The sequence below is a fragment of the Pithys albifrons genome, chromosome 1 (genome assembly GCF_047495875.1).
Source record: "Pithys albifrons albifrons isolate INPA30051 chromosome 1, PitAlb_v1, whole genome shotgun sequence".
Lineage (NCBI taxonomy): Eukaryota > Metazoa > Chordata > Aves > Passeriformes > Thamnophilidae > Pithys > Pithys albifrons.
The window spans coordinates 113,109,343-113,251,924 of record NC_092458.1 but is presented as its reverse complement, the minus strand read 5'-3'; the positions used below and the strand labels follow the sequence as shown (position 1 = coordinate 113,251,924).

Here is a 142,582-nt window from a genome sequence, read left to right as displayed (position 1 = left end):
TCTTAAAAATAAATCATATTTTCTGTTAAGATGCTTATTAACCACAACTTGGTAAAAGCCCAGACACTACAGCGAGAGTGCCAGCAGTCTGACAAACAAACTCCAGGCAGAAGGGCAAATCCTGTGTTGTACCTGTATGAAAAAGGGGACTGCTCTCCTCTTTGCCACCAGCCTGCAGAAAGCTTTCTGCTGTAGACCTTGGGAATGCCTTGGTGCTGCTTACACGAGGAACCAAATTGTTTCTGACCTCAGTGAAGAGGGGGCCAAGAGGGACACATCTGACGCCTTTTAGACACCACAAGGTTTTCTGTAGAATAGACATAGCCTGTGAAACAAACACACAGCTGGAGTTAGGGTGCTTTTGAAAACATTGTCTTTATTCTCTACCTCCCTTTCTTCCAGGACAGCTCTTTACTTATTCCCTCTTCAGAAAGGGACTTTTCTGTCACACAGCCTAGCCTGGCTGGAGATTAGGGATTCTCTCTGCCCCTTCATCCTTGAATATTTCCTTTTAATTTCACAGTTTAAATTTCAATTGTGTAATTACATTCTGCCTACCCCAAATTCCTCTGTAATTTCAATTGGACACGGTGTCCTTCACTCTCTAGGCAGAACTCTTGCGGTGCTGTGGGGCACTGTTAATAGGCTGCCACGCTCCACTCTAGTCCCATTTCATGTAAATGGGGAAAGAGAATGGACCTGGATCCCTTTGAACTAAAACTGCTGCTCCATATAGGCGACACAGGGCTTGCTACAGAGTGACAAGGCAGTCTCACCCCATGGCAATACACTGGGCAGTTTTTACAATGCCTCAGTCTGAGGAGACTTTTGGAGTAAAAGTCTAAATCTGTCTGGAAGTATTTCTCCCCCACACCACCATACCCTTTGATCGCAAATAAAGCTGTACAGGGACCCCCAAACCACTACTTCACTGAATTTATGTGGCCTGAGAGTACCTGCTCGCACCGTTTAACATGGCAGAAGTGCCAGAGTGATTTAATTTAGGTGCAGGGAGTTGTGTAGCAATGAGAGGGCACGCAGCACAGGTGCCTAGTTCAGTAAAATGCTTTACAAGAACTGGCAAGTCCCACGTATTTTATGACCCAACCCTAATACTTCTTGCAGGTTTTGTTGTGACAACATTTCCCCCCAATCCTTACACTGGTGGCAATCACCTGAATCCCACATCCCAGCTTGTTTTATCACAACATTCCCTCTTTGTGTGTTGGTATCTGTGTTACATCAATGTGACAACATTTCTGCTTCTCCTGCCTCCTCTTGCTTTCTGCTTCCTTCCTCACTGTGGCACAGGTGCTGACTTGGTCAATGTGCCTCTGTGCAGCCCTTCAGGTATCACAGACATTCACCTTTTGTATTTCCACCACCTTCTGCTGGGATTTTCTGTGGCAACACAGGATGGAGAAGGGGAGGGACCATGTATTGGTGTGAGAACGCTCCTCCCAAATTGGCCTTGTCTGGTAGAACAAATGTCCTCTATTCCTTCAAGTTCTGTGGCAGGCTCATGGAATGGAGTTGTTCACCTGGTTTAAGGTGATGTTCTACACAGCTCAGCAAAAGGAATTGGTTTATTGTAGAAACTGGAATTATTTGATGTTTGATCATCTTCAGGCACAAGCCATGTACTTTTCAGCATGTGCACACCGTTGTCAGAGGAACACAGGGCTGATTCCATAAAGCAACAGAGTCCTTTACCAAAGTTTATTTCCCTTCACTGCACGAGTACCCTGGGTAGTCCTCCTACCACGCAATGATAAATCTTAAACTGAAATAAGCATCCAGCTCCTTGCTGGCAGTGCTGTATCTACACAGAACCTCAGTTACTTTGAATTCTGATGGATCTTATGCTTTATATATTCCAGACGTTTGGTCCTGCTCCCTAGGGATGTCTTTATGCCTGCTCCTGTGCTGGCAGACCCGAGGCTGCTGTTTGCGTCTCTAACAGCAGATAGATCAGGTGAGATCAAGGAGACCATATTTCCATGTTTCCTTGGTTAGCTTACACTGTTAAAAGTGAGTTGTTGTTAGGAGGAAACAGAGCATGTAATAACTTGAGTTGGGTTTTATTTGGCTTTGAGTCATAAATCTTAAAGGAAAGGAAAGAGCCATCATGTTCATCCCCAAGTTTGTCATACAATCAGCAAGGGGCAAGGCAGTAGTGTGGGCAAGAAAATGAAACATGTGAAGGTACAAGTGCCAGCGGGGGGAAGTCACTGTTGCTTATTGTCAGTTTTGGTGTGACACAGAAAGTTCAGCTAATCCTCTTAGTTACAGAGACACACGGGTGGGGGGAGATTGTTATCTCAAGCAATTTGCTGGCTCTACTCCTTTTTTCCTTCGAGTTTCTTTTCGCCTAATTGAGCAGCATTTCTTCCTGGGACTGGTTTGCAATAATCCTGGGGCCTCATCTGGGAAAACACTGAAAAATAGAGAAAGGAGAATCAGCCCGAGCAACGCAGCTTCTATTACCGTGAGTTTCTGTCTTCAGAAAGGTATCAGGTTTAGCTCCAAGTCCTGAGCATTAAAAATAAGATAAAGATTCAAAGCGATACAGAACAGTCTGTTGATCAGGGCAGGTAGTCACTCAGAAATGGTCTCTCATCCATGAGCTAGAACGGGTAATTAACAGCCGTTCAGAAAACCAGGACCTTGGCGGTGTGAGGGTGGAGCAGGGGGTGAGAATTCCACTGGAGTGCATCAGGAATGTGTTGATTCCATTTTCATTGCCAAAGGGATGTATCTGCGGTAAATCTAATCATGAGTCAAAAGGTGAACAAGAACAATAATAACTGGGGAGGTTTGTTTTTATTTATCCAGGAGATAAGGATTCAACTACAGGAATAGAATGAGAAAAAGGCTCCTGTTTCTGAGCAGACAATTATGCCACCCACACTTACTCATCATCACGGGTTTAATATTCTATTACTAGGGCTATTTAACAGATTCTCAGCCTCAAGGCTGGTAATGTTTGTGCAGATACTCTGCCAGTTGCCACAGGTGTCTTTTTACAAAAGACCTGAATAATTAACATGGGTTAGGCCTGAAGATGGCAGCAGCCAGGAGCCATTCTTCAATGGGCTCCAGACATTCTTCTGGTGCCGAGCAGGGTTGGTGTTACCAGTAGGAGGACACATTTGAAAACCCTATTTCCGTATGCAGACAGAGCCTTAGTCCCTGAAGGCACAGACTGTTTCCAGGGAAGTGAAGGCTCTGGTTCCCATGCTCTAGTGATTTCCCTGGAGAAGTTTAAGATGTCCCTGTCCAGCTGCCTGCATTACTGAGGTGCTGGAGGTGGCCATCCCAAAGAAGAGGCAGCCCAAAGAATGCTGTGGCCAGTGCAAGCTGTTTCAGCCCATAGCCTGATGCACCAATGTAAATCTGATTCCAGCTGATACCAGTTCACAGTGATGTCCTGGACTGAGAACTGCAGACATGAGTGATTTAATTCAAGATCATATCAATGTGTTTTGCTGTGGTGGCTAAAGAATTTATTACCTCTGGCTGTGGAGATGGGTTACCTTTTCAGTTAGGACAGCTAAATCTAGCAGGGACTGTCAGAGCCATCAGATGAGAGAGAAAGGGCCAGAGTGGACATCAATCACAAAGCAGTTGTAAAATAAGTAGTGTAGTGCTTTTAAGAGAAAAGATGTTCTGCTGATGTCCTGCTAGTACAGAGCAAGGAAATGAGGAGTTTGGTGAATACGTCATATCTAGAGATCCTTTTTGACTTTGCTTAAGTTCTTCAGTCTCTCTCCAGTGCTGGCTGATGTGGGCCTTTGGAGCACCTCTGGGCTAAGACTTTGCTTACGTTCTTCAGTCTCTCTCCAGTGCTGGCTGATGTGGGCCTTTGGAACACCTCTGGGCTATCAGGTCCAGAGGCCGTGCCTGGATCTGGCCTGTGACACAAACATGGTGCCTGTCGCTGGTCTCCAAACAAAGGAAACCCCAAGGTGGATCAAACAAGATTCACAGTGTGTTCCACCAGGTTTTTGACTCAGGTACTTGGAGAATGAGGGCCCCAGCATGTGCTGTGCCTTCAGGTCACTTTGGCATTTTTCTACTGCACATCATGGATAATAATTGCATTTCCATCTTTCACATCATATTGTGAGAATAAATGCATTAAAAAGTGTCATTACCAGATGCTGCAGAGGTGAGGGCATCTTTGGTAGATTTCTTCTAGTTCTTCTGTTTCTTTAAATACATTGGTAAAATTGGATCAAAACTAGTATTTGCTTTCCTAAACTGTGCTAATTTATGGTCAGACTGTGTGTGGGAGTAGGGGCAGGAGGAAAGGAACTTGTATTTGTGATCAGCACAAAGCCACTGGACCATGAGAAACACAGGGAATGTACTGTGATGACTTCTCTGTGAGTCTGCAGTGCTTCAAAGAGCATAAGAAAGAGTAAGGACAGGGCAGGAATTGCAGGATTCACAGACCTGTGTGTTTCCTATGCAGGTCTGCACAGCGAGCTGGTTACATGCAGGACTGTACAATGCTCTTTAACCCTCTCAGTGAGCACTTCAGTTTGTAACACTGAAAATATATGGCAAAGTCATATGTTTTTTAGCAACAGATAATGCTTCCTGAATCCACTTCTGTAGTATTACACTGCAGCTCTGACAGTGAGATAGCACTCACAGTAGCAGAGACTGTGAAGAAATTAGAAATTTATAAAATGCATACATAATGAGTTTTAAAAATGTGTTTAATAAATATTTTTGTAGTTATATTTCATATAGATGAGTGTAAGATTTTTGTTAATCTGAAAATTAATGTCTAAAACCACTGGAAGAAAGAGACAGAATTGCATCTGAATATCATGAATGAAAAAACATTTACCACTGTGAATAGGACCATCATATTTCCCAACAGCAGATCCCCGTCCGCCCCTAATTCCCTCCTCCCCTTCCCCTCCTTCCTCAAACACATACGCATACACTATGGGAGGAATGACAGCTGTTCTTCATGGAATGACAGCCCAGGGATATTGCATCCTCCCTTAAAAAAAACCAGGCAAGGTACAGAATAAGGTCAGTGAAAGGAGACAAAGGGGTCTCCCAGAGATGGCAAAGGGTAATTTATTGACAGATGAGATAGACGTTACTACAGAAAAATATTAAATGGATTCTTTTCCCCTGTCTTTGGAAGGGAAGAAACGTGGGAAGGGTTAGGAAGGACAGATGCCAGAAATAGAGACAAATTTCCCAGGAGAGGAAGAAGAAATCCTGAAGGAAATTAGGATCACAACACACTAAAAAAAAAAAATCAGAGCATTTAAAAAGCTATGAAATTCTGTCCTAGAATCCTGTATGGGAACAACGAAAAAGGGCAGCAGAGAAGGAACCCCATCACTGTTGGCGGCCTCACTTCAAAGGTGCTCCATGAGAGAAGGAAGTGCTGGTAAAACACAGTGCCTGATTAAAAGCCAGCATTTGAAAAGGGCTGTCGGGAAATTACAGAGCTGTGCACGCCCCGACGTCAGCAGCGAGGAAGACTCTGGGAGCACTAATCAAAGGGAGGCTGAGGGAGCATATGGAGCATGGAGATTTTATTAAGGGCAGGAGTGAGACAGGGTTCATATAATGGTAGCAGCCAGGATCAGGAGATGGGAGGAAAGGAAAGGCCAGGTCTTCTGGTGCAATAAACTGGCATAGTGCAGTCAACTTTGACAGTATGTCAGTTCTCGCTGCAAGCAAAGAACCCGAGTAAGAGGCTTAAATAGTAGATGTTATGAATATGGTTTCTCTGGCCTAGAGAACTTTCTGCAAAATAATTGCACAAAGGAGGACAGGAAAAGCCAGTGTAGCAGTGCACTCTGGTTGGGGTTCTGTAACTCCATGTTGCCCCCAGCCAGCCAAGTGCATGTTCCTGGAGCTTGTAACATTAGACAGGTTCATGATTTTCACCTGTCAGGACCAGGCTGATGACAGAGGAGTCACCAAGGAAAATTTCCACAAAGATAAAGGCAGCAGAACAAAAGAAATTTGAAGGAGAACAGATTTATTTACATTCACAAGCAGGAAGAGATTTAAGCCAAACAGTATTTTATTCTGCTTTTTCGTGCAAGGAACATGGTTTTCACAGTGTGTAACTCAGTCCATATGGTAGAATAAGGGAAGACTCTTAGTGTGTCCATTGTAATGTGGCACATGCAATATCTTTCTAACCCTGTCACTGCCTGCATAAATCTTGGCCAGACCTTTCCCTCAGAGCAGGTTCATTTGCTAATCTCACCCCAAACCACACCAGCCCTCCCATTCCAGCAAGCGCACTGATCTTACAAGATGGTCTCCTACCACAGGCAAGTGCAAGTCCATCAGAAGCACAGGGCATTGCATCACCCTGCATTGTCAGCTGCCTGCTCTCCAAACTGAGGGTCAGCTTAAAAAGTGACAGAATTAATACTAAACACAGATTTCCAGTGATCCAGATGGGGAGCATTCATCCTATCCCTGTAACTGCCATGCTCACGGCTGAAGGGAATAATAGCCAGGCTACACTGGATTTGAAGCTTTGATACTCCAGAGGCATTTGCAATCTTTTGAGCCTTGGCAGAGTGAGTAGGACAAAGCAAAACTAAAAGCTGCCTTTTTGCTGGGTTTTGCTGTTAAATGCTAGGGAAGTGTTAAATGCTAAAGCAGGCTTGTGCTTCCAGTGGGTGATTTAGCCCAGCTCTCCGCTGGCTACGAGGCTGCCGCCTGCTCGAGTGCAATCTGCCACACAGAGCCAGAACCAATCTGATTGTTTCTGAATCATTTCTCAAACAGAAAAACATAAGTAAAGCTGCCAGTTTTGCCAGGAATGTATGTCCCATCCATGTGATGTCCTTTATTTATATCTGAAGCCACCTGTACCATCAGCGTGACCAGATCCATAGGATGACTGAAGCACTATGAAATCCACTGCAGCATATTTTAGGGACAGTCTGCAATTACACTGGATCATAATGGATAAATGTGAAACTGCAATGAAGAACTTCTCCCCAGCCTGTGCTCACAGACCTGCAGTTACCTTCAGTTTTACACCAACCTTATCCACAGACAACACAGAGCCCATAAGCAGCAGGTGACAAAAAACAGAGTGGCCTTTTCCGACTCAGTAGCTCAGCGTTCAGGCCATCTCAGAAGACAATGCTTTAACTCACTTGGAGAACCTGAATGTAGGTCCAGGGAAGTGTCAGGCTCTTTCCCTGTGCTGTTGATTATTCTGTTAAAGAGTCCCAGGTGAACTACTTCTTTTGAATTGGGTATTTTTCTTTGGGCCAGAGAGGCACAGCACACCTTGGCAGGTCAGCAGCCAGAAGCCGTGACTCGGGAGGGGAAGAACCTGCACCGATGAACACTTAAACTCTTTCAAGTCCCACACTCTCTGAAAAAAGGCCTGAAACATATATCTGCCCCTCAGAGTCAAATGTCTTAATCACCAGTTTAGAGAGTCGTGCTTGTGCTCTCTGGAGGCCAGTGAATGTTTAATTGTGCCACAGAGAGCTGAGTGAGTCCTAGTGGAGAACAACTTTGTTAGCAAGATGAATTTAGCCCTATCTTTTGAAATTTCCTGCAGACTTCTGCTGCTGCAGTGTTCATATACAATGCTGGGCTCAGTTTCTGGGTCTCTAACACACTGACAGATGCAATCTCCTTCTCCCAGCCTGGGCCTGTTTCATTCATTTAACTTGCAAGTCTTTTAGGGTGAGAACATCTAGAGTTGTGCTGCCTGCAGCGCACACTGCAGTGGGGTCCTTGTGCTGGGTAAGTCCTGGATATTAATGGAGTGACAGTAAACAACTATATCCTTAGCTATCACTGAGTCCAAATGGATGCTGAGAAATAACAGGTCACGAAGGGGTGATACTTGAAAGTGTCCAGCGAACATGGATATAAGATGAAAAAGACTCTCACTGCAAAGGGCAGGCAAAGCACAGCATCTCCCTGCATCAAGGCTGGAAAGGGTCCTCCAGCAGAGCTCTGCGACAGGCAGAGGTGGCCATGCTGCTTGTGAAGAAGGTTTGTGGTCTTAAAGGTAAGCTACACCTCCAGTTTAAAATGCTAGATCTCTGTGTGGCATGGAAAGTGTAACAATTCTTGGGGAAAAAGGGAAAAAAAATGAGCTGAAGGCAAGTTTCTGTTTTGTTTCCTCATGTATGAAGTGGAGGTTATGTTCCCTATTAGCTTCAGCAAACGACATTGAAATTCTCTGGCATCTTCAGATAGAACATGTCTATTTTTGAAATTCAACATTTGTACTTTTTCCTTAATTGGACAAATTTCTTTTAAAACATGGAACTGACTTGTCAGAACGATTTCTGATGGTCTCTGCCTTTTTCTTAGTGCTTTTGCAGTGAATAGCTATGATTTTTTTTTTGCAAAATACAGACTATTTTACTGAAAATTTCAAGGAGAAAAATCATTTCTACTTAGCAGTAGCATTAAAGCCCTTGAATTGGGCCACATTCTGCTGCCAGTGCAGTTTTGGGGACACTTGGAAAATATTTTGAGCAGCAGGGAAGAACAGCGATTACCACCTCAATGGTGTGAATATTGTGGGTTATTTTCCCTTTGACTGTTTATGGCCTATTTACAGTATAATCACACCAAATCAGGTTATAACACGGCTTTCTTTTTTTTTTTCTTTTAGTGAAAATGGAATTCAGCAACATTTTTTTACTTACTGTAGCTCCCCCTAAGAGCTAAGGAATTTTCAGGCACTAAGCAAGTATGATCTCTTCTCCAAGGCATTCATAACTGATGGAGAGACAAGGAGAAAGGTGACTAGGAAAAATAAAAGGCAAGTTATTTACATTTTCTATAAACTTGCAATAGCTGTATTATTGTAAACATGGCAAAAAATGGAATTATAAACTGGACTTAATTGTGGACAGAAGAGAGATTTGCCACAGAGATGAGGTATTATTTTAGTGTGTAACCATCACCAGACCAAGCTGTGGACACATGTATAGGGTCAGTTCAGTGAAAAAATAGTCTTTTCCCCCCATACGTACCAGGCAGTGGCACTGTGTAATTGTATTAGAGGAAAACAATTGTCATAGTACCACAGAATTGTTTGGGTTCTAAAGGAACATAAAAACCATCTCGTTCCAACCCCCTGCCACAGGCAGGGACACCTTCCACCAGACCAGGTTGCTCAGAGCCCCATCCAGCCTGGCCTTGGACACTTCCAGGGATAGGGAATCCACAACTTGCATGGGCAATCTGTTCCAGTGCCTCACCACCCTCACAGTAAAATTTTTTTCCTAATACGTAATATAAATCTACCATCTTTCATTTTAAAATGGTTACCCCAACTTTTATCACTGCATTCCCTGATAAGTAATAACTTATTATTATCATAATTATTTTTGTTTGTTTGTTTGAGATTGTGGCCTTTCTGTGACTGTTCACTCAATTCCTGCTTAAGTTCTGGCTACCCCAGCTCATGCCAAGGCCTGATGTGTGCTGGGAGCAGGGTCATTGGGTCAAAGCCAGAGCATCAGGTAGGCAGGACAGGCGGCCAGGAAGAGCTAAAGGGCCTTTAGGCAGCCATGGTCACCTGCAAAGTGCTGTCTCCTGCAGCTGTCACTCTTCTCTGGCATTTCCTGTGAAAGTGAGATACCCATTTTGTTGGTGTCACAAGTGGGATCTCTCCTGGATGTGCTGGCAAGCACGAGGTGCTTTGCCATGCCTGCTGAAGCACTTGGTTTGCTCTCTCTGTGTGTCTGTACATGCCATGACAAACTAGACACTGAGTGGCAACAACTGGGAGAAGAATTTGAGAAAGAGGGATGGCAAAATCCCACGTGGGATTTGTCCTGCATCAAGAGCCACTGCAGGGATGCTCATCGTGTTTGGTAGGAGTTTGCCAGATGGGAGTGTGCTTGGAAATTAAAGACGGGAGGAGGGAAAGGTGCTGTATGCTGGCTCATAGGCAGTTGTCATAGGGCAGCAGCCGATGTGATTGATGAGTTGAAAGGGGAAAATGTACAGCTGAAAAAGGAAAGCAAGAAAAGGAAAATGGAAAGAATACTTGTGTGTGTAAGCAGTTAGAAATGCAAACTAGACCACCTGAGTCAAACTTCAGCCCCAGACAGTTGCTGAAGCTGAGGAGCACAGGAGGAGGTGGTTAGAAGCTGTTGCATAGACACCATTAAAGACTATCATAGAATCATGGAATGGATTGGGTTGGAAAAGAGCTCAGAGATCATCCAGTCCAACCCTCGGTCCAACTCCAGTCCCTTTACCAGATCATGGCACTCAGGGCCACGGCCAAGCTCAGTTGAAAAACCTCCAGGGATGGGGAATCCACCCCCTCTCTGGGCAGCCCATTCCAATGCCTGATTACTCTCTCTGGAAAGAAATTTTTTCTGCTCTCCAACTTAAATTCCCCCTGGCAGAGCTTGAGCCCATTGTGCCCCCTTGTCCTATTGCTGAGTGCCTGGGAGAAGAGACCTACCCCCACCTGGCTTCAGGTAGTTCTAGACAGTGCTGAGGTCACCTCTGTTGTGCCTTGTGTGATGCTGATTGGGCTGGGGATATCTGGAAACAAGCAGACCTGCATCTCCTCCCCACAAAGCCAGATAATTATGATTCCCTGCCCCCTGCTCACTAACCAAAACTGAACAACACAGCACACCCACAGGGGCACAAAGCTCACCTCCCTCCACAAGAACTACTGGAGGGTTTACTACCCTCAGGTTAAGAGGTCTGGGGGAAGATACCCAGCTAAATTAGGGAGAACACCTGTGAATGGGTTACCATGGATCTGGATAGTCAGAGCCAATGAGCTTCACCTTGCCCCAGCTGAGGATCATTGGCATTAGGCCCAGGAATACTGTTGGATACCACCGGGCCAAATATTACCAGTCCCTTATGGACCTACACTTTGTGCACTGACCATGGCAGGAGAAGTGAGTGTCCTGGGGCCCTGGCAGCCTGCAGAGTGCCCTGCTGAATGAAACCTATGATTTGAGCTGAATTAGAAGGACCAGCTCACTGTGCCCCAGGGGTTGGACAACCCCTTCCAGCAGAACTCCATCCCTGGGATGTGATTTTGGAGCCTGTACACTTCTGATCTGTAATGATGGGAGCTGAGGAGGTGGGGAAATCTTTAGCATTAGCCTTTAAGACAGGCTTAAGTGATACTAGTTTCCAGTAAGTCCTTCAGTGTAGACTAGCAGATTTACCACTATACATCCCAGAGGATAAAAAACAAGGGAGAACCTCAGCTAAAGTAAAAAGAAGAGCCAGCCTGTCTCCATGCAAAAGACAAAAGCAAAAATGGTAAATTGAGAAGCACCATCAGTTACTACTGAGTGTAAAGGATGATGGAAAATGTGTTTAGAGAAGGAGCTGTCTCTGAGCTGCCATCTTCCCTTTTGTGGCAGATGGACAGGTTTTCCTCATTTACTTCTCATGATAACCCTCTGGGACCTGCGTTTGGAGACGGGGTGACACTGTGTGATTCAAAGGGATAATAACTAGAGACCCAGAGCACGCAAGGGCTGTGAGCTCAGGGATATATCCAAACCTAGACTATGGATACTCACGAAACCAGGGGGGGTGCTGCTCGCTCTGCTGAGGATCCTGGTCACAGTTAATGATCTGTTCCTACTTTAGAACATTCCTCATTGACACGGGAGCCCGGATATCGATGGACACTTACAAAGGGCAGTCTCTGCTTAGCAGGCACTTAGTCTCTATTGCAGGTGTTAATGGGAAACCCACTAACCACCCACTGGTCAGGGCTAAACTAATTCTGCCTAAGGGACAGACAATTCACCTGACCTTACGTTTAGGTGCCCTTAAATATACCGGATATGGATGTATTGAAGGGTCAGTCGTGGGGAAAATGGGAAATAGGGACATTACCCTTTCTGCCCCACAGTTTGCCTCCTACAAATGCATCTCTGGCTGCTAATCTGTTGCAAACAGCTGCTCCTTTACCCCATAGCAAATAGTTAATATTCCACAATACACATTACCTTCTGGTGCTATTTGCCCTGTTACTGAATTGATAAAGGAGCTGGAAGAAGAGCGAATCATTGTCACGTCTCATTTCCCCTACAATTCTCCTTTATGGCCAGTAAAAAAACCTAATGCAAGTGGCAACTAACAAGAGATTAGAGAGCCTTGAACGCTGCCACTGAGCTGCTCACTGCAGCTGCCCTCAGTATAAATGATACAGTAATTTTTCTTAATGAACAATCTCCTCTGCTCAACCAACACACCAGCAGGACGCTTTGGACACCTCAGCGTGGTATCCAGATCAGGTGAGATTTCAACACCCAGCACTCGGAAAACTCTGGATCACTTTGCCACACTTTTGAGGGAAAGGAATATGGGAAACTGTGGATACTGTGGATACTGTGGGAGTGAGATTAATCATTATTGAGGCTGGGATATGATCCAACACCTAGCTCTTCTTTCCCTCTCCCTAGGAATTGTTGAACTCCTGGACAAATAAATAAAAGCTGTCATTCAACCTGTGTATTACTGGAAAGTATCCATCTAGAAAGTACGCTAAGCATTCCCTGGAATTTCATTAATGCTTTCTGTGGTGAAGTCACCAGAGATAATGCTGACAATGTCTAAAAAGTCAAGAGCCTTCATGTGTCAGACAATTCTAAGCCTCACCTTGGGGCATCTGGCCTTGTGTGACACAAATGCTGATGCCCTGTACAATGACCAAACAAACCCACAACAGCTGTAACCTCCAACAAACCCTTTTGCATACACTCTTTGCTCGACTCGGGTATGAGCAGCCATCTCTGTAAGACACAGACAAGGACCTAGGCAGGAATATCTGACTTTGGGTTCCTAACTCCTTTGGGGGCAGTAGAAAAACAGACTGATTTTCATCAGTGTTCCATGTCCAGCAGCCCCAAATTATGCCTATACCTTTTCAGAAATGAGCAGTAAATTTCAGTGGAGGAAAAAACTCCCTCAGAATAGAATAGAATAGAATAGAATAGAATAGAATAGAATAGAATAGAATAGAATAGAATAGAATAGAATAGAATAGTTTTCTCAGGACTTCTCTTCTACAGCTTAAAAAAATAAAAAATATATATAAAAGGGGAAATGTAGATGAACAGTAGTTTCAACCAAGAGTTGACTCTCCTACTGTGCTCCAGGCTGAAATCTCTCAAAAGCAAAATGCTCACTTGCAAGTAGCAATTAGTTTCCCCAGCATTCACTCTTCTTTCCATCTTCCTGATGGATATTTCATCTGAGTTTATGCTCTCCTCCCTCACCTTCTCTTCAGCCTCTCTGCCTCTCTTTCCAATAAGGCTGTGATCTGTCACAGACTCTCAATGGACAAGACCTCTACATCCCATCACTGTCATAGGCAGTTACATGAGACAGGCCGGGATGAAAAGCGGTTTGGAAGGGAGAGGAGCCGTCATGCTTCAGGGCATAGACTTGAACTCTAACCAAGGCAGAGAGATGAAGGAGGGCTTTGGGCCAGAAGGGGAGAAAATTTTACTCAGGGCAGGTTATTCCATAATTACCCACTTAAACTTCCTTTATACCTTCTGAGATGCATCTGGTTCTGGCCAACATCAGAGACAGAAGGGGTGGATCACTGGTCTGATCCAGGAGGGGAATGAGTTTCTTCATTCTTTTTGCCAGTGTGCTGAGTTTATAACATTTTCTGAAACCACAATGAAATCCCTTTCCAAGCATGACCCTTGCTCTGCCAGGGATAGCCAAAACTCCTTCCCCTAGCCCCGTCCTTCACACTTCCACAAGCAATACAGAGAGAAGCCAGTACAAAGCCAGGTCAAGATGATAAGAACAAAGCCTTGAAGGCTGCTTTTAGATACAAGCTTTACTTCGACAGAGGAGGAAATTTTCAAAGAGGTGAACTCTTTCTGTCTCTCTCTCAGGCAGGAGTCTCCTGGGAGAAGAAGAAAACAGCTTTCATTTTAGCGAGTCATGATATTTATGGCCCTTTTATGGGTTTTGTTTGAAAATATAAAAGTAGATGGACTTAAATCTGTTTCAAAAGAAAGGAGATGGGAAAGGGAGAGACAGAGCATACGAAGGGCACGTGGGTCTGAATCATCTGCCCATGTTCAAAAGAAAATCAAACACCTTCTTTGTTTTAATATGGACCTCTTCTGCTGGTCATGAGGATAATGTCTGACCTTTTCTCACACAGACCCTTTTATCCCTAATGACGTACAAATTTTTTATGTACACCACCACCAAGAACACTCACCTCGGGATGAAACATGACAACTATTAAATTATGCAACTGCAGCACCATGCAACAGTTCAGGTGTGATTGCTCCCAGGAAGCAAACTTTCAGATCACGTCTCCTGCAGAACTGAAAGCTTTATACTGTATTCCTGAGGGGCAACTGTCAGCTTCTGCTTGCTCATACAGCAGTCTCATGTGGGCTTTTATCCGTCCTATTTGTGGTGTCTGTTCAGCAACTGAGGTTGCACCCTTTTGAGGGCCTCCTGTTTTTCATATGTGGAATCTCCTCTGACCCTTTGCCTCTAGGCAATACTTTTGATCCAATTCACAGACTAAGGAGCACATGCCCTGCAAAATTATTGAGGGAGGGAAGTTTAAGTTGAAGAACTGGGGTTTGCATTTAGTTTTGAATGTAGTTAGGCCTGTGGTCATTTTATGCGCTTTGGGAATGAACCTTCATGGGTTATGACAGCTACTGGGATATTTCTGTGAGCAAAATGTACAAAGCTCCCCATTAACTGGCAGTTTCATAAAAGCTGTTGTGGTTTCACAAAGGTCTCCTCTCAAGCAAGGAGGGAGAAATGTTCTGCCAGACTAATGGATGCCTTTCGACTGGATCCAAGTTCAGTATGGAGTCATTGCAAAGAGCAAACTGCTGGGATGGTCCATGAAGTCAGCACAGTCACACAATGGCTCGTGCCAGCTGGTGTGTACTGTGTCCTTCTTTAATAAGGTGCCCTGCAGTAATCAGATGGGGAGATCTCAATTAGGCAAATGTCTAAAATTAGGCATGTTGGTGGCAGGACGTGACCTGGAGCACGCAGTTTTCTACCCAGCTGCAGAAAGTTCTTGCCACCATGGCTATTTTCATATAACACTCAGAAATCCAAAAATACTCTTAAGATATTAAGCTGCAGATCAATGCTGCTGGTAGTTGGGTGATGCTATAAAAATGACCAGTTCCTTTAAATGTTTCTGTCTTCTAATTAGTATCGTTTCTGTCTTGGTTCAGTTTTATGCCCTTCTGACTGGAGTCATCCCTCCTTTCATGGTTACTTGTGCAGAGTCCTTGGTAAGTTTGAATCAGTTTTAAGATTTATTGATCTAGCCTTGTCCATTCTGTGGTGTGTTCTTTGATTTAATTTAATGACCATAAAGCATTCAGGCATGTTGGCATGAAGGGTGCACTGGAAAAATAAGAGATTGATTGATTGATTGATTGATTGATTGATTGATTATGTAGAGATACTGTTCTCTTCATAGTTAACAATGAACCTAGTTTTCCATTACACTAATTTGTGTCTTCCAGGGCATACATATCTTAACTAAAAGTAAACCAGTCTGCCTGCAGGTATGAAGCAGATATGGAAGCTCTTGTGTAAGGATTAAATTTGTCTGTTTTAAAGATACATGCAAATAAAAATGAAATGCAATCCAGAGGGGAAGGTTCAAAGCACAGACAGGATGTCCCTTTTCCTGCTCTCTATGACAGTTTTCACATCGCTGCACCTGGATAGTCCTGGGAAGAACTGAATTCATATTGTTGCCTGCTTTTATAAGTCACAAGCAATGTTTTGTCTTTATGTCTGTTTATGTGTGTCTGTGTGTGCACCCCCTGGCAGGGGAACAGCAGGCACAGGAAAACACCAAGCTCAGGAGCTACAGAGAGGTTGTAACAAGGGGATGGATGGATGGATGGATGGATGGATGGATGGATGGATGGATGGATGGATGGACGGACAGACAGATAGACAGACAAATAGACAGATAGACAGACAAATAGACAGATAGACAGACATATAAGTTTAGATAGATAGATAGATAGATAGATAGATAGATAGATAGATAGATAGATAGATATAGATAGATAGATAGGTAGATAGATAGATAGATAGATAGATAGATAGATAGATAGATAGATAGATAGATAGATGCAACATGAAATCAGCTCCTGAATATGTTGAAATATACCAAAGTACAAAAGGCAGCCCGGGGGAAAAAATAAAAAAAAATTGTTCCATGTCCAAAAGATTTCTGTTCCTAGGGGTAGCCAAAATGACAAGGGTGTTCATTCAAACAGATTCTGCTGGTATTGGCAATACACAACCCAACTACATGTACTTTGAGCCTTTCTCAATTTTTTATGTGAAAAACAATGTAACATCTTATTGACATTTAAATTACTACTCCTGGGCAAATAAGTTAGCACCTTGCTGAGGTGACTGGGGCAATTCACACACCATTTAAGAGCTATGCTCCCACCTCTCCAGAGAACTGTTGATTTGTTACACATAGTTCCCATTTTGGAATTTGTCTTCACAATTAGAACAGAGAGAGGTTCGACCCACTTTCATTTTTCTAAATGAGAAGTGAAATTCCAGAGAATAGGTAGGTATCTCTCAAAGAGGTTTTGCTGGAGTACATGAGCATGCAGTGTCTGTTTCCAAGCCCTAAACTATATTAATCACGTGCTTTCAGTATCTCTGTTGGATTGTCTATAAATTTAGGAAGGTAATGGATATTGTGTTTTCACATTGTAATAATGTCTATATTGAATGTATTCCAGCTAAACCCTTTAAGGAAGGGCTGGCAATGCAACATAACCACCTCCAAGTAAAACTTTTTGTCGCATCGTTCACCCAGCTCTCCACCGCAGCTAATGCTTAACCACCTCTCAAGGAGCTGTAAGGGAAGGAAACGGTGCTAAACTCCTTTTCAAATTATCCAGTCTAAGCTGGAGCTGCACACAATAAATCATGTCCTGAAATTCCTGAATGGGGGAAACGGGCCATGGCCCCACACCTACAGGATCATGATGCAGAATGCAGCTGTTAACATATTTCTGGCACACTTCTGCTTCCTTCTAAACTTGCTTTGCCACACTGAAGTCCCACTCCAGCACAGATGTCATTTTATCATCTGTATCCCACTTAATGTCTCTCACCCCTTCCATTTCCCCCAGTTGTCTTCACATTTCTCACAGACCTGTAATTTCTTTAGATCTCCATCCTTCCCACAGAGGCTGCCTCATAACCTTTCCCCAGATTTTTATACATCTAAACAAACTAATATTTTGCTTTAGCCTCTTTAGCTTACACACATATCTTCTGTCTCTGACCATTGTAGTCCCCTTCTTAATTTGCCTGTTGTCTTCAGATCTGTGAACATTTATCTCCCAGCTCTCCAGCTTTCATCATTTTCTTATTTCTTACTTCAGGCAGACCAGCATCAAATGGGTTTCTTTCTCATCTATCCCTCCTTAACTTCTTTGCTTCCCACGTACTATGAATTTCCATACCATTCAAAGGACATTAGGGAAAGAGAGTAGTGGAAATAAGAGGATGGCTGAGGAAAAACACCGAAGGACTTAATGAGACTGAGAGACTGAGCACTAAGATGGCAGAGGAAATTCAAGGCTAATAAATGTAAAGCACTACATATAAGAAAACTTAACATGTAAAATTACTATCTCAGAGGTGACCATTGCCATCCAATAAGATTTTGTGTATATAATGAATAGTTCTATGAAAATATCACTCTGGTGCCCAGCAAACTGTTAGAAGTTGATAGGGAAGGAACAGAGAACAGAAAAAGAATGTCATTATGCCTTAGGATAAATCCCTGCCACACCTGCACTCTGGATACTGTGTGAGGATTTGGTCCCTCATCTCAAACATAACAAAAAACTAGAAAGGGTTTGTAGAAGCATGGCCAGGATAATGAGACACATGGAGCAGCCCCTGTATGAGGAATGAGTAACTCTGGCTGAAAACTGGAGAGCCAAGGATGGGATGTAGTGACAGAGGGGGTCAATTCTCATGGCACATGTAGATACTAAACAAATACTATACTGGCATTAAAAGCTGGTGGGTAGAGGGTTCAGAACAGAACAAAAGGAGATGACTTAGCATCCCATGGAGAGTAACTTTCTTGCTCTAGGAGACCACAGAGGCCAGTGGATACAAGGCTATTATGGTTATAACTCAAAAATTACTAGGCAGCTCCATACACGGAAAATCTGTTAGGGACTTTTAAATACAAAAATATCGCACCTGACTCAGGAAGTCCTTGAATTGCAAATTGTCAGAAGCTGGAAGATCATGCTGGGGAAATATCACTTACATCACTGCTCTTATATTCTTCCCTAGGTATTCGCTGTTGTTCTCTGTCAGAGACAGGATATTGAGCCAGGTGGCCCTGTGGTCTGACCCCATACAGCCTTTCTGATGTTCCTGTGTTTATATTCTTAACTGACCGTATGGATGCTCCTTGCACTTTCACCTTCCACTATACAATGCCAAAAACCACCCTCCTTCCTACAGCAGCAAATTGAGTCTGAGCAAAAATATCAGTCCCAGCACATCTTTGCTGAAAAATCCCTCCTAGATAAATTTGGGTACTTATTTACTCTTTTAATCTAGTGTCAGACTGGTGTCATTGCTGAAAAACCATTCACTCTGCAGCTCTGGTCACCTGAAACAATCGTGCAGACCTCTCCCCTTTCCGCAATTCCTTATCTCCTCCTAAATTCTCATCTTAAAACCTGACTTTCTAGCCTGCTTTCAACCTCTCCATTTCTGTCTCTCCTGGTTATTGGTCTTATGACTGAATGCTTTAATATTTTCACCATGCAAGGTCTTTATGTCACTGTTTCATGTAATTTATACCTGTGAGCTGGAGCCTTTCCCATCTTGCTTTCAAGCACTGGCTGTACACTGCATGGAGTCCAAAATGATCCCCACCCCCTTATTGCTTTGGGGGTTTGGCTTTATTAACAAGGATATAAGCAATAAGAAAATAAAGTTCAGCTATTTCTAAGGCTTCTCCCTCATGACTGCTCAGCCAGCATCTTAGATGGCCTCTCCCCAGCAAACCATTTTTATCTCCCTTTTACACAAGTGAACTAATAAGCCACCTACCTCAATGAGTCAGCAGAACCCACTTAACCCTTTCTCTCAAGGGTCAAAACTCACTATCAGGACGGTTTGGCTCAGACTTGTTATAGAACCATATTCTGCCCCTCGGTCTTGAATAATTTATCTGTGCAGCAGACCTAGATTAGTGTTTAAATCAAAATGCTGCCCAAACAAAGGCAGTGCTGTACAGTGCAAAATGAAACCAATTACTGCATCATCTACTGCTCGTCTTTTACAGCGCGAGATGCCACCTACAGTCCTGCAGAGGACAGGCTGGCTGTGGGGAACAGCCAGGCACAAGGAGAGAGAGGGACAGGGATTTTTCACAGGGAATCAGCCTTTGATAAAAAAGTAAATTCAGTGCCAGAAGGTATTGCACACTTCCACTTTGATCCATCGAAATTTAAGACCTTTTCTAGGCTGAAATGAAAGCAACATCCAAATATGTCTATGCAGAGCTGTTTTCCACAGAGCAACTTTACCAGGGATGGAGAGGAAAATGTCTGTGCTAACACCAATTGCAGAAATTCAATATAAACTCCCAGAATGTGGATCAAGGCCTGGAGTTCCACTACTTTAAAAAATAACAACTCACAGAGGCATGGAGAAACAAGGGATGCATTGTATTAGATATTATATTGTACTAGAAGCGCATTATAAACCTTAGAGCACCTCTGCATGTCTGAAACATTCACAAGACTGTGCTTCTTATGCACTTCAAAAATGTAATCTGAGTTTACTACAAAAAAAATAACCACCAAAAGCAACCACACCAGTAAAATATGTTCTTTCTCTTATTTTTCTACAACTGTTACTGTTCAATCACCTGATTTTGAGACTCCATTCACCTGACAATAAGTAGCTATCATTTACCCCAGTCCTGGCTGTCAGAAAGAATCATCTTTATCTTCAGAGAAGCAGGGATAATGTCTAATCAGTGAGTTATAGTTGAGAGAAATGATTCTAAGTTTAGGAAAATTGCCAGCTGCATTTTGTTATCAGTAACCATTATTTAGATAGCGTTGCTGATGTGCGTAGCGTCATACAGGCAGGGACAAAGAGCAGGCCCTTGCCCTGTGGAGCTTGCTGTCTATATTAGACAATTAAAATAGGGAGAGGTTCTAGCATAATAGTAATAGTGAGCTCTAAGCATCACAGTGGGAGGGAGAAGAGATTACAAGAAAAAGAAAAACTTCCTGTGAGAGAGGACTACTGCATCATCCCTCCATTGTCATTTTATATTCAGCTCTGCCAGAGGGCTTTGTTGTTTCAAAATACAGGCTGTACAGAGGAGGGAACAGATAATTCCAGAGTCAAAGTCAGTAGAAACCGGCCTGTGTGTTTATAGGAGAGAGGTGGAGGATGTTGGCTGGTGACAGAGTTGGGTGCTTTGGTGCGTCAAAGACACGACGTCATACAAGCCACACCAGTGATGCTGTGACAGACCTGGGGGATTGTCTCCCACAGGCTCACCAGGCTTTGCAGGGCATGGAAAGACCTGTGGCTCTTAAACTGGTGCACTCAGTTAACATGGAGACTGCACTTCTTCCTCTCCCTCTGGAAAGTGTACCCTGTGGCTTGTTATACGCACTGACTGTAACGTGCCAACTAAACCTACCACCCCCTAAATCAAACTTCCAGGTCCCCCCTCACAGACACACAGTTTGTCCTTGTGCATGGTGCCTTATACCCACACTCTACATATACACAATTTTATTATGAGGTCAGTTTGTGTATCACTCTTCTCTTTTAAGGCAATCACATTGAAAATTAATACATGACAATCTGGCCATAACAAGAGCAAGACTTAGCTGAGCTGCATACGTAAACCAAAGTGAGGTTGATATTGAGCCTAGCCTAACACTAATCCTAACCCTAACTCCATCTCTTTAACTGCATCAAAACATGATTTTTAGATGGTTGTTAATATTACTGCATTTTTCCTTTGTCGACCCAAAGTTATTAGTAGGAACCAACCATACTGGAGCAGAGATGACTCCATCTAATAGAAAACAGAAACAGAAAAAATGGTACCACAGGAATACATTCATTACTGCATTGAACTTCTAAAAAGAAGGCATCTTCTTTTTTCGAATATTTCACTTTGCTTCTGCTACTTAGCAAAGTAAAACTGAATGTGTACTCCCCTGAACTGTCTTATTTCTGTAACATTCGTAAGGCTGGTGCAGAAAATGGAGCCTACCTGGTAATATCTTCTCAGCAGTATAAAGTGAAACTGATTAAGAGAGAAACATTCTTCAAGTTCCTAGAAAAGGTTGTTGGCTTCTTCCATTTATGATCAAAAAGATCCTAGAAAAAAATATGTCCAGTTTTTAACAAAACTAGGAAACTGAAATAACCAAAATGGGATGTGATTGGTCTTTTGACTTGAGGTGCCACCGTTACTTGCTTTTGCTGCTGAAACATTGTCTGGCTTCTAATGGCTTCTAACATTATGTTCCTACCTACATTGATCATTTAATTCTAGCATCTTCTTTCTGACAAGCCACAAACACTTGCAGAACTTGACCTCTTCCCTTTATCGCTTTTGATTAAGAAGAGAACTATCTGCAGGAAATGCCCTACAAACCACAAAGGATTATCAAAAATATAATGATGAGTGAGAATTTCAGGGCCTCTGGCTCTGCTTGTGTTACTGTAGTCTGATCTTGGTCACTCTTCCCTTCTCCGCTGGAGCTTTGCTGTAGTTTCTTCTAGTCGGCTTCTCCAAGCAGCAATAATGGCATCATCATCCATCTCTTCTTCCTCTTCTTTACGTGTGCTTCGCCTGTACGCAGAGAACTGTCTAGATGCAAACCTTTCTTCACTTTGCTCCACTTTTGCCTCCTTCTTTCCATCCTCTTCAGACTTGGAAAAGCTCTGGGTGAACTTTCTCTTTGCTCCAAATTCTGACACGTCTGACCTGGCCTCCTCTTCACATGCCTCCACATGATGAGACCTCACTCGGCTCTGTGTAGATGATTCAGGGGATTCAGAATCACAGGGTGGTTCAGGTGATTGGCTGAAAACATGCAGCTCTGGGCTGTTTTCTCTGGAACTTGTCTCACTGACCCTTGACCTTGTGAACTTATACATCTTTTTGTCCTGTTTTGCAGAAGCAGAGGAAAATCTTGACATGGTTCTCAGTGAATCTCCTTTTGACTCATAGGAAGAACAGCTGTCCAGTTCTTCTCTTTGGGATCTGGAGAATCTGTAACTGGATGTTTCAGAATCCATCTGTCTAACTTTGGATGATCTGCTGTATTTCTCTCTAGCTTTCTCAGTTTCCTCATAAGATGGTGGTTCTCTTTCTGCTTTCAGGCCACGGAGCCACTTGGTAATATCAGTGTCTATTTCTGACTCCAGGGGACCTGAGTTGGCAGGTTGACCAGACAGATCAAAGACTGTACCAGATCTATCAAAATCTGCTTGCAAGGGGCACCTGTGGCTGTTTGTTGCACTCTCTCTATTATCTTCTCTTTCATTTTCCTCTCCTTTGGTCACCTTCTTTTTAAATAAAGTGCTGCGTTTATTATCTCTGATCACCTTTTCAACTTGATAATCTGACATTTTTTCTCTCATTTCCATTTGCATCTCCTTCTCCTTCCTCCTGAGTTTCTTCAGGTCGACATCATCAGCAAAGAGGCTGTACAGTGGCTTGCTGGTCTGTGTTGTCTTCGTGTTTGAAGTCGTCCCTTCTGTCCTTGTGCTCAGGGAGGTACTGCAGGACAGGACAGACTGAGACTCGGCCCTGCGCAAGTCCTGCTGGCGCAGCTGGGAGGCAGTGAGAGATAAGCCACTCTGAGCACTGAGCAGAGAAACCTTGTCATCGTCCCCTCGCCTGCCAAGGTCCCCTGACAGGGAGGCCATCGCAGACGATGGACGGGACAGCATCATGATCTCATTCTGCTTTTGAGCAATGGTTTCACTGACCACGTTAGCGATCCAGTTCTGAATGCTTGCCATGGAGATTGTGTCACCTGGGCCAACTGGGAGATTGGGAAGGGGTATACTTGGCATCTGAGGCTGCATTGCTCCTGTGCTGCTCCTGGTCTGTGATAGGGATGAGTGATTTGTCTGCATGCTCAGGGCAGAAGCTGCATCGTCAGCACCACTTGCAGAAGGTGCTGAGGCCCAGAAAGCTGACAGGGGGATACTCCCACTCACTGTACTGTCTGTCTCCCAGCTGCACATGGACTGGCTTTCCTCTAAGATTTTCTTCGAACGCTCAAGGAGCTCTACACGCCTCTGCTTCTTTTTAGCTGAAGCAGAATCCTCAGTTTTGGCAAATTCCAGAAATTCCTCCTTGCTGCTTTCACTTCCCACCTTCTTCTGTCGCTTCATTTTCCAAGCCTGGTAAGCAGTCAAATCAATATCTGACAAATTCTTCTCTTCTGTTCCCTCCCCATCTGCCTGGCTGCCATCTTCTGCTGGAGGTGCTGCAGGTGATGATGATGGTTCTAAATCCTTCTTGTGAAAGCCAAACTGGATCCGCTTGACCTTCCACCTTTCTAGAGGAGTCAACTTGTCTTTGTTCTTTTGGCAGAAATTGTAGAAGGAGCTACTGTCTGAAAACACGCTCTCCTCATCCACATCCCTCTCCTTTCTTCCCATTTCCCCACAATTTTTATTCTTAGAATGATATCTCTGAGCAGCTTCTTTCTCTATCTCCAGAAGCCTCTGATTCCACATGTCCCAAGTGCTCTCAGAAGACATGGAGTCTGTGCGACTCCTCCTCATCCTGCTGAAGCTGCTGGCTTCCAGCTGCTTTTTCAGGGTTCGGATCTCAAAACTGCTCATGCTCTCGACATCACTGAATTCACCTGGTGGGTAAGGCCTTCCTCCCATGCTGGAATCGCCATCCTCCTCCCTGATTGTACCCTGCATTTGGTATTTCTCATTTCTGCGCTGCCAGTCATGGATCCTCTGTTCCACATTCTCATCAGACTGTTCCTCTTCCTGATCCAGATGCTTTGGAGATGTTCTTCTTTCATGGGTAACTCCTGGTTCCTTTGCAGATAGGCCTTGTTTCCTCCTCCATTCCTCATACAACTGTTCCTCTTCCTCCTCGCTGATCAGGGTGGAGCGTTTGGAAACCCAGCTAGTTTTTGATACTGATGAAGAGCTCATAAAACTACCCAGCATGCTGCTGGTATCCTCCTCTTCAACTGTGATGGAGTGGGCTCGGGCTCCCACAACGCTTTCTGAGTCCCCAGCTCCAGACAGCCGGGAAGAAGACCCTGCATGGGCAGCAGGACTTTGACTGGGAGTCAATTCCTCATCTCCAGAGTGCTCCAACTCCCGTTCCTCCAGCAGCTGCTCGTTGAGCTCCCGCAGCTGTTTCAGGAAGCCATCGTTGGGGTAAATGGCACGTTTCTTCCTCAGAGTCATCAGAGCCTCCGAAATGGTCATGTGGTGGTAGATCATCAGGTAGGCAGCCACCAGCACCGCCGAGCGACTGATCCCCATTTCACTGCTGACAAGGACTCTGCCTACGGATATGGAATATAAAGTAATTAGCTATTTCCAGTCACAGATATGTAGCGTGTATGCTTTGATGTGTAGCACAAAAGCATTCTCTGGATAGTGTTAAAATTAGACAGATTATATGTTTGAGTGACTAAAACCAATACTAAATATTTGATAGCTTTACCTTAATAAAATATGAATAAAAGTCACATTAGTTTGCAAAGCTCTGGGCAGGCACATTTCAAAACAATCTAAATAATATTTGTATTTTTGCCTGCACACTTCACTTACTCAGATAGTCAACAAGCTTATAATAGGTATCAGAAAGTCAAGTGATACAGTATTCTTGACTTGCTGCCTGACATAGGGTCAGACAGTAAAGCCTTCCATGCTTCTTTCTCAATATGCAAAAAGGGAGATATTGGCATTAGCCCCAGGAAGGTATTGGGAATGACTTAGTTTTTTATAAGGCACATTATAGGGCTTAAGTACAATTTTGTATTAATTTGATTGTGTTTTAGCCAGAATCCAGATCAGTTTTGCAGGGTACCCTCAAATGGTTACATGTAGGAGGCCAAAGTCATATATATTTTAGAAGAGGAGAGCCAAGCAATTAGCGGAAAAGAGCTGAGTTTGACAAACTGATACAGCTGCTTCAGACTACTGGGACCCACTGTCCTAACAGTGACTGTAAGAGCAAGAATCAGAACTGAGGATCTGCTTTATTTTATGGCATTTACTGCCTCCTGCAGAAACCCACATTTTGCCACAGAAAAATATTACTTTTATAACAAATTACAGCTAAACAAAAGCTTGGAAATACGAAGAGTGTAAATGAGGCTTTGCTAGCTTGCAAATAACTGAAATGACTGTTTCTGAATGTGTGATAAACTCCAGTTCAATCAAACTGTTTGCACTGAAACTTAATGAAGCCACTTTAAATGCCACCTTTCTGACCGCTATGTTACCCCAAGTGTTTGCCTAATGAACCTCTTCCTGCAGTCCTGAAACGTCTTTTACAGCTTCCTTAGCATCAGAAGTCTTGGTTGCTCACAAGAGTTTTACCAGCCAGCAAAGCCAATCTACCCGCTCACCAAAAGAGGGAGATCTTCCTCTCTTTCCTTTCAAGGCTCCTCTGCCTCGGTGCAACCTTTCCTGTGCTACTCTGCTCCCGGCCCTTTAACGAGCCCGTTCAGGTCACTAGCCCAGGGAAAAACCATCTCTTACCTGCTGGGCTGTCACGTTTGCTGCGTTAGTGAGTTCAAGGGTCGATGAATGCCGGCAGCGGGAAGCACCTGGACTATGCCAATGGTAGTCATGGGAATTGGGAGGAGAGCAGAGACAGGTAGTGTCCCTCCTCATGGTGTTGAGCTATTAAAATTGGCTCAACTTTCCTTGCATACCTAGAAAGCTTTTCTTATTGTCACTTCTGCTAGGAGATAATCCCTTGTTTCTCTACAATAATTAAATTAATTACCTACATATATAAAGAGTATCAGTGATACAACTGATTGCGGTGGTTTTTTCCATATTGAACTGTATAAATATATTTCTATCTGTCCACTGAAGCTGCAACAAAATGACCAGTGTGCACTGGAGGTGCACGGAATAACAGTTGCCATGGAATTGGAGTCCAGCAAATTAGACTGTAGCCTGGTGTAGACACCCAGAGGTTCAGCTCAGCCATTTGGATTGTTGTAGTAAATCAGCCTGTTTTTTGCATCATGGCAAAACTAAACTTGCAGGGTACAGGAATATAACTATATATATAGTATTATATCAATATTTTAAAAATACACATTGAAGGAGAGCTTCTACTCTTTGCTACAATAGGGTTCTTTCAGAGCAGCTGAGGGAGATGACTTGCAGCCACTTTGAGTCTGAAGACACAGGGCTTGTGGCAGGGGCTGTTGGGCTCCCTCCTCCTCTTGCTGGTTTGCTCCCTTCTGTTTTGAATGAGGCATGGCAGAAATGGGAAGAAGTTGTCATTGTTGCTGCATGCGGAGAAGGAAGGCTCTCCCTTCTACCCCATTGCAACCGTGGCATCAGCTCTTTATCAGAGCAGCACTTCCACCCATGAATTCCCCAGCATTTTGGAACCACTGTCATCTTCTCCCCTTACCCCTGTAAGTCAGCAGAGCTTCGTCCAGGAACTCTGCAGCTGGGCGGAAGTGTTTGGAGATATCCATATCTGGGAAATCATCCACTTCAATGCCCAGGTACTGGATGTTGAGGCCGTTGTAGAAACCTGGTCCTGTGTATACACCTGTACCATGAGCTGCATTCAGGACATGTGTGATCCCCAGCCTCTTCAGGCGGCTTTTGTTCACTGCAACACTTCTGCAGAGAGGGAAAAAGATGTGAGATACCAGTGCTCCTGTGTGGGGTAGGAGAGGAGCTGTCTGCTACAAGGTCTACAGAACCCCCAGTCCGTGTTACTCACTCAGTATGTGGCTCCACTCAGACCTTGATATGCTTGGAGAGTTCTACAGGTATTTCTTTCCGATACTCAGTGGAAAAAGAAAATGAGAAACCTGCATTCACCTGTAGAGCCACATGCTCCATGTCCACTCCAGCCTGCCATCCTAGGTTCAGGCTCTGTACTTATTTATCAATTTTTATCACTCCGTAGCTGATGCTTTATACTATATTCCCTTCTGATTCTGTCTGGTCACTTACACCGGTGTCTTGGACAGCTGAAGCCTGGTACAGAAGACCAAACCATCTCCACCTGACACTTGCTATGGTGTTTCTTTTTTAACTCTCTTTTACATAACAAAGACTTTAGTTCCAATTTCAGAGCCAAATTCCAATCAGAACAGTGGAATTTGGGCTCATTTGCCTTTTCCTTTCCTAAATTGCTGAAGCATCAAAATAGCATAGGAAAGCTGCTGATTCTATTCCAGAAGTGTTTACTTTTCAGTGTATAGAGAATTCTATGAGCACAGTCTGAAAAACACTTTGGGGCTCTCTAGGGATGAAAGGTATTAGATGCATGTAATACATGTTATGCTTTCTGTGGTTCCATTTGACCCTTCACTGGGAATCTCATACAATCTGATGGCAAAAGCCAACACTCACTTTTCTGCTATGAAGACATTAGGCCAGACTTCATCCACAGCATCCCTGGGGGTCTCCAGCCTGTCCTTCACAAGTGCCCTCTGCAAGTCCATCACACACGGCGTGTTAAACAAGCTGGTGTCATCAATCTTTTCCTTAACTCGGTTGTACAGGTCTTCCACCATCAGCTGCTGCGCAGACTCCAACATCCCTGGACACACTGAACCCACCCTGATGTCCTTTGTCTTCAGTTCTGGAATAAACTGACATTGTAACTACAAGCATGTGAAAACAATGGCCTGTCATTACTTGTGCCTGGGACAAGCCTTGTGACTTCCTTTTTTCCCCAGAAGCATCGTTCTGTTGGCAATGTGTGCATGTGCATGCTTAGGGGAAGAGCATATTGCACTGTGCTCTCCATCCAGAGACCCACACTGGCCAAAGGCCTGTGGGTTAAGGGCACCCTTATCCCAGCCCCAGAAGGATGCAGCTGCTCTCTGCACCTCCCTGAAGAGGGGAAGAGGAGAGGGAGCTGCTGAGCTCTTCTTCCTGGTATCCAGTGATCAGACATGTGAGAACAGTTCAAAGGTGTACTGGGGAGGTTAAGACCGGACATTGGGAGGCATTTCTTCACTGAGAGGGAGGTCAAACCACTGGAACAGGCTGTCTAGATAGGTGGTTGATGCCCCATCCCTGTCAGTGTTTAAGAGGAGTAGCACAATGTCCTTAATAATATGCTCTAACTTTTGGTTAGATAGTTGAACTCAGATGATTGTTGTATGTCCCTTACAACTGAAATACTCCATTCTATTCTATTCTAATTCAGTTTGTTGCAGCGAGCAACAAGCACTGAAACTACATTCACCACTGTGGTACATAATTCTGCCACAGATTCATTGCACAACTTCAAAGAAAGGCACCAAACCTTTCTGTAAATTGTTATTTCTTCATGATTTTCACCTCTACCTCAGATGGAGTTTTCTCATAAAGGCGTTTTTGTCATTTTAGGATCTCTGGATGACAAAAGCAAAACAAGTGCAAGTCAGGTCTCTATTACTTACATAGTTCTTTTACCCTTCCTCCTCTTACCTTCACTGATTATTTGTTTGGCAGCCACAGCAGATGACAGATGGATTGGCTCCATGAAGATGCTCTCTGTATTAGTGTCCGAAATCACTGAGTACCTGCCAACCAACCACACTGCCTGTTAGGCAAATGTCTCCACTGGGATCCCATCCCCAGCACTTTAGTCCTTTGCAGCCATTCCAGAGGGGAGCAGCAGGCAACTGGAGCAGTGAGGATCCTTTGATTGTAGAAGGGAAGCCCCAGCTCTTCTCCCACCCCTCATTCCCACCCTGCTCTCCAGCATGGCACTACAGGCTTTAAACATGCCTTGGTATCCAGTGTTTGCAGGACATGGACAGGTCCCATGGGGAGGAGCTTCAGTGGACTGGGAGTGCAAAACAACTGGCTGTTGGAGAAGTTTTTTGGGTAGAGAAGATCAGTGTTTGAATTGAGATTGGGAGGGGAATGGATCACAAAAACCAATGTCACAAGTATCTCTCACTTAAACAAAAACATCATTCTAACTAGAATTTATTGAACAATTCAAAACAGATTACACCAGAATGTTGGGTTTTCTTTCTGCCAGCTAATTTCCTGCAAGCATCCTCTGAGTTACCACAAGCTGCAAGACAAGCACTGAGATCGAAGCCCGTGACTCTCCCACAGTCCACTGGTCACTGCACAGCATGACTCTGTGGTCAGTCTCTCCACTCACACAGTGTTTCACAGATTTCACAGAATATTCTGAGTTGGAAGGGACCCACAAGGATCATTGAGTCCAACTCTTAAGTGAATGGCCTGTACAAGGATCAAACCCATGAGCTTGGTGTTATTAGCAGCACACTCTAATGAACTGAGGTCATCTCAGTGTTGTCTAACTCCAGGTCAGAAACCACTATGACACCCACAAACACCTTTGAAGGCAGTTCTTTGGCACACAGTGTGATTCACTTGAGTTTTTGTTGAGTAAAAAGGGCTGCAATCTTGAAAACAAATGTATTTCCATCTGGGTCCACCTGTGCAATCCAAGCAAATCTTCTCTCATTTAGACCATCTTAACAAAATATTTTACAGAGCTTTTTCCCTGATCTACACCATCTACACTTCCTTCCAAACAGATGGTACAGATCACTAGGACAAGTTTGCTGCCATCACAGAAGCTCTCTGGCAATGCAGGCTTGCAGTACTTGCAACACAGTTTGTTTTTGTTTAATTAAAGCAGAAGAGGGAGAGTGATTAATATGCAATCAGGGTGCAGCAATGTCTGGAGAGCTGAACTGCTTTCATGCTCCAGAATCAAAACAGAGGGCACAGCCATCAGAAACCACTTAACAGGCTCATCTGGGTCATTTAGTTGAGTTCCAACACTTGTCAACCGTGACCGAAAGTAATTCTTTTCTAGTTCTTCAAAGGAGTTTATGAGATGAACAAGGGGAGTCTCAGTCTCATTTACAGGAGCTGGCAAAAAATTTGCAGCTATGCCCTGCCTTCAATTCCTTTTGCTGCAGAGGTTGTCTCCAAGCTCAATAAAAAGATAACAGTTGGTAATAATCTGCCACCACAGCCTCAACACATTTTACCTGTGGCTGCCCTGAGCATCCATGAAACACACAGGTCCAGAATCAACCAAGCCTGGAGGCTTCAAGGGCCTCCTTCTGGCTGAGAAGGATCTTTCCATTTTCATCACTGCTTTTGTCATGGACAGACAGGAAAAAGGGAGGAAAAAAGGAAAAGGGAAGGCAAGGCAAGGCAAGGGAAATAAACTGGAGAGATGTTTCTGTCCATTTTGAGGGAATGATGAGATGAAGGAGAGGGATTTACCAAGTTCAATACATAATTTTACTTTATGTGAGCTCTGATCTTCCTCATCAATTCTGAAACATGTGTAGTTAAATGAAATAAGCGCTCTGTCTTAAATTTTATGCAGTGTCCTACAGTTAACAGGAAACATTTCATAATCTCCTACTTGTTCTGGGTCACTGGGGCAGGTTCTTTTCAAACTCAATCCCTACTCCTTGCTTTCAGCTAAAGCATCTCAAAGGGTACAGAAAGCCCTGCAGAGCATTTTGCTTTAGAAAAAGAGTACAAAGGGATGTATTTTTCCTTGTATTAGGAGAAAACACATCTAATCATGCTTGTTTTGCTTGAGGTAACTCAATTTCTGCTTGTGCTGTGACAGCCTCCTGTTCAGTGCCTGAAGCCTGTTGCTGCAGTAGGCTCTGAATTGAGCCCAAATCCAAAGACCCTCAGTCTTTCTGGTGCCAGGAAAGCCTTATATCAGAATAAGAAAATCAACAAGTCCTTATAATGGGCAGAAAGACAAGCCTGAATTTGGGAAGAGTTGAAATTGGATCAGAAGTTTCAGCATGTGGATGGATATGAGGGGGTGAGATAGGGAAGAGGGATGATACCACCTTACAGCAATCCTCACTGCAATTTATCCCCATGTGTGCACATCCCTCTCGGTGGGATGGATTAACTCAGTCCTGTCTCCGAGGCTCCCTCCCTGCTGGCACACCAAGCCCCTCCTGTGCAGAGTGGGGCGGTGGGAGAGGCGGGAAGGGAAGGTGGGGCAGTGGAAAAGGAGGGAAAGGGAAGTGGAAGGGGAAGGGGAAGAGAAAGAGGAAGAGGAAGGGGACGGGGAGCTCCCCCCGTGCTCCGGGGGGCTGGGCAGTGGTGCTGTGCTCACCGGCTGGGCGAGGGGCTGCGCAGGTAATGCGCCTGCACCGCCTTCACGTCCTGGCCCTCGTCCTCCTCCTCCTCCTCCGGCACCGCCTGCTCGCTGTCCGAGTCTCCGCCGCTGGCCATGGCCGCTGCTACAGGAACTGCTGCAAGGGGAGCAGGGCAGGAGGGAGAACTATTACACAGGCCATTCCCCAGCTGTAGGGTGGCAGTGACAGGGGGTACAGCAGAAGGAGCTCCCAGTTTTGCTCCTGCAAGGCCCCCTCGCCACAAGTCAGCTCCTCTTAGCAGGGTGCCTGCTATTCCCAGGGCCTCACACAGTTCCCTGGCTGCTGCCCAGCGAGCAGCGATGCCCTTCTTGCCTGTGAGTAAGGGTGCAGGAAGGCCAGGAAGCAAGGGGTGGAGGGGCAGAAACTCAATACTCCCCTGACCGCACGTGGTGGCTGGAAGGAGCTGTACAGAGCCAGAGCCAGGCTGGAAGAAACATGTTAGGGGCAAAGAAACATGAGACCTCACCTCCCCAAAATGAAACGATCCTAAAACTTAAGGCTGAAGGCGCTTTAAGGCTTGGGACTTTGTCCTTGTAATCCTTTGTGTGGAGGCAGCCGTGCTCGCCCTGGGCACGGGAAAGTGAGGGGGCCATAGTTCAGTGAGGAGCATGAAAACACAGCAGCCAACACTTCCCCGTGTCCAGTCAGGTGGCCTCTTGCCTCACTGGCAGCTCCAACGGGTCCCAGCACTGGCCTTGGGCAGGAGGATCACAGCCTTGTGCCACCAACAGGGCTGAGGAGCTGCTGCTGCTCACAGGGAAGGGGAGCAAGGAAAGGGAACTTACCCCCTGTGCCTGGCCAACTCCACTGAGGATCCCTGCTGGAGGCACAGCAAAGGAGTCCGCTGGAGACAGCAGTGAATGGTACTGGGAAGAAAGCAATCAGCTGTACCCCTCTAGCTCTCTCTGCGGCTTCTTCATCCAGGGGCAGGACAACTGTTGGCACCAAACCTTTATCAGCTCTCTAAATATAGCTGTCCTGACACTGGCTGCTGCATTGCATGGGGCAGGAATTCAGTGCCTCACAGACAGCAGCTGGTCAAGCACTTAACTCCTTCCCCGCTGTGGGCTGGAGCCTCTGTCATTTCCCAGTGGCAGGAAAGAGCCCAGAGCCAGTGAGGGTGGACCTCTGCCTGCAGAGAACCTCCAGGCAAGCAGGATCCTGCCAGGCACAAACTGAAATGCTGGTATGACCTCTGATGTCCTTGGGAACTGCAGTGCAGGATGAGCCACTCAAACTTTACCAGCAGCTACCTGGACTTCTGTAATGATTTTGACATGGTCCCGCACACCATTTTTACCTCTAATTTGGAGAGGAATAGATTTGATGGATGGACTATTCAATGGATAACGAAGTGGCTGGATGGGATCCAGTCACAGTTAATGCCTTGGCATCCAAATGGGGATCATCAAGAAGTGGTGTCCCTCAGGGTTCTGTACTGGGACCAGTACTGTTCAGTATATTTAATAATGACACAGACAGTGAGACTGAGTGACACCAGGATGAGTACTGCACTTGATTCAGGAGGGGTAGAGATGCCACACAGAGGGAGGAGTGGGCCCATGTGAGCCTCACGAAATTCAACAAGGCCAAGTGCATGGCCCTGCACTGGGATCGGGGCAGTCCTCAGTATCAGTATAGGCTGGGGATGAGTGGATTCAGAGCAGCCTGGAGGAGAGGGACTTGGGAGTACTGATGGATAAAAAATTGGATGTGACCCAGCACTTGCACCTCAGAAAGCCAACCATATCGTGGGCTGCATCTGAAGTGTGACCAGCAGGTCAAGGGAGGTAATTCTCCCACTCTGCTCCTGTGAGAGCCCACCTGCAGTACGGCATTCAGCTCTGGAGCCCCCAGCACAAGATATGGACCTCTTGGAGCAGGTCCAGAGGAGGGCCACAAAAATGATCAGAAAGCTGGAACACTTCTCCTATGAAGTAAGGCTGAGAGAGCTAAGTCTGTTTGTCCTGGAGAAGAGAAGGTTCTAGGGAGACCTTATTGCGGCCTTTCGATAGTTAAAGGGGATCTTACAAGAAAGAAGGAGAGGGTTTTTACCAGGGACACAAAGGGCAATGATTTAAAAGTAATGGGTAGACTTATATTAAATAAAAAGAAGAAATTCTATACTATGAGTGGTGAGTCACTGGAACAGGTTGCCCAGAGAAGTTGTGGGTGCCCCATCACTGAAATGTCCAAGGTCAGGTTGGATGGGACCAGAAATCTGGTCTAGTGAAAAATGTCCCTGCCCATGGCAGCAACACTGGACTGGATGTTCCTTAAAGGTCCCTTCTGATCCAAGTGATTGTGTGACTTTATGATTGTATGATCAGCTGATTTTTGTTCTTGGAAGAGCTAGGACTGAGCTTCACTGTGTCTTCTGTGATGCCTTTTCAAAAAGGAATCCTTTGTTTCCCATCTCTTGGCTCCCCAGCAAAGCTCACAGGCCAGGCTGGTCCAGGACAGAACCAGATGAAAGCCCAAGTGCTGTTTACCTGTACTGGGGACTCTAGTTCTGAGTCATGCAGTGACATCCCACTGTTGATTCCCTGTGCAAACAAACAAGTAAACAAGAAAGCAAAGAAAGGAAGTGGAAAGGGAAACTCACATCACCACAGACACCTTTGCTACTGCATCGTGCTGGGCTGGGGCCTGTATTCCTCCTTTCTTTGCTTGAGTGCTGCATCCCACATGGGCACAGGGCCCACATCTGTAGGGATGCCACATCATGGCAGGGCAGAGCTGTGAAATGGGCACTCAAGTCTTTATGTGCCCACATCCTGGATTTGTGCTAATACAGGGACTGGGGTGACCACATGGCAAAAGGAGGTGGTATATTGAGTATCAGGTGTCATATCAAGGGGAGAAATGGATGACTGATTGCAGACTTGGAGAGATACTACCAATGAACAAAAAAGAGGATGAATTGTGTTGATCCTGCCTCCTCTGGATAATGCAGTTTTTAACTGCCTCTGCAACGCAGTGACATGTGCATTCTTGTTAATTACTGCTAATTAAGGCAAGAAGTGATCTAAAGACGATTGCTTATGGATTCCCTTATTATCAAAGAACAGAGCTTTTAAAGGGTCTAAATGTTGTGGGAGCACATACACCACTGACATCCAATAAAAACAGATGCTTTTTAGTCACTGAGCTGCTTCTGAAACTCCTGTTTGTGAATTTTGAGGATACACCTGCAGCAGAGGGATGGTGGGGAGACCTGAAGGCCCTGCCATGCCCACTCCAACCATTCAGATGCAGAGATGCAGAGAGGATCCCATGGGCTGCAGACTCATGGAGAATACTCAGAGCAGCCTGGCAGCTCCTCCTCACTGCTGGCTACAGGTTGTTGCTTTTTGGGATCAAGATGACCATGCAGAGGAGAGGCAAGGATGATAGAAAGCTTTGTTAATGAACGTTTACACGTGCAAACATAGCAAAAGGTAACAATCTGTAACTGGTTGAGCACCTGTCACTGGTGATCAATGTGTTCATTCATGGATGAACCCAAACTGAACATGGCCAGGTGCTGTCCTCTTAGGTGGGAAAGGTGGGATCTTGATGGAAGGTTCCTCTTTCTCTTACTAACAGGATTTACTTTAATTTATAGTGTTAGCACCGTGCTATCCATGCATTAATCCTCACTGGCCTTTACAGGCAAGCCTTATCAGAATGTATTTGTAGCAACACAATGAAGTCACCCTGGTTTCATATTAAGCTCCTCATGTCAACAGCAGTTTAATTTAAATAACCTAATAATATCTCCTAAAAATCCTGTATATCAGCAAAAAGATTCCCCAGAGGTGCAGTCATCAGCAAAAATAAGACTTCCAGGGTTTGCACTGCCCATGGGTGAGGGATGAAGTAGCTGGTACATGTCAGCCTCTGATGGGACAAGGGCCTGGATGAGCCTGAGCAGGGCCATGGCAAAGCTTTGGCAGTGCTGCTGGTACCTGTGGCAGGTCTTTGAGCTGTCATACCAGTGTCTGTGAGTGTTGGCAGCTCACACGAGACTGGGAAAGAAAGTCAAGCGAGAAACAAAGTTAAAATCTCTGAAAACTGCCCACGTTAGAGCAGTCTGTTCCTGAAGGACTGCACCTCATGGAAAAGACCCATGCTGGAACAGTTTGTGAGCAACCATAGCCTGTGAGAAGGCCTTGTGCTGGAGAAGTTCATGGAGAACTGTCTCCCCTGGGAGGAAGCCCACGTTGGAAGTCCAGGGGAAGGACTCCTCTCCCTGAGGAGGAAGCAGTGGCTGAAACATGTGATGGACTGACTGAAGCCCCCATTCCCCATCTCCCTGCACCAGGGAGAAGGCAGAGCCTGGGAAGGAGGGAGGAGTTGGGGGTGGGTGTTTTTAAGACTTGCTTTCCTTCTTATTAACCGCCTCTGATTTTGATGGGTAATCAGTTTATTTCCCCAAGTTAAGTCCGTTTGGCCCATAATGGTAATCAGATCTCACCTCATGAGCTTTCATTGTATTTTCTCTCCCCTGTCCAGTTGAGGAGGGGAGTGAGAGCAGCTTTGGTGGGCACGTGGCATCCAGCGAGGTTAACCCACCACAGGACAGCTCTCCAACTTCTCACAGGTGAACTGTACATTTGCCTCCTGCATTTAGCCTGAGACTCCCAATGTGAACTGTCAGGGAAAAGGGACAGGATAAATGGGACTTTTCCAATCTAGGCTTAAATAACTAACAAACCCAATAAATACAGTGCACCTAAACAAGCATCTTAGTATCAGATTTATGTAAGTATCAGGTGTTGAAGCATATGCTCTCTGCAATGCCAGTCTTATCAGAGTCTCCAAAACTGCAGAACATGATCGATCTCAGTGCCAACTCACTTGTGATGCAATGGAGTGCAGGATGAAACTGTTCCCACCAGTGAATCCATTCCACACCACAATTTCCATATGGCCAAGAGATAAGGCAGCCTGTCCCTGTCACTATTCACTCTACAGTTTTTCCTGGCTGCACAAAAGGTGAGACTGACCATGGTGGCATTGCTTGTGAAACCACAGATTCTTGGAATTGAAGACAATTATTGAGGCCTAAAAGGTACCACTAACTTAGATTTCTCTCTTATCCCCGTGGATTGGGATTGCTGATTTTTATGAGACTTAAAGGAACTTCCCATCTTTATCTTACTATCTGTCCATCAAATTTAGCTGAAGTCAGTCAACTGGGTTTTGAAATTTCTGGGGGGAAGAGAGGAAAGAGAGGTTGAACAAATCATAGTGAAAGTCTTATTTCTGTGAAAAGAGTAACAGCAAGCTGACCAAGTTAGTACACTGTCTGTCAGAAAGTGTAACCAACTTCCTTTGGTGAACACTCAAAGCTGTTATGTAAAGAAGTGAGAATTAACACAGCAAGTATGGGCAGATGGTGTACAGTGATAGCATTTCTGTCACCATCTCTGATTCACTTAAAATATTAGATGGAAGCAAAATCAAAAGTGTGCAAGCTGGAGTAAAGATCCTGCATGTCTCTCCCTGAAGGCTGTGGGATAAAATCACAAAGATCTCCAAGTCTTTAAAGGAGGTAAACACTTGAGAAACTCATCCTTGTGGGCTCCAAAAGAGGGTAACAACATTGCTCCAGTTTTGTTTCCATCTTAAGTAATTTGTAGTTAACATTTTGAGGTTAGCAAAATGGCTTTGGGAAATGACTCTCTTCTTTTTGCAGGGTCCTTGCAATGTCCTAATTCCTGCAGCCTACCAAAGATGAGACACATACACCAGGATGAATTTTTCCACTATCCTCATTTGGAAGATTCCTGAAGAATAAAGTTTCTGTACTCTTATGAGCTGTAATTTGCTTTGTGCTAACAGTCTGAAGAGAATGAGGTTATGCATCAAAGAACAGAAGTATGGATTGTCCTTTCTATCAGAGAGACTGGACTTCCAGTCACTTGTAAGTGTCATTGTCATGGGGGTATTGAAGGACTGCCATACAGACCTGAAGGCAGCCTTTAGCATGGCCTGTGGCAGATTTACCATTCAAATTTGAGGTCAGCACAGCAAAATACAGATCTACTTTACTAGACTGAACACAGATATCCGGTGTAGACAACCACTTTTGAGGTTGCCTTCTTCAAAAAACCAAAGCAAAGTTCATCAGTATTATCACTGCATTGTGAGTATGAATGGGCTGCCCAGAGAGGGGGTGGATTCCCCATCCCTGGAGATTTTTAAACTGAGCTTGGCCGTGGCACTGAGTGCCATGATCTGGTAAAGGGACTGGAGTTGGACCAAGGGTTGGACTTGATGATCTCGGACATCTTTTCCAACCCAATCGATTCTATGATTCTATGATTCTATGAATCTAAAAATGATGTCTAAGGACATGAAATCCCCATCTAAGATGCCTAAAATGATCACTCACACCCTAAAAGTGGCTCTGTCCCTCAAATGGCTAGAAATAGAGCATAGATGACTGTCCCAGATGGAAACATCCATTGCTGCCCAGTGGCAGAGAAAAGTTTAAAAGACACAGTAGCCAGTTGCCCTCAATTGAACGTCAGATGTCTGCCTGAGTCCTGTTTCTATTCTCCAGTCCATTCTAGCAGCAGTTCTTTGTGCCTCCTGAGTGCCTGGATGTGCACTGTGTGTGCCTCCATGGACACACAGCCAGCACTGCTGTGGTTTATCTGACAGCCCTTTTCCACAGAGAGGGAGGAGCACCTCTGGTACCTACGGCTGCTGTGCAAGTCACAGTGGGACAGCTGAACAGCAGGCACAGGAGAGCAAGAACCTGGCTGAGATGCATCTCACATTTGCATAGCCCATTAGTCATTGAATTCTCATAGATTGCATATTCTAGTGGGTATTTAGAGTAAGTGGAGTTAGGTACCTCAGTTCCTTACAGCCTGGATGTGGCTGCTGCTTGCGCTATAAAACACTTCAGTACCTTTCTAACTCTGTCCCTGGGCTCCCCTAATGACACTTGGGATGAATGAGGCTTGCCCTCCCCGAGTCACCTGCCATCACATGCCTGACTGTGCACTCCACTCCCAGTGCCACCACACCCTCTGTCTGCCCCTCCGCTTCCTTCATGTACCTGTGTGTTGGGAGACTGGGAAAGGCAGTTTAATTGAGGAGGAAAGTTCACAACTGGGGAAGGAGTTCACAAGCCTCTTCTCTGCCCCCAGGCAGGGAGCAGCGAACGTCAAAGCCTACTGGTGATCTGGCTTGTCATTCTGGCTGGGAGGGGAGGGGCAGAGTGGGGAAAAGCACCTTAAAAGAGACTGAGGAAGTGAACCCGGGATGCCACTGCACGCCAGCCCTTCAGCTAAAGCCAATTACTTATCAGCCACCTAGAGACTACAAGGAAGAGCACCTGGAGGTGAAACAAAGCAGAGATGAGGGGGACAGCAATGAGAGGACTTGGGCTGTTCGTTTTCAGTGCAAGTGAGTACTAGTTTGGTTGTGTCCTCAAGGGTTGGGTAGAAGGAAACAGCACTACAAAGCCTCAGTACTCCAGTGCACTTTGTGTGTTTCTTTTTTGTTTAGTACTCGTTCCTCTGTGTTTATGATCAGACAAGTGTGTGTACTGTCTCTGTGCCCCATGCCCAGACACATGGGTATATCCTAAAGCTGCAAGACAGTGGGTAAAATTGCTATTCTTTTCCAGCTATGAGGCCGGAAAATATTTTTTAAAAACAGTTTCACTTGTTTCTGTTAAATACAGTTTTTATATCTGAAGAAGGAACTTCCTCATCTGGGAGTGGAAAAATCATAGAATGGCCTGGGCTGGAAGGTATCTTAATCTCATTCCAACCTCCTGCCATGGGCAGGGACACCTTCCACTAGACCAGGTTGCTCAGAGCCCCATCCAGCCTGGCCTTGAGTCTTTGGGTTCTGTTCCTCTGTACATAAATCTGCATGCACTGAACATCTCTGTAGCCTAAACTGTACTGTTTGAGTATTCACTGATGCAACTTGTGATCCCTGTGTATTCCTCACACCAAGGGGATACACAAGGATTCCTACCAAAGCAAGTAAACCAACCAGCTCACGCTTGGCCTTCATCAGTCCTGCCCTTTCTCATCTCTGCCTTACAGAGCAGTTTCAGCCCCAGTTCCACTGTTTTTTTCCCATCTCATCTTCTCCTACCACTGTTCCTGCACCTTCTTCCAGGCTCCACACCAAGTTACACACATGGAAATTGCTTGGGTTTTTGTTAACCAAAAATCCTGAAACCCTCACTTCAACAATTGGAGCCACAAGAAGGAAATTCACAAAGTTTAATGTAATTAGAAAAAGTGGAAGTGCTCTATATGCAACAAATGTGACCTGGGTCATGACTTGATGATCATTATGTAAATTGTGTAATACCAGTGGTATTCATTCTCCTTCATTATTCTCACCTTTCATTCTATACAAAGGGAAGTTCTGGCCAGGTGGGGGTTGGTCTCTTCTCCCAGGCACTCAGCAATAGGACAAGGGGGCACGATGGGCTCAAGCTCTGCCAGGGGAAATTGAAGTGGGAGAGCACAAAAAAATTCTTTACAGAGAGAGTGCTCAGGCATTGGAATGAGCTGCCCAGAGAGGGGGTGGATTCCCCATCCCTGGAGGTTTTTCAACTGAGATTGGCCGTGGCACTGAGTGCCATGATCTGGTAAAGGCACTGGAGTTGGACCAAGGGTTGGACTTGATGATCTCAGAGGTCTTTTCCAACCCAATCCATTCTATAATTCTATGAAATTCTGAATGGGCAACTTTTCAGAACAGAAACCTGTATGTTGGATGAAGCTCCTCTTGCCTGTTTGGGCAGAACTCAAATAGTAATAATTCAGTGTTAAAATACTGGCTTGTGAAAAATGTTTGGAGAAAGTATTAGATTCCTGCACTGCACCTGAGGGGAGATCCTGCACAGCACAGGGCAGTGCAGTGCTGGGATGCCAGAGCTGCATCAGGATTTTGGTGCTGGCTGAGTTATGCAGTGCAGCTTTTCACTGCACTTGTGTGAGTAACTGGTGCTGTGAACTCCTCCATGAAGGAAGAGACCCAAATGGTCACTGTGAATCAAAGAAAATATTTATTTTTACTGGAAATTTCACAATGAAGAGGTTTTTCTCTCTCCCACTCTGGAATTAAATTTCAGCTAAATTCTGAGGTAAAGGAATTAAAAATCAAAATGTTTCCTTATAAAAGTGGAGCACAATATTTCCTCTTTCCCCACTTTTCTCACTAGCCAAATCTACCACAAGAAATCATCAACAATAATTGTACTTGATCAGAATCTCATTTTTTCAGCAAACAAAATATTTATCTAATTGTTTCTAGCTGTATTAATTTCCCTTTGCTCTGTTAATGCTTACTGAGTGAGGAATGTGAAAGGAGACACATCACTTTGATTTTCTTCTTCCTTTGTACAAGCAACAATCTTTAAGTTGAGCAGAGGGAGATAAAACCTTTCTCAACTTCTTGAAATGTTATAGAAGTACTAACTGGTAACACAAAGAAAAGTAACTCTAAGTAACCATCTCTCTAGTAGTACACAGGCTGTTTGTCTTCTTTTCTGGAGTTCTTTCAGAATTGGCTTCCCCTCCATCCAGCCATACTTGGACTAAATTCTGTGTTCCCTCAGAAAAAAGCCCTCAAATCCTTGAAATATAAACCACAATTTTTAGATATGCTGACTATGAAGTGAAATGTGATGAGAAGGGGGAAGTCAGTGTGAGTAAACAGCATCCCAGAATGGAACTCTGCAGCTTCCCCATGAGAGGGAAGCTCTTTCTGGGATCCAGAAAGAGATGTGGATGACAAAAGAGAGCATCAGGAGAAGCATCAGAGGCATTGGGTGACAGCGACAGATGGAAAAGCAGCCTTGTTTGTTATGGGATGTGTCTCCTGCATGTGATGTTTGGTTCAGCTGTTCCCCAGCTCTGCACCACCAAAGACATGTTTGGACAAAAATGAAATACCTCATTTATTGAGGGATTTGAGTCATTCAAATGGAAGAAGGAAACGAAGCCTTAGGGTTGGGCAGTCTCTTTTCTGCCTCAGGGCTCAGTTAACCTGTCAGTGGGATCAGCTGGAGTGACAAAAGGATCAGGAAATGGATTTGCTCCATCTCCTGGTACAGACAGTGGTGCTTTTCACCTAAATGCAGGAAAGCACTTCTATCCAGTTGCAACAAGCAAAGAGAAAGCTCTCACTGGGAGGAGACATGAGAACAGTCAGAAAGCCCCTGGACTACGCAAACATGGGCCTTGCCCTAGGTGCTCCAGAGCAAGGGAAGGTCTGGGAGTGGCTGCAATAAAAGCATGTCAGAAAGACTTTGCCCTGCTGGTGCCCTTCTCATAGCTGTCAGCAGCTGTAAATGGAATAATCTCTGAGGGAACAGAAACCACCACTGCCATGTCTCTGAGGAAGAGGTTAAAACACACCTGTAGCTGATGAACTGTGCGAGACCACAGAACAGCTTGGCTGGGTGGCAGGGGATGCAGAAAGAGGAGAACTCGGCTAAAAGCAGATTCCTGTGCCACTGTAATTACCTGAATTGCTACCTGCAGGTTCTTAGCTCAGTGACAACAAAACCTTGTGGGTCCCTACACTGTTATTTTCTATCATTCACTGCCAGTTGAGGATCTGGCAATGCTGAACTCGCCAATGGCTTTCTTTTAGTGACTTGATGCAAGTGGCTGTGGGCTTTCCCTGTCTGAAACAGCAGGGACTCACAGCCAGTTTGCAACTCAAGGGGGAATCTAGACATTCTTTGCTTTCTCCCTTACACATTACACTTCCTTATAGATCTAATCTGGACAAAGATATGGCAGAATGAGGACTCAAAGTTTGCTAAATGGCAGCTTTTCAGACAAATGCTCTCCAGGGAAGCAAACCTGCCTCACCACATGCATGCCCCTTGTTGGGGAAGCAAACATCTCTGCCCTCCTTAACTTCCCTCCCTGCTGCACCATGTGCCTCTTTGCCATGGGAGTGCCCCTGAGCAGCACTTCCTTTCTTTCCATTGGCATTTTTTCCAAATGATTCAGTTTGGTGCCATTAAAAAAAACACACAAACGAAAAAAAACCCCAACCCATGAACAAACCAACCCAAACACAGAATCCACACAAAGCTGTCAGGAGAAAGAAGGTGTTTTTAGTAATGGATTTCCACAGGCATGAAGGTCATCTATGGCAGGGCAGAGATGAATGGCCATCTCAATTCTGAGAACAACTGAGACCTGCCCACTAGGTAATGATCAGACATGATGAATTTAGAGCAAGTCAGATGGATACAAGAACCACCTGCCCTGTGCCCCGAGTGCTTCACGAGTGTGGAGAGGGGTTTCTGTTTTATTCAACCCTCAGCTATTCCAGTGCTCCAGAGGCAGGAGCTTGAGTTCTTGGGGAAAGGTGACTACTGCTTTACTCATTTTTAAAAACTATGAGCTGTTCTTCCCTTGTTTCTTTCAATCACGTTTTGCTTTTCTAGGTTTTACTGTTTTCAGGATATTGCATGACCAGGTTTTGATTCTGTAGCACAAAATGTCACTTTTCTATGGATTGAGGCAAGTTATTTCCTGATCCCTGAATTTTGACAGTATCAGTTTGTTCGTTTAGCCTGAATCCTTAAGACTGCTGATGCACTCGCAGTATCTGTTTATCTGTCTCCCTCTGTATAGGCTGAACTGTCAAAGGATGTCAGTCACACAAAGAAAAAAAACCCAAAATATCTTTCTAAACTCCTTAACAATATATGTCCAGGCAAAGAACCTTCTTCTTTTCTTTCCTTCTCTTCCTCAAAGCAAGGAATGGAGAACAGAGTTTAGCTCTTAGCCGTGCTGTACAGCAGCTTCTCATAGTCAATCAGCCACCTCTTGCTCAGTGGGGAATGTCATGAATGACACGGAATGTGGGGTTACTCTGGCACCTGAGAAGGCCAAAGAGACAAAACATGGAACCCAGATGTTGTTGTTGCTGCTGAGAATTTATTCTCTTACCAGTTCTGGTGTCTGCCGAGGCCCTCACTGTGGAAGCACCTGCCCAGCAGATACAGGTGGCGAGAGGAAGGGACGCGACTCTGCCCTGCAATTTTCACACCAATCACAACATTGTCACAGGAGACTTTGTTGTCTGGAAGAAACTCATTAGTCCGGTAAATCATGAAGGAACACTCAATAGAGAAGGGGGTGGTAGGGGAGATGGAAGCAGGACTGTGGGTGGGAATGTGTGTTGGAAGAAAGATGTTTCTTCCAGACTTTCTTTAATCTCAGAACTACACAAACAAATGCTGATTGAGATGCAACTTATCCTGCACCTATTGCACAGTACTAGGCAAGCCACACCCTTCTTTTTCCTCTCTCTTGGTCTTACAACTGTTTATTGAGGATACATCACTGTATGTACTGTGGGGTTTGCATCAATTAAAGTGAAATATTCAAATAACTTCGAAAAAGATACATGTATTTTTAAGTATGTGTATTATACATATATATTTATATATGTGTGTATCTTTGTTACTATGTACAATTTTCAAGCTAATGGTAACAGTGCATGGAGAGATTCTTAATGGTAACAGTACATAGATTCTGGAGGTCTCCTACATTCATATGGAGTATTTAAAGGTAGGGAGACTTCTGAAGCTCTCCTTGACTTTTTGGGAATTAGTGAGAGGGGAAGCAGCCTTTGGAGATCTTCTTGGAAGAGCTGCCAAGGGTTTCTTCTCTGCAGACCCTTGCTGGAATAATTTGTGTAAGCATTGGGCAATTTGATTGACATATGGATCTCAGACAAGTCTCACATTGTCCTTCCATAGAGAGGAAAGGTGAAAAAGCCCCAGCAAAAAGAAATCAGCTGTTTCTGATTTCACATAAGGTGGGAGAAGGGGACTCTTGGTTAAAACTTGGTTGTAATAATGCCAAGGTCATGGGTTCAATCTTCTGTATGAGCTGTTTAAGAGTTGGACTCGATGATCCTCGTGGGTCCCTTCTAGCTCAGAATTGTCTGGGATTCTGAATTTCGATGTGTTTCTTGGCATTTTGTCAAACTGGTGCAGTTCAAGGTCCTCTTTTCCAAGCTGCTCTTAAGAGTGGGCTAATTCATCGAGTTACATTGTAGACCTGCACAGAAGGAACAAAGGCTGATCCCTTTCCGTCCCTCTCTACCAGACTGATGCTGTCACAAGGTACTTTGATGGAGATGTGCAGTATGGTGAGGGCTATGAGAACCGTATCCAGTTCAGTGGGGATGTGAACAGTGGGGACATCAGTATCACCATCAAGGAGGTGACCATGGAGGACAACGGGACGTACGTGTGCAGCGTCCGCCTGCGGGAGGACCCACCCCGGAAGAGTGTACTCATGTCTCTCTTTGTCCTGGGTAAGCACGAGGGAGGCAGCCCGTGCAGAACTGCCCTTCCTCCAATACCCACATTGTTTTAAACAACAGATTTTTTAATTTAAAAAAGGAAAAAAAAAGAAAGGTGTCATTCCACAATTCCATCTCTGGTCTTTCCCTGCTGAGCATGTGACTCCCTTAGATACCCAGCTGTAGAAAACAGTCTTTAGAGCTGCATAGTTCACTTTGCTAATAATCCGTGCCTCATTACAGAGCATTCCTCATCCCCCCTGTGGCTTCTCATACTCCAGTTATCAAAGAAGGGGATACCTAACACTATTAGACATACTCTAAAAAGCATCTTGGAATTTCTTCTTGGCTTCTCAGTGCCAAGAAGAGAGAAACAAATTAGGTATAAATTCCCTGGAGTTCCTTTGAGAAGAAGGTGGTGAGTGCAAGACCAGCCTTTGTTCAGCAAGAGGAGAAACCACAGGTGCAGGAGATGGGCTGAAACAAGAAACTATTTCTGATTAATAAAATTACTTCCTTTTTTCTCCCTTCAGTTGCACCATCCAAGCCTGACTGCAGCATTGTGGGGACACCACAGTACGGGCAGACAATCAATCTAACCTGCGTTTCTCAGGAGGGCTCCCCAAAGCCCAAATACACCTGGCAGAGCTTCAATGTACGCAATGAGCCCCGTGTACTAGAAAAAACAGAAGGTACGTGAAATTCAAAGGTATCAAGTCTTTGAGCTCTTTGCAGATGGGGCTTGAAAAGATTTTTGAAATGCAAATACAGTGCAAATACTCTTCAGGCTTTTTCTAGATTGTTCCCCAACCACAATTTTGAGAAGTTGTCCTTTTGATACAAGACAGGAGTAACTTAGCAGGGGGAGAAACACTGTTACCTGAAGTAAGAATGGTCAGTAAGATTCGACCTTTAGCTCTCACTTGGTGAGAAATCTGGCTCTCTCCGGGTCAGCCACAAATAATTACCTCGCAGCTACTGTTGTAAGTGGGGCTTAACATGAGGAACATTGACTTTTCTAACTGATTTGTCTTCACATCCCAGCTTGCTTGACAGTGACCAGATCACCTTCTAGAGTGCAGGAAACAAAAGTTGGCTCTAGAAGTGACTTTACTTCCAGAGGTGACTCCTCACCTAGAGGAAGGTGGTGTGAGAAAATTACACCAATCCTGCTTTGAGCATAAAAGAGGCTTCTGGCTCTTTAGGACTGACATATAGGCCCAAATATTTTATTTGCTTTCCTTTTAAATCAGAAAAAGAACCTGAATTTCCATGGCAGGACCTTTGGTAGAGCTATTTGTACAGAAATGAGGGTTTAATACTCTTAAGTGTGATCTGATGAGTGTAGGATTGACAAAGCACTCATATTTATTCCATTAAACAACCTTTGTTTTTTGCTGGCTTATCCAGCTTCAAAAAGAAGTATCTGAGCCTACCCGTCTCTGTTTAACTCACTGCAGCATCGCTGTGGAGGTGAACTAAATATCATGAGATTCAGCAGGATACTCAGCACTCATAGCGGATCCTTGCATAAAATATGTAAAGCACGAAATAGCACCAGGGACACGAACTTCATTCATCCCACTGGCCACTAAGCGGTGCCAGCGCATCGCACACAGCGCTGAGCACACCGAGACCTGCCAGGGCAGCCGCTGCCTCCTCCTGCTGCCATCCCGCTCTTCCCTGGGACATGAGTCTCTCCCGATCCATTTCCACCTCGCTTCTGTTTCCATCAGTGCGCCCACGTCCCAGCTCTGTCCCCTTCTCCCCAAGCTGGATGGACTGTTGCTACAAGCAGGTTTTTTTCTGTGCTAAGCACGTCCTGCTACTGCAAAATGTGCAGAAGCCCCTCAGGAAACGCTCCAATACCGAGTGTCTGACCCACGTTTTTTCCAATTTAACTCCCTCTTGATTTAATAGTAGGATTTACATTCCAATTACAGACTGCAACTCTGAGAGATACAAACATCACACACACACACACAAACCCCAAAACCAAAAAACAACAAACCAAAAAGGACAAGAGATAAATAACCATGGGAAGTATGTAGAGAATACAAGAAAATAAAAATAATCAAGCCTATAGTTTGCAATTTCTTAGTTCCCATGCTCTTCTACTTACTGGCACTAGGTGCCAGCAGAGACTAAACAGAAAGAAGTGCAATCACAGGGAAATAAAACAGGAAAGCCACCAGAAAGTATTCAGTGTTTTGCTTTTAGAGCAGAGATCTGCACCTTTATCACAAAAGCATGGAATACACACACAAACATCAGCTGGAGATGTAACAAACAGGAACTGACTGAGCAAATGGAGCTGAGCTTCAGCCTGTTGTTCTGAGCTCTGTTAGGCTGGACAGAAAACACCAGTAATCACAACAGAATGTCAGTGCATTTCTGTTCCTTTGTTTATTTTCACAGCCTGTGTGGCCCCTCCTAGAATAGAAAACTTTTCCCCCTATGCTAAATAATTCAGATCTGAAATCCTAAAAGCTGGAGGATTTAAGAGCTTTTTGTTGTTTTACAAGTTAATTCACTAGAGGGCCAGCTCTGAAAACCAGATGCTGGTTTGGGAAGCTTAAATTTCTCAGCAAAATTCAATGCAAAAAAAAAAAGCTTTCACTAAGCACACACACTTTTCTATCCTCCACCTAGATTTTCTTTCTAGAAGGAATGTTCAAATACCACACACTCCCTGTAATCTAAACAGCGCAGTTCTGTTTGTCCTCCCACAAATCACACCAAAACCCAGCGATGAGCATGGCAGCTCCTGAGCAGGGCAGAGCAATCCATCAGCTTTAATAACCTCTTCTCACTCCAACTCCCCTGAGCTGGAATTGCAGGGCTGCTGTCCCACTTCCTTCCCTAATTCTTTTCTCTCTCGAATTGGCCTTATGTTTCACAACAGGGGAGCTAATAACTCTGAGGAACGTCTCAGCAGATACCTCTGGCTTTTACATCTGCACTTCCAAAAACGTCGTGGGAACGGAATTCTGCAACATGACAGTCAGCATTGTGCCACGTAAGAGATGGGGCTGCTCACTGCAACAGCAGCACCAGAGAAACCACCTGAGCAAAGAGTCAAAGGATTAAGGGAGGGGAATAACAAGTTTGTTATCTGGTTCCTGCACACCTTTAAGAGACCCTTTCCACTGGTTTAGTGCTAGTAGAACACTCACTGACTCATAGAGTTAGTTCTCAAATGACAAAAAAATGCTAGTGAGACAGGACTGAGCTTGCAAAGTCTGAAACTAACCTTTATCAACAAAGTACAGCAGTTGTGGGGCAGTCCTGTGGTGTAAAGGAGAGCACTGTGGACTCTGAATCCCAAGGACCTGAGTTCGAGTCTCAGTGGGGACCATCCCCTGGCAGTTCAATGCCTCCCTGCCCTCCGATCCCGTCAGATCTCGGATGCTCAGCAGGGTCAGCCCCGGTCACTACCGGGTGCTGTGACAGTCCCGAGGACTTCCCTGTCACTGTCCAAGGTCGCTCGGCCATGGCAGATGGACCTTAGGAGTTAAATGGTGGGGCAAGTTCTGTGCACGCTGAGCCTCACCTAAAAAATCCACTGCGCAGGCTTGAAGGGCACGTGGGGAGAGCCCTTCCCAAATCTTCGTTCGCGAAGTCTGGCCATACATACACACAGCAGTTGTTTAGATCCAGAGGCTACCACTATCTAATTGCTCCTGCAGACTTATCAGCTACCCTACAGAATTAATTCTAGTTGCTGTAGCCAAATAAATGTGGCTTCCACTCAGCCTGGATCTGGTAGTGAGCTCTGACACCTGGTGGGGGGGTTTGCATCCCAGTGATTGCGCTGATGTCCCCTGACATCACTCTCTGTGCAGAGGGCTAATTGTTTCCTTGCCCTGTAGCCTCCATGAACATAGCCCTGTACGCCGGTATCATTGGGGGCGCCGTGGCTGCTCTCATAGTGATCGGGATCTTGGCCTATTGCTGCTGCTGCCGCCAGGAGGGCAAGGACGACTACGAGATGACGTGAGTGCCCTGCCCTTCCCTGCAAGGATGAACGAACATAGACAGGGTTCTCCTCTTCCCTCTGGCATCAACAAACGGAGTAGCAAGCACAGGAGGAAAAAGAAATCAAGGAGAGTGTGCACTGCTTCTCCTTTGAGTTTGAGCCTAGTGTCTCCCATCTCTGCTCAGGGAGTACATCCCCACACCTTTGTGGTCTCTGGGGTGGAACCAAAACCTTGGAGCTGATTTAGCACACAATGCTGTTAAAAACCAAAACAGAGCTCTTGCATCACCAGCAAGGTTTCATTAGGTGGTGGATTCTCCGACCCTGGAGGTTTTTAAGATGAGACTGGATATGGCACTTAGTGCCATGATCTGGCAATCAAAGTGGGGTTGGCTTAAGGGTTGGACCTGATGATCTCAGAGGTCTCTTCCAACCCCACTGATTCTATGATTTATGGAGTTCTGTTTGGTGCAGTTCCAGAGCAGCTTAGAGCAGCGTAAAACCCTCCTAACAAAATCTCGACTACAGTTTCTAGCTGGTTTTAATTAACATCTCTACTCCTGAAAAATGTTTTAGGGAGCGAGAAGAGAGACATGAACCATCCAAGGAGATGCCAACAAGGCATCAGAGCGAAGAGGAGGATGCTGAGAATGCATGAAGAAGCAGGAGGCCAATGCCATCTTCAGGACTTGCTGAGGCACAGACATCACTGCAGAAAAGAAATCAATCCCTCTTTCTTACTGCAAGAAGTGAATAATAAAATGAAAACTAATGGCTCTGCCTTCAAGTTCTGGGAGAGAACATTGTTGTTTCCCTGCAAGGAAGTGCTTTATGTACAATGAGTACTGATACAGAACCTCACAGCAGAAAAACACGTGTGGAGCACTGTTTGATCCAGCCACCCAAAAATAACCAGTCTTCTGGACTCCCCTCTTTCTGAAAAAAGAAACCAATCAGGCCTATTTGGAGAACAGAGTTGCTGCTGTATCCCCAGATCCACAGAAGGTTTCAAGGTCAGCACCTGCAATTCATCAGGGAAGGGTGGTTTTGTTTACAGTGCCAGGCAAAAGTCACAGCTTACAGCATTGCCCAGAACAGCAGCTTTTTCTGTGGAGGTTGGAGCAAAGTGATTTTTGAGGACATTTTATCAAATGTGTTCTTTGTATATATTATACATGCACACATAAATAAAGACTTGGGAAAAATTCATAGATGACCAATGAAAGTCTCCTGTTTGGGACAACAGTGCACGGGTAAGGTAAGAAGTCAGACGGACTTGTAATTGGCAGCTGGTAAGATGCAGAAACAGTCCAGTAGCCTGGATACTGTCAGACTCCTGAATTTCTGATTTCAGAGTTCCCAAGTACTGATTTTTCATTACATTATTCTTTCCTCCTGATTACTGCATGGGCAAGTCAGAAATAGTCCTCTGCTCCTGCTGCTGCTTCTGAAAAAATGACAGTGTGACAGCATGTGCATGGCAAGTACATCTCTAATTAAGAAAAAAGGGGAGGGAAGGGGAGGGAAGAAAGAAAAATACCTTTTTATTCAAAACTGTAACAATTTAATCAGGAGCACTGTATGTTCAAGATCTCTGCAAACCTTGAGAGAATCTTTGGAAGAGAGTAGACTGCCTGTCCAAATGACTGTCAATGAGGCATCAAAGCTAATTAACAGCTGGTTTGGGGTTGGTTGGTGGGTTTTTGTTTGTCTGTTGTGGTTTTGTTTTTTTAAAGACATGTTCAATAAATTACTTAAAGTAAAATATTTATCCTTCCAAAACTCTTTCCTGCATCTTCAGGAGTTTCAGAAACTTGCTGCAATGCCTCCCACATACCCTTTACTCTCAAATAGTTTCTGTAATGAAAATCTAAAATTTAACTTCAAAGAAGAACCAGCAATCCTCCTACACATGACCAGCATTTTCTAGATTTTGAACTATGAAAATCACCCTACCAGAACTGTTATTCTGGTTTGCTTTCTGGCTGCCTTTGTTTTACACAGTGCTTAAAATACAATTACTCATTTGTGGCAATAACAACTGTAAAGGCCAACAGCAGGAGGTCTTTACAAAGAACATGCAAACCCAGATCTCTCTGGTGATGAGAATTCCAAAATGCAGCTCAGCAAGACATTCTGAGGACCTTCTCCCATGATGCATGACAAAACATTGCAAAAATGGATGACTGAAAAAGAAGGTTGTACAGAGAAGCTGAAGGCAGATAAAAAATGAAGTGCATGGCTTAGAAACAGAGCTGGTATGTATTTTACTGCCTTTTGTACCAAGCAAGTGTAATGTGAATTATCTAATTAGCACTGTAACACCTTTCTACTGTGCAACAAAAGGTATTTCTTTTATCAGTGTTACAGACATTAGTCAGCACGCCCTGTTCCCTCCACCAAAACCCTGTAGCTGAAGAGGGCTTTGCTGAGGGGTAATAGTGTGGATTCTGTAATATATTATTTAGAATGACCAGCGAAAGGACATGACAATTATCAGCAGTGTTTATAGCCAGGAACTGGCTCTGGCCACTAAACCATTGTAACACTGAGCTACCTGTTCCATACCCTTCACTTTTAGGGTGTGTGAAGCTGAATTGCTGTTTTGCTGAAGCCTTGAAGCAACACTCACACACTGGCCATGTCAGGCACAGGGAAAAAAGCAGATGAGCAAACCCGCACTAAGTTATCTGAAGAAACCAGGCACAAAATGCAGAAAAAATTACATAATGACCCCCAAAGCTGTGAATTCAGTTCTCTGTAAGCAGGTTCCATAAGAACAAGCAGGGGAAAAGCAAGAGAGTCCAACTGGACAATCTTTAAAACAGAACTGCGTGAAGTTCTGCAACACTAAGCTAAGCTCAGATCTACACTGAGAAATAAACTGATAGCTCATGAAGATATGGCTGAGATAATGCAGTGCTGCTTATTATTTTTCTTTTTTTTTAATAAGATTAGTATCTTGGAAGTGAGTGCACTTATCAGAATGCTTTATGTGTTTTTCCTCAACCAACTTGTTAAACAGAAACACATTCAAATTTCTATCTTACTCCAAGGCTTTTCTGTGACTAGTTACTTGTCTGTCTTGTGTGTCTTTCGAAGCAGGAATAACTCCAAGAGTTACCAGTAGTGTATCCACAACCTGAAACAAAATTAAACCAGCAATAACTTATTTGGAAGGAAGATGGAGAAAGCCAGTGATACTTAACTAATTCCAGAGTTAATAATAGAATCATAGAATGGATTGGGTTGGAAAAGACCTCCGAGATCATCAACTCCAACCCTTGGTCCAACTCCAGTCCCTTTACCAGATCATGGCACTCAGGGCCACGGCCAAGCTCAGTTAAAAAACCTTCAGGGATGGGGAATCCACCCCGTCTCTGGGCAGCCCATTCCAATGCCTGAGCACTCTCTCTGCAAAGAATTGCCTTCTGCTCTCCAACTTCAATTTGCCCTGGCAGAGCTTGAGCCCATCGTGCCCCCTTGTGCTATTGCTGAGTGCCTGGGAGAAGAGACCAACCCCCACCTGGCCAGAACTTCCCTTCAGGTAGTTTAGACAGTGAGGAGTTATTTATATACATTAACTCACTTCACTACTCACTTCCCTCAAAAGGAAGGAAGTAGGAAGAAAATGTAGGACCAGGCAGAAAAGTAAATTCCTACTTTACCCTTTTACACAACTAAAAGTGATTTACTGTAGGCTATTCAACTTTCTTTTATCATGGAAAGCAACCAGGCTGGTCAAGCAGGGCAAATCCATGCTGACTCTTTCCAGCCCCCTTCCCCTCCTTCATGTACCCAAAAATGTGTTCCAAGATTAACTGTTCCATGATTTTTCTAAGGAGTCCAGTAGAGCTGAGCAACCTGTGCTTTCACAGACCCCCCTTCTGACAGAGGGGTGTGGTATTTGCCTCTCATAGCTGTGGACTGTCTGTGACCTCCCCAGGGTGAGAGAACAGCCTTGCAAGGGTCCCAGGCAGCTTCCTCAGCATCCTTGGATGCATCCCATCTGGCTCTGGGACTTGGATGGGCCCAGAACTCCCAACTGATCCCTGACTCCCTCTTCACCCACTGCTGCTGTCCTCGTGGAATCCCTCCTGAGTACAGAGAATTGGGAGACCTTATCAGATAAGACTGAAACAGAGAGGGTATTGAGCACCTCAGCCTTCTCTGTTACTGCAGTCATGTTATTAAATCTCATCATGCAGCACCAGGACCACTTCTCCTTGTTCAGTCTTTTACTGCTAACAGTCTTAAAAGCTCTTTTGTTGACCTTGATCCCTTGCAAGCATCAGCTCCAGATCAAAGTTGACTTTCCAAACACCATCCCTTCAGACCTGGCCACTATTTGTGGACTCTTCCTCTGTAGCCCCCTCCTGTTTGTAACTCCCTTACACTGCACTGGGACTGGGGTGCAGCCATGAGATCTCTATAAACACAAGACACTCCCCAAATCAATCCACCTGCATTCCTGAACTGCCCTTCTGTTTGGGAGATGCTGTCCTTGATGAAATGCCAACCTTAATGAACTCCTTTATCCTACAGAGCTCCCCCCAGGGATTCCACCCCTCCCCATTTCCCACACAGCCCCCAAGGTGTGCTCTCACTGCCTTCCTCACTCTTCTCAGGATCCTGAGAAGCATTTCCAGTATTACAGAGGAGCTCTCCCTCCATAGCCCATTCCAACATTCAGTACAATTCAGATAAGAGTTAATTATCTCACCATTCTTGTTGCTAGAGCAACAGAACTCCTTTTCTATTTATTTGTATCATCTGTTGCAGAAAAGACACAGAGGCAGTCTTCTAGCTGATGAAGTTCACAGTACAATGATCAAACTGTCAAGAATAATTCTGGATGTGTTGGAACCAGTACTAAATTTATTATAGCCCAGTATAAGGGAACACAAGAGAATCTGTAACTCCTCTCTCCTGCATTTCACCTGTTCACCAGGGATTGAGGGGGATTATTTGAAAATGGCAGCTCAAGAAGTTTGTGAGACCTTCTAAGACAGAACCAAGGAAAAATGAGGGAACAGAGATAACACAGAGTTCGACTAACAGCAGTGTTTGCCCATTTCTTCATTTTACTAAATCACTGGAATAAAACTTATTGGCTGGCCATTCTAGAGTGACAGTGAGGGATGATAATCCTGCAGAAGTCATCAAGAGGGGAGAAACCAGATAACAAACTTGTTTTCCTCCTGCTCCACTACTGTGCATTTACTGTGACAAATGGAAAGATGATGTTAAAACCTCTGCAGTTCAGCTGCATCTACCTCTATCTATCAACAGAAGTTAAACCCAGTTTCACACACGCACTTCAGCCACTTCACTTTTGGGCAAAGTTTGCAATTCTTGCTAGCAGAAAGTTGCATTTAAAAGGGCTAATCCTAACAGGTCCAAAAGCAGAGTCCCTCTGTGATAACTATGCAGATTTTCCTAAAGATATCAAGGAACAGAAAACTACAACTACTGTGCAAGAAAATGGAGCCAGGGCTTCCTGGAACACAGATTTTCATTCACCCAACACAAATACTTATTCAGAGAATCTGCCCTTCAGCACACACCACCACCTGATGGACTGCTCAGGGTCCCTGACGCTGGAAGGAAGATTTCCAGCTGGGTCTGGCTCAGCCTGGACCTCACTCTGGGGGAGCTGTCACAGAACACACCCCGTGGGATGAGTATCAACTGTGCCATTTAACCAAGGATCTCAGCACTGCTTCCTCCAGTCTGACATGCACCCTAACAGCAAAGCCCAATAGTTGACAGACCCTCCACCCAGAAATCCCCACCAAACTACTGCCTTGCTTCCACCTTTCAAGATTTTGAAGACTGACATGTTGCTAAAGATGTAACAAAAATTAACCTTACTAGACACAGCAATGACCCTCTGACAACATAACTAGTCATAATGCAGAGAGCAGAACTGCCAGCTTTCAGCCCACAGGAATTTGTAGTCTTTAGCCTCATTCAGAGATCTGCTTGAGAGAGTCCTGTGGCACATGGTCCTGAAGAGAAAATAGGTCCAGGTGAGCCTGTTGCCTTTTCAAGTATCACCTCCCCCAAGATAAACAGGCAAAAAAAAGCAAAGGTTGACCAAAAGGCTCCCAACAAAATTCTCCCATGAAAAGGAAACACAGAGATGGCAGCAGGGACAAGTGACTGGGGAGAAACAGAGACATGGTGTGTGGGTGTGCAGGTGTGGGGACAGGAAAGCCAACCCAAAGCTCAGTTTGGGGAAGCACATGAAGGGCAAGAAGGACCATTTCTGTGGTTGCATCTGAATGGGAATGAGGACAAGAATAAGGCTACTTTTGCTTTGATCTTTACTGGGAAGATCAGCTTTCAAAAACAAAATTCAAATTAAAGATTTCAAACCCAGGTGTTTATTTATGAGAATGCTGGAGCAGGGACAGGGGTCAACAAAAACTTCTTCCACAAACCTAATTTCTGCAGTCTCTTGAAAGGTGGACAAGCCAGCAATGCACAAGGGACAGTTAATCCACAGCTTACACGCCTAGAAGCAGTAGGTGCTGTTACTCTGTATTAACACGCTTTATTTTTCAGTATCAGATACTCACTCTGAAGAGAATTTACTTTCCTTTGCTTAAAGGAGAGAAGTATTATTTGATTGTGTTTATTTTCCAGAAATTATTTTTCAGAATTTATTTTTGGAGAAACCAGTGTTTCAAATTTCAGAACAGCAAGGGAAGCAGAGCTCCAAAATGAAAATTTTCTATCATCCTTCAACAGCTGCTGGGAATCCCCCTCAGTATATGCAGAATAATAGTATTAAATGGGCTACATCAAATTAATGTACTTATTCTAATGATATAGATTTTATGGGTTTCACTACAAAAAAAAACCACTACAGGTTGTTGGTTATTACAGTCAGAATTACTGCTCCAGTTAACAGCCCACTGCTGCTGCATATAATTAGAACTTCTACAGCTTATGTGCTATTTTAAGTTACAGGTGATAAGGCAGAGATATGCCATGGAATCCTGACGGTATTTCTCCCCTTCTGCTCAGATTCTTTATCCCAGTCTTGATATAGAACGCCTTAAGCACAATAATAAATGTCCTTAGGTTTGTGTATCTAACTCTGAACAAGTCTTTTGATGATACTTTTTGAAGAATTCTCTTCGACACTAGAACTGGAACAGGAAACTTTTATTGCAACGCTGAACTCAGCAAATAATTCACAGATTACAGTTCTGTGTGTTTTGAAACTTCAACAGAGCAATGACTGTCAGTTAAGAAACATTCAGAACCTGAACAACTCCATACAAACGCAGGGAACCCTTTTACTCCACAGACACACTCAATTCATTACAACATTCCCAGGTGTTTCCCTGGTGAATTTGTCTTAGAGGTTTATTGTCTCTTATCTGGTGAAAATCAACAGGTAAACAGCAGTCTCAAAAGAAGGAAACAGAGTCATTGGAGGAAATTCAGTGGACAGGGGCAAACAGGTAAGAGGAATGAAAATGCCTCAGGGATCCTACAATGCTGGCAGAAAGGCATCAACTGGCCTTGCAGCAGCTGTAACAGTTCCAACTCAACCAGCAATTGGCCTTTTTTGACACACTGATGAGCATGGCTGAGTTTATCCATAAATAAACCTATCTTTTAGTTGGGTCTTTGTTGGTATTTATTCTGTTGGGTTTTTTTATTTTAGTTGGGTTTTGTTTGCATTTGTTTTTTTCCTATTGAAGGGGATGAACCAGCTCATGTTGAGTTTCAGTACCTACCAGGAATGCAGCAAGTACCTTCACAGAGTTAGTTGCTATGGAAATAGCATTTCAAAGCTGGACTTCTGTTGCAACAAAATGTAGAAACAACTTGGAAAAACAAGGTCGTATTTCTGAGAATCAGTTGCTTAAAGACACATAGAATAAGGACAAGGCTCAGACAACAGACCAGTCCAAGAAATGCATCTCCATAAAATGAAACATCTAAGGAATGTCAGTACCTCACTTTTTTATATGTGCTCTCAAATAATTACAACTGGTATCTACCCAGCCTGACTAAACTTGTGAAGTGTTATCAGTTTGAATTTGATACTTCAAAAAAAACCAACAAAAAATACACCAATCAAACACCAAACCAAACAACAAAGCAAAAAACTGAAAACACTTCAGACTTCTCTTCAGTCTGTAAGGTCAAGGGACATGCATTTCCTAAAAAGAAAACTGATGTAAATTTAAGAAAAAAATGTTGTACTTGTTCCTAAAGTACACAATATATCCTGCACCTCTAGGAACATTAACAGCTTAGTTTGCCACACTACTCCTTTCAGGACATTTCATACCAAGTCTACTTTCTAGCCTTGAAAGATCACTCAAATTCTTCGTGGCTGTAGATAATGAAGAAGATTTTTATCTTCTTTAAATCCAGTCAAATAGTTTTATCACTCTAACAAGAACTTGGACTGTCAAGGGTTGCACAGAAGGTGAAAACCTACAGTCTGGACAAACTACTATTTTTCTTAGGGAAACAAAGAAAATTAGAATTTACAGCTGTCATGAATGTAAAAAAGATTTTCAAATATTGAAAGACTTGGATAGATCAGAGGAACCTTTCAGAAATCGAGTTACTCCTCTTCCTTGTGTGACACTCTTTTCACAAAGGGAAGTCTTCACACCACGTGGAGAACCACCTATTAAATTAAATACAGATTGCAAATCAAATCAGCCTTTAAAATCCTGCACAAGTTAATGGCATTGTTCTTCAAATGCTGTGGAGCTGAACCTATTCAATAGCTCCAATATAAGGAGTTAGACAGGTTGTGTCCTCTACAAACACAAGATCTCATGATTTATAAGTGGAAGAGTTCCAGAGTTTAATTCAGCAAATCTTTATATGCAAGAAAGTAAGATGGAAAACCAGAATTCTTATAGTTCTTTATCTTGCAAACCTGCTACTGTTCCTCTGAAGGTGAGCCATGAACTGCCCAGATGAACTGAGCCCATGAGCATTGTATGAAAAAAAATCCTGTCTCCAAAAAGACAACCTGAAATGGGCAGTCTTTATAAACTGAGTCATGACAGAATACTTGCAACAAAGAGCAGCTGAGCTTGCACAGGTAGTGATTTAAGAGCAAGGAGAATATTTTAAAGATGGCCCTGACTCAAAGCACTTAACCATATGAGAACAAACTTCAGGTAGCAGAGAAGTAAGGGGTATAAAGCAGAGAGCAACTTTGTAAGAAAAGCTAAATTTTGAGAGACCTTTTTGATCCTAAAATTGTGTCCACTAAGAGAAAGGCTGGTCTCTGTGTCTTCCAGAATTCAGTGAAATTCATATGCTCATGCAGAGCTGTGCAAGGTTTATGCCACCAGCAAGCAACATGTAAACCCAGAAATTTGAAAAAGCAACAACTGGATTAAGTTTAAATACCTCTTTTCCCTTAAGAGTGTGAAAGTTTAAAACTCACAATTAGAAGGGATAAACCCATGATCCTGATGTGGAGAATCAAAAGGTCTGTCACATCCAGAACTCTCAGCTTTCATTTTCTGCGTGAAGGAACAAACATTCAAAATAAAATGTGTGTTCTAAAATGCAGAACCCATGAAACCCACGAGTTATGGCCAAAGAAACACAATTTCATCAGTCTGCCCAATGTATGTCACAAAGGGCAGCATCCAAAGGGAAAACAGCTCACCTGAAATTGCCAAGTTTGAACACTCAAACTGACTGCAAACATATCAGGGTATCAGTTTAAAGAATCTGACCTGAAAATGTCCCCCAGGCAGTTTGACAAGCCTGATACTGGTGCTTTGGCCACAATGGGAATCCTCCAGGGGCAGGTGAGTCGCTGTCAGTGGGACCCCATAGACACTGGCTAAAGACTTGCTGATGCAGTAACTTGACCAAGACAAAAGGAAAACAAGGGAAGTTAAACAACTGCTTCCCCAAACTATCAAATACAGCACTTAGTTGCATGAAAAGCAACTTTTTTTCAGGCATAGCAGCACCTAACGAGTTTTTTGAATGAAAGACTATTAATTATTCTCATAAGTGCTGCTACAACTACTGACTGAGATTACAAATAGCATTTCCTCCTTTCCCAACTTTTTACTTTTTGTTTCTCCATACCAAAAATATTACACAACCTCCTCTATCTACATCACATGTAAGGCAGTGTCCTAAGTAGAGACATACCAGAAAATACTGAGAATTTCTCACCAAATACAAGTAAACCCCTGAAGAAAAACAGTGTATTCTAATGCAATTAACACTTCTCTCAACTCTGCAATACTGACAAAATAAGAAGTCATCATACTGGAGACAACTCCTGGGCAATACTCACGCCATTTTCTTGCAGGATGCTAAAGCACAGCAGATTATATCTTGCTCCTCATGCCACTGGCACCTACATGAAATGAAATTCAGGCTTATTTCAGAAGCAGCTGTGCTGTTACTCAACACAAATAGTTGGTCTGGTTTGATGGAAAAGGAATAAATATTAAAGATATTATCTTTTTGTTGCAGTGACCCTGTAGTATCTTTAGAATTTCACAGAGGAGCAGAGTTCAGTAGCTGTATTTATGCAGAGTTAGGGTCTGTTTATTACACAACCTGCTTTGTGCTAAGGTGAAGAGTAGAGAGAAGAGAGAACCCTGAAGATGACTAAGAAGTGAATGGAATTTAAAGGCAACCATTTGAAGTTTCCCATTAACGTGAAGCAGTTCCTTATAGTATAAACATCCTCACTTTCCTCTTCAAATGCATGTTTTAAAGTACCTTTTTCCATTCTCCTTAAGGTCTCTCTCTAGTGTGAAGATACTCATGGAAATGGAAAATTACCTGACTATAAAAAAGACAAAGTGACACTGATCTTGAAATCCTTACTCCAAGCAGACTTCCCAGAATAATGTATGTGTTTTTTAAATCCACTAAAATTTAAGATCAAATTATTGGTTCTTTCTTAAAAGAGTAGGAGGGGAAAAGTTACAGTCTATTTCTAAATTAACTGCATCATCACCCAATATGCTCCTGCAACACTGGAAGTTACGTACCACTTTTTGCACACAGAAGAAATTGAGAGCAGGAAAAGCTTTACAGTTGAAGACATAGTGGGGGAAAAAATAGTAAAGAACCTACAAAGAATCCTACAAAGTAAATAGGATTCCAGGTGTGTAATAAAGAACATTCATTCTGGAAATAAAAGGGCCTGTGCTTGAGAACTTGATTTATATCAGTGGCAAACACACCTTGTCCCTCATCACAGCAGCAGCAGGAAGCATTTGGTGTGTGCCAACAGGCAGGTCCCACCCAAATTACACTTCTAAGAGTCTGAATCTTCTCACTTCTCTGATTTCCAGTGGCATACCACAATGTGTTTTATCCCCATTTTTATCTCCTCCTTTAAATTAGTCCTCAGACTGAGCATTAGAAAGCCATCTATCTTTACACTTCTGGGAAAGCAGCTTCCATTTCCAGTTGTCCTCATGGTGTGACAAGAAGCTTCTCTGGCTGGAAGGTCCAGCAGCACATGAGCTGTTTGTAGAGCACCAAGACAGGCCAACAACACATACACACAGACACACCCACCACACCTGGTGTTACTGGAGAAATCCCACAGGCACACATCCAGTGTCCTATCCACCCATGTGATGGATGGCTCCTTCTGGTATTTCTTCTGGTACAGTTCTACTATTAGGTCTTCCACAGCAAAAAGCTCCAGGTGGCTCTCAATGCCTACAGTTCAGTGACAATCCAGGCCAGGAGAACAAGAGTCAGAGAATATTCTGCCCAGCAAACTTTTCAGCCAGTCCCTGTTTATTGCCCAGCCTCTTCCCACGGCATCAAAGCTCAAAGCTATTCCACCAGTGCTTTGAATAAAATCTGGCTTCCTAGCAAAGTGGGTTTTCTCCACTGACAGGGAGAAAAGAGGAGGAAAAACATGCAAAATAGTTCTAGCTATCAGCATCACCTTCAATGAAAACACCATTTTCAGACAAATACAGCTGTCTATGATTACATAACCCTTACTTCTGGGGGCAGGGCAGGGATAAAGGAAGGACAAAAATTATCTATTTCCTACCTGTTTTGCTGGCCATTCGACTGAGACACCAATTAACTCGGAATCTGTCTTTAGACTAGAGGAAAGAAAACTTCTGTCACTCCCAAGGAGTACAGTACATAATTCTGACATTTGCATTTCTGACTGTATCTGAAAAAGTCTATTCCAGAACAAAATTTTTTGTGGGACTGAATGTACATACACTCTTCCTGAAAACTATCTTGAAGAGGAACCAAGTTTCATGCATATCTCTTCAAAGCCCTGTATTTATTATTCTTATATTTTATTAAGCCCAAGATCTTGATCCTCCCAACCTTCTGAGGGATTAAGATTAGCCTTGAATGGAATTGAAATATTATGTATCTATTATGAAGCTTCAACACCTCTGAATCCTAACATTTTATTTTGTTCCTTGGCAAAGGAAGCTTGAGCAAAAATTAAGACATTGGTATTCTCCCGGCCAAAGAGTCACAAAAGGCATCCCTGGAAAAAAGCAGGACTATACTGAGCACAATCAATTTAAGTCAATCTTAAAAGCTCTTAACCCAAATCAAAAGAATGTCAGAGACCAAAAGGCCCTGTCCATCAGCAGGCCAGAGCCAGAAGTGCAGGCTGAAAATAAGAAGGCAGAAAATTAGGTCTCTGCTTTACAAAAACATTTGCTTCTAGAGGCCATTTCTTCCTGTGTGGAACTGGGACACTTCAGACAAGAGTGGCTTTTCCCACTTATTTGCACCCTGATTAGGGCTTATAGCAAAGTTTTAGTTACCCAGCAGAAGTGAAAGTGTAGATTTTGAGCATCTTACTTTGACCTTGACCATACCCTGCAGAAAAAGCGAGGCTGAACCCCACTGGCTGGCTGGGCAAACTCCAGAAGCTCCTGTAACACAACTGCATAACAAGTACGTGGGAGATGAAGTCCTGATATGGGGATCTTATGAGTTTCATCACCTAGTGGGGAGAGGGAAAGGAGGCAAGAAAAAAAACCACAGGAAGTTATTAGAAGTTCTGTTTCCTTAAATGATACAGTTCCTTCCTTCTCTTATCTTTTTATATACATATATGTACACACACAAACCCAGAGTGTCTGATTAGAGCTATGAAAGCCTTGCTTCTGTCAGCAGAGGCCTGGCAGGTTTGGGCATTGAACAAACACACACTCTTGCCCCATTTAGAAAGCCTTTATCCAAGTATTTGACATAGGAAAACACAGGCCAAGTTTGTTCCCTCTCTACACCAGAAGAGGAAACATCTTAACAAACAAAACAGAATCTATGGACGTTACTAAGAGGCACAAGGGGAATAAGGCAGGCCAAGCCAGACACTACAATGGTATAAATACTTTAACTTTGTTATGTGTGTACAGCCACAAAATGTAACTTTTAAATGTTAACCACCATTTTTGGTTTACCCTGTCAATAATTAGCACTCCACACTGAAGATACACACAAGGACTATCAAGGGAAGGACACTCTGCTCAGATGGGATTGATAGGCCATAAAAAGATGTCCCATTTAAAACCAACATATTGCATAGGAAAACAGGATACAAATAATTCAAAACAAAGTGACAAAATTGACAAAGCTGGTTTGAGTGTTTCAAAATAAACTGACAAAACTGTTTTGAGTGAAATGTTCTGCCATTTGTGGGTACAAGAAACACACAAAAAGTGACTGACCAGCCTCTTTGCCACTTCTTTCTCTTTGAAATTTGACAAGTTCCCAGAAGGGGAAACTGCAGACTTACAAAACATTTGGGTACAGGTCAGGTGAGCTGAGTCTGAAACTGCACACTTTTGCATACCATGCTTTTTCTCCACTGATACTCACCAGCAACTTGGCAGTGGTACCGAAAACCACGTGGTGGTACCTCTGCAGGAGACAGAAAAAACAGTCATCATCCAACAGCCACAGTGACAGATCCTGAACTCTCAACTACACACCACAGCTGCATCTTCCCTTGTGGCCTTCCACAAGCGCCATAACAATTTTTGAAAATGTTACTTTCAGTTCTATGCATTTTAGAAAACAAAGTACATTGTATAGTGTGTTTCGATCCAATCAAGAGAAACATCCCTTGACATGAAATATAAGGCACAAACACCTGACAGTTCTCCTGGATTTGTTCTACCTTCTTTGAATTTTCCTGCAGTTCTGACACTAAAGCCATCACTCCAAAAACAATCAGCACTGCTCTGATATTTAGGAAGTCCAACCACTTAAAGAAATAAACTTGTCTTGAAACCAGAACCTTCTAGAACTACCTGAAGGGAAGTTCTGGCCAGGTGGGGGTTGGTCTCTTCTCCCAGGCACTCAGCAATAGGACAAGGGGGCACGATGGGCTCAAGCTCTGCCAGGGGAAATTGAAGTTGGAGAGCAGAAGGCAATTCTTTGCAGAGAGAGTGCTCAGGCATTGGAATGGGCTGCCCAGAGAGGTGGTGGATTCCCCATCCCTGGAGGTTTTTCAGCTGAGATTGGCCGTGGCACTGAGTGCCATGATCTGGTAAAGGGACTGGAGTTGGACCAAGGGTTGGACTGGATGATCTTGGAGGTCTTTTCCAACCCAATCCATTCCATGATTCTCTGATTCTAAGTCTAATCTGGGCAGCAGTGACACTGGAAAGCCTCCCTCTCACCCCAAAGCAGAATGAACTTCTTGTCTCACTTGGTTGAACTCACCAGACTCTATGAAGTGATGGAAGTCAGCCATGATGCCATCCTGCAGGGAATACCTGACACACCCAATCTCACAGGGAAGGAAACGCTGCTCGCAGTGTGGGGGCAGCTTGCCATGGCTGTAAATGTCCAGGAAGTAGAAGATGTCTGCAACCACAGCTGAAAGGAAAAGGACAACATCATTTTCAGACAAGACACCAGAGGTTACAGCAAGCCATCCTGGCCTCACTTCATCCAGTGAAAGCTCTGGAGTACTTTTCCACTGACTCAGTGAAGCAGAGTAACAACCAAACAAACACACACATCTTTCTGTGTCTGAGATGACAAGATAACCAACACTTACACAAAAGTCAGGCACATAAGGAGTCCTGATACACCTTCCACAGATGCTACTGTGTGCAGAGATCAGGCAAAAAACCCAACAAATAAAATTAGGGTTAAAAAAAGCTAAATCCCAAATCCACAAGTTGTTAAGAAGCCTGGAATCCAACAGGAACTATTATTCCTTTTAATGGTAGAGCTCTTTGCACTTTAGGAAAACAAGGACAGGAGGGAAAAAAAATCAGTATCTGCAAAGCAGCCTCACAAGCTCAATTTAGTAACTCACACAACTTAAATGAGCCTGTAGTAATCTTGTGGGGCAAGAAGATAAGTCTGCTAATTAAAAGGATTGCTTCTCCCCTGCCAAATGAGCTTCCAAAGAAAGCAGCAAGAACACCCAAGACAAATGGTAGGAAATAAATCTATCATTTGCTATAAAAAGCATCCAATTATAAAAAATATTTCACAATAAACCTTCATCCTTCTCTTCATGACTGTCATGTGACATCCTCACTGAAGCTTAAGGTAACTATTTATTTACTCCTTACCTTGAAGTTCTGCCCTTCATAAAAAAACCTTGCTTGGTCTACCTAACGATAGAGATGTGTTGTAACTGTTTTTACACAGAAACAATGTTGTATGCCAGGATTGATAACATTTGACACCAGTTGCCCTGAATGGTCATGCCTCTCAATTATCCTTTATCATTATCCCTCTAGTTCAGCTGAAAGATCAGTTGTGTCAACTCAAGCCAACATGATCAATTCAATCAAATCTGCATGGCAGTGACAAGGGAGCAGGACCTCTGGCACAGAGGATGCTCACAGGTATCACACCTGGAGTACTGATAACAAAGGTCTCACTTTCAAGAGTTCTTTCCATAGGGAACAAGTCAGGATGTCATAAAGGCACTGACAAGAGTACACATCCTCTCTCTCTTCTGTTTTCTCCAAGAGGCCAGGCCATTGTTTTTTTTAATACCTCTACCATACTAATTTTAAACTTCAATATCTAATAACTCTTCACCCTTTAAAATTAATCCTAAATGTAAGACTCAAAGAATTACTTTTTTCCTTAACAAACCTTGAAATATCTATTAAGAAACTATTAGTGGCGATACTCCCATCAAGCTAGAAAAAAAAGGATAGAATTCTTAGAGGGTCATAAAAAGGGGCACTTGCCATGACTTCCCTCCATTCAACTTACAGAGCAGTAGCCCAGTGGTTTAAAGGAAAGTTGGCACAGATAGTTTAGTAGCTAAATGTAAACAGCCTTTGTACAGGTGCCACTGAGAACATTCATGCAAGACAAGCTTCCATCTTCCAGAATCAATGGCTTCAGGATTACCATACCCTGATCGTTTTCCCAAGATATGGCACAGGCATCTGACAAAGAAGCAACACTGGGCGTCTCTTTGGTCAGAGAAGCAGGAACTGGATCACCCACACTACATGCCTGGAAAAGAAGAGAAAGTTAAAAGAGTCTTCTTACCCCAAATAAAGTTCTTATCTCCCTGAAAGTGTAATATCCACTAAAAGTTATGGTTAAGTGGAATAAGTCTGCAGTTTATATTACAGTGCCTGTATACTTGCAAGCCAGGAAGGCAAGATCTCTCTCCAGTACCTTCAGCACCTCACTACAACTTTAAAGAACTCCAGCTAAATTTGCAAAATGTAATTTTAAAAAAATAAATTCTTTGGTTCAACCACTTATCACAGGCAAGGAACTCTTGAAATTGGAAATTTGTTTTTTTCCCCCTAAGCTTTATGAAAAAAGGCACATGTGTTAGTCGTCTTTGGCTAGGAAACAAATTCATGGAAAGCTGACAAAGCCTCAAGGAAGTCATCAGATTGCTCTGGCACAGAGCAAGGAAGAAAGGCATGTATGTCCATTAAGCACTGAAAATCCATTCACAAACAATAAGCTTTCAATAAGACAGAAACAGAAACATGGGCAGGTTTATAGAATTCAATCATTCAAGACCCACATTGGGAATAACATCCACATCCAAGTACACTGATTCCAGATAACCACCTCAGCCAAAGTTAACTGGTTAACACTTTGAATTATTTAAACTAGAATGAAGAATTATACCCATGTAAGTAAGCTTTGGTCACCTCCAAAAGATGAACACAGCCTTTGCGGCTGCCTGTGTAGAGGGCTGTGATTAATAAACAGAGATCACACATAGTCTTATATATACACATTTCCCCATTTGCACTGACAAGCAGTAAGGATGGTGTTCTTTATTTTGGTAAAGCAATTATTCCTTTCCCTGATTAGAACCTTCTAAAATGCTGCAACTCATGGAATGAAATACAGAAGCTTCCATTTATGATTTAGCTGTCATTACACTTAGTTCTCTATGATATATAAAAATGGTGTTTCATTAATTACATACCCCCTGCCTGCTGACTAACACGATGATCAAATTCTAAACAGCTTCTTCCCAACCAGGCAGGCCCCCTAAATCAGCTAACACTGCCTAACATCTCCCTGCTAGTGTAGATTGACAGAATAATTGCAGTTTGGAGTAACTAGTAAATCTGGGTTAGTTAAATTAGTCATTCTCTAGCATTATGGAAGCACTTTAAAGTCCTAAAATTTATCCTCACTATTAATTCATAGTCATTATCTAGTAATAGAGCATGAAGAAGTAAATGCAGTATTATCCCTTTACTCTATCAGGCTCTTGCCTTTGACACATAAGTTTCCACACTGCCAACCAAGACTGGAATAAAATTAAGTTTTCTGACACTTCACATAATTCAAACTCTGAACCAAACTCTGCTTCAGGGAACTGCTGAGAGAGGAAAAGATATACACACCTTTTCAAGACAGTAAACAGCAGAAATGTTGTGTTCAGCACCATTTCCAACCACAACCATGTATGTTCATCTTAACCTAACTGCTGACTTTGTGTGGTCCTCCACCATAGCACTACCACTCTCTTCCAGTATTAAACCAACCTAAAAATAATTGCAAAGTGCAATTATTCTATTTGTGCACAGGCTGCAACATTTCATTGACCTGGTTCACCACACAGCCCCTGGGGAACGACAATCAGCTGCATACAAGGTGTGCTTTCAGGCCATCAGACACAAAGCACCTGAATTACTGACACCCACAAATCAAAAGCAACATGAACCTATGCCTGTATCAATTTGCAGTATTATAAATTTTAAAAAACATATTGCTAAGTCAGGCACTGCAAAATACTGCTAAACATGAGACTACGATGTTAGAGAGACACATTTTACTGGGTAAAAAAAAAAGGCACAAAGGAACAAACACTGCTGGTTTAAACAGATATGGAACATTCTCACCTTCAACCCTGAGAATTAGCTCAGTTGGTTAGAGCATGGTGATAATAAAACCAAGGTTATGGGTTTGATCCCTGTATGGGCTATTCACTTAAGAGTGGGACTCAATGATCCTTGTGGGTCCCTTCTAACTCAGAATATTCTGTGAAACTCAGACCAGAGCAATTATAACCTTCACAATGGCTTGGAAGTGAAGGCCACGGAGGGCAGAAGAGCTCCCACAGCACACCTCAACACCACTCACTGCTCACTCTGACTTTAGCTACACTGAAGGGTGCTCCATTCTCAGCATTTTACAAACTCTTTCTCAGATTTGGGAAGGGCTCTCCCCCAGGTGGGGGTGTGCCCTTCCAGCCTGATCTCGGATGCTCAGCAGGGTCAGCCCTGGTTAGTACCGGGTGCTGTAGACAGTCCTGAGGACTTCACTGTCACTGTCCAAGCTCGCTCGGCCGTGGCAGATGGACCTCAGGACTGAAACGGTGGGGCCAGTTCTGCGCACGCTGTGCCTCACCTAAAAAATCCACTGTGCAGGCTCGAAGGGCACACCCCCACGTGGGGGGGGCCCTTCCCAAATCTTCATTCATGAAGTTTGGCCATACATACCTCTTTCTCAGCTTTCTGAGCGCATTTCTTTCCATTCCACTTGCGGGCCTTCTCCGTATACACCATCTTTTCTTCCTCTGTCAGCGCCTGGAAGGTGAATGGACTGCTCTAAGAAGGTTTTTAACCTCTTTCATCTGAGAGCCCCACAAACCAACTATAAAACTTCTACTTCTCCATTTCCCAAGAGGCACCACTGATGACTCAGACACTCCCAGTGGCTTTATCTCCTAAAGACGCCACAAGCGTGGACTCCAAACCCCCACAAGGGTGCACAGGTGAGGGCAGGGCCGGGGCCAGCCCTCAACCCAGGGATGCTGTGGAACCGCTCCCGGCCTGGGCTACCGCTACCCCAGAGAACACACGGGCTGTCCCGGCACCTGAGGCCGCTCATTGAAGTGCCCGCCCGCCGGGCTCGGAGCCGCCCGCCCGGCTGAGAACAGCCCTCACCGGGCACAGCCCTCGCCGCCCGCCTCGGGGGGACAGCCCTGGGACAGCCCTCGCCGGGGACGGCTCTGACCGCCCGGCCCGGGCACAGAGCCCTCACCAGGTACGGCCCTCACTGCCCATCCTGGGCATGGCCCTAACCATGGACAGCCCCGACACAGCCCTCACCGGGAACAGCCCTCACCGCCCGCCCTGGGCACAGCCCTGACACGGCCCTCACCGCCCGGCCCGGGGCCAGCCCTCACCCCCCACCCCGAGCACAGCCCGCGCGGGGTACAGCCCTGACCGCCCGGCTCGGGCACAGAGCCCTCACCAGGTACAACCCTCACTGCCCATCCCTGGCACAGCCCTGACCGGGGACAGTCCTCGCCGGGCACGACCCTCACTGCCCGCCCTGGGCACAACCCTGACACGACCCTCACCGCAAGGCCCAGGGACAGCCCTCGCCGGGGACAGCCCTCAACGCCCGTCCTGGGCACGGCCCTAACACAGCCCTCACAGCTCGCCCCGGGCACGACCGTCACCGGGGACAGGCCTCACAGCCCGCCCTGACACAGCCCTGACCGGGAACAGCCTTCACAGCCCGCCCTGGGCTCACCACCAGCCCCGGGGACACGGCCCTGGGACAGCCCTCACCGCCCAGGCCGCGCCGCACAGCGGGACGGCGTCCGCCACACGGGCCACGGTCAGCCCGCGCCGCCGCAGGTCGGGCAGCTGGTCGAGCACGAAGCAGTAGAAGGGTGTGCGGGAGCCCTTGCGCTGCGACATGGCTTCGAACGCCGGCCCCACTGCCACCCCCGCCCTTCTTGAAGGGCCTCCGGGGCGGTGCCCTCAGGGCCTGGCGCCAAGGGCGGGGCCGCCATGACCCCGCCAGTCCTCGTGCGGAGCGGGGTGTGTATCTCGTGATCCTGACGGACCATCGGATTGGATGTGCCCTCCTGGAAGGATTTAATCAGTGCGACAGAAAGCAGCCAGCAAGCTGTAAGGGTCACGGAATGGAAAGGGGTTGGAATGGACCTCAAAAATCACCCGGTCCCGACGTCCTGCCGTGGACAGGGACACCTCCCACCACACGTGGCTGCTCAAGGCCTTATCCAGCCAGGCCTTGGGCAATACCAGGATTGTGGCATGCACAGCCTCCCTGGGCAACCTGTTCCAATGCCTCACCACTCTCACAATACAGAGCTTTTAATATCTAACCTAAATTTCCTTTCTTTGTATCCCATTCCAGGCCACTCCAAGAAAGATACTGAGGTGCTGGAGTGAATCTAGACAAAGGCAATGGAGCCAGTGAAGATCTGGATCACAAGTGTGATGAGGAGCAGCTGAGGGTGTTGAGGGGAAAAGGAGGATCACAGGTGACTATATCACTCTCTCCAACTCCTTGAAAAGAGGTTGTGCCCAGGTGGGGTCTGTCTCTTCTCTCAGGAAAGAAATGACAGGATGAGAGGAAATGGCCTCAAGTTATCTCAGGGGAGATTTAGGTTAGGTATTAGGGAGAATTTCTCCACTGAAAGTGTGACCAGGCATTGGAACAGGCTGCCCAAGGAAGTGCTTGAGTCACCATCCCTGGAAGTGTTCAAAAAGCAGTGGATGTGGCATCTGGGGACGTGGTTTAGTGGTAAACACAGTGGTGCTGGGTTAGTGGTTGGACTCAGTCTTAGAGGCCTTTTCCAAACTAAGTGATTCTGTGATTCTATGGTTCATCTAGGCCAAAACAGGCCTCCTGCTGTGGGGCTGGGCAATGGCTGACAGGATGCCTATCCTGATGTCTGCATGAGCCCATGTTTCACCTCCTACTGTTGCAACCTGGCTCCTGCTGCTCCCTGACAGCTGGTGCTCTGTGAGGCAAGATGATCACAGTGTTGTGCCCATTCTGATGCTTCCAGTAGCACTCAAAGTGATACCAGGACATGGGGTTTTGGGTGAGAATAGGGCTGACAAATCACAGGAGCAGTGGCCCAGGAGGTACAGAAAGGAGTGATGGAATCATAGAATGGATTGGGTTGGAAAAGACCTCCAAGATCATCAAGTCCAACCCTTGGTCCAACTCCAGTCCTTTTACCAGATCATGGCACTCAGTGCCACGGCCAATCTCAGCTGAAAAACCTCCAGGGATGGGGAATCCACCCCCTCTCTGGGCAGCCCATTCCAATGCCTGGTTACTCTCTCCGGAAAGAATATTTTTCTGCTCTCCAGCTTCAATTTCCCCTGGCAGAGCTTGAGCCCATCGTGCCCCCTTGTCCTATTGCTGAGTGCCTGGGAGAAGAGACCAACCCCCACCTGGCTAGAACTTCCCTTCAGGGAGTTCCAGACAGTGCTGAGGTCACCTCTGAGCCTCCTCTTCTCCAGGCTAAACACCCCCAGCTCCCTCAGCCTCTCCCCACAGCACTTGTGCTCCAGTCCCTTCACCAGCCTTGTTGCTCTTCTCTGGCCCTGCTCCAGCCCCTCAATCTCTTTCCTCAACTGAGGGGCCCAGAACTGAACACAACACTCAAGGTGTGGCCTCCCCAAGGCAGAGTCCAGGGCAAGGGTCACTGCCCTGGGCCTGCTGGCCACGCTAGTTTTGATCCAGGCCAGGATCCCATTGGCCTTCTTGGCCACTTGGGCACACTGTTGGCTCCTGTTGAGCTTCCTGTCCCTCAGTCCCCCCAGGTCCCTTTCTGCCTGGCTGCTCTTCAGCCACTCTGTGCCCAGCCTGGAGCGCTGCATGGGGTTGGTGTGGCCAAAGGGCAGGACCTGCACTTGGCCTTGTTGAACTTCATCCCATTGGAATCAGCCCATCTCTCAAGTCTATCAAGATGTGAGAGGGCATGTGGGTGCTTGGAAAGTAAAACCTGTTAAAAGTAATTTGGAAGCTCATATTACTAAAAATTGTGTCTGCTGTTCAGACTCTTTTTTTGTGGTTTTGAGTTGATTTTTGTGGGTTTGGGTTTTTTCCCCTTTCATCTATCTCATTGACAAAACTGACACTTCCTTCACTGAAAGTTTGCATAGTGAGTCACAGTTCAGATAAAATAAGGACTGGAAATAGTCTGATCTGCATCATCTTGATGAGCAGCACAGAGTTGCTTTCCACTTTAAGCCTTCTATTGATCTCCCTCAAAACCCAAATGATTTTCACTAGCCATAGGAGAAGAAAAAAAGAAGAAAAGGAAATTAGCAGGGCAATAATCATAGCAGACTTTACAGTTTAATCACTTTACAGAAAGGATTGTGAAATCTGATTGCATGAAACAGAGGACTCTACATTTGACATGAGACAGGGTTACTGAAGTGGCAATATTGGCATAGGCCTTGATTAACTTCTGGCCTGGTTTTCCTTATCCAGGGTATGCGATGTCTCCCACATTCCTTGTCTTTTGGGAGATGTCCTTCAGCATGTGGCTGCAGTTCCTCCAGAGTGTGTGTAGTGCAGCAGAACAAGAGCCAGCACACTCCTTCTCATGCAGCCACCTTCTGTGGAGTTGTCCAGACAATCTCAACAGAAATAAATGATGCAGTCCTGACATGGAAAACTCTTTGCAAATCTCTATCCCAGAATCCTCTTGAGTAACTCAGACATGAGGATAAAAACAGTGATGAAACAGCTCCATGCATTGCCAAATCACTAGAAATTGTTGCCTCTTTCGCCCAATCTAGCTACATTTTTCATCTTCTAGTTCAGTAATGTAAGTCTGTTCAGCTCCAAAGGAGGTAGATGTTGTTTAGGCTTAAATATTTGGCTTAGCTTATTAAGTTTGTTAGTGCTGGAACTGCTGTCAGGTAAGGTCAGATTAAACTGCTCTTGCATCTCCCTGGTGTCTGGTTTCTCAGAGGGTTAAAAATTGCTGGTGCAGTTCAACCTTCTGCAGGTTATTTTGCCCTGCTCAAATCTAGTGAAACAGTTTAGTTTATGTTTGGGAACCACTTAATAAATGTGCTGTTAAACATACAGGAGGAGTCAATCACACTGTTAAAAATGTGTAAAGTTGTGATGTAACCTCGATGAGAACAGGTAAGGGATTTTTAAAGTCACTTTTACTGCTGTGCAAAATAATTTATATTCCAGTCTAGCTCCTGATACATTAATGCTAAATCTCTGAGGAGAGACTGCAAGAAATGACTTGTATCTTGTAAATATAAACATCTGCACAGAGTTCAGTTTTTTCAGGCAGAAAGGCAAGTATTTACTGTTATATTACTGTAAGAGTTGTTGCTAGGAGTGCATCTGTGCACTTGTGTTTTATTTTTCTTTACATCATTTTCTTTTCTCTCGTGTGCAGCCTTGGGACCCACCCTTCAGCAGCCCTTCCTCTTGAAGAAATTCAGATAATGTGTTCATCAACTGTTTGAAAAACACAAGGCTCCAGTAATCGCTCTCCTAGGGCTAGAGGTGTGGTTGGAAAAGAAAATTCATAAACAGTAGAGAGAGAAAGGATTTTCGTATGTAGGGTGAAGGGACAGAGAACGGGTCATCTCCAGAGCACCATGTCCTCAGTATTCTTCCCCAGATCCCTGAGGAGAGCCCAGTGCCTCTGAAGAAACCCATGTTTTAACTCTTCAGCTGTCTGCTGTTACATGTAGCTGGCAGAGGAGCTCTCTGGACCATTTAGACTGATTTGTAAATAACATTTGTAGCACCGGGGTCATTCCAGCAGAGGACAGCAAGTGTTGTGCCAGTATTTATATATTACTTTTTTTTTCCACTCAATTCAATTGATATGCCAACATTTTAAGTCGCAGGTGCCTGGCTGTAGAAACACAGCTCCAGAGTCTACAAAATCAGTGTAAATAGCCCAGAGAATTCCTTTGCCAGCCTGTGCTTTTCCATCAATGCATGGAGTTTGCCAGATATCTCAAAATAGGGTCTATGTACCCCAGTAATTTGTAGACAGAAAAACTATCTAGAACTTTTCTGCCAGTATTTTCATTCATTCAGGATTCATGACAATAATCTTTCCAATATATGCCTTGCCATTGTTTGTTGGAAAGAATGAGCAAAGTTATTCTAAAAACCATGGCACTGACTACATCTGTTCTTACATACTTGCCTGCTGGTCTTGGGCTACAGGACCCTCCCACAAAGTGAAATATTTGGTGTTTATGTTAGAGGAATGAGGCCAGATCCATCAGTCCAAGAGAGGTGAGGCTGATGCAACTCCACACTCCCAGGTCCAGCTGAGGAGGTCAAGTATGTAATCCCAGCCTAACCCAGCTCCTCCTGTTGTTTTGCCACTAGAGATGAACCACCCACTCCCCTCTCCTGGGCTCTCAAGGCACACCACTCTTGCCAACTAGTACAGTTTGATTGTTGCTGATGCTGACACAGCCACTCCTTCCTGGCACTACTGACAGAAGTAAGGGCTGCTGAGTGCTGGTCCACAATAGGGGACAGTAATTCTGTCACTCACACAGCTCTCCAACTGATGGCACCGGGCACAGGAGTGCCTGCAGTCCCAGTCCATCTGATGGCACCACTCACACCTGTGCTCAGCTGGTGGCTCCCAGACTTCACTCACTCCTGCTGCTGCCCCCATGGACACGTGGGGACCCTCACTACCCGCAGTCCCCATCCTGGTGCTGCCCCCATGGACACGTGGGGAACCCTCACTACCCGCAGTCCCCATCCTGGTGCTGCCCCCATGGACACGGGGGGACCCTCACTACCCGCAGTCCCCATCCTGGTGCTGCCCCCATGGACACGGGGGGACCCTCACTACCCGCAGTCCCCATCCTGGTGCTGACATTTAAGGCTCCTGTCAGTCCAGTCACTGTCACTCAGGCATGTGGACTTCTCAAGCCATGGCTTGTCTAGAGGCTGGCACCATACACATGCATGCATACAAAATAGGGAGTCCTCTCAGAAAAGAAGTTACAGAGAAATTCAATAAGAAGAGAGGAACAGGCTGCGCATGAGAGATAAGCACATCACCCAGCAAAGCCTTCACACACAAGTGCCTCTTTCTATCCCTTTATCCATCTATTTCTGTTATGTGTTCCTTCCCAAATCACCTAGATCTCTCTCTTTGTTTGCCTTTTATTCCTGCCCTAAGCATCTTGTAAACAGTCCTAGGCAATTCTGGAATACTCTTTCCTTGCATCCTGATGAGTCCTCTATCCCTAGGCTTCAACCTAAAGTTGCTGTGGTGTTGACTCATCTTGATAGGCTTCCAGTCTGCACCCTGGAGCTGAGACTTTCCTGGGAGAGCCCTGGGAGGGGCTTTTACAGGTTTTCCTCTATTCTGAGTTCCTATCTGAGGATTCTCATCTTCCATGGTGTACCTGTGCGCCTTTGGACTTGTGAAAATGGGCCTTTGATGGGCTTTTGTTATGGGTGTGGGAGGAGCCAGGGGAGGGTGTTAGTCGGGCTACCCCCGTGCCATTGTCTCTCTGCACTCTTTTTTTGTGTATGGAGGAAAGATTTAATCATATAATCTCACAGCTGATGTCTTTATCACCCTGGTTATGGAGGTTCTAAACCTACAGATTCTCTGGAGAGTGATACAAAGTGGAAACTTTGCCATTCCACTCCAGTAACTATATTGTTTCATATGGAATGCATAAACATTTCAGAGATCAGAATCTGCAGGTTTCCCCTTGCCCATGTGAATGATTTAACCAGTAAGCTATAGCTGCCACTTTTCTCTCAGTCCCTCTCCTTTTGACCTAATGAATCTTGGGTTTCTTTTTGAACAGTGCCACAACTGCAAAAGGACTTCTGCCTTACACCTCAGCCATGTGCTTAAGGATGTAACTTTGAACAACGGGTCCAGAGAAGAGCAACAAGGCTGGTGAAGGGACTGGAGCACAAGTGCTGTGGGGAGAGGCTGAGGGAGCTGGGGGTGTTTAGCCTGGAGAAGAGGAGGCTCAGAGGGGACCTCAGCACTGTCTGGAACTCCCTGAAGGGAAGTTCTGGCCAGGTGGGGGTTGGTCTCTTCTCCCAGGCACTCAGCAATAGGACAAGGGGGCATGATGGGCTCAAGCTCTGCCAGGGGAAATTGAAGTTGGAGAGCAGAAAAAAAATTCTTTGCAGAGAGAGTGCTCAGGCATTGGAATGGGCTGCCCAGAGAGGGGGTGGATTCCCCATCCCTGGAGGTTTTTCAAGTGAGTTTGGCCGTGGCACTGAGTGCCATGATCTGGTAAAGGGACTGGAGTTGGACCAAGGGTTGGACTTGATGATCTTGGAGGTCTTTTCCAACCCAACTCTATGATTCTATGATTCTATGAATGAGGAGTCAGGAGGCCTTTCTACAAAAGGTAAGCAATATCACCCCCCCTTGTTCCCATGCCTGTCTTTGCAGGGTTCTGACAAGTTAGTCCTATTGTGAATGTCCTGGAGAGGTGGGTGGTATCAGCATCTTTCTTCCAGGTTTCACAGGGAACTCAAGGGAGAGCTGATGTCCTTCTGTCTGCTCTCTAGAAACAGTAGCATTTGTGCTGGGAGCTGCCATGCAGCAGGTTATGGAGCTGTGGGATGCACAGGACTTGCTGGGCAAGTGCTGTAACCCTGCTGACCAGCACATCCCAGAGCCTCTAAATGTTTAGTCAACTTTGACAGTATATGTGTGCTTTCATTCTCAAACTTCTGCTGAATGAGGAGTTTTTAGATTGCAGTTCTAAATGTCGGGTACCAAAAATTTTCCAAAGTCTTGTTTTGGATCTGGCCCTAAGTGAGATGACCTGAGTAATTACAGACCTGTCAGAGTGACAGGGATCCCAGGCAAAAGAATAGAATCGCTGACACAGGAATTGCTTCAATAATGAATTAAAGAAAAGTAATGTAATTAATGCCAATCAACGTGGGTTTGCAGCAAATAGATTCTGTCACGTTGGGCTGTAATTGCATCAAAAAGATATTAAGTGTGGTTACTAAAGGTAATAGATTCAGACATGTGAGGCATGTGACTTGACCACACAACACTAAATCAAGGATACGGATTTATAGTACAGAAACCATCCAGTCTCCAGCTAAAGCATTATCTTAGGATGTCTCAAAATGTAATTTTAAATGAGGAATTGTAATCACAGTTTTTCGTAAGAGCTTTCTTAGGTCCTTTCTTGGCTGCTTGGCACTAAATATTTGTTGGTACCTTTGAAGGAAACATACAGTCATCACAGTTACTTGCAAATAATGCAAAGATTGAGGGAATACTTAATAATGTAGGTGACAGAGTGGGATATCCACCAAAGGGGAGTTCCCTGTGTGATGCTCTGTCAAGAGTACTAACAGCATGATCCCTAGAAGGATAAGCAAAGAAATAATAAGCAGGGATGATGATGCTGTAGTACTTCTGCTTTCATCCTTTCAGCAACTGGGCCTGAGATGCTCTCTCCAGTTCTGGTGTTAGCTCAAGAATACAGCAAAATAACAGTCTGTTGAACTTCCAGAGAGGATGTGAAGTGTGCTGTGATCATAGCCTGTCATTACCTCTGTTCAGAAATGCCTTAAGAATGCCCTGTCTTTCAGCTTGGCAGTACTAGAAGGTGAAGTTAGATGAAATCAGGGGCAGGGTGAGGTCCCTTCCAACCCAAAATAATCTGTGATTCTTTTTGTAGCATACAGGATGTAGTTCACATGGCAAAGTGATGTGGCCTATTTTATTAAAAAAGCTGGATTAGACAGTCACAAAAGTCCAGGTTATGAACTCCAGGTCCCTGAAGGTATTTGTGCTGCTCAGTTTCTCTACAACCAAAACTTTAGAGGGTTTAACAGCTTGTTATCTCCTTGCTTATCTGTAGATATGCAAGCAGAATTTTCTTATTCCTATGCTGTGTATTTTTGCCCATAGGGACACACAAAAGATTGTGAGCTGGGATGATTGATTCACTTGTGATTTTGGTGTGTCTCTAGAATAACTTCACAAAACATTTCTGACATCCTTAGTGTTTTACTTAAAAGAAAATTTCAGGTCCCCCCTGAAGTATAGCAAAGCTATGCTATGATTTTTGGTGTCTAAAAAAGGATCAGAAGCAGCAGAGGAAATTTATACAGAGAAGTAAATACTATAGAAAATGCTGTTCTCTTGGGTTCTTTCTAATGCTGTATTTGTATTACAGAACTGAAGGTTCACTGTCACAAGAAAGTCAAATTTCTCCATTAAATACTCTAAACACTTCTTGGTACAATCACCAAAACAAAAGTAGTTTATTTATCCATATCACTCACTCCTGATGTTAATAGAAAGTAAAAGCTCTGTACTATTGTGCTATCAAATGTAGCAAGGCAGCTTGGTAAAAAACAACATATATATAGAGTGCATATATTCAGCAGTGTCTTGCTGTGAAGCTCTCAACGATTTAAAAAGAGATTCCAGTGTAATAAAGCAAATGAGGAAAAGTTTTAGTTAGCAGCTGTTCTGGAGAGACTCACTAAAGGCTAAGAATGGATGGTGTGTCACCTAATAACTTCTGTAACGTGCTGGTCTCAGTACAAATCAGGAGAGCAGTGTCTAATGGCTGAATCTAGTATGACATCCCAGAACGCTGGTGAAATCACTGTTTCTATGGAAATTTCTACAACGGAAATCCAGGGGGCTGAATGGCACGAAAATCTTCATGAAGCATAGTGAGTTTTCAAGGATGTTTCCGAGGTGGGTCATTCTGAGTCAGGTGCTGGTGTAAATCATTCCACATAGTGGTAAGTTAAAAAGCTGACTCTGCTTATCAACAGAGGAAATGACCACAAAAGACTGGTACTGGAAGATGAAAGGAGGGAGGGAGGAATGAAGTACTTGGCAAGGAGAGAAAAAGCCAGCAGCTGCTACAGCATGAATAAAAAGTCAGTTTGTGTCCCTATTGTGCGTTTCCCTATTGTTCGTTTTCCTATTGTTCAACAGAATTTGTTCACGATCCTGTTGTTTAGAGAACTCTTTCAGATGGAATCACGGTATCAGCAACACCAAACAGCGCTGAGGTGTGGTATTCTTGAGATTCAGTTTGGGGCTAAATTATGCAGGACAAGCATGGGCAAGTTACTGAAGGAGCTGGAGGTTTAAGTCTACCAGTGTGTTGTTTTTCAAGGGACAGAGAATCCCTGCTGGGCTGTGGCTTGAAGCCATCTGGCTAATTGCATAGGAATTTACCCACCGTTTGAAGGTGAACTGGGGCTAACTGCAGTCATACAGCTTTCTGTCTCCAAGAACTGCCTCAAAGGAAAGACAACATCCCAACATTAACTATTAAGCCAGCTCAGATGTTGCAATCAGATCAAAGGTCTACAGAGATCTGGAACATCTATTCCAGACTTGGGCATCCATCACATGTGGATATATACAAATGACAGCTCACAATAAATGAAAAAGGACCATACAGTGAGTTTATGAGATTTTCAAAGCAGATATAAATCCAACGTTACATGGAAAACAATGGTGCTTCCTTGTATTGAAAATCTTTCCTTCCTTTGTCGTGAGTCAAAAGTTTAGTACCACTGATGTATGCCAAACTTATTTGCAAAAGCTGGAGTAGATTAAAAAAACCCAAATAACAAAAACCCCTCTAGGAGTAGCTAACAATAGTGACACATAAGGGACTGTGCTGCTCCCAGTGTTAAACAGATGAGATAATATCAACATCAACATCAACATTGTCTCAGGAAACTCTGGATCAGACTCCTGGGCAATTGCGTTACAAAAAGGCAACAAACCAGGATTTCACTTGAAATTTGAGGGTTATCAGGAAAAATGATTGAGGGAGGGAGAGAAAAAAAGCTTTATATTCATGTTTTAGGTTCTCAATTCAGCCCATGCAAACCTTCATGGATTACATCCGACAGATACATAACAACGGTGAGGCAGCCCTCAGCTGATGCAAAGGATCCACCTGAGATTTGTGGAACCACAAGTATTTCTGGAGCCTGAAGTTGCAGCCCTAATGGGAGTTTCTACTTTGTCTTCCACCTGCGAGTGTGCACAAAGGCAATGGGGGGTCAGATCACTGTGCTGAGGGAGAACAACACTTGGGTTGTTGCACATATACACGATTTGGTGTAACAGGGGCTTAGTTCTTAATAGTGTCTTTTAGCTAGTACTGCAAAACAGTTAAACTCATCACATATCAGGTCAGAGGAACATCAGAACACTGATTGGGGTGGTTGTGTATTATTTTTAGAGTAATGTTGAATAAAAATACACTTCCATGTGAAAAATATTTTTATATAACATTTAATAGCTCAGAATAAAACACTTAAAACATATCAGCTGCCTAGGGATTGTCTCCTTGCTTAATTCCACTTTAACTATGCTAACAGAGGGACTACATCTGTTTAAAAACAACCAAGGATGTTTCAACACATCTTTTATTATAGCAAACATGCTTTTTCACTCGGAAATTATTGATCTGTTTCCCACTTTTTAAAATAAGCTTATCTTGCCTGTAGAGAAGTTCGGTCTGAAAGGCAAAATGATGAAGAATCTACAAGCAACTGGAAAATACCTGCTAGGAAGAAAAAAGCTTGTACAGTTTTACTGCAGGCATCCCCGTGCACCCTTTTAGCAGCAGGACATGCTGAATGTTTTGTGTTTTGAAAATCAGAATAATTTATGTTCTTTGGCAGATTCCAGATGAGATGAAGACTACTCCCATCTCCCGTGTGTACCACTGATATCTGCATCATCCCAGCTTTGGTTACAAACTCCAGCCAAGCCTCTGCAAGAAAAATGCCTGAGGGTGACCAACACAAAAGGGAAGCTGTGCTGGATGCTGTGAGTGGTCACTGTCGTGTTGGAAGGTGCTTCTCCCTGGTGCTGAGCCACCAAAGGAAGCATGATGTTATTTTAGCCACCTCTAGGCTTATGAATAATTCCACTGACTTATTAAGTTTTCACAGAAACTTTAAAATTTTAAGTATGGTGCTTGTGTATCCATGTGGGTTCACTTTTGGCCAGGACCATTTAATTTACAAGCAACATCCGTATTCTAAAATGTCATTTTTAGCTGTAGTTCTAGTTGGCTGTCCCCCTCCTCACAAAAAAAAAAATCTATCCCCTTACAGTATTAGGTTGTCATGAAAACTTAACACCCCACAACTCACTGCCCTTTGTTAACAGTCGCAACACCTCTTTCTCATCTAAAATTACAGCCCATTTTAATCTGAAAATTACAGTAATTAGTTGCAATGCCCATGCTGGAAGTGGAAACCCCAGGGAAATTTCGAACCGGAACCGTCTACACTTATTTCCCAAGGTACACCTTTGGTTAATTTGGGGAGGACAGATTATCGGCGGGGACATTTCTGAGCGCTTCTAGAGAAGTTGTGAGAACCCCGCTAAGCAGCGGGGGGGATGCCTGGGGGGGCTGAAGGAGTCGCGGAGGAACGTGCCGGGATTGAGGAACGGCACCTGGCAACCGAAACGCGGCTTTGCCGGAGGGAGGAGGGAGGGAGGGAAGCAGTTTCGGGAAGCCGCGTCCCCCCGCCCGAGCGCAGCCGGCCGCGGGGGAGGAGCGGAGCGGTGCTGAGCGGGGCGCAGCCACGCGGCCCGGCCGCTCCGCCAGCCCGGCCGGCGCTGCGGGGAGGCGGCTGCCCGAGCGAGGCCGCCCCCGCGCCTCTCCCTGCCTCCCGCGCCGCCTGGACCACTGGGAAGATGGATGGGCACGTCCTGGGATGGATCGTCCTGCTGTGGCTCGCAGGTAGGGCCGCGGGCTGCGGCGCCCCGACGTGCCCGTGGCTGTGCGCCAGCCCGCCGGGCTCCGCGGTGTTCTCTAGGGCGAGAATGGGGACTGTGGGGAGATGCTGCGGGAGGGCAGCGGCAGGAGGAGCCGCCGTGGGTTTGGGGGCTGCTCGGGGGTGTCCCGCGGTGCAGTTTGCGGAGACTTCGCGGAGGGAGTCGGGGATGGGGGGAGGCAGCGGCTCCTCCTGCCCGCCCGGGGGTCGCCGGGGCAGGTCCGAGGGGCTCCCGACGCTCCACTCCGCGTGGTCCGGGGGGCGCGGGGGCAGGTCCGAAGGGCCCCCGGCGCTTCCCTCCGCGTGGTCCGGGGGGCGCGGGAGCAGGTGCGAGGGGCCCCCGGCGCTTCACTCCGTGTGGTCCGGGGGTCGCGGGGGAAGGTCCGAGGGGCTTGGGGGCAGGTGCGAGGGGCCCCCAAGCTCCACTCCGCGTGGTGCGGGGGACGCGGGGGCCACTGTTGTCCGCGGGGCTGCGGGGAGAGCAGCGCGCCCGCGGCGGGAAGGTGGGAGCTGGCCCGGGAAGGCAGCTGGAAAGCGGCAGGGGGGGCCGGAGTGTCCTTGGCCGAGGTGCAGGAGGGATGGCGACAAACCTTCGGCTCCCCCCTCCCGCCCATGCCGGGCCAGGAACAATTGCAGGAACTGCTTTACCGGTGTCCTGACCGTACGTGCCGCCTTAACAGAGGTGTGAGAGGAGGGGGCTCGCTTGCCGCTGCCCCAGCCTCCAGGGGGGCCGAATTCCAGGGGGCCCTCCCCGTGACGGTGCAGTTGTGCCCACCAGCCCTTTGTGACCGCAGGACGGGATTGTCCCCCCCCAGCCCAGCCCGCCCACCACCTCTTTCCTAGCCGGGTCCCGAAGAGGTCGGGCAAGTTCTCCCTCCCTAAGCCAGGGGGAGGGAAGCCGGAGAGAAGAGCAGAGAGGGGGAGAGGGCAGGGGAACAAGTTGGAAAGGGGCTGGGTCTGAGAGCTGGACAGCGAGAAAAAGAGGAGGTAGGGATTAAAACAAAATGAGGCAACCGGGAATCGAGGAGGACTCTGAGGGACAAGATCTGGCTCCTGCGAGCCGGTGCAGCATCCAGGCACAGGCAGGAACAGCAGGCTTTAGGAAAAGCTGCAGCAGAATGACTTAGCCAGGCAGTCTGGTTACAGGCTGAAAGAAGAAGCAGACACACTTGGTTTCAGTGGCATATATTTCCCACCGCCACCGATGTAGCCCACAAAGAAGACAGCCTCTTCCCTCTTCTTATTCAAATTTAGGATTCACAAGCAGTAAATTCGGCTTTTAGTCATAACACCTCTCTCCCACCACCCACCCACCTCTTTCCTTGCTTTTTCACTCTGAGTCATCTTCAACACCAGTGCCTGCCTACTGCTCCCTTCCAGGGTTTCACGGCTTCATCTGGGGCTTCAGCAGCTTCCAGCTCATCCTCCCTCCCTCCCTACCATTTAACTGCTTGCAAATGTATCCTGCTTCACCGAGTTGGTCTGGAGTGCCACAGCTACCACTCCGCTGTTCCCACTAGCCATAGTAGCGTGCTGATAAAATAGTATCCAGGGACTGGTAAAGGAGTACAAGGTGTAGATAAACGTGACTTTACATTCCTCCCTCTTTTTAAAGAGTTTCTTTATCTGGATGTGTGTGGATAGATCAGGACTTTTCCATCAAGCTAAAAGACTGGGCTGTTGTCACTTCTCTCACTCTGCTGAAGGTAGTTCACTATTCCTGGCAGCAACGGCTGTTTGGAGCATGCAGGGTCAATGCAGAGAGAGAGAGGTGCCGCTGCAGCAGGAAGACCTTCCAGTTTCCTCTAGCCCTGGGGTTTTGAGGCTGGACTGCGTGCTGCTGGTGCTTTCGAGAGCCAGTGGGCACAGGCTTCCGGCAGGCAACAGGTTACCCACAGCTGTGTGATGAGAGATGGAGGCAGCCGGTGCCTGCCTGCTCCCCTCCAGCCATAAATCAGGTGCTGCTGTCCTTTCTCATGGCTGACAGAAAGCAAATAAACCAAGGTGTGTGACTGTGAGCATGTGTGTGTGTGCACAGAAAGGGAAGAGGGGCTAGCAAACATGGGTTCAAGATTTTCCTCTCCCCAGTGACTGTGCAAAGGAATGAAAGGTCTGCATCAAGGTAAGGAGTAATCCACCCTGAGTGGTACACTCTGCTCTCAGAAAGAGAGGTGGGGGCTGGGAGGTGGAGGGGCCAGGGTAGGAGACAAGAGTGCAAGATAAAGAGGAGGAAGCAGGGAGACAAAAGGGAGCAAGAAAGAGAAGCCTCTCGTCCCCTTCTCTCCCCTCCTCCCTCCTCGGGGTGGGCTGAGAAATTTCTAATCAGCACTTGCAGTTCCTTTCCTCCCAGCAGTAATTCCTCTCTGTCCTTTGTTTGTCTTTAATGTTTGGCTCTTACATTTATCTTTTGTTTGGTTTTGCGCATTGTGAGTTCTAACTGCAAATTCAAAAAATCCTGCATGAGATACAGTGGATTTGGTTGGGCTTCTCATCTTGTCCTGCTCTCCCACGTTTCTAAAGCTGGTGTTTTAATAACAACAGCAAATGGATGAAGAGCAGATTGTCCTTTATTCCTTCCTGTGAGGTCACACAGGTTAGGGTATGTGTGGCACTGTGTTCTCATTCTATAAAAAGAAGATAACAATTTGCCAAGTATCCTCAAGTCCCTGTGTAAAGCTGGTTCTCATGAACTACCAAGTGCAGCTTGATTCTGGAATGAATCCTCTCCTGATTCTTACCATTTTTCTTAATAATGCTGTAATTTCTAATGCACTGAAAACTAGAGAGAAGTGTTGCACTGGAGAAAGAGCTCCAGTTTTATGTACAGAACAAGCAGAGCAGTATTTTTCCACCTCACAACTTGATCTAAGCTTGTAAAGATTACTGTTAGAAGACCGTCCATATTAAAATGGGGTCTTTTCTCCCTCTTAAGTAATTTTACACCAGTAATTTAGGTCTTGGTCCCTGTTTACTCTCCCTGTGCAGAAGAGCCACTGCAGTACAAAGGGGCAGGTAGATTTACTACCTCTGCTACTTCAGGCACAGTTCAGGAGAGCAGGGTTAGAGGGCATGCTGGAGCACTGTTGTGCTTTGCTGTTTCCTGGCCAGCTGAGCACACTTCTTGGGAAGGAAGGGAAATGGATGGACTGTTTCATCTGTCTTGATTCAAAGCGTTCATCTCACTTCCCTGGCCTGGCTTCACGGCACATACATGTAGCATAACTGGGAAGAAATCTCACATTTTTCTTGCTTTCTATTCCTGTGAGGTCACCTGGAGTGGGACTGGCACCAGTAGAAACCCCAGTGCTATCCCAAGGACGGGTGTTATGAAGCTTGGAGAGACACTTCCCATTTCTCTTACTTTTTTTCTCAGGCTTCTGATGGTGATCAGTTGCTGAGTGGTAGTTCTGAGAATGAATTCTGGGATTCTGAACCAACACTGTAAATCGTGAGACATCTGATGATTGTTACAGCTTTCAGACAGTAGTAAGACAGGGTGGATTTGGTCCGGTGGCCAGAGCTGAGATAATTCACCTGAGAACATCCAGGGTGACTTCTGAATGTTTGAAAGGGGCAGGTCATGAGGGAGTGTAATGAGCACAAGGAATTTGGTGAAGAGAGACCAAAGTCAGGAGCATGGGGTACTTGGGGAACAGCACCACAGAGAATGGGGAAGAACATGGAATATTCCAATGTGTACTGCAGTCAGTTTGCACAGCCTGGACTGTCCTACATGGATTGGGACTTTTTTTATTGAGGTTCTGTGCTGTGAGTGCTGAGTATGCAAGGCCATGCTTTTCTGCAGATACTTTGAGTTTTTCCCTTTCCAGGTTAAGCAGTCAGAGAGCTGAAATTCTTGGTTTTGCTATGGAGCTGTAAAAAACAGAACCATGCTTTCACCTCAGTTGCAGCTGACCTGTTCAGACATGGGTTTCTTGCCTCCAAAATAGTTGGCAATGAATGGTCACATAGCTAAGAACAGAAGTCTGATAGGAACCAGGCCAAGACATTCAGTTCATTTCCCAAAGGCTCTCCACACAATCTGATGGTGATGGCTTTTGATGATAACTTGCATGGGTTGGATTTGGTCCAGCATGAGTAGGCAAGAATCTGTGCAAAACAATCTCAGTGATCCCACTGGCTCCATTCATCAGTTTACACATCTGTTTATCATCTGACTGTCTGGTCTTGAAGTTCCAGATCTTGCACTTCCTGATTCAGGTTTGATCCACATTTGAAGGTATGGATGGTGTGCCTGTATTCAGAAGTGGGGGAAAGGGCACTTCTAAATAAATTATGCATAGTAGCCAAGGTGCAAAAAACAAAGATTCTTTTGCCCAACAGTTTATTTTGTTCCAGGAAGTGTTACAAACTATACCCTAAGGGCACTGTCCCTTAGCAATGAATTTATGCTTTTCTGCTAAAGCCCTTAGGTATAGTCTAAGAGTAGTTTTCCTGAGGTAACTGTTTTAAGGCCTAATGCCACAAAATAAAAGGTATGTGAAATTGGGGGGATATAATTTCTGTAGCTTCATAGCATCAACTGCGCTACCTCAGGCAAGCGGTAATGTGAGGCAAATAATAGCAAAGAAAGAGATGAGGTGCATGCACAGATAAGGAGACCCATGCTGACCTAAAGAATAATTTGTGCTGCCTTCTCTTGGGCTCAAATCTTGTATGCCAGAAGGATGCAGCCTGAGACCAGTTAGGCTGAACTACAGTGCTTGGCTTTGCCGTTAACAGGGATTGGTGCTTTAGATCAATTTTATTCTGACTAAATGATCTTTAAGGTCCTCTCCAACCCCAAAGCATTCTATGATTCTGTTAATAGAGGCTAACTTAAGGCTGTGTAGTGAAGGTAAATCACCCTGAGATTCATTTCACCTCAGGGAGTCATAGGCTTCTCTGGAGGGCAAGGGCAAAGCAAAAGCCTCATCATCACCTCTCAGTTGTTTTCTCTCTTTTGCTCGGGGAAGGAAAGTGCTTATGGAGCTCAGACTCACAAGGCTCAAACGCACCCGTACAAATATCCCCTCTGTAATCACTTCCTGGAATTTGCTTTAATCACCAGTGAAATGTATTAGTGATAGCTTGTGTGTAGTGTTGATTGCATAGTTTGAATGCATAATCTGAGGATAGTTCAGGAAAAGAATCAGAGAAGGGAGACAAATGCACATTGCCAATTGAAACAGATCCTGTACAATTATATTTCTGAAGTGTGATTATTTTTAAGCTCTTTCTCTGGGAGTGTGTATATACATATGTACAGACACACAAAATCAGGGGTTCTTTTTATTTTCTAAGAGTAAGGATACCTGTGTTTTTAAGATTCACTTTATTAATATTTTCACACTTTTTCCTAGGGGTTTAGCACAGCAAGAAGGAAGGAAAGCAAAATGGTTACGTACTCCCATGAGCTAGATTTTTTTCCTTGGGAAATTTCAAACATTGTGAAATTTGAAATGAACAAGTTGCTTCTTTGGGGTGCAGGAACTGCATTTCCGTGATGATTTTGAAGTAAAGGTTAATCTTGCTCTTGTCTGCATTAATCAAAACACAACACAACACAATTCAGTTTCTTTTAAGACCTACTTGTATTAAACTAGTCAAAGCTACCACAGTGCTGTCACTAAGCTTGTCATAATTTTTCAGTTTTTCATTTATTTCATTCCTGTTTTCTCTGCTGCATTAAAACCCTGGAGTTCTGCCCTGTGGTATGTCTGAGGCTTTTCTTATCTTGCCTAGTCCCTTGAAGATTTTTGAGGTCACAGTTTCTTCTTGAAGGTGAGAAAGTCCTAAGCAGACCACTGTAATTCCCATGCATGGACATAACTGATCAGTGTAAAGGTGGTACCATCATGTCTTCAGACAGTCAGACATCCTGTTGGCCTTTTTGATGGACACTGTTACAGCAGTGATGTTTTACATGGATCAATTCCAATCTTTTTTTTTGGCAGAGGAAATAACAGGTGTATGATTTCCCAGTTCAGCCATATGTAATTATATATAATTTGACTTAAATAGATCTAAAGTTTCCACTGCTTCAGTTTCTCAGTCTGAGGCACTGTGTTGCTCTTAAATGCTATTCCTGGAAAGAATCCCGAAATAATACTTCAGAAGTTAATACAGAGCTTGGGATAGGATATAGAAAGTGCCAGTTAATTTTCTGTACATCTCCAAGAGGCTGGAAAAAGAATTGAGAAGAAAAAGAAACATGTAGAAAAAGAATTCCTCTGTTTTCCCAAAAGCTGCTTTTCTTTTCTTGATACAGACATTCACATGGGGGTAGGGTGGGGAAAGTTAGTCAGATGAGAATTTGCTAAAGCTCAGCTAATCATTTATTAAAGCAGTCCCTGGCTTGCCAAACTCATTAATCTCATTAACAGGGAAGGAGGGTTACAGTGCATGGTTAGCTGAAAGCGCAGTGTTTACTAAGCAGTGTACTTGGTTCACAAGGGAAAGATTTAAATATTCAGTGTGTCACTTTTATCCCTCAAGCTGAGGTAACGTGATGAGTCACTTGATCAGCTCATGTCACATGCTGGCTTTGGCCTCAGACCCTGAGGGGTCAGGCACAGGTCTGACCTGGACCCATTTGTTTTCCAGGTGTTTGTCGTGTCTTGTGCATTCACAGCAACCCAGAAAGCACAAATCTCTGGAGAGGAGAGAATGAGACATCACCACTTGGTTCCCCTTGAGAAGCAAGTGGTGACGTTGCCTCAGCACCCCGTGGCCCCTGTGTTTGGTCCCTGGGAAAAGGAGCCCTGGCAGAAACGTCCCAGTGTCCCCTTCCTGAATTATCTCTTTGCCTGTGCCTTGGGAAAGTACGGGATTTGCCTCACGGCCCTGCTTCTCCTTGGGACACCTCAGCTGTGTCTGGTGGTGCTCTGGAGAACACCCACACTGCAGCATTTGGATTTGGGTCTGAGCACTTCTGCCAAAATTAGTGTCACTTGTGCAGCTTCCATGTGGCACAAGCACCATATCCCTGGTGTCATGCATGCATTATATGCATAATACAGCATTTAAACACCACAGCACCCGTGTGCACTTCAGGCCCTTGCATAAAAGTCCCCAGGGTCAAATCCTGCCTAGATCAGTAACTCATTGTTAGTATCAAGGACCATCCTGCTTGCCTCAAATAAGCTTTGCTCTAGATTCTGTCCATTCTGTGTTTTTATCCCCTGGCTGGTATTTATAGACTTCGTTGTGATTTGTAGGTTGGACATTAATAACTTGTTGAATTTAATATTCACTGTTGTTCCAACCTCTTCACTTTCCTTTGGTTCTGAATCGTGGTTGTGCAATCTCTGCTTGCTTTTGCTTTTCAGGTCTGCAGCTGTCTCCAGCTTGACCTTGTCTCTTTATGCTTGCTGTTGTCATACTGTTGATGCATTTATTGCTCTCTGTCTGCTTCAAGCTCCAGTGCTTCAGTCTATGCCTTTTTCCCCCATTCTAAAGATACCTCCTGTCATTTCATTTTCTTTGGCCAGCTTCCATCTCCTTTTCATCTCTATTTTCTGGAGTGGGTGGGTTATTTTTGCTGACTCCTTTTCCTCTCCCTCTCTACATAATTTCTTAAACTCTTGCGACTCCAATCCTTTGAAATGATTTTGACCTGGTCTGAGACACCTTCTCAGCTTGTTCCAGCTGAATGTAAGCTCTCATGATTGTCATTCTTCTGCTTCCTATACTTACCCAGATACTTTATCCTTACTCTGCTTTCTTTCTTGGTATTTTCCCTTCTCTTCTACTGCTTCCTGACATCAGGATGTCCTGAGTCTCTCATTCCTCCTAAGCTTCCCTAAGTCCATCAGGCCTTCTCCAGATGTTGTGTACACTTTCTCTTCTGCTCTGTTCTCTTGAATGTTTCCTTGTGTCTTGTGCTCTTTTTCACTGTACACTGCTCTGGGGTGTGTGTTAACAGGATGTAGGGATCCACTGTTATTTTCAATACAGGTTGTGGTTGCCTTTTCTCTGGTGTTGCGTAAGGGCTCTCAGTCACTGCTGCCTGCAGCACAGGGAGGGAAGCAATGAGGGCATGTGGGGGAGGCTTTGACCTTTCCCCTGTGTGTAGATGGAGCACCTCACTCTCCCACGGGCTCTCTGCTGACATTGCTCACTGACTCTTGACTTCTCCCTAAGCCACACAGGGATGTGACAGCAGTCCCATGTGTCTTCTCTGAGACTTTCATACAACTCTCTCTCCAGCTCTCCTGTCAGCTGGTAGATAAACATTATATGCTGAGATCCCTCTCTTCCCTGGGAATGTGAAAAACTTGAGTGTTTGGGCCATTTTTCTCCACACCTCCCACACGGAGCAGTTTCTCTCAGTGCTACTTGCCAGCCCTGGGATGAGCTGTCTGATTTGGATCCACTCCTTCGTGCATCTCTAGAGTTTGGCAGAGCAGGCAGCAGTAACTGGGCACCAGTGCACAACAGGCTGGGCCAGGCACTGTGTGTTGCTTGACTTACAAAGAGGAAGTGTGATGCTGCTGAAATTGGGAGGGAGGTGACTTATTCTGCAGTGGGGTTGTTATGAACTTGGGATCTGACTCCTTGGCTGACCTGCTGTAGAAGTCAAGCATGGCCATCCCTAAAATACCTCTTCCTTATCTATGAACCTGCCTCAGAAGCTGTGAATCATCACACCACCGTGTTAGGGCCTTTACAGTATAAAGATGCCACATTTGAGCCTTCAGCCCCATCATGCTGTATTTTTATTTGTGGCTGTAGGCTATGAGGAAAGCAAATTTACTTTTGCTGCCAACACCAATGCTTACATACACTGAGCAATATTGCACCCTGGCACCTGAAACAGATGGACAGTTTTATATATGTGGGGAGAACGATGCTGTGGTAAAATGCGGTAGCTCCCTCTTCAAGCAGTGCCAAGGCATATGATACTCATATTTTTGTCTTCTAGCTGAGGTGGAAGGGTTGCAGGTCACTGTGCCTGAGAAGAAGAAGGTGGCCATGTTGTTCCAGCCTGCTCTGCTTCGCTGCCATTTCTCTACTTCTTCCACCCAACCAGCTGTGGTGCAGTGGAGGTACAAATCTTACTGCCAGGATCGGATGGGAGAAGCTTTGGGTATGGTGACTTCGGGGTTACAAACAATGAGCAAGAGGAACCTGGACTGGGATCCCTACCTGGACTGTGTGGACAGCAGAAGGACAGTCCGTGTTGTGGCCTCCAAGCAAGGATCTGCCATCACTATAGGGGACTTCTATAAGGAAAGAGACGTCAGCATTGTCCACGGTAACTCTCCTGCCCTGTGGTGGTTGGTGTGGGGGCTGCAGTGGACCCTTAGCAATTTGGGATGCTGGAGTTTGGCAATAATTGTCCAGTTAACTCCCTTAGAAAAGGCTGCGGGATGGGAGGTATTGTATGTCAGATATTCAAGATTCAGGCAACCAACCTCAGACCCAAAGGTAATTTCCTTTGGCACTTCCTTTTATTTGGCTCCATGTAGATCTCCAACTCAGATACAGTATTCTTTTTTCCCCCTTTGATGAAGTGGGATGTTTTTATTTCTGGCTTCTGTATATTGCTCTGTATATAGATTTTCCATAAGAAAGGGGTGCCAGCAAGAGAGATACCACTTCTGTCTCCAAGTCTAGGTTTTTCTTCTTTACCAATTTCAGATTTTTTTTCCCAGTTCCAAAAATCCCCAAATTCTCCTGCACCTCATGTTTACTCATTCCTAGATTTTGGCTTACCCTGCAATGAATCTAAACCCACACAGCCTTGGGCAGTATGAAAGAAGAGATTTCTGTGGGGTGAAATCATGTTGGGTGGAGATGAGGGCTGTCAGGGTCCTGATACATTTTGGTCTGGAAGGCTGCATGAGAAACCTTGTCTCCCTACAAAGCGCAAGGTTTCTTCTTGACTCAGGAGGGCTCCTATGCAGAAGTGGAGACTCCTTGGAGTGGAGAGCGTGTGATCAGCCTCAGCAAGGAGGAGTGTTTTCCCTTGTCTCTGTGTAGCCTCTTTGGCAGATGACTGAGGTGCTGTAGGGGAGACAATGTCTAAGCCCTTTTTCCGTGATGTGAATGGTTTGGGACTCCGGGCCACAGGTGATGGGAAGGACAGAGAGTGACATTAGTTACCCCTTCTGCTCTTGGCACATGCACCGTGAGTTGCCTCTGCAGCATTATCTGTCTTCCCACCTGCTGCTGAAAGTCTTGAAAATCATAGAATCATAGAATGGATTGGGTTGGAAAAGACCTCTGAGATCATCAAGTCTAACCCTTGGTCCAACTCCAGTCCCTTTACCAGATCATGGCACTCAGGGCCACGGCCAATCTCAGTTGAAAAACCTCCAGGAATGATGAATCCACCCCCTCTCTGGGCAGCCCATTCCAATGCCTGATTGCTCTCTCTGGAAAGAATTTTTTTCTGCTCTCCAACTTCAATTTCCCCTGGCAGAGCTTGAGCCTGTGCCCCCTTGTCCTATTGCTGAGTGCCTGAGCCTCTTGATTTTTTCCTGAATACCGTGATATTCAAGATAAGGTTAACTCCTTTTCTTAGTAAGGAAATTAAATGGATTTGAGGCACAGAGGTCAACACAGTGCTTTCAACACTTCATTCTGCCTGTAAGTGTTGTACAGAAAGCATGACTTTTCTTTTTTGCCTTCCAGATGCAGACCTGCAGATTGGGAAGTTGATGTGGGGAGACAGTGGCCTCTATTACTGCCTTATTATCACACCGGATGACGTGGAGGGCAAGAATGAAGAATCGGTGGAGCTGCTTGTGCTTGGTGAGCCCTCCTGTCAGATTCCTTTCCCAGCAGACACCTGATGTATCCCCCCTCCCTGCCCTCTTGCTCTCTCTGCAAATCTGTGCACCATATTACTATGGGTGTAAGAGCTGTGTAAAACAGTCTCCACAGCACCTTCACCATTGCCTTGCACCTTGTGCAATCGTTCACACCTAGGCAAAGTGGGTGGCAAATGCTACCAAACCAGAATAGTAGTGTTTACACCCACACTGCTCACACATTACATGGGCATAAGTGACTGTAGAAAGTGCAGGGCTGTGGAAAGTCAGAACCTTTGTTTTTAAAGCACAAAGCAATAAACTTGCAGCAAAATGAACACTTGAGACAGAGTCTTTTAAAAATAAACACCTGAAGACATCAAATCCTCTGTTTTTTGCTGTCTTTTAACATTTCCTTCATCCCACTCTCCTGACCTGTGAGGATGTCAAGAAGGACTGTGTTAGGTGTGTCTGTTTGGGAGATTCTTTTGTCTGCCTAATAATACTTGTCCAGTTAGAGGTGCAGTTTCACAGTCACCCTAATCAGGTCTGAGCTGGTGCTGCCAGTGAAAGGACCTCCCCACTCTGTGGTGTGTGTGCTTGGCTCTGTTTGTGTTAAGCTCCCTTGGGCAGCGTGGTCAGCAGGACCAGTTTCTTCCCTATTTGCAGCGCTAGCCTTCAGTATGGCTTCCATGATCCAGCTCATTGTAAAGGTCAGAAAAGCACCCATCCCATCAAGAGGAGCAAAGCAGAGTGGAGTGGGCCTTTCAGGGACATTCTTTGATGTGCTTTGAGCCAGATGTAGTAATTGAACCATAGATACGTCAGGAGAGTAAAACAAGTTTTTACCAACTCTCTTTAAGACCTGCTGATACCAATGTTCATCTGGTCAGCATGTTTGCATAGTTCTTGGGTCTATAGATTGTACACATCCTGTGAAGGAGATGTTAAGGAGCTTGGGTCAGTAGTGTGTAGGTGATACGTGGAGGCATGTGATTGAACGTGTCTGTCAAGTGCCCTTGCTCTTCTGCTCAGAGTTTAATTGGCATTTATATTTGGAGCTGTGGTTACCATCACAAGATAAACCAGATTGAACGGGTGAGTGACTGTAACAGTGCCATCACCTCTCCTCACCCCTTCTTCAGAGGTCAGTCAAGCAGTGGACAACAGGAGTGGAAAGTCAGAAAGTGGAAAGTCAGCCTGGTGCCTCCAGAAAACAGTATCGTTTGCCTGTCTAAATCTCAGTGTGGCTGTGTATCATATGCCAGTTAGTACGAGACCCAGGACTGACCTGTGTGAGTTCAGGTGATGTTACCTCTGCCAGATGGCAGTGGTAGCTGTTTCATATCCTCTCCAGAGGACCTGTCTGTGGCTGTGTGGTGATGAGCTGCTGAATTTTTGTCCCTTTTGCGCCTTCCTGTCCAGGATTTGGTGTCTTCCTCTTGTGTATCTACAGCTGTACTCAGTCACCAGTGATGAAGTAGTGCCATGGTAACAGGAAGAATCTGTTTTTAGGTGTGCACAGAAGAGTAAATGGGGAGAAAACATAGAAATCCTCTCCTCTGGAGCTGTCTTGATGTCCCTGTTCCCAGTTTGTTGTGGTTATGTTGGGAGGAAACAAGTAGTTTAGGCTGTTTTACCCTCGACCACATGTGCTGTTCTTTTCAGCCTGTGGGTCTGACCTTGCTCTGTGTGCAGCACTCGTGCCAGGTTTGGCAGCAGCCTGAAGCAGACTTGTTGTGGGCATACTTTGTTCTTCCTCATGCTGTTAGGCGCAGCTTGTGAATGTTTCTTTTCCTGGGTGGTGTGTATGGAGGCAACATTCCAGGTTTTGGTGCAGTTCCAGGGTTACTTCCCTCCCTGCCTTGCCTCCCCCTTCCCACCTTTTAATCTTTTCTTTCTGCCTTTGCAGTTACTTTGTTTCCTTTCTCTCTCCCCCTTGATCGCTAAAGTGTAAAGCAGCCAGTGGTGAAAATAGCATTTCTTAATACTCTGGCACTTTCTGGGGCATTTTTTATTCCATCCCACTGCTTGGAGGGAGACTCTGAGATCTGGATGTAGATTGGAGTGATTCCACAGTCGTAGGGGATGTGTGGTAAAAGGGTTTTGTTTGCTGTGTAGCTGGTTGCTGCTCTTTGGGTGGAACCCAGATTTCCTGTTAGAGAGGTTGGAGCAGTGGAGGGACTGTGTGTGACAGACACTGTGGTTCCCACAGCACGTTGCTGTTTGCTCCCTACTGTCAGTGGTCTTTCAGATATTTGCTTATTTTGGGGTTGCTGCACGATTTAAGCATAAATTAGAATTTTGAGTGGAGCAATTGTCACATTATCATTTAGGGTGACAGAAATATCAGAACATTTAAGGTAGAGAAAGATGCTGCTGGACAGGGCAGTTTAACAAGCACATAGAAACTGTGAAAGATCTGAGAGGCAAAAATGGCAGATGGCTAACAGCATTGATAAATTAATGGAAATTTGTTTAAATAAAAATGGAGGGTCCCGCTTTTGTACAGTGAATTGTACCTTTAAAAGCTGCTTTATCACAATTTGGAGCAAAATCCCAAACCTGAGCAAGTTACAGTATTTCCTTTGTCTTAGGCAAGCAGTCACTGAGACTACCAGTGAACTTTTAAGTAGCCAGTCAGCCTGGGGCATGATGGCATTGCATGTTGGGTTTTGTCACCTGGATGTGCCATGTTGTCACACAGAGCTCTGGTCAGCTCCTGGTGGCATCAGAGAATCCTGTGTGCTGTCTTCATTTCAGGCCTATTTCAGAAGAGCATAAAAGCATTCATTTATATCCATTTTTGCTCAGCATAACTGATAGGATTTGTAAAGCATACCTGTGTTAGGCATGTGCTTATTATCTGCTTTGCTGAGAAGACCATGCAGTAGCTTTTGCTTAGTCAGGGACTTCAGATCTCTCTGATGGAATCAGTGGAAGTGAGGGAAGAGGGAGAGTAACCTCTGTGCCTCAGAAACACAAGAAGAGATTGACTGGTAGTGAACATCCCATAGAGTAAAGAGAAAATTGAAATGAAAAGGACTATTACACATTTATTATATATAAAATACATACTTTAGACCTGATTGCTCTCTGCAAGTACTTGAGAAAGGAGGTTGTAGCAAGGTGGGGGTCGATCTCTTCTCCCAGGCAATAAGTGACAGGACAAGAGGATATGGCCTAAAGCTGCACCAGAGGGTTTCAGTTTGGACATCAGAGGAAATTTCTTGACAGAAAGGGTTGTTAAACATTGGAATGGGCTGCCCTGGGAAGTGGTGGAGTCACAGTCCCTGAAGGTATTTAAGGAAAGACTGGATGTAGCTCTCAGTGCCATAGATGATATGATGGTGTTCAGTCACAGGTTGGACTTGATGATCTTAAGAGCCCTTTTCCAACCTGAATGATTCTGTGATTTTTGTGATACTTGTGTATTTTAGTGGTGTTTGGAATCTCCAAATGGAGTGGAGCATGCTGGAAGCTGTGTGCACTCTGCTTCTGCTGCAGCATGACTGGACTAGTACAGAGAGTAGCAATTCAACAGCAGGCGTCCAGTGCTGCTCTCTGCACTTAGGGGTTTTACTAGAAATGCAGAACCTTTGCTGACATTATAGCTGGGATAGTGAATCCATTTGCAACTTGGTACATTTTTATTTTTTTCAACTAATATGATTGCATCTAAAAGGCTGAATCCTACATTTAAAAAAGTACATTTCTGTCACAGTAGCTGGCAGCTAATGTCCTGCTTCTTGAAACACAGACAGTGCTATTAATCATATTGTTAGTGGTAGCCTCTGTGTACTGTTTTTTATATGAGAATGTCAGTGGGCTTGGCAGAGTAATTCATTGCAGCCTTTCAGAAGGGAACTGCATGTGTGCCAGTGCAGTGGGTACAGGGTGCCTGGAGTAACCTTCAGACTGGAAGTACAGGGCAGTGTTAGCAGATACCTCATCCTTCATGTGACCATCTCACACCAGAAAGCTGTCCAACTGAATTGCATGGGATTCAGAATGATCACAGACTCACAGACTATTCTGAGTTGGATGGGACCCACAAGGATCATTGAGTCCAACTCTTAAGTCAATGGCCCACACAGGGGATTGAACCCATGACCCTGGCATTTTACAACCAAGTTTTAACCAACCGAGCTAATCTCAGGTTTGCATGTAACCCAGTGAGACTTCCCAAGAGCCAGAATTTTCCAGCGAGGTGCAGGGCCCTGTGGAAGCTGCTACACTGCTCCTTGCCAGGCTGGTACAGCTCTAGGCACAGCTGGGTACTCTGGGATGTGTAGGTCTGTGCAAGCTTGTCAGTGTTTACATTCTGAGATTTTACATAGCTTAGACATGCTTTCATGAAACAGTGGCGTCATTTCCAGGGACCTGTCAAGTTCTTGGGAAAGGCAGGAAAGGGCTTCAGTAATTCCAGTTTGATAACTTTGGTTAGTGATCTCTCTGCTTTGCTAGAAAGCTCTTGCCTGTGGGGTTTTTTTATCTTCAATTGGGCAGCAAATACTACATAAACTATATCTTAGTGAAATATTATTGTATAATTAATCACAGAATCACTGGTTGGAAAAGACCTCCAAGATCATCAAGTCCAATCTTGGACAAAACACCAATTTGTCAACCTAAATCATAGCACTAAGTGCCACATCCATTTTTAGAACACCTCCAGGGATGTTGACTCCACCACTTCCATGGGTAGCCTGTTCTAATGCCTGACCATCCTTCCAGTGAATAAATTCTTCCTGGTGTCCAGCCTGAACCTCCTTTGGCACAGCTCAAGGCCATTTCCTTTTGTCCTGTTGCTAGTTGCCTGGGAGAAGAGGCTGTCTGACTACCACCTGTCTACAAGGTTGGTCAGAGAGGATCTGCCTTTTCTAAACCCATGGCTGGCTGGATTTGGTCCTCTGGTTGTCCTGTACCTGCCATGTGATTGTACTTGAGATAATCTGTTCCATAGCTTTTCCAGGCACTAAAGTCAGGCTGACAGTGTCCTGGAGTTCCCCAGATAAATCTTTGAGAACGTTCAGCTTCTTCCATTGTTATGCTTTAAGTAACAACAATTAGAACTTGAGGTTTTTGTTAATTTCCGAAGACAGTTAGCACTGAACAAGGATAATCTGACATCTTTGGTACTTCGTATCACCAGCCAACATCTATAGAGGCTAAACCCAAAATTTATCAAGTCTTAACACCTACAGGTAGGAAAGAATGTAGATACATAGTGAACACATTATACTGTAATTAATGTGCTAATAGAGACATGTTGGCTTTCAGAGAGGATAAATTTCTACTGGGACTTGTGTGTATGGTGTGCAATGCTAATAAGGCAGTCCTTACTCAGCAAAGTGACTCAATAGCTGGTATAAATATAGCCAGGTTTAGAGTCTCTTCTGTGCCAGGAGAGACTGTGTTATAAAAGTTGACATGATTTTGGAGATTAAAAAGTTCTTGGCAAAATTTTCACGTACAAGATGTTGGTTTTAGGATTTTGCTCTGATTTGCTGAAAAGCTGCCAGTAGCATCCGAGCCAGTGCTGAGGCACAGGAGTTGGCAGAGATGAGGGTGCTGTGGGCCATGTGTTGGGGATGAGACGGCCAGATCTCAGTTGGGGAGATGCCTATAAGCAACTTCACCAAGAGGGCTTGCCGACCTTGAGCTGCACTGTCGGGACCAAAGGTGGGTGGTGCCAGCAGGCAAAGGAAGTGATTGGCACAGGAGCCTACCACTTAAAAATCCAGAAAAAATGTTGATACCAGAAAGGCTGTCCGTGTTGTCCTATCCCCAGAGTGCTTATTCTGTCCTCATTAGGCACTGCTCTACTGCCCCAGACCACTCTGCTGCTGCCTTTGTAAGCTGGTTCCAGTCCCCCTAGTCCTAGGCCAGTCTACTCGTAGTTATTTATTTCACAAGGTTTAGAAGTGCTACTTGTTGCCACGGTTTTTTACCCCTCTTTTCCTCCTTATTTGCCAGCGACAGCCACACGCTGCTCACAAAGCAGACTGGTGTGATTAAAAGACCTCAGTTACTAAGGTAGCCATGGCAACAGCCTCCTTGGAGGTCTTTGTTGCCTGCTAAAACTTTGATCTCCAAAAGGGACTGCTGCTGTTTCTCCCTCCAATTGAAGAGAAAGATGGGAAGAAAGAATAAAGTTTACTCCAAGCAGAGGGAGCACAGAGGAACTCACTGCAGAGCCATGCTCACCCAATAAATCTCACAGCAGCCTCCTTGGAAAAGTATCTGATTTACAAGGGCCACACTTCCTCTTCTGTGCTTTCCAGCCTCCCTTCAGGGCAGTGTTCCGTGCCAAGGGCCTCTTGCTGTGGCATGGCTTGGCACATTTTTCCACTACTGAGAAGGAAATAGTTCCCTCTGTAGCTGCTGCGTCCCGTGGTTCTACTGCAGCAGGTAGTGCTGCAGAAGCAGCTTTGAAACAGGAAAACAGTTCCAACAGTTATTCCCATGTTACCCAATATTTATCACATTTATGCAATTGCCAGTATTTACCATGTTCCCATATTTATCCAATTGCCATGTTGCTTACTGCACCTGCGCCTACTTTATTCATGCCATCATTTCTTTTCAGCTGCACCACTTACCCTAATTATTTTTGTGTCTCTTCTCTGCAGACTCTCTGCTAATTGTCTGCTTGACTCCAGGTCTTCCCTGATCTGCTGCTATTTGCTCTCCTGCTCTGTCGCCTGCCTGCCTCCTGTGTATTAACACCTGTCCTCGCTCGCCTCTGCTGTGTCTCTGCACCTCCTGGAGCTGCTCTGCATCCCCTCAGCTTTTCCTCTCCCATTCCTCCTCCTGTGCTCCACTGCTGTGCTCTGCCAGAGCAGATGGGGTGCTTGTGGGCTCCGTGGCACTGCAAGGCTGGCTGGGGCCTGGGGCATGTGAGGTGCCTGGTGAGAGGCCACTTTGGGCAGGTAAAGCCTGACAGCAGCATGGTGGGAATAGAGACAGCACATGTCCCAGATCCCTTCTGGAATGAGGACAAGCTCCTTTGCTCTGACACAGTCACCTGGGATAACCCTGGTAAACGGGGCCATTGTCTGTTCCCTCTTTCCCCCTAGGGGTGTCTGCTGGTGGGAGCTTGCAGAGGACATGTATCTCTTGTGGGTGGGAGCACAGAGCTGTGACTCGGCAGTGGTGCCTAACCATGTCTTGGAGTGCATGCAGCCCTTTTGCTGCTGGGCAGAGCTGCTGTGCTGTGCTGTGGCCAGATGGTCTCTTGGCAGGAGGTTTTAGTAAAGTGTGTCCTCCCCACCAATTGCTGTTTAGCCCCAGCCTCCAACTTAAAGTTTCCTTAAGAAAAGAAATCACCAAGAGAGAAGTGAGGTGAGCTTAATGCCCATAGAAGGAGCATCCCAGACATGGAGAGCTGGATGGGTACTGGCTGTGGGTGCTGTGACTGTGGCCTGGCTGGTGTTACAGGCCATGAATCTAAAGGGAAACCCTGGATGCTGTCCCAGGATCTCCTCTGCCGGCCACCACCTGGCTTTGGGATGCACCCATGTGTGGGCAAGGCTTGCACAGGGCAGGAGGTGAGAGCCAGCAGCAGCCCCTGCCTCCTGGAGCTGCCCTGTCCCTGTGTCTACTGGCAGCCAGGGTGGGGGGTTTGCTCCACTTGTTGCTGGCAGGAGCAGCAGAGTGAGGAAAGTCTCATTCAGTAAGGGACAATGGCAGGAGCCTCCTGTTGCTGGGGCAACCGCGACCAGCCTGGGCCTGTTGGCTTCCCTGAATGGCTGGTGTGGGGAAGGGTTATCAGGGAATTAATTCAGCCCAGGGTGGGGAGGGGGCAGAGCCCTGGAAAGCTGCAGGGAGCACAGCAGTCCAGAGGCAGAATTGTGCTTGCTGGCTGTTAGCTGGGATAGTCAGGGCAGCAGAGCACAGGCTGAGCTGTGGTGGGCTTTGCTGCTGCCTTGGGTTCCCCCAGGTTTTGTGCATCCATGCTGGTGGCTCTGGATTAGTAGGAACATACTTGACTGCTTGTAGATAGCACAGAGGAACTATTTTGATTGTCTTTATAAGACTTCATCGAGTTCTCAGGCATTGTTTTTTTTTGAGGGATGCTTCTTCCCCCTAAGACATGTGGTTCCTCTTGAGGATCAGAAGGAGGTACCATAAGACCGAGCACTAGCAGGGTTCAAGGCTCTTCAGGTAGGTTCAAATTAAAGCAGGCACCTACTTGGTGATGGCCATGTGAGAAGGAACTTTTGCCCTTTATAGATGTTGCTCCCTGTGAGAAATGCTCACATTTTACCAATAAAATGTAGAGGGGACAAAGTCGTCAAAGCAAAACTAAACTTTTATTTACCAAATTCAGCTGAATCGGGTGTGTCCCCCTGGCCTAGGAGACAGACCCAGAACAAGAAGAAACAGAACTTTTTATACCCTTTCCCCGGCTGAAAGGTCCCTACCCCCTCTTCCTATTGGCTGGGAATTGGGGACTCCCAGTCTAGCCTGGTTCGCCTGCCTGTCCAAGATCCTCCACCCCCATCCAAAGGCGGGAAAAAACATTGGGAACTAATTACCCCTTAACTATTCTCTTACATTTCTTTTAGCTTCAGCAAAACCCTAATTCTAGCACTCTCTTATCTTTGTTACCATGAATTCAATCCCTAAATTAGTTCTATACCTCCAGCTATTTATCCATTGGTATCTGCCCTCAGACTAGGCCTGCATGTGAGCTTGTGCAGAGATGATAACACATGGGAGGCAAGCTACCTGTTCATGTCTGCCCATGTGTTCTGCGTGCATGTGGTTCATGTGTGTGCTCTTCATGTACACACTCACAGAGACCTAGTGTAAATCTGGGACACTCTCAAACAAGGCATGTGTCTGGAGCCCAGCTGTGGCACCCAAGATTTAAGCCACAGGTATGTTGTGTGCATGTCCATATATTTTGTGAGCAGAAGGCATACATGAGCGTGTTCCCATAACATGCTAGACACGAGTGATTTGGACACTTGATCCTTGCAGAAAGAATGCAAAGAATGTCATGGAACTGTGTAAATGTAGATGAAAATGCTGCAGCAGACTGATGGCAAGAGTCCTCTCTCAAAGTGGTAAATGGGGAACAATTATGTGAAGCATTACCATGCTGTCTTTTGCTAGGAGTTCAGGACCACCTCATCATGATGGGCGTTACTGTGAGTACTAGTCAGCTTTGATGAGTTGCAACTGGCTGCAAAGCACTGCCTGCACTCAGGGTATGTTCATTATGGCTCCAGCAGGTTTCCTTGTGGATTTTTGATCTCTGCAGAGGCTCTGCTGAAGCACTGAGAAAAAACGGCGAGTGGGAATTTGATTGCAATACACGTCAAGGACAGGCTAGAGGCCAAGGAACTTGGGATCCAGTGCATCATTGTGTCTGAGTGCTGCTTAGTGCAGGACCTGAAGGGTCTGTGGGGAGGTTAAAGGCAGTTTTCTACTACATGTGCATTGGCTTACCCTCAGCTATGCCTGTTATGTTACACCCACAACGTATGTCCCTCTTCAGAGTGCGGCTCTGCTACCTTATGCATGTCTTTAAAGATCCCAGCATGACCCTGGTGCTCCATAGAAGAGTTCACAGCACAGCTGCAAGGCTGTTCTGCCGATGCAGGTGTGTGTAAATTATAGCTGAACACTGGGCAGGATGTTTGCTGTCTATTGGAAATATCCCAGACACTCAATGCCAAAACAAATAGGCACCAGGCTGCCTTTGGGCTTGGATTTTGTTTGTTTATATTTGGTTCTAAATTTTGAAGTTGACTTTCCTTTTTTTTTTTTTTCCTTTTGCAAAGTGAGTCCACAAATCTCTACAGGAATACTCCTCTGGCTGTTTTGGTTTGCTTGGAAGTTGGGTCTTCAGCACCCAGTCTCACCAAGTTCCTCATGCATCTCCAAATAATTGGCACATATGCATAGTCAAGCTTCAAGGCTTCTTTCCTGGAGTTGTCTGTGCACTTGCAGAGCCCCACACAGAGAGCCCCACCCACGGTTTTTGGTTGCATGTGGCTGATTTATCAATGGCCTTGGGTTAAAGATGTTTCACATCCATAAAACTACATCAGTACATTTCAAAAGTAAACTGAAGTCCTTCTGTTTGAGGACTGTTGTGTGTTTCCAGGAGCTTTTTGCATGTGTACAGGGTACCTCCAGAAAGATGTTACCATGTAACTGTGCTAAAGGGACTCCTTTTTCTTGTCATTTTGTGCCTAGATTGAAGAAGCTCTGTTCCAGATTCTTTCCCCCCAGCTCTGCTGATAAAGATAAAATGCAAGGACTCAGAAATTGCAGAAGTGCAGAGACAGACACCAGGCATCGAGCAGGATGACATCTGTGGTTATAGGAATTCACATAACACAAGAGTGCAAGTGGGCTGATGAGGAAGGGAACTGGAGGCTAAGACAGGGGCTGGGGAGTGTGTTTTTCTTGCAGTAACCTCTTTCCTTGTTCTCCTCCTTCTGTCTTTTCTAGGCAGAACAGGGCTGCTTGCTGATCTCTTGCCCAGTTTTGCTGTGGAGATTATGCCAGGTATTCGGTCATTTCACTCTTCAATCACCCATTCCTCTGTCATCTTGTCTGTTTATCCTTCAGCATCTTTATGTGGTGTACGTTTCACTTGGGTGTGTGTTTTATCTGGGGATAAAAAGAGAAAAGCCTGTCACTTACTGGGAAAGTGTGTTAGGTTCAGATCTGAGAGAGCTGATGCTGGGCCATGCTGAGAGCCAATACAGAGGTGGTTGATGTCATGCCAGGATCACTGCAAGAGCAGAAATGGCAGTGCTGTTTCGTTGAGGTTGTGTGTCAGGCTCTCTGCTCTCCCCCAGCACAAAGGTAACACTGCTCTGTCCCACGAGGCCTTGGCAGCCACGTGTGGCTCTGCACCTCAGCTGCTCTTGTGCAGTAACCTCAGCTCCCCAGACCCTGGCTTGTGGTTCTGCTACAACCATAGAATTATAGAATTGATTGGGTTGGAAAAGACCTCCGAGATCATCAAGTCCAACCTTGGTCCAACTCCAGTCCCTTTACCAGATCATGGCACTCAGTGCCACGGCCAATCTCAGTCGAAAAACCTCCAGGGATGGGGAATCCACCCCCTCTCTGGGCAGGCCACTCCAATGCCTGAGCACTCTCTCTGGAAGGAATTTTTTTCTGCTCTCCAACTTCAATTTCCCCTGGCAGAGCTTGAGCCCGTGCCCCCTTGTCCTATTGCTGAGTGCCTGGGAGAAGAGACCAACCCCCACCTGGCCAGAACTTCCCTTCAGGTACCATTGCCACAGATGGGGGTACAGGAGGTGCTAGAAATAGAGCATTGGTTAGCAGCCCATCAGTGGCACAGACTCTCTTGTGCTGCATGGCCAGAGCATCATCTTGGTAGCACCACGTGGTTGGAGCAGACGTGAGAGCTCCGTGCCTGTGACAGATCCCTTGCTAGCCAAAGTAGCAAGAGCCTCCAGTTCTGGCACTCCTTGCAGAGGAAACGGAGACTGTGCAACAGATTGTCCTTGAAAGGGAAAAGCTGTGAGAACATTTAGCCCTTGAGTCATCTGATTATCCCTGATGGTGCCCAAGGAGCATTTCTTTCACACATTTGTGCAAAAATGTGACTCCACATAAATGTGTGAAGCTATTTTTGCGTCTGTCCCAGAGATCCATCCATGGTCTAACTTCCTGTGAGGTAAAATCATTCCTGACTCATAGGTCCCTGTGTTTATGACACTGATTTCAAACATCCAGTTCTGGTGCTGAGTCAGTATCTGGCAATGTGCGAGGTACACACTTAACCTGATCCCCTTTTGTACTCCTAGGACTTTTTCAGGAAGATCACAGATACACTTACAATGGACTTGCTGCCTGCATCTGCTTTTTTTCTTCTCCCAGGCTTTTATCCTTCATGGAGTGGTTGTGAACTGTTCACTAACAGCTCTGGAGATCTGACATCTGAGCTTCATTGCATAGCTGTGGCTGCCACTTCTGTCGTGCCACCTTCTCTGTACCCATGATGGTTGTAGAGAACAAGATGAGAACATGAGAAAAGAAAGAGGCACTTGTTGCCCTGCTCAGGTTGGCATAGGTGAGGAAGTGCAGGGCTGGAAAGGATTGTCTGGCTCGCTGTCTTGCTTGCCAGCCCCAGCAAAGTGTAATTTCATCCTTTCCATAAACTTAGCAAGCTTAAGGGTACTCAGTGTTTGGCCTTTCTCTTTCCAATTGGATTGCTTTTTTGATGTTCTTCTTGTAGGTTCTCTCCACATTACTGATAGCCTGTTCGTGCCCATTTATGTAAGACCTTTAATACCTGCTTTTCCTCCTGCATTTATCTTCCTAGCATATTTACAGGCAGCAGCTATGCCTGCCCTCAACCTTCTTTTTAATGGACAAACTCAGCTCCCCTGCTGCAAGGCAGGCTCTTGAGTCCCTTCCTCCCCTCAAGTCCTTCCTTTGCATCAGCTCCACCTTGAAAACATCTTTTCTTCTACAAAGATCACCAGAGCTGTATGGCATCAGTAACTTCAGATGAAGTTACATGGAGGGGAGACCTTGTGTGATGGCATTAATATTTCTTTAATGCTGTGGGGAATTCCTCCCTTATTGGGCATAGGATTACATTTTGCTATTTTTCGTGGCTATATTGCATAAGTGTTGACAGTTATCCTGTGATGGAATAGTATACTGGACTATTTCTCTTGTTTTTCAGTTGTTTTCAGCTAATTTTGTCCTGTTCAGAACGAAAATTGTTTTTAATCTTTGAACCTGTGACCTTGAAAGTATTGCTGCATACCTTGAAATTCAGGGTATTGCTGCATTTCTCATTCCTTATTGTAGGTCCAAGGACACATGTCCCAGTCTTCATCTTTACTGACAGTGCATCCCTACCATTTACTGTCAAGATACATTAACACAATCTTCTATTCTGTGTCAATGTAATTAATTAAAATATTAAGCAAGATCGTTTCTAGAACTGGCACTTGAGGAACTGTGTCAGTAATCTCTCAGCTCCTGCTTTTCCATTCATGAATCCTTCCCTTCTGCCATTTCCTTACTTGTTTAGCTGAATTTTTCTCAGCATGTAGTAAGTTCTCTGCAAAAAATTTATTCCACAGGGACTAAAATTAACTGCAAAGTTAAATGAAATTCATCTGTTTCAGCAAAAAAAGAAATAAAATATTCAAAAAAATAGAAAACATTTCACACTTCTGAAATGAAGTGTTTTGATTTGTAGATGCCAGATCTTTGACTGACATTTTTAAAAGAAAAATTTAAATTCTAGATTAAAAATGGCATTAAGAAAAGGGAAATGGTTTGTAAAAGAGTTAAGGAAAACTAAAGCAAAGCAAAGAATCATACTTTTGCTCAAACAGAATGCTGTGGAGGGATCAAAAATGACGCCTTCTTATTTTTGTGTTTTATTAAGAACTAGGAAAAAAATCTGTTTTGATCAGTCCAAATGGAACATTTTTCCTTGACTTTTCAGCTTAGTGACACAGGTGAGGGCTGCACTGTTTTTCCAGTGTGATTCTGTGTGCACATTGCAATCCTTACATCAATACTCCATCTTAAATAATAATGTACCAGGTGACCCCTTAGTGAACTCTGGACTTCTTTTGGAAACAGAGTCTGCTATTTTTCTCTGGGGTGGGGATAAACCCTCCCCCAGTGCAAAGCAGACCCATCACATCTTTACTTGGTTATTTTTACCATTTTTCCAAGGTGGATGGATAACCCCTGGAGTCTTTCTAGTGATCTGGCTTCTGGATGGGTTGGTGCATCTCTCTGAAATAAAACCAACTCTAGGCTTCCTATATTTTCAGAATCTTGAGATTTCTTGGTCCAGATGTGTTCACTGATGTTCCCTCAGTCTGTGGAATTCCCACGTGGCAGTAGGTGCAGCCCTGTGCATGCAATCCCCTGCAAAATGCAGAGTGTTCAGATGCACAACTGGGAGCTGCCCCAGCGGATTTCCCAGCAGCAAAGTCGAGAAACATTTCTTCCCTCCCCTTTCCCTTCCAACCCCATGCTGGTTTTGTGGACCAGCTTTTCTGTGCTTTCATTTGTAGGGGCTTGGCTCAGACATCATCTGAGGCTTCAGTGGGGGGAAAAGAATTGGTTGTTCAGTTTCCTGGCTGGCTGCAGCGCCTGAATAGGATGTTCATTCGGCACATTCAAAAGAATAATTGCATGTGTGGGCCTAGCTGGGAAGGGGCAGGCCTGGCTCATTTGCTGGGCTATTTATAGCAGGCTTTTCACCACCATTTGTCCCATTAAAACCAGAATGTGGATAGGGAACAAACACATAAGCAGGGCATGAACATGGCCAAGAAGAATGAGTCTTTGATGGGATCCATATGCTAATGGAGCACGTCTGTCCTGTGGCAGTCGTATGGGTCTGCTGAGGGGTGAAGGGTTTCTGTGCTGGGGAACTGGAGCTCCTGCCTCTGTGCTGCTTGTGTCTCAGCCAGCCAGAGGTGCTGCCAGGCCAGGCCATGTTTCTGTAGCTCCATTGCTCACTGTCATATGCCATTTTGACACAGAGGAGGACATAGTCCCAGATCCACAGGGAGCCAGTCCACGTCTGTTATTCACCTGTCTGTTTTGTCTCTGTGCCCTCCACTGGGAGGATGTTGCTGACATTCCCTTCTATAGCAGTGTGCAATCTTGTAAGTATGTTCTTTTCTCCCCTTGCTTTGCAGAGTGGGTCTTTGTGGGCCTGGTGATCCTGGGGGCATTCCTGTTCTTCCTCCTGGTGGGGATCTGCTGGTGCCAGTGCTGCCCACACAGTTGCTGCTGTTACGTCCGCTGCCCCTGCTGTCCAGAGTCCTGCTGCTGTCCCCGGGCACGTGAGTGACCCTCTGCAAGCCTGGTGCAAATCTTCTGCTGTACTGCTTCTGCTCCCTGGCAAAACAGGAGGAGAATCTGCTAATACTGCTTCCTTTGCCCTGAGCACTTCGCTTGGCTAAAGAACTAGTTCTTAGGGAATGAAGCATCTGACCTATTACTCAATGGTTGAGCGCTCAAAGTTAATTACAAATGTAATTCCCTGAGCCCTCCCTGCCTTGGCAGCTGTGCCTGCTTCTCCAAAGTGTCATGCTCCCATTCCAGAGTTGTTGTTGTGTCAGTGAATGTTGTGGGTCAGAGCTGAGAGTCCTGGGAGGTTTCCTCCTGGCAATGCAAAGCAGCTGCCCTCTACAACAGTGCAAAATCCTTGCAACCCAGCAAGGTTCCTGCTCAGGCTCAGTCAGATCTGTCAGGTTTCATGAGCCTCATCCCTGCTGCTTGAGTCATCAGTTGTTTTTAAATCTAAACTGCCACTGAATCATGGCAGTGGTAGTGGTGGCTGTAGTGTGTCTTTCTGGGCATCTTACAGTGCTCATCTGTGTGAATTTTTTAAACTTGCCCTCAGTGCCCTTTGAGGATTAGAAAATTTCAGTTTGGTCCTTTTTAATTCATTTGTCCAGTTGTCTCCTGCTGGGTTGTCACCAGTGTTGGTGATGTGCAGGTTTCAGCCACGTGCTGTATGGGTTGGTGGGGTCTGGTGTGACACTGACTCTTGTTCTTTTTCTTTTCCAGTGTATGTAGCAGGCAAAGCAGCCAAAGCTGGGTACCCTCCTCCAGTCCCAACCATGCCAGGTCCATACTACATCCCCAGTGTTCCAGTGGCTGGTGTCCCATCTCCTGCTGTGCTGATGGATAAGTCACACCCACCTCCCTTAGCCCCAAGTGACTCCGGTGGAGGAAGCCAGAATGGTAATTTGCAGTGCCAGGCACATTTAGTCTTCTTTATTGGGAGCAGGGCTGGGAAAAGGAAGAATGATTGTCACTGATGGAGTGGTGTGAACAGAAGGAACACAGAGAAACTGCACTTTGATCCTGTCTCTGATGATATTTGCATCCCTTAGGGCCACAGGGTCCAACTTTCCTGGTGCCATAGCACAGTGTCAGTTTGTGGATCCCCAGTTACCCCAGTGGGGAACGGGAGGCCAAGTGCCTGTACAGGACTCCTCTCATTACTGCTGCAGACATTTACTTCCAGAGGACAAAAGGATGAAGATGATTTCAGGAGAACAGAGGCAGTGGGCATTTTCCCTTAGCACTGATGTCTTCCAAGCTGGTTTCTCTTTGTAAACTGTTCTTCCTACCCTCTGTAGGGCACTGCTTGCCCTCTGGCAGCAGTTTTTGCTGCAGCATGTTTTACTGTCCCTGTGGCATTTTGGGCAAAGGAACCCCCTGTCTTGGTATTTCTGCCCAAGAGCATTTGGGGCTGGACCCCATCCTTTGCCTAACAGAAGTCAGTAGGTCACATTTTTGTTCAGCCTTTGCATTTGTGCAATGTGAGAGATGAAAGGCTTCTACCTAGAAAGGAGCTGTGAATCAGTGACAGACTTAGGCTGTCATTGTGATGACTCTGTCTCAGTGAGGGTCACTGCTGCTCCTTAGCCACGTGCATTTCAGGATCAGAGTGGCTGTCTAAATTCAAACAAACCACTGATCCAGCTACGTGTCTGATTTCAAAGCCCCACACTAATTATCAATTGTTGAATTTGCTCATGACAATGTGTTGATAAAATACATCTGAAAAGACAAGATTAATAGCATAATCAATTAATTAATCTTTTTGAACAACCCTACACATCCTTCTGCTGCCCCGGTCAGTATATTAACCTTTCTGGAATTATAGAAAGTGTTTTCCTTTAACACTCATACTTTATTTTGCCACTGAAATCAAAAGAGTTCTGGAATAGAGCACTTTGAAATAGGAAATAAATCAATCATTGATCCAAAGCAGAACATGTCTGATTCAAAAACCTTTGTCAGAAAATGATGAATGACACCACAGTGCTTAATGTTTTTTCTCCTGTGAAAAATGTCACTGCATGTAGTGTGGTGTTGGCTGTGGGAACTCCAGGGATTTTTTTAAGAGTCAGATCACAGCCCCAGTCTTGTCTCTGCGAGCAGAGCACAAGTGCAGAATGAAAACCTGTGGATGTGTTTGGTAGCCACATAGAACAGCTCTTAAATTTGCATAATCCTTACACAGAAAGATGCATTTATTACATAATCAAAATCAGGTGTCTGGACTCAATCTCTCACATCAGGACTTGACATGAAATACTGTGTGTTGAAAATAAAAACATCATGGCAGAATTCTAACCTCTGTGGCAGAACAACAGAGGTTCTTTTTTTTTATTTTTGATTAACTTATTTTGCAAGAATGTGGATAAAGCCTTAGTGTTAGGTCATGCACCTCTTGTTCAAGGTGTTCCGTGAACTGTGGAGCTAAAGAAGGTTTATAGCCTGTATCCTGTTCCTTTTCTCTGGAGTTTCTCCACAGTGCCAGAATATCTCCTAATGACAGACTGTAGAAGAGAAAACTATGTGGCTTTGCCAAGCTACTTATTTGTTAGTTGGCCAGACAGCAAGCTAAACAAATCAGGTAATGGTTGAGTTTATAACAGGGAAGGAGCAGTAATTAAGATCTCTGTGTCATCCACACAGCCTCGTGTCTTTGAGACTTCAACCTTTCTGTCAAGTCTGTTCAAAAAAACAGGGTCAGAATTGCAGGGAACAGAGGGTGGAGGATTCTGTAATCCTTCCTGCCAGGCTGAGAACACCAGCCTTTGCCCTAGGTAGATTCTGTGCTTATAAATGACCCCTGTGAGGGGATCTAGTGAGCAAACTCAGGCATGAGGATATTTAGAAAATCATGTTTCAGGTTACATAAAAGCCATGTGACAAAGCTCTAATTTCAACCTAAGAACTCCATCCTAAACTTAGGGCTGAATTGGGAAAAAAAAATCCCCAAACTTTTAGCTTGCTTATTTAGAAGAGTGTTGGCAACACAGAAGTTATGCTCTATTTTAAATGTAGTGGTTACCTGGAGACTCTTGCATATATCCCTTGAACTCTGCACACAGGGAAGCTTTTGGTCCTAGAGCTGGACTCCAGACCTTTCACATGGAAAGTGTATAAGGGTGAGACATCATTTACTTCCTAAACATACTCGTCTGAAAAAAACAGTAGTGCTGTCCTTTCTGGGGAGGGAAACGGCTTACAGTTTTGGCTGCCTTGGTTCCACCCACAGAAGAATAAAAATAGTGTCTAGTTAAACACAAACATTAGAAATTTATGAACTGTTCAGGAGAAGAAAATATGGTCTCACGGGGAAGAATGTTCTATTCCCTTTGACTTCAGTGAATGGTTCTGGACATGTGGTCAGCATCTCTGCATCTTTATTTCCTTATAATTAAGACGGGCCTAAAATTATTCAGACCTGATTAAAGGATGATGGCAATTTAGACATGAAGAAGGCTGTGAGGAGGAAGCAATAATATCTTTGGTTCTCGGATGAAGGAATAATGAAGAGATTTAATAAGTTGAGCATTTCATATCATTATGAGAGGTATTTAATAAATAAACATAGGAACAAAATATGCTTCATCTGTAATGGAAAATACTTTTTATGAGCAGTTCACAGTCCTCTTTGCAGATTTAAATCCAAAATTAATTTCTAGATGCTTGCAGAATTAACCAAGAAATTCATTTGGCTTTTGATACACAGCTGCAATAGCAAGTGAAGTGTGAAGCTAGCATGAAGCCTGGCTAACTCTCCATCAGTTCCAGGAGCTATAGATGTTGCCCAAATAGATACTTGGCACAGCTTCAGTGTGAGTAGTGGCTCTGGGGACACAGTCTGGAAGCTGCCTGTCCAAGTTCCCCATAGGTTATTAGTAGGTCAGAGTCATTTCCAGCTGATGGTTGTTCGCTGGGCTGTGTATGAATGAGGTGGCAGGTTAGCTGAGCTCCTGGGAGAGACATTAGAAGGAAGAATAGTGAGAGATCTCTTTCCTGGCAAGGTACCAGGCAGGGCCAGCTGTGATGGTGAGGTGCAGAATTTGCCTTGCTGCTTGTGCAGTGCAGCAGGAGCCATCACTTCTGAGGCCAGTCAGTGCAGCCCCTTGTCATAGAATCGTTTGGGTTGGAAAAGGCCTCTGAGATCATCAAGTCCAACCCTTGGTCCAACTCCAGTGCCTTTACCAGATCATGGCACTCAGGGCCATGGCCAAGCTCAGTTTCAAAACCTCCAGGGATGGGGAATCCACCCCCTCTCTGGGCAGCCCATTCCAATGCCTGAGCACTCTCTCTGCAAAGAAGTTTTTTCTCATCTCCAACTTCAATTTCCCCTCGCAGAGCTTGAGCCCATTGTGCCCCCTTGTCCTGTTGCTGAGTGCTTGGGAGAAGAGACCAACCCCCACCTGGCTAGAACTTCCCTTCAGGCAGTTCTAGACAGTGCTGAGGTCCCCTCTGAGCCTCCTCTTCTCCAGGCTAAACACCCCCAGCTCCCTCAGCCTCTCCCCACAGCACTTGTGCTCCAGTCCCTTCGCCAGCCTTGTTGCTCTTCTCTGGCCCTGCTCCAGCCCCTCAATCTCTTTCCTGAACTGAGGGGCCCAGAACTGAACACAACACTCAAGGTGTGGCCTCCCCAAGGCAGAGTCCAGGGGAAGGGTCACTGCCCTGGGCCTGCTGGCCACGCTAGTTTGGATCCAGGCCAGGATCCCCTTGGCCTTCTTGGCCACCTGGGCACACTGTTGGCTCCTGTTGAGCTTCCTGTCCCTCAGTCCCCCCAGGTCCCTTTCTGCCTGGCTGCTCTCCAGCCACTCTGTGCCCTGCCTGTAGCAGCAGCCTCACGTGGGGAGACGTGTTGTGCTCTCATTTTGGAAGGCAGAGGCAGGGTTCCTTCCCAGGGTTCAGTATGTCACTGCATGCATTTGCAGCCATTGTGCACACACTCCTGGGGATAATAAAGCACAGCAAAACTCCAGAATGCTGTCAGCTAAGCTAACTGGAGCCACATTAAAAGAAGGATCCTCATAGACCCAGACTGTGTTTTTGCCTCCAATACCTTTCCCCAGTGTAGACACATAAGGTAATATTTCAAGATGTAGTCACTTACCGTACGTGTGCACAGTCAAAACCCACAGTAAAGCACTTTTCTCCTGAAGCAATTTGTGGGATTATGACAGGAATGGTTCTACCCTTTTCTATGGCACAGCCATTTCTGAAGCAGAGCATGGTTATTTCACAATGCACAGACACAGCTGTGCAGGACAGAAGGTGCCTAAGAATACCTGTGCCAAGTCCTTGCTCAGCCCACACAGTGCATGGTATGAGACGTACTACTGAACCCATATGTTAGTAGCTTGATACACTGTGGTGAGGGATAAAACAGAAAGAACAGGTTGACTCAAAACCATTGTCCAAGTATTTAAGTTGTTCCACCAGGGAAGCACTCATGCACCACTGCATTGTTCACACAAGGGAACATATTAACCCCATGCAAGGCAGACAGATTCCATTTTGTAGTGTTAAGTGAATTGTCTTTATGACAGTCATAGAATCATAGAATCACAGAATCAGTTGGGTTGGAAGAGACCTCCGAGATCATCAAGTCCAACCTTAATCCCTTAATCCAACCCCACTTTGATTACCAGATCATGGCACTCAGTGCCATGTCCAGTCTCACCTTAAAAACCTCCAGGGTTGAAGAATCCACTTCCTCCCTGGGCAGGCCATTCCAATGCCTGATCGCTCTCTCTGTAGAGAACTTCTTCCTAATATCCAGCCTAAACCTCCCCTGGCAGAGCTTAAGCCCATGCCCTCTTGTCCTACTGTTGGTTGCCTGAGAGAAGAGACCGATCCCCACTTGGCTACAATATCCTTTCAGGTAGTTGTAGAGAGTGATAAGATCTCCCCTGAGCCTCCTCTTCTCCAGGCTAAACACCCCCAGCTCCCTCAGCCTTTACTTGTGCTCAAGTCCTTTCACCAGTCCTGTAATGAGACTGAATTTGAGGGTTGTAGTCCTCTTTTGTACCTAGACCTGAGTTTCTGTCAAGCCTGAAATAGCCCCAGGCTGAGATCCGTCTTAAATAATCTGCTGTAAAAGCCTTACTTACTTCAGAGCCCAGACAGGTGGGGTTCAATGCTTGCTGACTGTAGACCTGTCTTTAGGTAGTCAGGCTGTTCATAGCTGTTGTTCGCAGGTAAGGTGTGCATCGAGCCAGCCTGCTAGAGTTAGAGCTGCTGTGGCTCCAGGTGTTTAGGGATTTTTCTATACACAGGAATGTGGAAAAGCTAAAAAAGCTGTCCAGACTTCTCTTGTAAATGGAGTAATCCCAGGAGTCAAGCATTTAATGTGTGTGTAAGGCATACCTTTTCTGTAAAGTGAAGCATGTGAGGAATGCCAGAGCAGGCAGTTTCACAGCTACCAGTGACCTGACTGGCCTCATCTTAGGATTGGGTATAAATCTCAAAGCAGTGTGATGTCCTCTGTGGGATTTGGTGTTTCCTACTGTATTCTCTGGAGGCTCTACTGCCACAACCTGAGTGAGCAGAATTCAAGGGGATGGGAGGGTGGAGTGGTCCTGCAGAGTGACAGCTCCCAAATGCTCAGCCACCTGCTTCTCCTGCAGACTGGGAGCTTACAGCCCCCGCTGCATAGAGGAAGCCTCATCTTCTGGGACTGCTTCTCCCGTACCATGACGAATCCTTTCCGTAGTGCTGAGGCAGGAGAACAGAGTTCTGCTTTCCTCTCTGCCATCATCTGTGGGAGTTGGAATCACAGTGGCAGTGACACTACTTGATGCATCAGGCTGTAGAAATCAGGCATTTCCAAACCGTTTTTGCTGTTAGTGCAGACTTTCAAAAGGGTGCAACTGCTACAACTTCACATCCCACATTTTAGATGAATTTCTTCTGAAGCAGGGACTGACTCAGTCTGTTGTGACGCAGCCTACCTGCCTGCAGACAGAGCTCAACTGTAGCAGCAATGTTGTTGGAAAGTCTTATTCTTAAATGTGCTTCCCTCTCGTGCTTTTTTTTTTGTCTCCTTAGCAGTGCGCAAAGGGTACAGGATCCAGACCGACAAGGACAGGGACTCCATGAAGGTGCTGTACTATGTTGAGAAAGAACTGGCTCAATTTGACCCATCCAGGAGGATGCGAGAACGATGTAAGAAACAAGCATGGCTTGATTTTTTTTTTACCCACTGACCAGAAAAAGACTGTAGGTTCATAGTTCAGAGTTGGCTGGCTTTGCCTCAGGGTCAGCCTGTAGGATGTGATGTCTGGGATATGGTAAATGTGGCAGATAAATCTAGATTTTAGGTATCTACAGGTACATTCTGATTTTAAAGATCTGGTGCTTACCTAATCATTCTTAATTAGAACAGACAAAATGAGGGATACCAAAAAGATCATGAAAACTGTGCACTCAGATAATTAAACTTTTGGATCATCAACATCTGAAAAGCCAAGTCCCTACTCATGCCTTCTGCAGCCTGTGGTGTGATGATAGCTGAGATATTGTTTTCACAATTTCTATACATTTTACAGCATGGTGTCTGTAAATTCACAGCATGACAAAATAGGAGAGCAATGGTTTTATTGAGAGCAAGTTTTGTGGGCTGCAGTGACCACCGTGTGGTTTGAAGGATGCAGAAGTTTGTTTGGAGTGGCTGTTGCCCTGCAGAAGGAGCAGGGACTACAGGAAGCATTCAAGAAGGCAGAAGATCCTCAGATTTTCTGACACTGGTCACCATGAGATCACAGGTGGTACATGCATCAGTATTGACAGCTTGGCAGTCGGAACAGGTGAAGGGTAGGAGTGTGGTGAACAGAGACATGGTGCAGTGTGTGGAACTGCTCACAGTCTTCACGCAACCTCTTGCAAGCTATATTCCCCTAGATAAGGGCTGAGGCTGTGCTCATGGGTGTCAGAATACCAATCTCAGTGAGGATCTTTCCACATTCAGAGGCAGAAATGCAGTGGTAGGACAAGGTGTGCGTGTGAGGAGGGTTTTCAGTACTGCCCTTTGTGCTGTGGCTGTTGTGTGCAGAGGATAGCAGCAGGTTGGGGGCTCAGTTCCTCTGGGCAGCACACAGAGCTAACCCATGTTAAGTACTGGTAGAGGCTCATTTAAACCAGACAATGTGGGACCCTGCAAATCAGTGAAGGTGAGGGCTTTAGGGATTGACACCACATCAAAGCTCTGTACAGATTAGGCATAACGAACAAATTATATATACTTCTAACTAAAACAGTCATTGCTGAGCACACTGTCTTCTCCACCCACAAAATTTACTATAAAAAGACCTCTGCAGATTGGTATGTCAGGCCTCCAGATGTCAGTGTGTTTGATGGAGTAGAGACTGACAGTGATTCAGACAGACTAATACTTTTCTCTTACTCTTTTTTTGAGGGGGTTGCTTTTGTTTTAGCTGGGCAAGTCAGGCCAAATCCAGAGCCAGCCTGTCTCACACCAGGAAAAGGGGAGGTGGCACAACTGCTGTGATGTGATGATGTCCCACCACGCTCAGTGCCCACCTCCCAAGGCACAGAGCTCACACGTGTTACTGAAGCAGGGCTGAGGGGGATTTCTGCAACACAGGAACCTCATGCCATTTGTGATACCCTTAGGATATCCCTGGCTGTCAGCTACAGGTTTGGAAGATCTTTAGGTGTAACAGCAGCTCTTGTGTCCAGAGGGAGCCCCAGCAGTCCTGGGCAGGATCATTCAAGGGTTTGGAGGCCTTGGATTCCATTTTGATTGTTTTCTAACAGAGGGCAGCTCAGCTTTTCTGCTGAGAAAGCTGCAGCTGGGCACAACACAGCCTGTTCCTCTGCTCCCCTCTCACACATGCTGCCAGGTGATGCCCATCTCATTTCCTTTCTGCAACCCTCCCTGCAGATAACAACACCGTGTCTGAACTGAGCTCCTTGCATGAGGAGGACCTGAACTACCGCCAGCCCTACCGCCAGGCACGGAGGAAGCCGCTGCCTCCCGCGGGGGACCTGGATGGGGACGCGGAATACTGGGCGGGAGTCATCGGTGGGGGCAGCACCTCCAGGTCACAGGCTGTTTCTGAGTACAGAGATGAGCGGGACAGTTACTGGCACAGGTGAGGAATTGCCATGTTGGGAGGCAGCTATATCTGGCAAAGTGGTAAAGAAAGGAGAAGGGACAGATGGACTGGTAGCTCTTCTCCATTTCCTGCTGCTCTGGTTCTGCTTGGCAGGAGAGAGGGGTTAGAAATAGGAAATCTGGACATGTCATTAGATGAGGTCAGAATGAATCTGATTCCTGCAAGCCTGCTGCCTACCCAGGTGGGTAAAGCTAGGTACCAGCCCCATTCACAATGGGATATAAAAGTGAGATTAATAGGGAACCAAGCCATCCTTCCCAAAGTGGGAAGGTAGGTACAAATCTGTCTCTTCAGATTTGCACCTGATTCCTCCAGCACTTGCTTTATTAGTAGTCACACCCTGGTGCTTTGGTGCAGCAAGACTTAAAGGACTGGCACTCTGGTACCTACAATAGAGATAGCACATCCTTCCTGCACGTACCAGCATTCCAGTCTCCCAAAAGTGATGGCAGGGATTTCCTTCAGTACTGGGCTGTTGTGGCAGTTTACTGCTTTAAAATTGCCCTGCTATGAGCTTCTTGGGTTTTCCCAGCAGGAAATATGTTTACAAGCTCGGGCCAAGAAGAAGCAAGTCCAGCCCTGCCTGCTGGAGGTCAAGGGAGGTGCACTCGGGGGTTAATCTCGGGTACATTAGACATACAGAGCCTGAGCTATCTGCACGAAGTTTCCATTACAGTCAGCAGAGAGAACCCAGGGTTTCAAGGATGTGATACATCTCTTCCTACAGAAGGTGATGACAACAATTCAGATGATCCAGAAGTGCCTGTTTCCCTCCATTGTCTGTGCAGGCGGCTGAGGCAATGAGCACAGCTGTGTCCTGCCCTCTAACTCTACCTCTTCCCTCCTCCAGCCAGCAGAGATCCAAGTCCGAGATGCTGTCCCGTAAGAGTTTCTCGGTGGGAGTGCCGGCTGTGTCCATGGACGAGCTGGCAGCCTTTGCAGAGTCCTACAGCCAGCGGCCCCGGCGGGCAGACAGCCAGGAGACGCGGCGCTTCGAGAGGTCCGAGTCGCACAGCGGCCGCAGCGGGGGGCTGCCCCACCAGGACAGCTCCATGGAGGAGTACTACTCCAAACGCAGCAGAGGCAACCGGGAGCCCCTGACGGACTCTGATCGGGGCTGGTCGTACAGCCCACCCCGCAGACGGGCCCATGAGGAGAAGCACCTTCCCAGGCTGGTGAGCCGGACACCCGGAGGGAGCCAGAAATATGACCACTCCTACCTCAGCAGCGTCTTGGAGAGGAAATCCCGGAGCTACGATGAGAGCGGTGACCATTGTGCCACCCCCTCGAAGCTGAGCTCGCAGCCCAGCCAGAGAGGAGGGGGAACATACTATGCCTGGTCACCGCCCTCCACCTACAAAGCCGAGAAGTCACAGCAGCAGCCGCAGCAGCCGCCGTCGTCTCAAGAGGAGGATGAGGAGGAGGACAGCCTGCCCCCGTACAGCGAGAGGGAGCTGAGCCGGGGCCCCTCGTACAGGGCCAGGGAACAGGCCTACCTCAATGCCTCTGACAAGAAGAGGAAAAAGGACCCCAAGAAAACAGTGAGGCCATGTCTGGTGGTCCTGGTCCAAATAGGCTGAGCGGAGAGTCACCGGGCAGGGGTTACTAAGCAGGGTTGATGGGCCAAGGGGGTTTTCCAAGAGGGTAGAGCTTGGAGTCTGGGTGTGACTCACCATGGAAAGGGGGAAGTCACTGTGGGTGTAGGAGGCCAGAATGGAGAATAGCTCTTACACAGGACTTCATAATGGAGGGGAAAGCCAGGTGTGCCTGGGACTAGGGAGGTAAGGGATATCTTTGGCTTCTGTAGCCTGGTGATCCACAATAGTGGGAGTTTTTCTGGAGCTGAGAAGGATTGTGGTAAGGCTTACAGGATTTGCTTTGGCATTGATCCTTGCTAAGGAAGAGCTGAGAGGCTCTTTTTCTTCAGACTGGGACAGGGCTGGTAGCAAGGTATGGTGTATGAGATGTCTTTCTGAAAGGGGCAAGATGACAGACTCCTGTGGGTGTGTGCCCATGGGCTTGTGCAGGGGTCATCTATGCCAAAGGCATTCCTCACCCAGGCTACCAACAAGTGCAAAACATCTGCCACAGTCCAGGCTAGTGGGGATTGATGAGTTCGTGCTTGGTGGGGAAGGAGATCTGACTGAAGTCTGTTCCATGAGGGAGACCTTGTCACTAGATCAGCTTGGCTGTCAGGCCTGAGGTTAAGTGGCATATGTAAGAGAGGAAGGGATTGTGAGTGGACAAAGCTGTTGCTGTTTTGTTGTGTCTCCGTCAAAACGTTGTCTGTCTCTTTATTCCATGGGTGATTTCCCGTTGACTTCAATCTTCTCTCTTCTCAGAATGATTTCCCAACGAGGATGTCCCTTGTGGTTTGAAGTTGTGGACATGTCATGTTGATGGTCTGGATATCATGAGGTGACTGCAGTGAAGATACAGAGCAACAAGCAAGACTCTGTGAACTTTTGCAGCCATCAGCCATGGACTGTTTCAGTTGTTTTGTTTCATCAGGGGAGCAGAGGCTTTTGTAAGAGACAGACTCCCATGAACAGAGGGATCTCAGAGGCTCTGGGAATGTGCCAGGAAAATGAGGCCAGGGCACAGTTTTCCAGTGCCCTCCATTCTGCACTGGAAGGCAGCCACATCCCTACTGTCCCTGGAGCCCTCCTTGCAGCCCTGAACTACAAGTGAGGATGCCTTTGTACCTCCTGCCCTGTTTCATGTGCAAAGGGAGGCCTGTGTGCTTACCTCTTGGTCTCTGCCTCCTCAGTTCTCTGGATCAAAATTGTCTCCATACTTAGAGCCTTTTCTGTGCCTCCCCATGCTGGGAGGAGGACTTGTTCTTACAGGCTGCCTCCAGCTGGTCGGGCCCTGAGTGAGAAAGAAAAGTTACATCCTTTCAGACACTGTAGGAGAAGGACTGGTTAGGTGTTAACTTTGATAAGGGCTGAATGGAGAAAGACAATTATGAGCTGCTTTGTTCAATATTTAGTTCTGTTCATTGTGTGATGAGAGTTGCAGGTGAGATTGATGTATTGTTTTGAAAGTGGGTCAAAGTAGCTTTTATTGTGATGAGAGCATGATGTGTTTTCCCCCTGTCCACAGCTGTGTTTTGTTTTGATGCAGTTGCATTTCCTTGCAGCTGAGCTATGACCCTGTAGAGCTTGAAGCCGGAGTACCAGCTCCACTGTATCATAAGCAGTGCTCTGGCCTTGCTGGTGCTCTGCTTCCAGCACCACATCTCTGCATAATGAGTGGCCTTTTTGCTTTAAACAAGCAAAAAGGGGACAGTCTCAGTGAGAAGGCAGCTGCAGACCTTCATGCCATGCTACTGCTATCACTCCGTTCTGGGAATTGTTTCCAGACACTGAAGAGAGCAGGAACAGCAGTGGGAAAAGAATTAGCACTGTGGATGGACACAAGCTTTGAAGGTCGCCCTTTTCACTAAAAACCATTTCATTCACCTTGGTTGGGATGTTGTCTCAGGAATAGCAGAATTCAGAAGTGAGTGCTTCACACCATTTGGAAGCCCAGCATTCTTTTTTTCTTTGGGTATTATGCAGTCATTTATTTAGCTGCCAAAATAATCATGTGAAGGAAGATGATGGAAACATTTCAGGGTCCAGTATTATGCCTAGAAACAACTTGGTGCCCCGTTGTGTTATGGACATTGTCAGCCTCTGAAATGACATCTTTGTTGTTACTCTGGGAATTTAGGAAACTGTCTGGCCTCAGGTGCTGATACTGGTAGTACTGTTTTGAACACAAGGTGTATTAACATCACTGCAGTTCTCTATAAAAAGTGTTAGATTGATTTCTGTAATACTCCTTTGGCAGATCAGTTCACCCACCAGGAATGCTCAGGGGAGAGGAAGAATAATCTCCATAGATCTGATGACATCTGATCATATGAGAAGGTGAATTGGTGAAAAGGTGAGAAGAATCTCCCACACTCCTCTAGTGATGACTGTAGTTATGGAAATCCTAGTCCTGAGTCTTCCTGGCAGAGAAGGATTAGCTTGCAGGGAATACTGTCATGGTATCACAGAATTTTGTCCAGGAAGTAGCTGAAAGACCATCCAGTTCCAACCCTCTGCCATGGACAGGGACATCTTTCACTATATCAGGTTGCTTAATGCCCTTTCCAACTGGACCTTGAACACTTCCAGTGATAGGACATCTGTGGCTTCTTTGGACAACCTGTTCCAGTGTCTCCCCCAGATAGTAAAGAATTTCTTCATTGTATCTAATCTAAAATTACCCTCTTTTAGTTGGAAGTCAATGTCCCTCTCTATTGAGGATAAAAAGTCTCTCTCCAGCTCTCTTGTAGGGCCCCTTCAGGTACTGGGAGGCTGCTATAAGGTCTCCCTGGAGCCTCCTCTTCTCCAGGCTGATGAACCCCGACTCTCTCAACCTGTCTTCATAGAAGAGGTGTCCAACCGCTCTGACCATTTTTGTCTCCCTCTTCTGGACCTTCTGTGACAGGTCCATGTCTTTGTGCTGGTGGCCCCAGAGTTGAACACAGTACCCTGTGTGGGGTCTCTGGACCTGCTCTGACAGGTCCATGTCTTTGTGCTGGTGGCCCCAGAGTTGAACACAGTACTCTGTGTGGGGTCTCAAGAGAATGGAGTAGAGGGAAATTCGACTCCCTTGACCTGCTGGTTACTCTTCTGATGCAGCCCAGGGTGTGGTTGGCGTTCTGGGCTGTGAGCACAGATGGCTGGCTTGTGTCCAGTCTTCATCTACCACCATAAAATCATAAAATCATAAAATGGTTTGGGTTGGAAGGGACCTCTAAGATCATCCAGTTCCCAAAGTCCTCCTTGGGGCTCTCAGTGCATTCATGTCCCACTGTAGATACCAGGGGTTGCCCAGACTCAGGTGTAGCACCTTGCACTTGGTTGTGTTGAACCTTGTGAGGTTCTCAGGGGCACACTCCTCAAGCCTGTCAGGGTCCCTCTGGATGGCATCCCTTTGCTCCAGTGAATCCGTGGCACCACTCACCTTGGTGTTGCCTACAAACCTGCTGAGGGTGCACTGGGTCCCACTGTGTGTCATTAATGAAGACACTGAACAGTAAGTCTTACAAAGACCTTTGAGGGACATAATTTTTACTTATTTCCATTTGGACAGCAAGCTGTTGACTGCAGCTCTTTAGATGGTGCCATCCAAGTAATTCCTTATCCATCAAAGAGTCCATCCATCAAATCCATCTCTTTCCAATTTTGTGTGGGACTGTGTCAAAGGCCTTATAGAAGTCAAGGTAGATGACATCAGATACACTTTCCTTATCCACCAATGCAGTCACTCCATCATAGAAGGCCTCCAAGTAAGCAGGTGTGATTTGCCCTTGGTGAATCCATGCTGGCTGTCTCTAATCACTTCTGTGCCATCCATACACCTTGACATACCTTCCAGGAGGATCTGTTCTGTGATCCTAGAGGTGAGGCTGATGGGTCAGTAGTTCCTAAGGTCTTTTTTTACCCCTTTTGGAAACAACTATGTTTCCCTTTTACCAGTCACAAGGAACCCAACTGCCTGACTGCTGTGACTTTTCACATAGGAAGAGCAGCTTGGCAACTACATCTACTTGTATTATGGTTGGAGAGACTAAATCTTAAATATTCTCATCTCTTCTCATCCCTAATTTGTGTTCCTGGACAAATCCTAGTAAGATTGACAAGAAGCAAGGAGGTGGCTGCCCTCTAAGATCTCTGAGGCCTTGAGAAGTTTACAGAACTACACTACATGCTGTTTTAAATTAACATTTCATCCCTGACATGTAATGATCCTGGCATGTTGATGTTTTGGTAGTCTGAAAACCTTGGGAAAACCCCTGTGCCATGAATTTCAAGGGAGCTTAGGCAGCTATCCTTTCCATCAGACCATCCAGAACTCCAGTTTACACAGAAGTTTTAAAGTGCATCTGCAACAATTACTGTGTCAGAAAGGGGCCAAAACTGATCTTACAGTCTCTGAATACTCTTATCTTTTAAATCGTGCAGAAAGCCTGAGCATCACAATCTCCTCATTTCAGTTATGTTCTGTCCCTTATCTCAGTCACTGCAGTTTATTTGATCAAACCCTCAGGAATGAGTTGTGTGTATTAAAAATGCAAGCCTTCCCCTCATTTCTTGGAGTCAGTGTTGTTTGCTCAGTGCTGGTACTTTCTGTACACTATGTGTAAGAAGTTGCCGTTTGTTTATCTAGCTTATAAATAAGTAGTTGCAAGCTAATTCTTTTAAGAAAACTGTTTTAATTATACAAACAGCTGTTTGGAAGAACTCCCCCACATCTCTTGAACCCAAGTAGCTGGAAAAGTATTGAAGATTTTATAAGCAGTGATTCTACAAGTTTACCAGACAGTAAGAATTTCAGTCTCAAAAAGAAAAAAAAAAAAGAAAAAAAGCAGGTCTTAATTCCCTGAAGTCAGATCTGGGTAGCACCCATCAGCTGGCACCACCTTGCTCTGAAATAAAAGATCTCCCATCTCCCCATAGAAATCTGAAGGTATTTTCATGATTTTCTTTTACTGATGGTGTCTGTCCTCAGGCCATCTTTATTTTTCCCAATGGAAATGTGTCTGCAGCAGCAAATGGACCAAACCAAGAAGCGAGGGGTGATGTAGATTATTTGTACAGCTGCACAACCCTAATGACCCATGACTTTTCAACAGGGGAGCAGGAGGCCAGAGGCTGATGGAGAGCCTGAGAGGAGCCTTGTGCTTCAGGAGAGAAGTAATGGTTTGTGTCTGCACCATCTTTCAGAACACCTGCAGAATGCTGGCACTGGAAAATAACGAGCCTGGTTATTATGTGGTCTTAAATTATAAGTGTTCCAGTTACCAATTTTTATTGCTGGCGTAAAATTAAAATCCTTTTCATACCGGGTATGGATGTCTGGGTCATGTCAAGGACATATAGAGAGTTTTGTGATCTTAAAATCATCACATCCCAACAGTGGCTTGCTTAGAGGACAACTGAGATGATGAGTGAATCCTGTAAAAATAAAAGAGCCCTGAGAGCAACAGCAGGATCAAGCATCAGTGCTGTAAAAAAAAAGTGATCTTGGCTACTGAAAAAGAAGTTTTAAATGGAATGGGAAAATAAATACCAGTGGTAATGACTTCTCATCAATCCCATTATTCTTTTAAAGCACATTGTAAAAGTTCCAGTGGGTGGCTTCAATGTGAATATTCTCAGAACACTCCATTTCCACTGAAATGGAAAATTAGCAAAACTAGCTCTTTGAATATTTAAAATTTTTGTGAAACTCCAACATTTATATCCTGAAACAGTCAGCCAGAATTATTCAGGTCTTTGTGCTGGTATATAATACAGGGGATTGCCTTCCTGACCTTTTTCAGGTGTGCAGCACCAGTTCACCTGCAACATGAGACAAGTTTTGCAGTCACCACTTCTACATGCCACTCCAGAGCTACCTTAAACTGGCCAGGTAACTTTGTGTGTAAAGAAAGTATTGGGCACTGTAAGATAGAAGTGGCCTTTTGCAGGAAAGAGGAGTTTCAGAGCATTTTTTGGGGGGAGTGTCAGGAGGGTTAACCACACATAGATGTGACTACTGGGCTGTGACCAGCTTTCTCCAATAACAGTGATCTGATGTTGCACACAAGAGCTTTCCTTGGTCAAGTTGCTTTTACAGGTCTTGAGCAAAGTAACTGTGAACTCTACATACTCTGGAAGAGGACTCTCTCTCTTCAGTACCAAGGTTCCTCCCAAAGCTGCTTCTCTGAGAGAGGCAGGACACCCACTGGCTTGTACAAACACAAATCCACGAGAAGGAGCAATCAAAATATTTCACAAGTCAGACCTTGCCACAAAATGTTACAGGTACATAAACAACACCACAGTGTTCATCATGCCTGGGCTACTCTGAAAATAATTGTAATGATGAGATTGTTGAGAAACCACATGGAACTGTCTTCCGTTTTCTCCAGGGAGCTTTCACACAAAGCTGATTCCAATGGGATGAAGTTCAGCAAGGCCAAGGGCCGGGTCCTGCACTTTGGCCACAACCACCCCATGCAGTGCTCCAGGCTGGGCACAGAGTGGCTGGAGAGCAGCCAGGCAGAAAGGGACCTGGGGGGGACTGAGGGATAGGGAGCTCAACAGGAGCCAACAGTGTGCCCAGGTGGCCAAGAAGGCCAAGGGGATCCTGGCCTGGATCCAAACTAGCGTGGCCAGCAGGCCCAGGGCAGTGACCCTTCCCCTGGACTCTGCCTTGGGGAGGCCACACCTTGAGTGTTGTGTTCAGTTCTGGGCCCCTCAGTTCAGGAAAGAGATTGAGGGGCTGGAGCAGGGCCAGAGAAGAGCAGCGAGGCTGGAGAAGGGACTGGAGCACAAGTGCTGTGGGGAGAGGCTGAGGGAGCTGGGGGTGTTTAGCCTGGAGAAGAGGAGGCTCAGAGGTGACCTCAGCACTGTCTAGAACTGCCTGAAGGGAAGTTCTGGCCAGGTGGGGGTTGGTCTCTTCTCCCAGGCACTCAGCAATAGGACAAGGGGGCATGATGGGCTCAAGCTCCGCCAGGGGAAATTTAAGTTGCATATCAGAAAAAAATTCCTTCCAGAGAGAGTAATCAGGCATTGGAATGGGGTGCCCAGAGAGGGGGTGGATTGCCCATCCCTGGAGATTTTTAAATGCAGATTGGACATGGCACTGAGTGCCATGATCTGGTAAAGGGCCTGGAGTTGGACCAAGGGTTGGACTCGATGATCTTGGAGGTCTTTTCCAACCCAATCCATTCTATGATTCTATGATTCTATGATTCTGTGAAAATGAGGGTGAGAATCTGTTCTTTATCACTAAGTACAGGTTTTGGGACATGTGAAAATAAAAGCTAAAGGGGCATTAGCTCATTTTGTGTCTGGGTCCAGGAGCAAGGATACCTTTGGCATAAGCCAGGTGCTGTAGATTTGATCTATGATTCCAGAAATCTCTGTGGTGCAGCTTCTCCATCAGGCTCTACATGCTGTGATGCTGAAACTACCCTCCTAGTCACCGGGGGCTCCCAAAGTCCCTTCCCCATTTCCTGGAAGATGATAAAATTATCTCTTGCATAATGTGATGAAACAGGTATCATTTTGATATGATCTCAAAAATGCCAGATGGATTACCAGCATTAGAAGCAGAAAAATCTGAAGAATGAACTTCCTTACTAAAGGAACGAACCTGGCATGATTCCCATATGAATTCTTTTGTGACCTTTATAATTCTTTTTGACATTCACCCCTGACTGCACAGGGGCCTTTGCCAGAGGAGCCCATCACCTCCTCTCCCTTTTGCCTATCATTTTTTGTCATGCTTGTAAGTGCCTTTCTGACCCCTCTACTTTCCTTTGGCTGTTTCCAGTCAACCTTCAGTGTTGTGCCTCGGAGTCCTGATCAGCTTAGATGTAGAATGAGTGGCATTTTGTAAAAAGGCATTTTTACCCCCTATAAAAGCAAAAATTACAGAATACCCACCACAAAAGCCCATGCCCTCCAGATATTCTCTCAAGCCAATGCAGGGATGTTACTGGAAACATTTTAAAAATTAAAGCTGAACATAATTTTCAAAAGGAGTTAGTATTGTTTTCAAGCTCAGGGCTGCTGCAGTCAGAGCTCTGAAGTGCAAACAGCAGAAGCAAATGCATTCAGGTTTCACTGCCCTTGGTGAGAGCAGTGGCAGAGAGAAGCAGCAGGTCATCAGTCAGAAGGCAAAGGGAGTTCCAAGATGCTCTGAGTTAGAAGTGTGAGCTAAAAGTTGACAGTCTGAGTTTAAAAGCAAAATTCAGTCCAAGGAAAACTTGACGTGCAGTTCTTGCTGTTTACCAACAAGCTGGGCTCTTTTCCTGCTGTTGCTGCCTACCACAGCCATTTCCCAGCCATTGCACAGAAAGTGAGTGGCTTTCTTTGCTGTACTTGGCTGTCGTTACTTTACTTAGATTGTCCTTCTACCCTGTGATGAACTTATTTCCAGTATGAAGGGGAGAAGGATATAACAATATAATGAAAATGTTTGAGACACATCCTCATCCCCAATTACCAGCATTATACATTTGCCATGCTTGCAGTATCAAAGTTGTTGTCCTTGAGTTGTCACCATGGAGAATAAAAGTAGGAAAAGCAACCACCAATCTGCCTTTTTATTATTCTGCAAGCAAACAATTTTCCCACTTTTTGCTACGAAATGAGCAGTTTACATGAATGGTTTTCGACCCATTTTTTGATTAAGGACAATAATCCAAACATTTGCAAGTGGAGCAGCAGACTCTTCATAAATTTTGTGACATTCACAGGATAACATATACAAGCACATTTTGCCCAGCCCCCTTTTATACAAGAAATCCCTGCAAGTACCCCATGGAGCCACACTGCTGTCCAGAAAGGACAAACTCTCCCCTGGATTTGCAGACCTAAAAACGTTTTCCCTGTGGATTTCATTGGGAAACTTTTATCTTTTTACTCTAGAAATCTTACCTCCTTTTGGCAGTGTGACCTCTTTGTCCTTGAGTCTGCAGTACTCTGGTTTAATGGTTTTTGTCTCTCATAAACAAGCAACTTCATTCAGATCCCATTTCTGTGTTATAAATAATGGATTCAGACTCCTACTGTTTGTAGGTGTAATCTGAACAGCATTTACATGTTTAGATCCATGTCTGATAGGTGTTAGCAGCACTCTGGTGAGAAGTGCACACAGCTCTGGTCTGCATTTCCCTGTGCAAAGGAAATCCCTTGGCTCTTCCCTGTGGAAAGGGAAGCTGTCCAGGGGCACCTGTTTCCTAGGACAATGCTGGTCAAGCTGAGCAAGCTCAGACCCTTTCTGGATGCCTCTCCCAAAGCATAGAGTAGTTTGTGTAAGAAGAGATCCTTAAAGGTCATCTAATCCAATCTCTGTGCAATAAGCAGGGACATCAACTAGATCAGGTTGTTCAGAGTCCCATCCAGCCTGACCTTAAATGTGTTCAGAGACTGAACATCCACCATGTCTCTGGGCAGCCTGTTGCAGTGTTTCATCACCCATATTGCAAAAAAACTTCTTCCTTATTTCTCATCTGAATCGACCTTTCTTCACTTTATATCATTTCTTCTTGTATTAACACAAAGGCCCTGCTAAAAAGATTGTCCCCATCTTTCTTTCAGGCCCCCTTCAAATACTGGAGGTCTCCTCAGAGCCTTCTATTCTTTGGTCTAACAGCCCCAACTCTCAGCCTCAATTTGTAAGAGAGGTGCTCCAGCCCTCTGATCATCTTTGTGTCCTCTGGATTGATTCCTGCAGGTCCAACGTCCTTCCTGTGTTGGGGACCCCAGAGGTGGATGCAGCACTCCATGTGTGGTCTCAGGAGAGTGGAGCAGAGAGGTAGAATCCCCTGCCTCCCTGTGCTGCCCATGCTCCTTTTGAGGCAGCCCAGGACATGGCTGACTCTCTGGGCTGCCAGTGCCATTGCTGGGTCCTGTCCAGCCTCTCATCCACCAGCACCCTCCAGTCCTCCTCAGCAGTGCTCTTGTCACTCCCATCACAGAAGGTCATTAAGTTAGTCAGTCAGGACTTTCCCTTGGTGAAGCCTTGCTGGCTGAATCACTTCCCTGCCCTCCATGTGCCTTAGCACAGCTCCCAGGAGGATCTGCTCCATGATTTTCAGAGGCACAGAGGTGAGGCTGATGGGTCGGTAGTTCCCAGGGTCCTCCATTTAAAACAGGACATTGCTGGGCTGCATCACAGCTCCACTTGAATTTCTTGGCACTGCACTGAGCTAACACCCCAGCTTTATACCCTTGGCAAACACAGATCCAGAGGCAGCTCAGTCCTCACACACAGTCTCCTCCTAAGCCAGTACCAAAACCACCAGCAACCAAGCTCCATCCTCAGAGACCCCCAGACCACTCAGCTTGGAGCACAGCACTGAAGGAAGCTCCCTAAGTAACCCAAAAGGATCACCCCACACCCTTATGTGCAGGGGAGAGGTGTGGGGGAGTGGATCCAGCCCCTACCTTGCCCCAAGGAGCCCCCTGGCCCACTCAGCTGGGTTTTGGCCCCTCCTGAGGCTGGGTGAGGGGACCTCCTGCCAGGGTGGTGGGAGGCAGAGGGCTGACAAGAGGCTGATGGAGTGGGGAGGGTGGTGTTAAAAGCCTCTAAGCTTAACATTTCTCTCTGAAAATTGTCATTCATCCTTTATTTGATGCTGTTTGAACGTGCTCAGTGTTTCTTTGGGCTGCTTTATTCCTCAGTTCCTCAATGCTCCCCTCTCACTCCTGCAGAAATCTCTAACATGGAGCAGGAAGGTGCCCATCCACACCCCCAAGACTAATGAGAGTGAGGGAGACCTGACAACAGAAATCCTGAGGTTTCTGAGCTCAGAGCTCTGCAGGAAGTCGCTTCTGGCTGGGGAAGTGTTTGTGCCAGCAAGGCAGAAGCCAGAGGTGCCCCTGTAGCTCCCACTGCAACTCCTGCTTACCCCTCACACGGGTAAGGTTCTTTTGTGCCCACAGTTGGTCCAGAGCTCTTGGCTGTAGGTACAGCTTTGTGATTCAGGGCCATTTTAGAATTAGAGAAACAAGCCTGAAAAAAATTGCCTAAAGTGGCACAGAACCACTTATTACAGCAGGTGTACTGTTTTCATTTAGTTCTTGCTGTGTGACAGAAATCCTTTCTGCTTACATCTCAAGTTGGTTTCCATCAGCCTCTCCAGAGCAGGTGTGGGTGATTTTCATGTCCCAGTTATCACATCTTCCCTTTGAGCAACAGATCCCTTGCTGCACTTGTCTCTGAATAGGCACTCCAGGGTAGTGAGAGGCAGAGCTCAAACTGGTTGCATTTTGCACTCATGAGCCTGCTAAATGATTAATTAATTTGGTCTCTTTAACTTTCCCTGCTTCCTGGTAAAACCAGAATGAGTGTTGCTACAGGCCTCAGTCCTGCTCACCTTTGAATGACAAGTTTTGGCAAGGACTTTAACATCCAGTAAGGTGGAGATGAGGTAAAACAGCAGCATAAAAAGCTAAAAGCTTTGCCTTGTATGGGTGCTTCCTAAGGACCAGTGTATCTATTTGCTGTTAGTATATTTATGTGCCATCAAAGAAGAGACACCCATGGCCCATGCAGATGGGCCTCTGGCTGCAGAATGTAGGGAGAAGTACAAGGTTAAAGCAATTCAGCCCAGCAAGAACTGCCCAGAGGCCACTGGCACCCTAGGATTGTGTCCTGTTGGGAAGGGCATAGCCCAGCATGGCTTACTGCTGCTGGCTGTGGGCTCTCCTCAGGGAACAGCCAACAGTCCCCTTTCAGCATTCCTGACAAGGCCTTTGCAACTCTCTCCTGTTCAGATCAGTAAGATTCTGTAGGATGGGTGAGGTTACTAAAATGAAAACTGCCTTTTATCTACCTACTACCAAGTGTAGTTAAAGTCTGAGCAACACCTGCCTAAAATGCAGGTCCTACAAATCTTTATGCATGAACTTGTCTACTACTACTGTGTGTAAAGAAAAGGTGTGTGGGGCTGGTACCTGGAATGATTTTCTTTAGAACTCAATAGTCCCAGCTCCTTGAGATGGAACTATTAGCACAGCCAAGTGCTCAGAACTTCTGACAAAGTGAAACCACTCGAGTTACTAACACCACAGTGCATGTGCATCCTGGTGCAGCTGGTTTAGAGACTGCAGGGTGCACCCCCGGGAGCCAGAACCAACTGATGCAACTTGGAACCTGCATCTTTGCAGAACTGAGCTGGCCAGGGTTGGAGAACACTTGGTCTCATGCATAAATAGGCCTTCACCTGATGGACAGAGTGACAGAACCTGTGTGGGTAGCAGGCTCTGAGCTTAAGGTGTGTTTTAAGTAGTACTGGGGGAGTGAAATGGTGAAATGTGTTTGGGGTGGGGTCTTTTTGTTCCTTTTTTTTCTTTAAATAGCAATATATATTTATATACGTATATATACACACACACATATATACACACACATATATACATATATATACATATATACACACATACACACACACACACACACACACACACACACACACACACACACACACACAAATAAATTTTCATCCTTGCTTCTCAGAAGAGAGATCTGAGGCTGCCTTCTGCTCAGGTCAGTATGGTGCCTGAGTGGAAAATTTCACTCCCCAGTTTCAGTAAAAGGCAGCCTAGGCTGGTTCTTGTGAATAGTTGTAAAAGGAAAGTTACTGCAGCAGAGCTCTGTAATCAAGACATCTCCGTGGACAGTCTGTCATCCTGATGAAAGGCACTTCTTAATTAAGCAAAGATGCTGCATTGTAGCTGAAACAACTCCTAAGTCTCCCAACTTCCCTCATCATATCAATGAGCCTGGAGTTACAAAGCTCCCAACAACAAGGGGTTTTAGAGGATTTCAAGTGAATTGTAAGTCTAAACGTTCAAGAATCAAAGACATTCAGCATGCAGAGAACACACTTCAAAATGTGTTTGAAGAGCAGAAGCATAGTTTTGTACTGCTTCAAAGATCTTTGAAAGGCAGACTGTGGACAGCATCCCAAGTATTGCTGTGGAGATCTGAGATCCACACAATTCTCTGAAAAACTCAACTTTTCTTGCAAGCAAATCAATTAAGAAGCAGCCCTTGCAGCCAAGCTTAACTGATTTCCTGTTTGAGCATCTCGACTACACTGATTTCATGATTACACTTGTTCAGATTAATGGGAAAAACAGAAAGAATCCATGGTCAAAATATTCAACAAACTGTTTAGATTAATGAGCAAGGACATGGGGGTTTGTGAAGCAGCTGGTGGGGAGAGCCTGGAGGAGGAAAGGAAAACAGCTGCCTGCAGATAAGCACTAAATTCAAGCACCGGAGCAAAGTGAAGGGGAATGTGCTGGTGTGCTTCTAAAACACATCAAGTGGCAACACAAAAATGATGCATGAATATTGATCATCTTACTCAGCTGGTTAGTACCTTTAGGTTATGTCTACACCAGTGTGTAATACAGCCCCAGGGAGTGAACCTTGGGTGCTCAGTCAGATCATCTGCTCTGAATAAGGTATTAAGTGTACTCTATACTCTCTCTATAGCATATTCTGGAGTAAAATTGTTTGCAATAGCCCACATTCAGTAATTCCAACTACCAGCTGAAGGAGGCTGTCCATTAGGGCACTCACAGCAGGTATAGAAGACCAGGGCACAAGGTGTACCAAAACCAACACATAGTCCAGGACAAGACTGGTTGGGTGGCAACCTGACATTTTTAGAACATAAAATCCACCTCAAAAATATTGAAAATAAACATAAAGCAGTGTTAGAGCAAGAGAGTTCACCTGGGCTAAAATTACTGTGCCTCTGTGCCCCTGACACCTTTAACTGTGTAGATGTTACCATCCTGTTCACTGCCTTTCTTTGTGCCTTGCACAAATGTACACAATAACCTGATACTCCCAAGGGTGGGAGAACCATCCTTCAGAATACTTAAATATTTTGGTAGCAATATGTGCAGCAAGGGCACCACAGAAAAGAATTGTATCTTCCACCCTATTGTGGCAATGGACACCTTTCCAATGGGGTTGGGAATTCAGAAACAACAAAGGCAACACGTCAGGCTTTTCCAGTCCTTTTAGTCCTTCCTGGACACATTAGAAAAAGAAGAAAGAAAATCAACAAACATCTTAAATGATGTGTTTCTTGGGAACTAACAGCAATACTAGCCACATTATTTCTTTCCTTTTTTTGGCCCATCTGTTGTCTGACTCCAAGCCTCTCAGTGGTACTTACCCTACTCTTTTTAAGGCTGTGGTTTAGACTAGATTAATAAGAGTTGGAAATGAATCCTTTTGAAGTCTGTCATTTAGGAAATATGGATCACCTTATGGATCTTATAGCACAGGCATGTGAACACTTAGCACAGCTGTATTTTAATTCAGACTCCTGGGGAGAAGGTGGGATTAGAGCAAGACCAAATGACTTAAACCAGATCTACTGCCACTGGAACATGAAGCTGTGCCCTGTGTGGTAGCAGCTGGTGGCCAGGGGGAGTATGGAGGTATCCACATCACTCAGCCACTAATTCCGGTCATCCTCTGGTCACAGCCTGCTCATTTCCCTGGGATCCTCTTTGCCCTAAGTGATCTCCCCCTCTGTGTGAAAGCTCATTGTTACCACCAGGCCTATACGAGGTGCTGAAAACAAAAACTCTGCAGCACAACAGATTTGATCACTTCATCTTCTTTCCTGAAGCAAACTGTGGTTTCTTCCCTCCCATTTGTCTCCGTGGGTGGAACAGCATTTCAGTATACACTGCCACGTTCATTACAAGGAGTTCTTCCGTGCTGGAGATATTAACATCTTTGTTATTACTGCCAGTTCTCTCCTCCCCCGTACCAAGCCTGAGCTAGAATTCCTTGTAAGGACAGACTCCCAGTAGTAGTGTTCTCCTCCTCAAAGGGAAGAAGAGCTCTTCAGAGGTCAATTCCTTCTGCTTTCTCAGAATCTTGCCTCCCTCATATTCCTTAGAAAGTCATTATTAAAGCTGTCAAAACCACTCACAAAAATACCCCAGAAACTCTAGAAATCAGTGTGATGATTACTTCTTTGTAATCACTAACAACTCAAAAACATAGCATTCAAATTAACAGGTTTTAAGCAAGAAAAAATGCATAACATTTAATATGAAATCAAAGTTTGATGCAGTTTATTTTCACATGCCATCCTTTTTCTGTTCACCTGACAATTAAAAGACCACAATTGCATCCTAAATACTTTTAAAAGCCTTACAAAAACATTCATGAAGTGCCACCCACAAAAGCACCTCAACAACAATCTGAGTGAAATACATAACTAGGATGTTAATTTAATCACTGCTGAGGACTAAGCTGTCAGACAGCAGCATAATTTAACAAGGATACATCCCAGCAATCCCATTCCATAGATGTGGCCCCAAAACAGCATCAGCTGGGCCCACAAGATGTATGCAAAGACACCCAGCACAGTGTTGTGGGGGTTTCAAATAAACAGATCCTGACACCATCTAAAACCAAGACTGCCAGCAAGTGGGAGACAGAGGTTTAGTGGGAAGCAATCATCCCAGACTGTGGCCTTACTATGAGGGAAAACCCAGGTAGTTTGTACAGAAAACAGGTACAAACTTTAGTGTTTACTGGGATAAGAAACACTCCCCACCAGAAATAACAGAAAAAGGCACAGATCCTTGGAATGTCTCTGTGTTCTGTCTGGCCTTGAAATGTACCAAACCATATAAGCATCTTTCTGTTCCTCACCCCTAAAAGAGGGGCTTCAGGACAACCACCACCCCACAATGAACATGCACCAGTTCTTTGCTCAGTCCTCACAAACAGATTTATCCAGAAGGAAAGGGGACAGGCTCTGAGGGTTCCCTCCCCCCAAAATTCATGCCCTGCATGAGACGTCCAGGGAGCAGCAGCTTTACACCTTCCCAGCACCAGGAAGCTTTCCATGGTCCATATGGCTTCCTCCTCTCCACCAACTATGCTGCGTGGTGCTGCTGGTGATGCCCCAGCTGGGGCTGGAAGCGGAACCTCTCCCTGCACTGGCTGCAGCGGTGGGGCTGCTCCCCAGGGTGGGTGCACCTGTGATTTGCAGAATAAAGACTCTCTATCCAATAAGGCCATAGAGAGGTACATTTATTCAAGGCCTGGGTGCAGGGGGGATGGCTCCTCCAAAAACATGCACACCTGGTCGAGTTAACAACTTGTTTATATGCAAGTTATACATATTCATTATTTCTTCATGCATAAATATTTTCTTAGAAAAGGCAAGATTATTATAATGAGTTCTAAGAACTGATTTCCATATTCTCCACCCCCATGCACCTCCTTCTTTCCTCCTGGGAATTAGGGGCGAGGGGCTCTGGTGGTCTGTAGGGATGAAGTTTGGAGTCTTCCTCATGTGTCCTTTTTATCTTTGGCTCAAAACTGTCCCAAACCGGATCTGTTGGCAACTATAACCAGTCTAATTGCTGAATTTCTCTAATTATCCTGCTCTTTTGACCTATCTTCTGATTTATCTATCTATATGGTGTCCAGGCTATTTTAGTTAGTACAAGAAATCCCTAAGGACCCTTAGTATAGAAGCTTCAAGGACAGGTCCCACACATTTGTACCTTATGATTTGACCCTGAGGTGAGCTCAGTTGGTTAAAACTTGGCTGTAATAATGCCAAGGTCATGGGTTCAATCCCCTATGTGGGCCGTTGACTTAAGACTCGATCCTTGTGGGTCCCTTCCAACTCAGAATAGTTTGTGATTCTGTGATTTTTGCCAGATGCTAAGCTGCTTTATATAAAGTGATTTTTGTAATAACTATTAAGTAAATTCTGTGATAGATATATCAAATAATAACATTATCAATCAACAAGGATAAGTCCCTCCAGTCAGCTGCACCTGTAAGGCTTCTCCCCAGTGTGGGTGCAAGTGTGGCTGATGAGGTCAGAGCTCTGCCTGAAGCATTTCCTGCACTGCCCTCAGCCGTAGGGCCGAGTGTCGCTGTGGGCTCGCTGGTGCTGCCGCAGGTGGGAGCGCTGGCTGAAGCCCTTCCTGCAGGATGGACATGTGCAGGGCTGCTCACCCGTGTGCATCCGCTGGGGTTTGGGCAGCTGGAGCTGTCGCCGAAGAGCTTCCCACACTGCACACCTGAGCCCCGTGTGCAGGAGCCAGTGCTTCAGCAGGTGGGAGCTCTGGCTGAAGCTCTTTCCGCACTTGGCACAGGGGAAGGGTCTCTGCCCACTGTGGATTCTCCGGTGCTGGGAGAGGTGGGAGCTCTGGCTGAAGCCCTTGCCGCACTCCCGGCACAGGAACGGGCACTCCCCACGGTGCATCCGCCGGTGCTGGATGAGGTGGGTGCTCCAAGAGAATCCCTTCCCACACTCAGCGCAGGTGGTGGGATGCTCCACACGAGGGACTCACTGGGAAGCTGCTGCTGCCACCCTTCCCTCCCGCCTTTTCACCAAGGTCATACCAGAACAAGTCAGCTTAACCTCCTCTTCCTCCTCATATCCGCCTTGCTGAGCCTCTGAGGAACCATGCTGACTCCCAAAGTGTTCCTCTCGTCCTCTGGTCCCCACTGCCAGCACACCCAGATATGAGCTTGCAAGGTCATCTGGAAGGGGCCTTAGCTCACCACCTGGAAAAAAAGTATGACTCAGTGATTCTGGCTGGAAAGTGGCACAGCAGAGAATGGGCAATCTGCTATCTTAGGGAGCCTGGTCTGCACCATGTGGGAGAAGCAGTAAAGGAAAGACTGGGAGCAAAGGGAGACCCAGCTGCAGGAGAGGCTCCATGACCTGTCATATGTCTGAACAGCCATGTCATGAACAGCAGAGCCAAGGGCAATGCTACAGGTGTCCCCTTGTCCCCAAGAAATCTTCACATGTTGTCTTCTTAATATTCTCTCTTCCTACACTCACCCTTAACTGCAGGCTGACAAAGGCAAGCAGGCTGCCTGCCCTGAGGGGAAAGAGCAAGTCTGAATAAGAGCTGCACAAAACAAAGTGACTTAAATAACACTGAGGTATCTCAAAGAGCATTTCACTTGCTTTATGTTTATAAACTTACATAGCTTGTTCCTCACCCACACATGTCTCCTCCAAGGCCTCACGGTCTTGTTCTTCTTCTTGGTCCATCTGTGCAGTTGTCAGGTTCATCAGCCAGGAACCCTGCTTAGAGGAGCAAACAAAAGTAATTTTAGTAGAATATTCAGCAGGAGATTGCCATATGTCTTAAACTCCACTGCCCCTGCTGAATATTGGGAACAAGCAGAGTGGTTTCATAAAAGAATGGAGTCAACTAAGCAACAAACATTTACAGACATCCTGTGCACTACTGAGGTGTCTGGTGTCAGATATTTTCCTTAAGGAGACTCAGGGTTCTCCCTTTGCTAATAAGTGACACACACAAGGACATGCACCAGATGTGCTGGACTCAGAACTGGTTGACAGCAATCATAGATACAGGTGCAAACCAAGAGAAAAACCCAGCCTTACTTACACTTCTTTAATAAACAGCCAAAAGACTTATTACCCTCCTAAGATTATTTGAAATAGAAAAGTACTTTTTAGACACCAGAACCCGATTTTTTTACTTGCTACCTCATCTCTTCTTTCTCCTTTGCCATCAGTATTTACTATTTTGAGGCCAAAACAAACAATAAGCAACAGCATTTGGCATCAAGAGGGCAGGCATTAGCAGTTGCTGCAGAAAAAAAGGCAGAACAGGAAAAATACAATGGCAAGAAAAATCCCACTTTATTTTAAAAAGAATCAAAGATGTCAGGCAAGGGATACCACAGGGATGAATCTATGACCAGAGAGAAACAGGCATCACAGATAAAGCTGAGGTCACTTACAAAAATATTTTTAAAGCATTTAGGACATAACTTTCTACACACACAATTTTAGTCGTTATAGTTACTTAATACTAGTTTGCATCACTTCAAAGATGCTGCATTCTGCTTTAATCTCTACCAATCTCTCTGGGCAATCAATACCTCTGGACAACTACTCAAGCTCCAGATGGAACTGACTTAACCAGACAGATGAGTGCCGGTTCAAACAGAGCAAACCGATGGGTGCCTGGTCCTGGATCACTTCATCCACTATCAACAGCTATTTAATGATGGGTAATGGGAATAAGGGATTGGATTATGTCAGAATCAAGGAGACAGCTCAGGTGAATGGAACAGCTTTGGACCTTGCAAGTCAGTGAATACAAAACCATCAGTCTTGGGATCTATTATCCTGTGTGGCAAAGCTGGACAGAAAGAAAGTGAGCAAGCAAAAGATAAAAACTGCAATCTTGACCTGAAGAACCTGAGGCAATAAATTTATCAGATAAACGAAAAAGAAGCTTTAGCAAAAATGCTCCATCCCCTCAAAAAAACCCAAAAAAACAAACAAAAAAAAGCCCAAACCTTCAAAGTTAATAATCTGAGTCCCTACTTAAAATCTTTGCTGGATGCTGAAGTGGACCAACCCTGCAGACAGATTGTTTCCTGCAGTTCCAAGGCGATACACAGAGGGAAGTTGCTTTCTGCAGCCCTGCAGCTCTCAGGATTTTGCCACTATTGAGAATCTGCTGCAACAGTTTGGCAGCACAACCCAACCAAGCTATTTACTTGCCACAATGTGTACCAGATGGGCTACCCCCGCTCCAGAGCAGGAGGAGTCAGAGCCAGGGCCACACACAGACCTCTCCCCCAGGCAACTCACCACAAACAGAAGGGTTTTGCTCTGAAAGCTGTCAACAAACAGGAACTTTGGAGGAGCAAATCCACCAGCATTTCAGAGGTGGCAACAGCATCTGACAAATGCCCAACTACCATTGCCCCAGCAAACATCTGAGGAGGCAGACATAGTAGAAGGAAGAGTTTCCTTCTGACCCTGCAAAAATTTCCTAGGCTGGGCTGCCACTGACACATGGCTGCTATGCTCAGATTTGCTGTGGCAGCTCAGCAGGAAGCAGATAACCTTTATAAAATTAACAGGGTAGTCTGGAGAAGGATTCCCACGATTACAGTCGTGTCTGTGAAAGGAGGGGACCTTCCTGCAGGGATTTCATCTGTTCCTTGCTGAAGCATATCCTTGGGTGCACTGTGTTATTGCCTGAATGTGGAAACTGAAACAAGGGCTGTGTGGATTTACTGTAGGCAACACCCACAGCTTTCCTAAAACGAGATATGAAAGATATCCAAGTTGGAGCTTCATCAGGGGCTTTGCAAACACACCATACTGTCCTGGGGCCTTGGCTTTAGCATTGCCATGGCATATTTTTGTACCTGGGTCCTATAATGTATGTTCTTTACCTCAGCTGCTCATTTTCTCTTATGACCACTCAGCTCTGCATTCCTACTGTGGCTGTGGCAAAGCCATGGAGGTTATGGGAGCCCTAACTTCCAAATTTTTGTGCTCCTGACGTGCCATCAGCACCTCAGCACCCTCCACATGGTCGTGCCAGGCACAACAGCACAAACCATTTAGAAGGCGGCACTCAAATCTTCCTCTCCCCAACTATTTTTTTGATAGATAACGCCTTTACTCATGTCAAAAGGTGAAGACATTTGAGGTTTTTAGCCACAGAAAGCAGTTCATCACACAGCTGCACCCACTTCTCTTGGACATGATGGGAGCCCCTTTCCTCGCACCGTGGGATTTGTTCATAAATTATAAGACCATCTCCCTGCCCATGGGCACGGTGTGGCTTCTGGCAACAAGGAATCTCCACGGAGCAGGGGCAGGGGGTGCAAAGGCGGGAGCTGGGGAAAGGCAGGTGGTAAGTGGGGACGCGACATCATCGCTGAGGGATGCAGGCACACAGGGATGGCAGCAAAAGGGACACGCTGGTCCTCCCCGAGTTGTGTCCTGTCCCCTCCTCTCCGGCTCCGCAGGGCCGGCACACAAAGGCTCGGCGTTTACAGGGATGTAAAGCCGGTCCTACCTGCGAGCGCCGTTCCCGCCCAGCCTCCCGCATCCCGGCATCCCGGCTTCCCCATCCGCGGGCAAAGGGCGCTTCCTGGGCGGGGCGGCGAGCGGGTTCAACCGCCCTGGATACCCCCTGCAGCCCTGGGATACCCTCTGGCATCCCCGGTATTGCCACCCTGCCAGCCCCGTGGTAACCACCCATCCCCGCAGCCCGCGCCGTGCGGGAGCCGCTCCCCCCGCACCGGGACCGGCGGCAGGAGGGATGCGCTGCTCGCCTTCGCAGCAGCCCCTCTTAAACGGCCTAAAGCCCAAAACCTCTCCGCAGGGTGTTGGCCAAAGGGCCTCGCCCATCGCCAGGGTTTGGTGCAGCGCTGTGGGTTCGTGGCCCATACTTGGGCTGTTCCATGTTTCCCTTCATGAGGTAACATTACCAGCTGAAACATTTAAATTTTATGTGGAACGCATAGCCATTGACTCCCCCAAAAACGTCACAAAACATGATGTTTCTCAAATACTTTATGCATATGTATTTGTAAGTCCAACCTGAATTGTGTTCTTTCTTTTTACCATATTCTCTACTTGTCACAGTTTAAACATCTTTCTAAACCTCTTAAACTTTTACAGCCTGATTATATCAAAGAAGGCTTTCAGTTTGTTTGTATAGGGATACTTAACCATCTGACATTGGTTTTGTCACTGAAAAAAATGGGAAGAAAAAAACACGTTAATAATAACACTGCACATGGTCATTGATTTGGCTGAGATGTGAGTAATTTCTTCTCAGTAACTGGCACAGTTTTGGATTCAGAATGAGAAATAATGTTGTCAATGCACTGGTGTTCTTGGCTTTTACCAAGTCGTGGTTTATCCTAAGTCAAGGATTTTTTTTTCATTTGTCATGTCTCGTTCTCTGACAGTGAGGAGGTGCACAAAAGAAAACTGAGGGACCCAAACTGGCCAAAGGGATATTCCACACCATAGAACAGCATGCCCAGTATATAAACAGGGGTGAGTTACCCAGAAGGTGGTCTGGCATCGATCAACAAGTGGTGAATGACTATTGTGCATCACTTGTTTGGATTTTTTTCCTTTCCCTTTTTATTATCATTTACCATTATTACTGTATTTTAATTTGTTTTCAGTTATTAAACCATCCTTAACCTACAAGTTTTGATTCTCCCCCTTCCAGCAGGGTGGGGGATGAGGGAGGGAGGTTGAGCAAGGACCTTGTTTTCCAGCTGAGCTTAAACAAACACCTAAGTGCTGTGACATCACATTATCAGGCAGAGGGGAAGCAGCTGAAATGGGGTGTGTCGTACTTGTCAGTGGTGGAAAACAGGACACACAAAAGCTCTCAGCAGCTCCCTCTGAGGATACTGTGCCATGGAAAGTGGGCGAAGAGATTGGAAGTCACTGTTCTGGAATTACTTGCTTTATTTGGAGTTTCCCCCAGTGGAATGAAATGTACAAGTGGTTTTACAACACAGATGCCTCATACCTGAAGGGGAAAAGGTACATAAATGTGTGGTGGGAAATGTGAGAGCTTGGGTGTGTGCTTGAGTTCTTCCCTCAGTGATGTTGGAGGGTTCTCCCTACACAGCAGGTGACACAGGAAAGGGTTAGCCTAGGCCTTTGCAGGTCTGAACTTAAGCCCATGCCATGAGGGCACTGGAACAGAGCTGTTACAGTGGGATGCACCAGCCAGCCCTCTCTCCAAGCAGTTCCTGGCTCTGTGCTTTAGGGCAGTCCTCACGCCATCACTGCTCACCAGTAATTGCACCATAAAATTCCACTTCAGTTCTCCCACCTCAGCACTGGCCTCCAGCAGTGTCCCAGCCATCTGTGAGACCTCAGCTTTTCTTGCCGCGGTGACCTGAGTGTTTGGTGACACTCGGGTTTCCCTGCTGCCTTACCAGAGGAGCCGGAGTGGGTTTGAAGACAAAGGAAGCCACCCTGTGGCCGCAGGCAGGAGATTCAGAAAGACTTCAAGAGGCCACGAAAAATATGTTGCTTTTCACCTTGGCCCCTGTATCCCAACAGATAAATGCACTGCCTTTATGGGCAATGCTTTTTTCAAGCCACCCCTTGTTCCTAGGTGATAATACATAAAATTACCCAGCCTTTCTAGGAGGTTAAACACCCAGATATGTGGTGTGTGCTTAGCAGTGGTGCAAAACAGGCTGGCCATGAGACAAGGACCCAAAGCAAAGGAAGGAGCTGTCGTCCAGGAATCTGAAAATCTTCCCTGCTAACAAAGTGAAAAATACTGAGAAAGCCTCCAGATTCCCTTTTCACGTCAAGCTATTGTTAGCAGGGCACAAAGGATCTGAATTAGTCACAAACCTTAGTCACTGTATCCCCTGAACTGCATGGCAATTGTAGTAAAAGACAAATGAACAGCGTTCAGTGTTGTTATGCTGAGGCTTTGTTTGTTAAGGTTAAAACATCAATTTTGCATTAAAGACTTTTTCTGTTGGGGAACTGATGGCTGATACAGGCTCATTAGACTCGCAGTCTGTAATTTCACAGGCTGTGTACAGATGGAGAAATGGTCGTCAACAAAATAAGATGGGAATACTGAAATAGAATGAAAGGGAAAACACAGCCCCTTCAATTTACAAAACAGTTCAAGTGACAGGCACAGTGCTGCGTCGTGCTTGTGCCATACAGCACATTCCATTACAAGTGTGGAGGGTTTAAGATCACTGTGTTCACAGTCAGAGGATAAATGTGTGCAAAAGAATGAACCAAAAGACTGCCTGGTTGCTGGATCTCCATCACTGGAGGTTTCTGAAATGTGGCCACACAAAGCCCTGCCTGCCCTGATCTGGTGCTGGTGATAGTTCTGCTTTGAGCAAGAGGTTGGATTCCAGAGGTCTCTTCCAATCAACATTTCTGTGATTTTTGTGGCACAGATATGGGCAATTATGAGTTATCACACAGTCTGCATTCTGCAGCCAGTTCAATAATTAAAAGTTGGTAATTTGGGAGAAATCTTCATTAAAAGATTTGGCTGTCTTGAAAATGCATAAAGCAATAAAGTGCATGAAATGGACAATGTGACTGTATTTCAAGGAAAAGGGAAATAAGCAAAGTGTCTCCAGGTTGATACAAATGGCAAACCAGCATTTCCTAGATCACTATTAAAATACAACTGCCCAAGTCTAGACAGGTGCTATCGAAAAAGCTCTTGCATTTCAATGCATCTGGAATAGTTCAGAAACACCACAATGTCAAACCTTGGCTCCATTTTTTACTGCATCAGAGCAATTTCAGTGTTTGATGACTTTGAACTTCAGCTGAAGTGATTTAGAAGTCACCTTTCTGGTTTGTTTTTTTCGATAAGGGCAATATATCACTTTTAACAGGCTCTGTGCTTTTAGTGTTTAGAAGTATTTTGTCTTTAAAAAGTCCACGATACTTAAAATAATTGAAATGACCAAACCCCTGTGGTGAATGAAGAGCTTGTTGGAGAAAAGCAATGAAAAAACCCTGATGAGAAGGACAGTAGATAAGGGAAAGTACTAAACTGTTTTTCCAATTTGCAGTAAGCTCTAGCTAGTCTTAACCTTTACAGTTTTCTTGGTATTGTAGCCCTGAAAGGAATGCCATACCTACCCAACAGCCTTTATAGCAATTCATTTACCCTGAGTAAAACTGCCATCTGTGCAGAAGAAAGTAAGTTTAATGAAGACATTTGAAGGATTGTGGCTACCCACTGCAGATTGTTTCTTAAACTTTGGTATTGATCAGCCATTTTCTCCTGCAGTGAGAGAACTTTTGGTGTGGAGGGATATATCAATCACTTACATGCAGAGAACACCAACACTCTGAAGAGCTGCTAAAAGAGAAATAAGTAAGAACAGTTTGCTGTCTTACTCTTCTTCAAGCCCATTTGACAGGGAACTATTCCCAGTATTTCAGCTCCATCAACACATGCAGTTTTCCATTGCCTACGTAAGATTGCTTGTTAACACTGCAGAAAGTGAAGTGCTTTCCAAGGAGATAATGACAGCCTTTGGTTTAGATGTGAAGGATTAAAGCTCCCACCTCCCCCAGTGGTTTCTGATATGGGAATTATGGAATCACAGAGTGGCTGAGGTTGGGGGGCACCCTGGAGATCCCCCTGCTCCAGCAGGGTCAGCCAGAGCAGCTTGCTGAGGGCCATGTCCAGTTCTAAGTATCTCCACATTTGCATTTCAAGGGACAAAAATGACAGGCAGCAGAGGAACACCAGATTGATTGAAAAATTGCAAAGGAAGCAGTTGCTGTATCAGTGCCTCAATCTTGGCATGCGCTTGTGGAAAAAACAGGCAAACAAGGGAACTGCCAAAAGCTTGGCTGCATCACTGTGTCATGTTCCATTTTTTAATAGCTCAGGGCAACTCCATTGTGTTACAAGGAGATACACATTCTTCAGACTACAATGTGTGCCAATACTCTGAGAGGATCCCAGCTTAAGGCATTCATATTCTGGCTGGGTAATAAGTGCTGCTTTGAGCTTCTTGCATTGAATCCTATCTGCCAGCAGCCTTAAAAATGCATGCAGAAAGAAATTCTGTCTGTCAGGACACTCAAGGACACCTATGACCACCTGGAACTAAAATGGCCATCAAAGCTACTACAAACACCTGATC

At 45.5% G+C, this 142,582-nt stretch overlaps 4 protein-coding genes and 1 pseudogene across 9 annotated transcripts; 2 read left to right on the top strand and 3 right to left on the bottom strand.

The window, feature by feature from the left end:
* Window positions 1–21,810: 21,810 nt before the first annotated feature.
* On the bottom strand, window positions 21,811–31,539 carry STYXL2 (serine/threonine/tyrosine interacting like 2). Its single transcript, XM_071573044.1, has 6 exons — window positions 31,421–31,539; window positions 28,756–28,850; window positions 27,688–27,919; window positions 26,729–26,946; window positions 24,437–24,629; window positions 21,811–24,400 (listed from the first exon to the last, which is right to left on the bottom strand). Exons 1-6 carry the CDS (start codon window positions 31,537–31,539, stop codon window positions 21,811–21,813), a joined length of 3,447 nt encoding a protein of 1,148 aa, XP_071429145.1.
* A 7,176-nt stretch (window positions 31,540–38,715) lies between these two features.
* GPA33 (glycoprotein A33) lies at window positions 38,716–50,242 on the top strand. The gene is made up of 7 exons (XM_071573053.1): window positions 38,716–38,870; window positions 43,415–43,566; window positions 44,579–44,789; window positions 45,311–45,469; window positions 47,683–47,796; window positions 48,650–48,773; window positions 49,333–50,242. Exons 1-7 carry the CDS (start codon window positions 38,822–38,824, stop codon window positions 49,412–49,414), a joined length of 891 nt encoding a protein of 296 aa, XP_071429154.1. The 5' UTR covers window positions 38,716–38,821; the 3' UTR covers window positions 49,415–50,242.
* Window positions 50,243–57,305: 7,063 nt separating this feature from the next.
* Window positions 57,306–68,924, bottom strand: MAEL (maelstrom spermatogenic transposon silencer). The gene is made up of 12 exons (XM_071568786.1): window positions 68,793–68,924; window positions 67,713–67,799; window positions 65,139–65,241; window positions 63,469–63,624; window positions 62,620–62,661; window positions 61,614–61,741; window positions 60,812–60,866; window positions 60,324–60,465; window positions 59,075–59,137; window positions 58,497–58,629; window positions 58,199–58,277; window positions 57,306–57,421 (listed from the first exon to the last, which is right to left on the bottom strand). Exons 1-12 carry the CDS (start codon window positions 68,922–68,924, stop codon window positions 57,306–57,308), a joined length of 1,236 nt encoding a protein of 411 aa, XP_071424887.1.
* An 11,470-nt stretch (window positions 68,925–80,394) lies between these two features.
* Window positions 80,395–122,418, top strand: ILDR2 (immunoglobulin like domain containing receptor 2). 6 transcript variants are annotated; one of them, XM_071563905.1, is made up of 10 exons: window positions 80,395–80,762; window positions 89,723–90,055; window positions 91,438–91,557; window positions 102,030–102,086; window positions 106,244–106,390; window positions 107,121–107,297; window positions 113,442–113,555; window positions 115,294–115,504; window positions 116,379–117,069; window positions 117,871–122,418. In XM_071563905.1, the coding sequence occupies exons 1-10, from the start codon at window positions 80,417–80,419 to the stop codon at window positions 117,904–117,906; spliced, it is 2,232 nt and encodes a 743-aa protein (XP_071420006.1). In that variant the 5' UTR covers window positions 80,395–80,416; the 3' UTR covers window positions 117,907–122,418. The 6 variants fall into 6 exon arrangements, with proteins under 6 accessions (XP_071420006.1, XP_071419997.1, XP_071420026.1 ...); XM_071563896.1 differs by having other exon boundaries at window positions 113,439–113,555; XM_071563925.1 differs by lacking the exon at window positions 102,030–102,086.
* Window positions 122,419–133,132: 10,714 nt separating this feature from the next.
* Window positions 133,133–138,001, bottom strand: LOC139680435 (zinc finger protein 436-like; annotated as a pseudogene).
* Between the last annotated feature and the right edge of the window lie 4,581 nt (window positions 138,002–142,582).

Bases quoted from the DNA above. Each gene is read 5' to 3' on its own strand.
- STYXL2 (XM_071573044.1), bottom strand. From the start codon at position 31,539: ATGGCCAGCGGCGGAGACTCGGACAGCGAGCAGGCGGTGCCGGAGGAG. The intron at 26,947-27,687 runs GTGAGTGTTGGC...CCCTCTCTGCAG, and splicing joins AATGTCTTCATAGCAGAAAA to AAGTGTTGCAGTGAACAAAA. The intron at 24,401-24,436 runs GTTGGAGCACTC...ATTGACTCCCAG, and splicing joins CAGCTGCTGGAGGAACGGGA to TCAAAGTCCTGCTGCCCATG.
- GPA33 (XM_071573053.1), top strand. From the start codon at position 38,822: ATGAGGGGGACAGCAATGAGAGGACTTGGGCTGTTCGTTTTCAGTGCA. The intron at 38,871-43,414 runs GTGAGTACTAGT...TTCTCTTACCAG, and splicing joins GCTGTTCGTTTTCAGTGCAA to TTCTGGTGTCTGCCGAGGCC. The intron at 47,797-48,649 runs GTAAGAGATGGG...CTTGCCCTGTAG, and splicing joins GACAGTCAGCATTGTGCCAC to CCTCCATGAACATAGCCCTG.
- MAEL (XM_071568786.1), bottom strand. From the start codon at position 68,924: ATGTCGCAGCGCAAGGGCTCCCGCACACCCTTCTACTGCTTCGTGCTC. The intron at 65,242-67,712 runs GTATGTATGGCC...CTTCTTTTCCAG, and splicing joins CTCAGAAAGCTGAGAAAGAG to GCATGTAGTGTGGGTGATCC. The intron at 59,138-60,323 runs GTGTGGTGGGTG...CATTTCATGTAG, and splicing joins GATTTCTCCAGTAACACCAG to GTGCCAGTGGCATGAGGAGC.
- ILDR2 (XM_071563889.1), top strand. From the start codon at position 80,417: ATGCCTGGGGGGGCTGAAGGAGTCGCGGAGGAACGTGCCGGGATTGAG. The intron at 90,056-91,437 runs GTAACTCTCCTG...TTTGCCTTCCAG, and splicing joins AGACGTCAGCATTGTCCACG to ATGCAGACCTGCAGATTGGG. The intron at 113,556-115,293 runs GTAAGAAACAAG...CCCTCCCTGCAG, and splicing joins CAGGAGGATGCGAGAACGAT to ATAACAACACCGTGTCTGAA.